Below are 121754 nucleotides of genomic sequence, written 5' to 3' on the forward strand. Positions count from 1 at the left end.
ATCCCAGGACTTAAAACCCCTTCAAGGCCAGGTTGGCTGGAGATCTGAGCCACCTGGTCTGGTGAAGATGTCCCTGTCTGTGGCAGGGGGGTGGGAATGAGGTGATCTTTAAGGTCCCTTCCACCCCAAACCATTCTGTGGCTGGGACCCCTCTGTCCTGTGAAGGTCTGGGGGGACAGCAGAGCTGTGCCAAGGCTCCAGGCTGTGCCCAGGTGCACAGAACAGGTCAGGGCTGGCAGGGCAGGAGGCAGAGCAGGCAGGGCAGCAGTGAGTGAGGCTCCTGCCCTGCCTGCACAGCCGGTTCCAGGGGCCAGCAGGGCCAGCCCAGAGCAGCTCTGCCTCAAACACTCCCTGATGAAAGGGCTGGGATTTTTCAGAGCATCCAGAATAACCCTTTCACAGGCCCTCATCCATTTCCTGGAAGCTTTGCCTTTTTTTTTCTCTCTGTGCAGTGCAGCCCAGGCAAGCCTGACAAACCCGTTTGGGTTTGTTTCATGTTGATTTTGTGTGAATTTCCCCCCGCTCTGCGCTGCTGTGCCGTTGCTATGTTTGTGGTGCTGAAGCACAGCACAGCTCCCGGTGCCAGCACTGACGTGAACCCTGCGGCTCTGCAAGGAGTCAAAGCAGCCCCACAGCCCTGCAGGGACAGCGTGGGGCCAGCCCTGCCCCACTGCCCCCTCCCCACACCCCCAGAGAGCCCAGCAGGGCAGAAACAAAGTGATTTCAAAGAGGGATTTCAAACTTTTCAGGGAAGGCTGTGGCCAACAATGACACCAAAGCAGCTGGAGTTCAGCTCAGAAAGTTCCCAAGTGGATTTTTGGACCCTCCAAGCTGAGGGTGGGATAAGGTGAGTGCAGCAAGGTGGAGGTTTGGTCTCTTCCCTCAGGGAACAGGGACAGGAAGAGAGGGAACAGGTCAGGGCAGGCTCAGGGTGGGCACAGCAGGAATTTCCCCATGGAAAGGGGGCTCAGGGCAGGCTCAGGGTGGACATCAGCAGGAATTTCCCCATGGAAAGGGGGCTCAGGCACTGGCACTGCCCAGGGAGGGTTGGATCCCCATCCTTGGAGGTGGCACTGGGGGCTCTGGGCTGGGGACAGGGTGGGGATGGGGCACAGGCTGGGACTTGGAGCTCTTTTCCAGCCTAAATGATTCTGGAATTCTCTAAGGCTGGAGAGCATTCCCATGGCTCTGGTGACCTGTGGGGACCCCAACCCTGTCACCCAAAGCACTCAGGGCTGTATTTGCTGTTTCCCAAGGCAGAGACACGCCACAAACCCCCAGACTGGTGGGGACTGCCACAGAGCAGGGTGCTGGGCTGTGCCCCCAGACCCTCCTCACCCCATTGCCAGCACTGTGGGATGCCTGGGGCAGGAGAAAGGGGCTGGGGGGCTCCCCCAGCAGCTCCCTGTGTGTCAGGAGAGGCTCAGGGCTGCTGCTGCTGCTGGGATTGCAAAACCCTGCTGGTGTTTGAGGCTGGTTTTTGCCAGCGTTACCAGGGTGCAGCAGTGACTAATTCTCTCCAAACTTTCAGTTTCAGCCTCAAGCACTGCATTTCTGAGGGACCTGGTGTGTGTTGTGCAGGGAAAAATCCCTCAAGACAGCTCAGGGCTGTGCCTATCTAGGGCAGAAACACCCAGATCCAGGGATCAGCCTCATCCCCCCGGTGCTGCAGTGAGCTGGCATTGCCAGAGCTGCCCCACGAGGCAGGTGGGGCAGGGATGAGCACCCTGTCCCCTCTCTGACTGTCCTACAGCTGCTGAAGAACTGCTGGCCAAAAAAATCATCTGTGTTCTTGAGAAGTAAATGAAAAATGCTACAAAAATGAGAATATTTGCGGACTGAAAACAGAGCAAAATGCAGTGAGCAACAGATTTTTAAAGTCATTTCTATAAAAGCAATCTCTGGATGTTCATTAGACCTTAATCAGCAATTAAGGAGCAGCAAGAGGGTGAAGGCACAAGCACATGGATGCTTTTACTCATGGGGAACCTGTGTTCAAGCACCAGCCTGTGCATCCCTCCTGCTTTCCAGGAGCCCTCAGGGAAGCCTGGGGTTCTGTTCTGGAAAAGTTCAGCTGCTGGGAGAAGGCTCTGGATGCAGGCTCAGGGCAGGGAGGGGGGGTTTGCCTCCACCCCTGGCGTGTGAAAAGGAATAGGGGCCTGGAAAGGTGCCCTGGAAATGGTTTTCAATAAGAGCCTCTGGAGAGGGAGCGGGGAGGGGACAGGGCCCCGCAGAGCTATGGCAGGAATGTCCCCTCAGGAACTCGCTGTTCCTTCCTGCAGCACCAACCACGTCACTGCTGGGCAGCAGGGCTCAGCCAGCCCCAAAACACAGCCCCTAAAAAACAGCCCCACAAACACAGCCCCTGGGCTCAGCCCCACAAACACAGCCCAAAATCACAGCCCCACAAACACGGCCCCTAAAAACCAGCCCTTAAAAACCAGCCCCACAAACACAGGGCCGCACAAACACAGGGCCGCACAAACACAGGGCCCCCACAAACACAGGGCCCCCACAAACACAGGGCCCCCACAAACACAGGGCCCCCACAAACACAGGGCCCCCACAAGCACAGGGCCCCCACAAGCACAGGGCCCCCACAAGCACACGGCCCCCACAAGCACACGGCCCCCACAAGCACACGGCCCCACAAACACACGGCCCCACAAACACAGCGCCCCCACAAACACAGGGCCCCACAAACACAGGGCCCCACAAGCACACGGCCCCACAAACACAGGGCCCCACAAACACACGCCCCCACAAACACACGGCCCCACAAACACACTGCCCCACAAGCACACGGCCCCACAAGCACACGGCCCCCACAAGCACACGGCCCCACAAGCACAGGGCCCCACAAACACACTGCCCCACAAGCACACGGCCCCACAAGCACAGGGCCCCCACAAGCACAGGGCCCCCACAAGCACAGGGCCCCCACAAGCACAGGGCCCCCACAAGCACACGGCCCCTGTGCTGCAGGGATCTGTGTGCTCAGCCCCACAAACACAGCCCCTTCCTGGGGGGAATGGGGAGGAGAAGGAAATGCACAGTTCCAGGCATCCAGCTGCTCCCCAGAGCTGATGGTGAGCTAAAGAGAGCCCAGAGGTGCTCACACTGCTCCCAGAGATGGGGCCAGGGGTCCTGTAAAGCCCCCCATGGGTCATGTAGGGGGTTCCCAGCACAGCCAACACCTCCAAGGGTGGCCCTGGCTGTTGGGGAGCATCTCCTCCACCTTGATGTGAGAGGAGAAACCCAACACACCCAGGTGGTTCTTCTGCCCATCCTTGCAGAGGGGCTGGCTGGGCACTGGTGTGACATGGCCACTTGGGCTGTGTGGGCAGCAGGAGGAGGCTGAGGGGTCCCACACACACCCAGCCACGAGCAGGGGGAGGAAGGAGCCAGCCACGAGCTCCTGGACTGGCAGTGATCCCAGAATCACTGAAGAGCAAACCCAGCTGTGCCCCATCCCCAGCCCAGAGCACCGGGTGCCACCTCCAGGGATGGGGATCCAACACTCCCTGGGCAGTTCCAGTGCTTGAGCCCCCTTTCCATGGGGAAATTCCTGCTGGTGTCCACCCTGAGCCTGCCCTGGCACCACCTCAGGCCATTTCCTATTGTCCCATGTCACTTGTTCCCTGGCAGAAGAGCCTGACTCCCACCTGGCTGCAACTTGTCATAGACATCTTTTATGAAAAATCCTTTCCTTAGGATTTCTCCTCCTGAGAAGCTGAGGGGCCTCAGGAACAAAATGTGAACAATGATTATCTGCTGCTGTGGGATGCAACAGGTGAATCTGGGATTGGTCTCATGTGGTTGTTTCTAATTAATGGCCAATCACAGCCCAGCTGGCTCAGACTCTCTGTCCAAGACAGAAGCCTTTGTTATTATTATTTCTCTTTCTATTCTTAGCTAACCTTCTGAGGAAATCCTTTCTTCTATTCTTTTAGTATCGTTTTAATGTAATATATATAATAAAATAATAAATCAAGCCTTCTGAAACATGGAGTCAGCTCCTCGTCTCTTCCCTCATCCTCGGACCCCTGTGAGCACGGTCACACTCCCTCCTGTCAGCTGGGAGGGATGAGGCCACCCCTGAGCCTCCTCTTCCCCGGGATGAAGGCTGCAGGCACGGGCAGCACCTGCAGAGCTGCCCCATGGCACCCACTCTGCCCAGGCAGGCTCTGCCCCCCCGATGCAAAGCTGCTCCCACAGAGTGCCCAGCACAGCAGCTTGGCCAGGGCTTTCTATAACCACAGAGCTCCAGTGCCTCTCTGAGCCTGCAGCAGGAGGGAACAGCAGTTCCTACAGCTCAGGGACACGATAAACAGGTCACAGCAGCCACCAGCACATGGACAGACAGCACAGCCCCTCTGCAGACGCTGCCCCAGCCTTTGGCCAGGACAAGGGGCAGCTCAGCTGCCACCACACCCCTGGCAAAACCATTTCTCATCCCTTTAGCTGCCTCTCAGAGACCCCGGCTGCAGGGGAGGGGGAGGAAATTGAGATGTCCAGGACTGGAGATTTGGTAGAAAGCCAGGTTGGAACAGCCCAGAGCAACTGGTGCTACTTGTGATGATATTTTATCTGCACTTATGTCATGGTGAGAAGGGCAAAACAATGGGGAGTTAGCACTTCTTCTCCAAGGGTTAACTGAGGGCCTGGATGGAAACTGGCTCGGGCAGGGGAAGGGGAAAGGCAGCAACAAGGCAGCCAGAGGTGCTGAGTGCCCCGGGCAAGCACTGTGACAGGTTTCAGGCTCTGCAGTGCCTGGATCCTTCATCCACCAACATCAAACACGGCTCTGCAGCTTCACCTGCACCAGCTGCTCCTCCCCTGCATTGCTGTGCCTCCCACTTCCATGAGAACAAAGTCTCAAAGCTGGGAGTGCTGAGGCCCCACATGCAGCACCTGCCCGTGGAAAAGTGCCCCAGATTGCTGTGGGAGAGGAGAAATCCATCTGCATGGAGCAGTTGGTTGGGAATGCAGACCTCCCAGAAAACAGCCCTTAGAAACAGAGCTCTCTCCCTGAAGGATCCCAGCTGGACATGAGTGCCTGGCTCCAGGTGAGAACACAAGTCAGAAACATTTCATCCAGTCTCAGAACCACTGAATATTCCTCCAGAAGAAAAAGCTGTCAGCTTTGGAAATACCAACTATTTCCACTTTGGATTTATGGCTGAAGAAAAGCCTTTCCTGGTGCACAGGTGGGTGGAGGTAAGAGAACAGCAGGTTTAGGAGCAGGACTTAGATTAGCAATATGATTAATGCCACATTTTTGTGCCACTTGTCATTGCAGCGTGGGTTCTTAGAAGGCACTGAAAAAGTTAAGAATGGCAAGTTCTTCTTAAGCCTCAAAGAAAACCCTTTCACATCCTTTTCTATCTTCTCAGAAGCCTTTGTGTCACCAGCAGCCCACCTGTGTGTCACAACAGGAAACACTCCAGACCTTCAGTTTCAGATGCTGCACTGGCAGAACCCACAGCCACGAGGAGCCCAACCCATGGCCCTGCACATCCCTTTCTGCCTGGGGAACAGCTTTTCCTGCAGTGCACAGCCTGCTCCATCTGCTCCAGCACCTGGAGGCAGGAGCAGAGCTGTCCTTTGCTACCCCAGGAATGTCACATCCCCTCTCTAAAGCAGCCTGCAGGGCTGTTTGGGGCCTCTTGGGATCACTACAAGGCTTTTGATTCTTTTCAGGGATTTCTTCAAGCCCTGGTGGACAAATGGCATTCTTGCTCCTCCTGAGACCTGGAGTGAGAAACGGGCCCAAAATTGGCCAAAGCACCCAGGGCGTTTATGGCTCTGCATTTAGCATCCTCTTCATCCCTCGAAGCCTCGTTAAATGTTCTGGAATCTCAAACTTGCCCAGCAGCCCATTTCAAACAAATGCAAAGCCCTCCAGCGTCCTCAACAAACCCCAGCTGCAAACCAAGCCCAGGCCTTTGTGATTCCTGGTCCATGAGCAAAGCACTGGCGAGGAGCACTGGAGAGCAGAGCTCTCCCTTTGGACCAGACCTCCAGGGCCACCAGCCCTCCCTGCTTCTTCTCCTGCCTCTCCTCCAGCTGTGCCCAGCTGTTTCTCTCCCTCTCCCTGCCTCCAAACCCATGAGTTTCATCCAAAAAAAAAAAAAAAACCAAACCCCCGTCCCCCACCCAGGAAGATCATTTTGCACCAGAAATAGAACTCGCTATACTTGGGATGCAGCCCGGGCGCCTTAAAAATAGCAGCTGGCGGTGCCAGGCGGGGCCGTGCCAGCTGCCAGGACAGACGGACAGGGTGCCAGGGGGCATGTCCTCCCCTCGCAAGGCCATAAATGACCATGGTGCTGCCCAGCAAGCCAATTGCCTGGCAGGGACAGCAGGGTGGGCAGCGCCGGCCCGGACCCCTCTCCCTGCCCAGGCTCCGCATTCCTGCGGCTCAGGGAAGGCATTAACAGCAGATAAAAGCACAGAGCAGCCCAAAAGGAGCATCCTGACGTCAGCCATCCCCGAAAGGCTGGAAGGGAAGCTGTAAACAGAGGGACAAAAGGAGCTTTAAACACCCATCCCCACTGGCGCCTGCAGAAAGGAGTTTAAAGGACGGAGAGAAACGAGAGAAAGGTGCTGAAATTTGGGGGCTGGGATGTCCGGGAGGAAAATCTCCTAATGGAGTCGGAAGTGCGAAAGAAAGACCGAAAGGATTTTTATGGTTTTTTTTTTTCTCCTTGCGAACAGCTTTGTTCCCTTCTGTTCCTCCCCGTCAGAAGGAAAGGGTGGGAGCTATTGTTCGGGGCCGCTGCTCAGCTGGCTCCGCACGGCTCCCAGGGCAGCCAGAACAGAAATCCTCGGGCTCAGAGCGTCCTGGTGACGCAACAGAGGCTCCAGCCAAGCTGCAGCAGCCAGGAGATTCAATTTGGGGCAGTTCGGCTGCTCCACTCCCCCTGTGCTGATCTCAGTGGGTGCTACAGATGCATTTATGCACCTTGGAAAGCCCTGAGCGCTTGGGTTCCTCATTCTCAGCCATCAGTGAGGAATAAAGGTTCCCAAGGTCATCTAAAGGTGTTTCTAGTGGTCATCTAAAGGTGTTTCTAGTGGTCATCTCCTGCCCTGAGGTGCCAGGTGTGACCCACCCAGAGCTGGGAGTGGGAGAAGTGGCCATCCCAGACATGGTTACAGGGGCACAGAATGGCCTGGGGTGGAAAGGACCTTAAAAATCATCTCATTCCCCCTCCTGCCACGGCAGGGACACCTTCCCCAAGCCCAGGATGCTCAGAGCTCCACCCAACCTGGCCTTGGACACCTCAGGGATGCAGGGGCAGCCCCAGCTGCTCTGGGCACCCTGTGCCAGGGCCTGCCCACCCTCACAGGGAACAATTCCTTCTGTATAACTGAGCTAAATTTCCCCTCCAGGCTGGCACCCAGCCCAGCAGCAGGAGCCCTGCTGTCCCAGCAAAGCCCGAGGCTGCCAGAGCTCCAGGAAGGCCTGGACACCACTCCAGGGATGCCCAGGCTGGGATTTTGGGGCTGTGCAGGTTCAGGAGCTGGGCTGCATGATCCCGTGGGTCCTTTCCAGCTTAGGACATTCAGTGATTGTAAGAATCCATCCTGCACATAAACTACAGGGCAGGAAGATGGGATCTCTGTGATTTGAAGCACCCAGCAATGGCCACATGTGGCAGACACAGCCCAAGGTCACAGCTGATGCTATCGGCAGCTGACACGTGGAGCACTCCGGGCTTTGTTTTAACAACAAAGACCAAGAAAACATCCTGTAATGTAACATTGAAACCAGCACCGACGTGATTGAAATAGAAAGGCCCACCAGCCACAGAGTTGATGCCTCTTGTTTGTATCAGCAGTGCCTCTGGCTAGTGGGAATGAGTGCAGGGTCAAATCACAGAGATCCCAACTTCCTGCCCTGTAGTTTATGTGCAGGATGGATTCTTACAATCACTGAAAATCCTGAGCTGGAAAGGACCCACAGGGATCATCCAGCCCAGCTCCTGAACCTGCACAGCCCCAAAATCCCAGCCTGGGTGTCCAAACCCGCCCAGAGCTCTGGCAGCCTCAGGCTGTGCCCATCCCTGGGGAGCCTGGGCAGCACCTCTGGGGCAGAACTTTTCCCAAAATCCACCCCAACCTTCCCCTGGCACAGCCCCAGCGGTTCCCAGGGCCCTGTCCCTGTCACAGAGAGAAAACTGGACATGCCTTTGGGACAGCAAACAATTGATGCAATCTTTAAGTTATCACCCAAAAATCCCTGAAATACATCTCTGCCATCATCAAGATTTCACTGCAGAAAACAAGAAAGGACAGAAGTTACCAGTTGGTCTGCAAGAACTACAGAGTATCAGGAAAGACTGTAGAGCTAATGCACATGTGCTGTTTATATCTTTCCTAAATTAGAAAAACCTGCCATTAAAACCACATGGTGCTATGACCCAGCTGCCAATTAACAAAACCTTAACAAGATTTGAAAGAAGAACAAGATACTGATGTGTGAAAAATTTACCATAGATCATACTTTGACAAGAATTTTGAGAATATACTGAAAATAAAACACTTTTCCAGTGTGTAAAAGACCTGAAAAAAAACATCATTAAGCCATCTCTACCAGAACTGCTGGAGAACAAAAAAAAAAAAAACCTCCTTTCAAATAAAATTAAATTATCACAGAAATTAGAAGTCTAAAAAAGACACTGTAGTTTATTATTTGAGCACAGGTGGGAGTTAGATTTGGCTTTGAGACAGACTGTAATTCAAAAAAATACACTGTGTAGTAAAAACCTGTTAATTTGTAGCCAACTGGTTACTGAGTTAGAAGATAACTACGTCATATCAGAGTCCTCTGGGAGTTTATTTTTAAACATGGCCTATAGCTGAGGGATGAGAAGGTATTGATATGAGAGGGGCTGGTGGCACAGAGAACCCTTTGATGAGAAATAAAGCATTTTCCATGGCCCTGGTGCTGGCCCCGACACGGTGTGGACAATGAGGAGGCTGGAATGAAAGGGGCTGATGAAATCACTGATCCCACAGCCTTGACTCACCCATTCTGGGCACCAACCAAACCTGGCTGGGATCTAATGGGGTCCCTGATGCTTCACCCCCTCCCCTACACCAAATACATCGACAAGCATCCCCTCCTGTGGGAGCCCAGGACATTCCCCTGGCTGCCCTGGGGGACTCCAGACCCTGGCAGGGGCTCAGAGACCTTGGCACGGAGTCAAAACCACCTGTGCCTTCAATTTTAGCCCATGGAAACAATTGCCAGCTTTGTGTGAAGAGTTACAAGCCACGAGAGTTTGAGTAGAATGATGGTGAATTTGTCACAGTGTGGAAAAGTAGAATTTTGGGGATTTAGAATGGGGGTTCAAGAGGCAAGATGGAGGAATCTGAGCATGTCCTGTCCTTCTTCTTCTTCTTCTTGTCCTCCATCTTCTGCTGTGATGATGACACTTCTGGGTTGGTTTAGAGTAGAGACAGACTGTCTAACATAGGTGATAGGTATTGGAAAATTGTTGTAAATAAAGCACATGTAGTTCTTAATATAAAAAGCCAACACCACCCCAAGGGCAGGGGCTGTGCCACAACCTGACCTGCTGGACAGATCTCGGCAGGTCAGAGAAAGAATGGAACAGATAAGAGAAAATAAACAACCTTTAGAAGCAGAACCGAGGAATCTCAACTTCTTCAGTCACAGGGCTGGGAAAAGAGACTTTTTAATACCTTTAATACCTCAGGAGCCATTCCAGCAACAGAAAACCTGAGACCCTCCTAAACACCAAATACCATCCATGAACATCCTCTCTGCTGGCTCCCAGAACACCTCCAGCCCCCAGAGCACAGCACCTCAGCCCTGAGCACCCTCCTGGAGCTCAGCTGTGCTGGGAGGGAGCTGGGAGCTGCCCACAGTGTCTGATCTGATGAAATTACTGTTCCCACGGCCTTGACTCACCCATTCTGAGCACCAACCAAACCTGGCTGGGATCTAATGGGGTCCCTGATGCCCAGGGTGCTTCACCCCCTCCCATACATCCACGAGCATCCCCTCCTAAACACCAAATACATGAGCATCCTCTCTGCTGGCTCCCAGAACACCTCCAGCCCCCAGAGCACAGCACCTCAGCCCTGAGCACCCTCCTGGAGCTCAGCCCTGCCAGGAGGAAGCTGGGAGCTGCCCACAGTGTCGGATCTCTGATCTCACCCCTTCCCCTGTGTGCCTGGCTGATGAAATTACTGTTCCTACAGCCCTGACTCACCCATTCTGAGCACCAACCAAGCCTGGCTGGGATCTAACGGGGTCCCTGATGGCCTGGGTGCTTCACCCTTTCCCATACATCCACGAGCATCCCCTCCCATACATCAAATACACCCACGAGCATCCCTTCCCATAGACCAAATACACCCACGAGCACCCTCTCTGCTGGCTCCCACAACACCTCCAGCCCCCAGAGCACAGCACCTCAGCCCTGAGCACCCTCCTGGAGCTCAGCCCTGCCAGGAGGGAGCTGGGAGCTGCCCACAGTGTCGGATCTCTGATCTCACCCCCTCCCCTGCGTGCCAGGGCTGCGAGGGGAAGCCCAGGGCAAGTCAGCAGGAAACGCATGCAAATGCTGCAGCTTGAGAAGCTCGCTCAGGAAAGCCCCAGCAGAGCCTCAGCCACCCTCAGCCCCTTCTGGTGGGCCAGCACAGCCAGCCTAGCACTGCCAGGAGGGACAGCAGCCACACAGGGCAGCTACAGAACCCTGGGAGTGAAAACTCCCATGGAAAGGGGGGGAAAAAAAAAATCAACCCCACGCCTGGAGGACAGGCTGCTCACATCATATAAAGGCAAAAAAAATGATGCTGATTTCTGCCCTGGTTTTGCCTGTTTTTCTTGCCAACTTGCTCTGTGCCAGACTGACAGCGTCAGGTCCAGGTAGGGCCTTGGCACTGCTCTCCAGACAGGCACAGGTTTGTACAACTGCACTGCCCAAGTGGGAAACAGCTCCCAAAACCAGGAATTCTCCACCCAGCCCAGCAGCAGAGCAATTCAGCTGCTTCCCCTCGGGTACCTGGGCTCATGTCTTGGAGGTTGTGCTCAAGGCCACAGCCTCAGGCAGCTTATAGTCCTCACAGCAATGCCAGAAAATTCTACTTCTCTCCAGTCTCTCCTTTAATACCTTGGTCCCATTTAGCCTTTCACACCTTTGAGGGGTGCTAACAGGACCGACCTGGGCTGTGCCCCTCCTGGATTGCCATCAGCTGTGGCCTCTGGCTCTGCCCTGCAGTAAACAGAGGGTGTGAGGAGCCACACACAGCACAAATCTCATTCATTTGTTCTGTCAGCACCAGAGGATTTGAGCCTGTGTTTTAACTGTTTTCCCAAGCTCCCACCAGCCTTGGATGGGAGCAGATTTGGGGAAGCCAAAGCCCTGGGCAGGGTCTCCCTGGGCACTGAGAGTCTGTCACAGACACTGCTGCTGGCCCAGCAAAAGGAAGAGGTTTAGATGGGCTTTGAGGTGTTGTGATTTCTCACCACACTGTGACAGTCTCACACCACGACCTTTCCTCTATCCCCATCCCGCTGTGCCTGTGGAGCTGGGGAATGGGCTGCACTTAAACATCACCTCCAAAGAGCTCTCAGTGCCCTTTCTGCTACCCTGGAGCCAGGCAGAGGAAAAAACCCAGGTGATAACCAGGCCAGTAAGATTTGCCTGCGTGTGATCTGGTTGTAATGTTCTTTTTTTCAATGCAATGGCATCACACATCCTTGTGGCCCTGCGAGTCTGATCCTGGGGTGACTAATCCAGGATAGTCCCTAAGCCTGAGTACACCCTGCACCTCTCCAGCGCTGATGACAACAGGCAGAAGCTTTGAGACGAGGGAATTACCCAAGACACATCTAATCTGGAGCTCTGGCTCTGTTTGCCATGTGATAGCTGGGTAGGCTGTGTCCCCTGAGCGTTGCATCTCGCTGCGGGGAGCACACAGAGCCCCTGTGCTGTGTCCCTGTGTGGGCTGGCCAGGGACACCCCTGGGCTGTGGGGACACATCTGTGGCTGCTGTGCTAAGTGCTGCCATGACTTGTGTTCAACTTGGGGTGTTTTGGTGGCGTTTTGGGGACACGAAGGGCTCGAAGTGTGTCCCCATGGCTGCTCTGCAGGGCACCATGGCCATTGTTTGCCTTCGGGGCGGGTGAGCAGCCTCTGGCTTGGGAGGAACAAAGCCCCGAGCCAGTTCCTGCAAACACAAAACATGCCTTTTTATCACTTCATGACAAATTGGTTTGTCAGCAGCAGGAAGTGATGTTACTGCCGTCCTCAGCCAGGGGAAACTCCTCGTGGTTTCCATGGGGATGTATTGCAACCGGAGAGATACAGATTTATACAAACTGAAAGCTCCACACACGCCTGCTGTGAGCCAGGATGGGGGATTGGATACACGGGATGGTCTCAGCTGAGTCCTGCTAGCACGGGGGAGACAGCCAGCTCACGCTGGAGGCAGAAAAATGGGAATTTAAAGCCCTAAACCGGGGTGAACTGTGTGCCTGAATACTCCAACCAAGCAAAGCAGCAGAGCTGGGAGAATAAATAAGGGGTGGGAAGCAAAGATTCTTTCACAAAGTTCAGCCTGGCTGTGCCTTGGTGGCATCCTCCTCCTCTGGCCCTCATCCTGCTCCTTCCCCATCCCTCCCAGCAAACCCCCAGCTGATCCCAAGGTGACACCTGCCCAAAGTCTCACCCTGATCTCCCTCCCCCTCGCCACGGGAGCCGTTTGGGATCTGGGTGCGATCCCATCCACTCAAACCCCACAGGAGTCTGAGACTGGGCAGCGTCAGAGTCGGATTACAGGGGACAGCAGAAGGATCCCGATAAAGCCCTGGGAAAGGGCATCGGGTGTCAGAGCTGGAGGTGCTGCTGGCGGCTGGCAGGGACTGCAGCCCTGCTGGGGCTCTCAGCAGCCTTTGTGCTGAAGCAGCTCTCTTTTGCACCCCTCTGTCAGGTGCCTGCTTCGGTTCTAAAAGCTGATCTGCTGCCAGGTAATGAGTTTTATTGTTCCAAGAAACACATAAACAAGCTCCCGCGGCTGTCAGGGAGCGGATTTCTGTTTGAATTGCGATTAACAGGCGGGATTTTTTTTTATCAGTTGCATGGCCAGGGCTGCCAAGGTTGTATTTTTCCACTGAACAAGCTCTGCTTTGCTTTGAAGGTGAAAGTTTGTTCCACCCTTTACTGCAGGTGTAAAAAGGCTCACGTATTCAGAGACAGCCTTGCATATTTAACCAGGACAGCAATGGCAGGTTCGAGGTGCCAAGGGATTTTCCATGGACAAAGGGGTTTTGCAGGATTTGCAGCACGGGGCAGGTTTCGGGGAGGACATTCACTTTGAGGTTCAGGTACACTTCAGGAAAATGTGAGTTTCTAACTTCACTTCTCAGTGCCCAGGGATGTCTCCTCTTTTAGCTGCTCCATTTTTCCCCTCCCTCGGTGTCGGGTTGAAAGTCGGTGAGGGCTGACGAGCGGTGCTGACGACAGAGCTGCTTTGGAGGGGCAGCTCACATGGAAGAGCTTCAGAGGCACCGGTGCCTCATCCCATCCTCCAAGGGCACCTTCTCCCAGGAGAACAGGCCTGGATTTTAGCACCATTAACACCCCAGGTAACTTGCAGGACAGCAGCAGGAGTTTGGGGTGCTCTGCTCATCTTGCTGTGTGACAAGAGCACAGTTGCTTTATGCTCACAGAAACATTCCCCTGTACATCAAGATCACAGCTGCTTAAATTCCTTGATTTTACACTCACAACCTGGTGTGTGCCCCAGCAAAACCATTTTTGATGGGGCAAAAGTTGGATTTAATCTTTGAATATCAGATATGCAGGAACTGCTGGCTCCCTTCTGGAGTGAGTATGGGAAACCCAGAACCCTGCTGCTCCCTCAGCATCCCTCTCCCTGTTACCAGCATTACCCTGCCTAGGAAATCAAGCTTCCAGCTGCATCCCGCAGCCCTCAGCTTCCCTGGGAAGGGGATGTCACAGCAGGGATGCCCATGAGAGGTGCAGATGTGTCCCAGGAACCCTTTGCTGCCCATCATCCTGCCCCTGCCCAGAGATGCTGCTGGAGCTCCCCTGCCTGGCTTTGGCTGTGCTACACCAACTCTCCTCATTGCCTCAACAGAAACACCAGCTCCAAGTGACTCTAGTGATAATCTCCAGCAGGAAAGAATTTATTTGGGTCTGGGTAATAAAATGGGTGAGTTGCTGGTTACCTGATCCCCTGTCATGCCTTGATTTGTTTACAGAGACAGCCCAGCCAGCCAAATACCTCACTCCAGGCATCAGGGGCAATTTGAGTTGCAAAAAGGAGTTAAGGAGGTGGGACAGAAAAAGAAAAACACTCTGTGAGTTTGTGCCAAGCCTTAGAGATCTGTTACTAACAGGTTAATTTTTAGACTTAACCTTTCAAGCATTAGAAGTAAACAAGGAATAAGGAAGCCTATTCCTCCTTCTTAGGAGAAGGACTATTTTGAATTCAGTGTAGCCCAGTGCCCAAGTCTCAGCTGGTTCTGTTACAGCCATCGGGGCAGCCAAATCCACTCCCAGCTGAGAAGCCAGCCTTGGCTCCCTGCCACTGCACACAATTACATGGGGACAAAGAAAAGCTCAGGTTAAGAACCTGCAGTAGTTTCTAGTCAATTATGGTGCTTAAACCCATTTTTCTCAGTCAAGACCAGAGGCCAGAAGAGTTGAAAATTACAGCTCTTCACCCCGGAGCTTCACATGAGTTTTGGGACTGTGAAATGCACTATTTTAAAGAATATATAATCCAGATGAATAGAAATATCATAATTTATTCCATTTGGTATAAAAAAAGTTATAATCATGTAACAAAACTATGTCTTCATAAGAAGAAATATATTATTTCACATCATAAATAAATCAGCAAACATACAACCCTTGGCAACTCAAAAAAAAAGCACTCGCCTGGTGCTTTCATGTCAGTGCTTGGGAAACAAGAAGAGCTGACAGATATACACACACAGGATAATTGTACCAAAAAATACTGAGGTATTTGGTTTCTCTAGAACTGAAACTTTACGTTTGTGAAGGCAAAAAAAAAAAAAGAACAAAAACCCAACAACAATGCACTAATGTAAAAATAAATAAATAGGACTGTCATATAAAAGGGGACAGCATCAGTGTTGCTCAAAGTGTCCAGGAATGGGAATACTGGTGAGCATGCTACTAAACATGGAGCAGGCTTGGGACAGACAGAAGACAAGGAGGGACAGCTCAGGAAGAGCCAATGTCCTTTGATCTCTGTGCAGACATCCAGACATTTGCTTGAGAAGTCAGAAACACCTGGTTTCTCTGGCACTGGGCGAGCTCCTCTCCATGGACACCGTTCTGGGATGCACCAACAGCTCCCCACAAAACACAAGTGACACTGCCCCTGTCCTTATTGCACTTGAGACAGCAAGTCCGAGTCCTGGCCACGTTCTTCTTGTTCAGCAGCTTGGGGAAGTAGTGATGGGGCTCTGAAGGTAGTTTAGAGCACTGGACGTGGTGTGGACCGGGATGGAGACGGGGAAGTTGAAGACGGTGGTGGTGGATGCCCCTCTGTCCAGCACTGACATCGCGGGGCTCCCAGCCTCTGCTGAGCAGTTGGGGGCCAGGACCTGCGACTCAAACTGAAGCAGCTGCCCCATGAAGCTGAAATTTGGGGAGATGATGCTTCTCCTCTGCTTGACAAACTCGAAGGCTTCATCCAGTTTGACTCTGTTGGTCCTCATGAGATAAGCAAGGCAGATGGTGGCTGAGCGGGAAATGCCAGCCTGGCAGTGCACAAAGACCCTTCCTCCCTCGCTCTTCACCGAGTCTGAAAGAATCAAAGCACACAGTTAGCAAACAAGTCTCGCTGCTTCCAGAGGTGGGAAAAGCACAGGCTGCTGTTTTACATTTCTTTAATCCATCCCTTCCTTAGCCTAATAGGTACACCCGGAGCTTTCGAGACAAAGGGAGTCTTTGTCCCGAGGAAAGCAGCTATTTTCACTCTGGGCTCCAATTCCAATTATACTAATAGCTCCTCCAGGTCACTTTAGCAGTCTTGCAAGATTACTTTAATACTGATCCGCTTAAATTCACTCTTTTCTGCAAGACCGGCGCCTCTTGAATCAACATTTTAAACAGCTTTCAGAAGCTAAGATTATGCCTGTGAATAGAATTAAACTAATGGAAATGTTCCCCGAGTTTATCTTCCCAGTGGAATGTTATCCCCCAATCTCAAGCGGAGGTTTTACCGCGGAAAAAGAGTGCCAAAAATCACTTCCCAGGGGACATTAACCCAGAAAAAGCGCGGATTGCAAAAAGAGCTCATTTACCGATGAAATCGATCGCCTCGTTGAACCAGGAGCTGATATCCGCCTTGTGGTTGTCCTCCACGGGGATACTTTTATACTGGTAGTGCCCCTCGAAGTGGTTGGGGCAGTTGGCCGAGACATTGATCAGCGCCGTGATCCCCAAAGCGTCCAGCATGTCCTTGCGGGAGGCGTGATAGGCGCTTCCCAAGTACAGGAACGGCAGGATTTCCACGGGCCCGCCCTGCGAACAGAGGAACAGCCGCGCTCAGCCCCGGCCGGCGCTCGGCGGCAGCGCCCGCTGCGCTCCGCTCCCGTCCCGGCTCCCTCCGCTCGCTCCCCCCGGCGCTCACCTGGTCGTAGAGCGGGGTCCCGCAGGAGCTGCAGCCCGAGTCGGCGCTGCCGGGCGCGGGGCTGGCGCTCAGGGGCAGGCTGAGCCCGGCGGGGGCGGCCGGCTTGGTGCAGAGCTCGGAGCAGGCGGACGCGAAGGCCTCGTAACCTCCTGTGGGGGCAGAGCGGGGAGAGGGGCGCGGGGTGAGCGCCGCACGGCCGCGGGCAGAGCGGGGCCACCCGGCCCGGCCCTCCCGTCCCCTCCGGCGCCCGCGGCGCCACTCACCCTTGAGGAAGCAGATGCGGGCGCCGCGGGCCTCCCTGCAGAGGGTGCCGAGCGCCAGCAGCATGGTGCTGTCGCGCTTGGGCACGTCCAGGTCGGCGCTGCGCTCGTCCAGCAGCACCACGGTGTGGAAGAGCCCCTGGCGCAGGCGGGCGCGGAGCTCCTCGTTGGGCACGACGTGCTCCAGAGCCAGGGCGCCCTTGGCGCGGCGCCGCACGATGGTGCTGAGGCGGACATTGCAGGAGCCGCGGATGTGCGCGGCGTTGAAGGAGAAGAAGGAGCGGCAGTCGAGGACGAGGCACTGCGCGCCGCGCTCCTGCAGCAGCGCCCGCAGCGCCTCGCACTCCAGCGCGCACACCCGCAGGTTCACCATGGCCGGGCGGGATGGAGGGATGGCTGGAGGGATTGTTGGGTGGATGGGCAGGGCGATGTGGCGGAGGTGCCGCTGTCCCCGCGTGTCCCGGTCGCGCTCGGCCGCTCGCGCGCTTATATTGGGGCCGCGCCGGCGGGAGCGGCGTTTTCTCAATGGGGCCGCGTCACGTGGTGCCGGGGGGGCGGGGCGTACCGCCTGCATGGGTGACGTCACCCCGGCCGCGCGCCAGCGCGGGCGCGCCCGGCCCCGCCGGTGTGACGTCATCCTCCGCGGGGCGGCCGGGAGCGCGCGGGCGCGGGGGCGCGCACAGGGGTGTGTGAACCCCATGGTACACCTGTACACACCTGTACACACCTGAACACACCTGTACACACCTGAACACGCGTGTGCACACACGGCCGTACTACACACATCCCCCCGGTATAAATAGATATAAAATATATTTAAATATATATGTAAATATATATAAATCAATATATCAGAATGTAATTTTTAAAAAATATATAAAATAAAAATATACTGAAACATAATATATATTTATATATGTATATATACATGTATATAAGCATATAAAATATATAAATATACAGAATTATATATAATATATATGTACATATATTAATATCTATAATATATATTAATACAAAAATAAAATATACAGAAATATAATATATAGAAATATATAAGTATATAAATACACATATACACATATATATACATTCACATAGATATATGTACTATTATAAATACATGTATGTATGTATGTATGTATAGGTGTGTGTATGTATATGTGCCTATGTCTACGTATCTATGTGAATATGTGTGCCTATATATTTATAAATATGTGTATATATCTCTGTATATTTATAAATATGTACATATATACACCTGTGTGCATGTGTAGGTGTGTATATGTATGGGGGTATATATATATATATATATAAAAATAACAGAGGAGAGGGGGATTCTGCTGCAGCACTAGCTGCTCCCTCCTTTCCCACAGAATTCAAGGCAAGCAGCAGCAGCAGCAGCGTTGGGATGTCGAGCTTTGGATGAGGGTGTGATTATTCTCCTAAAACATATCTATAAAGGCATACACATCCATGTATTTGTATTCATGCATAGGCATAGCTACATGTACAGACAAACCCACACATAAATATATATGTGTACACATATATTTGCGTATATATTTATAATGCAAACACATATTTGAGAGTTCCCAGCATGTTTCATGGATATGGAAAAAAGCCCCACAGCAGACCCTTGCAAAGTTCATTTTCCCCCGCTGAGAACCTCCCCAGGGGTGGGGGCTGCCCAGTAACCGGCAGGACACTGGTGGGAGCTCTCTTTCTCTTTCCCTCTCTTTGGTGCATCAGCACTTCCCAAAAGTTTTCTTTTTTTTCCCCGTGGGTGACTGGCTGCCACCGAGCCACTCGGGTGTTTCTTACTCAGGGCTTCCAGTCAGCACTGCTGCCACTTCCCCTGCTGCTCTGGGTGTCCCCTCTGGGTGTCCTCTCCATGTTCCCCTCCATGATCCCCTCCGGGTGTCCCCAGCCCTCTCTGCCCATCACCCCATCCCACCCCAGCCCTTTCCCCCTGCTGTTCCTCTTCCCCTGCTCTGCCCAGCTGCTCCTTCCTCACCCCACTCTGCAGTTCTGTGTTTTCACTTCCCCCTCCAGCTGCTCCTTTTGGAGGAGACCTCTGCACCCACCCAGGGCTCCTCTCCCTCTCCTGCCCCACCAGGCTCCCACCCATCCCTCCTCACATTTTCTGTCTCCCCCCATCCCTCCTCACATTTTCTGTCTCTCCCCATCCCTCCTCACATTTTCTGTCTCTCCCCATCCCTCCTCACATTTTCTGTCTCCCCCCATCCCTCCTCACATTTTCTGTCTCCCCCCATCCCTCCTCACATTTTCTGTCTCTCCCCATCCCTCCTCACATTTTCTGTCTCCCCCAAAGTGCCCCAGGCTTTGACCACCTCTGTGTCCAGCTGAGATCTCCAAGGTTTTCCAGGATCCCAAAGGGGTCCAGGAGGAGGGGGATGGACAAGGGCAGGGGTGGGTGAGTGCCAGCTCTGGCTCACCCACAGGATTGTCTCTGCTCTGCTGAGCACTGGCTTTTCCTGCCAGAACTGCAGCCTCAAAGTGAATCTGTTATTTCAACACGTTCCTTTCAAATAAACACAGGATTGCACTTTTCATTCCATTTATTTATTGTTGTTCTTTCAGCAGCAGGCTGGAAGCAGATTGTGGGATGAACACTCACACACTTGGGTGCTGGGAAATTACTCCTCTCCATCACACCAGCCCCCATTGTCCCAGGGACCCCTCAGGACCCCTCAGCTGGGCAGGTGACACATGTCCCACCACAGGGACATCACCCCTGGTGTCCTCCTTGGATGTGCACCTCTAAAGATGTGACACCACCGTGACACCAGGCTCTGGTGACCTTGCACATCACCTGTCCAACACCAGCCTGCCCAGATCGTTCTGAGGAGAGGAACAGCAGGAGTTGTCCATGATGGATTCCTTGCCAACTTCTTGCAGCACAAGCCAGCACGACAGATGGCCACAAGACAGGGCTGTGCTCATCATCTTTCCTGGAGGAAACAGACCTCAGACACGGAGCTTTCTGTGGGTCTGTACCCAGGAATTGCTTCATTTTCTCCTTTGGAGTGTGATGTGGGAGCGATTTAAGGCATCTCCTGGCAGGGGCACGGGCAAGGCAAAGTGCCTGTCCAGCCACAGTGGAGAGCCCCTGTGGGATCAGGTACTGGAGACATCCTTAGAATAATGACTCCTGTGGGATTAGGAACTGGGGACATCCTTAGAATAATGAAATCCCAACTGTACCCAGGAATTGCTTCATTTTCTCCTTTGGAGTGTGATGTGGGAATGATTTAAGGCATCTCCTGGCAGGAGCACGGGAGAAGCAAAGAGTGTGTCCAGCCACAGTGGAGAGCCCCTGTGGGATTAGGAACTGGGGACATCCTTAGAATATTGAAATCCCAGCATAGTTTGGTCTGGGAGGGAACAAAGAGCATCTATTCCATCCCATGCCAGGCTCACAGGTATCCCTGTGCCACTGACAGGCTTTCCTCTCCTTGTCCTAAACCCTTCTCAGTGGCCCACAAATCTAAAAAACAGATATTTTTTCTCCTGAGTCTGGCATCTTCAATTTTTCCCGAGTTTAAAGAAATTTCCAGGCTTGCCACCTGCCCAGCCAAGGGACAATGTGCTCTCACTGACGTCCACTTTTCTCATCATGATGTTAACCAGCACCACACAAATACTGAATATGAGCCAGGGCTTGGGCCAGGTACCTTGGCTGCTCTGAGCCAGGGCAGGGATGACACCCCACAGAGGCCTTTGCACAAAGGGAATTTATCTCCACAACAATGATAATTGCTTTTCGATGCACTTATGTAACTGTGAGGCTTTGGAATCTGGTCTTGTTTATACCCGGTGTAAATCAGGAAGAAAAAAATTCATCACATGTGGCAGTGTGTACTTAATAACTCACAATCCTGGGCTGGCTATTTCCTTGCTTTATTTTTGTTTTCTTTTCTTAAATAAACCTGCCCTAAGAATGCAAGAAAGCAGAATACAAACCAGGCCTGAAGTGGCTTTTAGAAGCTCATACCGCCTTGAATGACTTGCTAAAGGGTTCATTTTCCTGCCCTAACAAAAGCCGGGAAATACAAAATTAACCCCTTCCTCCCAAACAATCCCTGTTAGCGCCGGGGCCGCGGAGCCTTTGTGAGGGTGAGAATAGAAACATGAGTTTGGAGCGAGGGGGTGGGAGGTGACGCTTTCTGCGAGCAGATGGGACCCACTCCCATTATCCCCGGGGCTTAAACAGTTCCCTGTTCCTCTGCCAGAACATGTCCGAGGACATGAGGACATGAGGACATCATGAGGACATGAGAGCATCGAGGACTTTTTGGGAAAATGACTTCATGGACGATGGCACAGCTGAGTGTGGGTTTTTCTGCTCTCAGCAGGAGCTGAGACCTGTCCTGGCTCCTCCAGGGACCAGGGGTCTCCCAGGGCAGCCTGGCTGATGATTTTTGGAGATTTCAGAGCCGCAGAGAGCTCCTGCTCTGCCTGACAGCGATGCCACTTTGTCCCAGCCCACTGACAAGTGACACAACCGCTGGCCTGGAACGGGCCCATTGCACAAAGCACTTACCCAGCCCCACTGGTTATTCAGGCTTTTTAACCAGTCACCCATGGCCAGAATCAAATGGAACCAGTCCAGAATTACAGCACCACTGGAACAGACCCCAGCCTGGATCTCGCTGCCTCTCCAGTGTGAGTTTTGCCTGAATAAAGGTACGAAGTATCAAGCCCCAACACTTGAGACACTGGACAAAAATGCATGTGGGAACATTTGGAAACCCTGCTGGATGCATTTCTTCAGCATGTGTAACATTTTCTCTGAATTCAGTTTCACAACCCAGCATTTCCTTTTGTAAATATTTGGACAGATTTTACAGAGGCACAGATTCATAAGAAACAGAAGGAAAAAGAAAGGAAAGATACATAGGGAGAGAGAGAAATTAAAAAGAAGGAAGCAAGCAAGGGAGGGAGGAGGGAAGGACAGAGAGAGAAAGAAAGGGAAACAAAAAAAGGATTCAGAGATGAAAGGTCACCATAAAGAGAACACAAACAATATAGAATTACTGATGACTCACACTGCAATGAAAACATTTTTTTTATGCATTTAGATCCCAAGATTTAACCCTTTGGCCGGGGTTTGGCTGAGCTCAGACTGCCTCAAATCCTTCTTCTCAGAGCTGGTGAGAAGAGGGAATAGGGTGGCAGGAGGGTAATTCCTAACAGCATTAAAGCAGCTCTGGGTTCAGGTCTCACTCCTGGAGAGCCTGGTACATTCATTTCTGTGGGCCATGAGTGAAAAGATTTGGTGTCAGAGCTTGGATATTTCAACTGGGGACACATCTGGACCCTGATGGACGTTGGGGAATATGGAAAACCCCTTTCTCCCAGCCCTGCCTGGGGAAATCTCAGCTCACAGCTCTGCTGTGGGTGCCAGTCCTGCACAGAGAGAGCCCCAGTGGGCACTGCCTGGACTCTGGGCTCCTCACCACGAGCTGCTGATGCTGCAGGCAGAGCTCCAAACACTCCAAAACCCGAGAGTCCCAGAGCTGCAGCTGGGCTTGGCCAGCAGCTCTGCCAGCAGCCAGCACTGTGTGACCCTGGACCTGTGTGTTCCCTTGTCACAACAGCCACCAAACCCTTGTCACAGCCTGAAACCCAGGATTTGCAGCATGGACAGTGCCCCATCCCTGTGTGTTCCCATGTCACAACAGCCACCAAACCCTTGTCACAGCCTGAAACCCAGGATTTGCAGCATGGACAGTGCCCCATCCCTGTGTGTTCCCATGTCACAACAGCCACCAAACCCTTGTCACAGCCTGAAACCCAGGATGTGCAGCATGGACAGTGCCCCATCCCTGTGTGTTCCTTTGTCACAGCCACCAAACCCTTGTCACAGCCTAAACCCAGGATTTACAGCATGGACAGTGCCCCATCCCTGTGTGTTCCCATGTCACAACAGCCACCAAACCCTTGTCACAGCCTGAAACCCAGGATTTGCAGCATGGACAGTGCCCCATCCCTGTGTGTTCCTTTGTCACAGCCACCAAACCCTTGTCACAGCCTAAACCCAGGATTTACAGCATGGACAGTGCCCCATCCCTGTGTGTTCCCATGTCACAACAGCCACCAAACCCTTGTCACAGCCTGAAACCCAGGATTTGCAGCTTGGACAATGCCCCATCCCCATTCTGCAAGGCTCCACTCTGCTGGAGCAGCTCCTGCAAGGCAGAAGTTCTGCTTTCTCCTCAGTGACTCACAGAGCTGCCTGGGGCAAGTTGCTTAGTGCTGGTTTTAACATGATTACAGGCATTACAGAGCCAGCCTGGGATACCTGGATTTGATATTCAAAATCCTTAAATACCTGCCTGCAAAGGAAAATCTCTGGGAATTAGTGGCACTGATACACTTCACAGCTCTGGGATCAGCTTAGTAGGGCAAATGGTTTAGGCAATTTAATCTTACATTTAATTGCCTCTATTAATCTGCTATGAATCATGCCTTGCACTAGGCATAAGGGTATTTATTCAATAAAATCGCTGTATTTGTAAAGTTCTCATACTTCAAGATGAAAGGCTTTAGATACACAATAAAATACACTTATGGGAAATTATTCTTCCTATTGCTAGGACGGGTATTTTCTCAGTAACATCTCCTGATGGCTGGTAGGGCAAGGCAAGGCTTCCGTGGGAGGAGGCTGAATTTGAATAGAAAACAAATGACGTAGCTCACACCAAGGAGCAGGGAGAGGCGTGTTCTCCTCCCCAGGAACATGAGCCTCGGGTTTATTGCCTGTCAGGTGATGTCAGCGTTTTGTGGGCGCAGTGACTCTGTAAGAGCCTCAGATTCCCAGAACCATCCATTCTCATAAAGATTGAGATAAGAGCTGCTGAGGCACTGCCATTTCTTCTTCTGTTCTTCTGTTCCTCTTATCTTTCTGCTCCTCTTATCTTATCTTTCCAGCCAGGTGAAGGCTTCATAAACGGACGTGGCACACGAGGGGCTGATGTTGAGCCTAGGGTGACTCTGCCCATGAACCCAGAACAGAACTGGAAGGGGTAGAGCTGGAGTTTGGCATCTTTTCCCTGTGCTGGAGCCACCACGAACCTGTTCTCCACTCGTTGTATCTTCCACCAGGGAAGGGTCTGTAAAGCCAGTGTGACCAGCTGCTGTGAGAAACAATTTCATGTTCACACAAAACAACTTCTCCTAGCTCACAAATAACTGTAGGTGGATAAGGCCAGCTTGGGATAATACAGGACTTTTAGGGCTGAAAGCTGCAGAAATGCTGGAAAGGCATTTCTGTCTCCTCCTGAAGCCCTGTGCTAAGTGCAGCAATCAAGGGAGATCCTCCTGCTGTTCCTCCACAGCTCATCTCTGCCACTCCTGCCACCCTCCAGGTCTAAATTTGTCCCACATCTAATGGTGTTAAAAGGGGACAGAAAGGGAGGATGCAACAGCAAAGGCAACTGGAAACTTTGCCTTTTAAACTTTGCCTTTTTAAAAAATAAAGTGAGGTTTCTGTTATCCAAAAAAAAAAAAAAAAAACAAACCAACAAAAAAAACCAAACCCACAATTCCTGCATTCCTGGACCATGGAGTAACTCAGTGTGGGGACCCAAGAGTGACCCTTCACAAGAGCACGTCAAAAAGTAAAGAAACTCGTAGGGAAATAAAGGCACAAAGAAATTCCAGTGGATATTACACTGCACATGCTCCAGCTGAGTCCTTTTGTTACTCTTGCTCCTTTTTCTGTGCTTTTTTATTCTTCCAACCTTTCTGTGCTTTTTCAGTCTGAGCTTCCAAGGTGTTTATAACCAATGGTAGTGTTTAAACCATAACTGTTCAGAAACCCCCCAGTGTCAGTAAATGCAGAGCTGCTTATTCATCCTGTGCCCTGCAGTTTGTGACAATGTTTGCAAAATGACACGGTTCCCTCATGTGATGGAGGGAGGTGATGAGTGTGTAACAGTGGTCAGTGAAAACACAGCATTACTCATAGGGGAGAAGAACACTGGGCTGTTTGGGACACGAAAACCTCGAGGCTGTGGAAAAAGCCAAGCTTTGGCCCACAGTGCTGTTTCCAGGAGCACACACGGGGCAGAGTGAGTCACCTCCCTGCCACTCGAGGGGGACAGGGCGTGAGATCCAGGAGAGGGACTTGCTGATCCCTTCCTTTGTCCCTGAAATCCCTTGTCAGGGCCACTCCTGACCCTCCCACGTTGCTCATGGGCCACTTGATAAAAAGCAGGGCTGAGCTGATGTCATGGCTTTGCTGTGAAAGCTCCAGGTGAGCCCAGGTTCGTGCCGTCCTCTGAAGCGCTGCACAAAATGTTTCTTGGTGGGGATGGATGAGGAGTGAGGTCACACAGCAGCACTGGCTCACATGGATTTGCCCAAACATGGGACGTTTCTCCTGAGGGTGGCCACATGTGTGGACAGATGCCCTGTGGCTCTTGGAGCCTCTCTCCAGCTGTGATTTCACCTTGGCCACTGCTCAAAATCCAGAGCTCTGTTTAGAGAGAGGCCCAGCCCAAGGGATGCTCGCATGAACACATTTCTGAGCGAGGGTTTCTGACAGCTGCTGTGCCGTAAAGAACTTCATTCCCATCAAAATCCCAGGAAAGCCACCCAGAAAAGGATGAGGGGAGCCCTAAAATGGAAATGCTTGAAAACTGAGGGAGACTTTTCTTTGAGTGAGGCATCTCCTGGAGGGCACGAGCAGCCAGAGAGCCCCATGATGGTCCCAGCCTCACCTGGATCATCCCAGAATCACCTGGATGGTCCTAAACTCACCTGGATGATCCCAGCTTTACCTGGATGGTCCTAAACTCACCTGGATGGTCCCAGCCTCACCTGGAGGGTGACCCTGGGTCTGGTGAGGCTGGCAGTGACAGAGGGAAGGCAGGAGATGCTCTCTGAGTTTAAAACTGATCTCACCACTGAGAAGCACAGTGTCTCACGTGGAAATTGAGGATGAGAGCCCAAGTGTTTTCCCAAGGCCTGACACAGTTATTTCCTTATGTTTTTTATATATCTTACAGCCATCTCTGAGAATGCTCTAGTGTAACCAGGTCAATCAATAATTAACACTGCCATCCCCCAGTTAATGGAGTGTCGCAACAATAACCAGGCTGGAGAATAAACAAATTCAAATTGAATAACTGAATAAAATCAGGGAATTCTGTTCAACATGCCAAAGAAAAAAAGAAATCATTTTACTGGACATGTTTGAGCACATTTATTTGAACACAACCCCTGACTTGGACACACAGGATTTCAAAAATGTGTGAAATGTAAGCTAGGGGCTGAACTTCTCAATTTGGCCTCTGATCAATTTAATAATTCAAGGAATTTTTTCCTCTTTTTTTCCTGTCTGTCCAGTTCAGGTTTAGCTCACATGCCATGTTCACCAGTGGGATGGGCCTCATCCATCAGCAGTCACTTTTGTTTCTTCTTCATTTTATTTTTCTTGAAAAAGAGGAACAAGAAGTGAAAATAGCTGAAGGAGTGGGGCACATTCTCAGATGGTAAATACAAGAGGAGCATGAATCATCCCCTTATAGAAATGACGAGAAAGGATGAAAAAGGTAACGGTTTGGGAGAAGCAAGTTATGTTCTACATGGCTGATTCAGCTCTCTGGAGTGAAAATGAATCATCAGAATATTTAAATCATATTACCAGTATTAACACACACAAAACCCCCAAGCTCAGGAAACCTTTGTTATGAAACAAATGCGATAACAAGGCAAGAGAAGAACAAAGGAGCGCTCGCTGAACCCCGCGCTCGGCCCTGCTGCGTGTCCCAGCCCACAGAACCTCGGAAAATCACAGTGTGCTGCAACTGCCATCACAATGTCCCACTCACAGCAGAGCACTCAGGAGCCTCACAGCCCCAAACCCTTCAGAAAAAACCAGACAGACTCGCCTGTGCCTTCCAGAGCTTTTACATAGGGGCAGTGACACGAAGTTTTCACAATGAAGGAATGAACCAGTGGAGAGTGCAGGGTAATTCTGCAGTGGAGAGTGCAGGGTAATTAATTATTCCTGAGGAAGGGTTCTCTGCTCCTGAGCAGCACTCTGTGAGTGGATGACACAGACAGCAGCTCCCAGACCTGAGCAGGTTTGACACCCGAGCTTCTCTTATCTCCCTGAACCCCAGCCCGAGTGACAGCGTTAATGAAGCTGTAACACATCAGATTTCAGGCAGGCTCCAGGTGGAGATAACAGAAAGGTCAAAGGATGGGTTTAAATCCCCTTCTTTTCCTCCAGGCTGGCTCAGCTTAGCTTGGCTGGGACATAAAGTGACCCATGTGTCTGGGGATGTTTCCTTAGCATAGGAAACAGCCAGTACCAGGATATATCACAGCAGACAGAGGTAGCAAAGCAAACTACGGGACTTCTTTACACAATGATTTGCAAAGGTTTTCTAGTGAGATATCTGGTTCAGAAAAAAGTACATTTGTGTATTCCGTAAACGTTTGTCGCATTTGAATTTCTCAATACCAAAAGAAACGTGTCTGTTCAACAGCTGGAATCCTCAGAGGGATCCAGATGAGGTAGAAATCCATCTCCAACTGATTTCTGGTTTGTTTTTTTAGTCTCAATCTTGTAGCTTCTTTCTCAAATCTCCAATTTTATCTTTCAACACTGGCACCAAGGAACAAAAACTTTCATTCTCTGCTGGCGAGCAAGCACCCTAAGGAAGATTAGCCAAAAAATCCTGGGCAACTATTTTTAACAAAAAACTTTTGACTAAAGGAATGCATATTCCTGAAGCAAACATGGAGAGGAAAGGCAGAAAGGGAGACTGACAGGCAGGGAGACAAACGCTGCTCCACAGAGAAGCCTCTGAAACATCTGGAATGTTGCAGTGAAAGGTTATTTACCAGGAACGTCAGCCAGGCCCAGTGCAGATGGTTCCCATTAGTCTGAGATCAAGAGACCAGCAAGGCTAAAAATATGTGTTTGCTTTTTTAGAAACTGGACTTGGTTTTCTTTGCTTCAAAAATAATAATCACCCTTACGCAACTGCTGTAACTTAGAAGTATTTTCTTGGAATATTGTTTGGCACAGTGGTTGGGATGCAGACTCTGCCATTGCCATTACTCACACAGCCCTTCCCCCTGAGGCTTTGGTGATGTAGCTTTTACTTAGAAACAGGAGGATGGCACATTACGCCAAAAAACGATGACTTTTGTTTATAAAGTAACAAAATATCTGAATTTCTGCTCTGGGCCAGGCTCTTGCTTGGAGTAAATGTGTGCAGCTTCCCTGGAATCCAGTGGAGCATTGGATGGAGTCAGTTTTGGGGCCAGAGAGCCACTGGCAACAGCACAATCCATGCCAAGCACTGCACCTGGGGCAGGTTGGGAGTCCTCATGGCTTTCTTGGGAATCTGTTTGGAAATAGTTGGTGGGAATCAATAGGAAAAACTTGAGTTACATCAGGCAGGAGCCTGGCTCAGTGAGGAGGAGAGCAGGCAGCTGCAGTTCCAAGGGGAGATGAGAGGTTCTGATTTCTGCTGCCATGGTTTGTGAGGCCACCTGCCCAGAACTCCTCCTGCCCTGCAGGCACTGGGGACTTGAGTGAGATAAGCATTGCTTATCTTGCATTACCCATCACAAGGCATTTGGTGTTGGAAGCTCTGACTGTCGGCCAGCAGAGCATGGGGAGAGGGAAATATTCCACAGGGAATGGTCAGAGGCTCTCAATGGGCTTCTGCAGCTTCCATTCAGATTTTGAAACCATGGGAAAGGAAGGGAAAGGGAAAGAAGGGAAGGGGAAATGTGAACGTGGGCTAATGAGCAATTCTTAACTAAGAGATTTGAGCTCTCGGTGGAAATACCAAAGGAAATGGTTCACATCTTTCTGATGGACCCAAATTGAAAAAACAGGTTTTGGAAGAATGCATTTGATGAAATGGTTCCCACTGCCATGGGTTCTCTAGTTCTAAAGCAGAAGAAAGGCACAGGGCCTAATGGAACCTGTTACTAAATGCAGTATTTTTGCTTGGGAAATGGAATTTGGGATGACACAGACTTAAATTTTGAGCCTGGGTACAGCAAGGTAGTGTGAGCACCAGCAGAAATGATCAGATGATAGATGAGTGCACTCTGTCACTTAGCTTTGAATCACTTCCTTTGCTTTGCTTGTTTTCTTGCGGTCAGTACTGCCAGAAAAAATAACATTTTGAAGGGGAAAAGTGTGATCACTGCTTCTCTCAGGGGATTCAATTTGTGAAGGATGATTTCTCAGAGAGCCTGGCTGCAGTGGGAGATGCTGTGAGGTCTGTCCTCCTGGACAGGAGATCTACAAAAGTGACTTTGTGGGTGTTTATTGAAGCTTTTGGGGTTTGGGTTTTTTTCTGAGCAGGGCAGTAGAAGAAGCACCCCTGATGTCTTCCTGTCAGTGAAGAACAGTTCAAGCAAGGAGAGCAGGGAGCTCTCTTGTCTCCTTTGGAAAACAGGGACAAAAAGCAATGGATAGAAACTGGTACACCTGAACACGAGGAAGAATTTTTTTTCCTGTGCAGTGCCCAGCCCTGAACAGAGAGCAGAGAGGGGATGGAGCCTCCCTCACTGAGGATATTCCAGAATTTTCTGGATGCAATCCCGTGCCCTGGGACAGCCCTGCTGGAGCAGGGAGGTGGCACCAGTGACCCTCTGTGGTCCCTTCCAGGCTGGGATTTCTGTGAAATGCCAGAGGCAGCCTCCAACCAGGCAGAACAGGGGCAATGTGCCCCTGCCTGGGCTGGATCTCCTGGGAGAGGAGCACTGGGGTGTGCAGGAATGTCTTCTGTCACCTCCCAGCAGCATCAAACTCACCTCAGGACAAGAACAGAAGGAGATGCAAAACAAGTGAAAGTCAGAGCTAGGAGCGTGGTCAGAATGAGCAAACAACCCCTGAAGTATTCAGTGACAAATTCCACTCTCATACATAGAACTTATTCTTTTTTTTTTTTTTTTTTTTTTTTGAGCCCAGCACTGAGCATTTCTTGAAATAACATCAGCCCCCTGACCAGGGCTGTGCTCTGCTCAGCAGGGCTGTCAGCTTGGCAAGTGGGCGACCTTCTGTGTAATGTATAATTCAAGTATCCAATACACAAATGATTGCAGCAGAGGCAGAGAACATGCAAATTATGTCCCACATCCTGCTGTTAGTCATCCTCAGGGGGGGAGCTCACCCCTCCAGAGCCAGGATCCCAGAACACACTGTATGTTTGTTAATCCTCACTTTTTTAAGTGTTTCGACAGCAGCAGCAACCTCCCAGCCCTCCTCTTGAAAATGACTGTAACCTAAAACTCCTGGAGTAAAAGACTCAGTCCTTTCCCCAAAAATAGCAAAGAAATTATCCATATTTCGTTTCACTGCTGCAGAACAGTTAGAGGTATTAATTTAAAAAATGATAGCAAATTACATGGAATCTTTCATCAGAGGGGATCAAAGCACTTTGCATATTAATTACATTTCAGAATAAGTCTCTGAGCTAAGCTTTATTACAGGAGATAGTTCTAGGGATTCATCTGGGTGAGAGGAAATCAGGACACCTGGGATTTGCTGCCTGTGACATGCTACCTAACCTTCAGATCCTCTGTACCTCAGTTTCTCTGTCTGGAGGAGAAGAATGGTTATATTTAACTTTGTTTTCAAAGGCTGAGGAAGAAAATCCTGTGGCACAAGTGATGTCTGAGAGTTTATGTGGCAATTACAGCACCAGAGCAGTCCCTGCAGTAGGAAGGGAGGTGGAGTGGCAGATGTACCCAGAGGAGTCCTAAAGCTGCTCTGTCTGCCAGGAAATTTCCCACTGGGGCTTCCTTGGAGGTGCCAGGACCACTCCTTCCCCCTTGCTCTGTCAAATATCCTGAAGGCACCACAGGGGCCACCCTCACAACCCTCACAGCCCTCCTGGGCTTGGGAAGCTTCCACTTTCACTGTCACTTTCTAGGAGATAACTTTCTGTTTCTGTCTGACAGCTCAGAGCAGCCTAAGGATGAGATCATCCAGGTTTTCAGGGGCTATCAACAGGAAATGGGGAGCAAAGCTCCTCTAAAATTTCAGCTTTCAGTTGAAAGGGATCTGCAGGCTTCTGCTTGTGCTCCATGTGCTTGAGAAACCTTTCTAGAAGAGACCAAAGGGACAAATCCTGCTCATTTCTTAGAGGATCTGGGACAAAATAATTCATGAGAATGAATCTAGAGTCACGTTCGTGCAATAATGACATGGAAAATCACCTCATTTTACAACACCGATAATCAGCAGCTTGTGAGAGAAGAATCAAGAGCAAGTACCTTGAACAAAGGTTATTTTCCTTTGTACATACTTTAAATAGGCCATATGGAATGGTGGATGTGACTAAAGCTGAGTGGCTGCATGTCACGAGGGCAAAGATAAAATGATGAGAATCAGCCACAATAGAGCAGCCCAAGAGTGAGAGGATGGGCCAGGCAGCATTTGGTTCCTCCTTATCAAACATGTCAAGAGTAACCAAAACAAACATTGAGCCCAACCTGGGCTGAGTACAGGATTAGATAGGAGGGCTCAGAAGGTTATTGTGATCCCACATCATGGCAAATACCAACTTCCCTTTGAACTTTAGCAGAAAAGATGTTTTTGAGTGCTGCCTGTGTGCCCTGAGAGGTGCTGGACTCTGTTTCCTCTCACACAAAGTCCAAGTGTGGGGGGAGACCTGTCCTGCCACTGCCAAAGCCTGTTTATCTTGCTTAATCATTGACTGGAATTCCAGTTGGTGCTGCCTGCAGTGGCAAAGGAGGGGATCCTGTGGACAAGCCAGGGCTTGGGATGGGATTTGTTCCCTTGGAAAGGCACTGGCATGGTGTTTGTTGCTTAGAAAGGCACTGAGATGGGGTTTGATCTCTTAGAAAGGCACTGGGATGAGGTTTATTCTGTTAGAAAGGAACTGGGATGGGGTTTATTCCCTTACAAAGGACCTGGATGGGGTTTGCTCTCTTAGAAAGGCACTGGGATGGGGTTTGTTCCCTTAGAAAGGAACTGGGATGGGGTTTGTTCTCTTAGAAAGGAACTGGATGGGGTTTGTTCCCTTAGAAAGGCACTGGGATGGGGTTTGTTCTCTAGAAAGGAAATGGGATGGGGTTTGTTCTCTTAGAAAGGCACTGGGATGGGGTTTGTTCTCTTAGAAAGGAACTGGGATGGGGTTTGTTCTCTAGAAAGGAAATGGGATGGGGTTTATTCCCTTACAAAGGAACTGGGATGGGTTTGTTCTTTTAGAAAGGCACTGGGATGGGATTTATTCCCTTACAAAGGCACTGGGATGGGGTTTGTTCCCTTACAAAGGAACTGGGATGGGGTTTGTTCTCTAGAAAGGCACTGGGATGGGGTTTGTTCCCTTAGAAAGGCACTGGGATGGGGTTTGTTCCCTTAGAAAGCAGAATGGCCTGTACAGCACCCAGGAGGAAGGGGAGCACAGCAGGTCCCATTTTCCTGGGGAGAACAGAGCCAGTGGGAGCTGAGGCACTGCAAGGAGAGTGTTCTGGGGTGAGCCCAGACCTTTTGCAATCAATCCAGTGCTCCCCACGGGGCTGCCCTTCCTCTTTTCTGTGTGGCACTGCCACAACAGGAAAGGGACCAACGTCACCATTGATGTGCTCCTGTCCCATTCAGCACCTGGCACAGAGCCCTCCCCACTGCTGCACAGCTGGGACAGGTGATTTCTGCAAAGTCCACAGAGAAACCCTTGGCAAAGTGCTCTGGCAGAGCCCCAGTGCCCACTGGAAGCAAACGGGTCCACTCACTGACCCTCAGCTCTTCCCTGTGCCCCTCTTGGCTCATCCCCATGCAAACAAAGCACAGCTGGAGCAGAAAAGGAAAATCCTGGAGGTTCCTGGGCTGCCACTGTCACCAGTGCCAGCACTTGACAGAGCTGTTCTGAGATTTGGCTTGCTAATGTCTGAGGAGTTGAGATGAGAACGATTATGGAAATGAGAGACAGAAGTCTGGGACAAATGCTGCTCGATTGCTTCTTATGGGGCATGTTCTCATCTGCAGTCCTTTGTAATTGCAAAAAATGGTGCCTTGCAGGTACCTGGAAGGGACTGGAGACAGACAGATGCATCTCCTCATCAGGAAGTCTGTCTTGATAGGCAGCCAAGATCCGAGGGGAGCGTGCATTATTTGCTATTATCATCAGCATCACCATCCCTAACCTCATTTCCCTGGGGATTTGACTCCAGTGGAAATGCATGAAGGGCTGTCCTGGGGTTTGTGCTGTATTTGCCAGCCATGCTGCCACACAAGTCCTTCCGTGGAACTTTGTGCCTAAGGAATGGGTCACACACTGCCCAAAGCCCCCTGAATGCTGCTGGCTTCTATTGCAAGCTGCACCTGAGAGCCAGAAGAGAGCAAAAAACTGGGAGTGCTGAGAAAAACACCTGCAGAGGCTGCCTGGCTCCCCTCAGACACCAGCTCCAGTGGAGGAAAGCAGGAAAACACAAAACCAGTAGCAACGAGCAGAAGTTGCTGTGTTTGTGCCAAAACAGAATGCTGAACCCTGAGCTCTCTGCATATTGCATGTGCAGGAACATGATGTCAACAACTCCGTGCTGCAACAGGAAACAGAAGATAAGACTTGGTGAAGCTTCAGCTCTTCCTGAGAACTGACCTGCCACTGTTTTCGTTTATGCTGTGCTTTACAAAGCCAAGGTTACCAACACAAATAAGCTATTTTGGCAACTTCAGCTTTATTTTTATTTCCCAAACAGTTCTAGGTGATTGCCAGTATGTCTTTATTTCTGAATACTGGCCTAATTTTGAGAAAGATGTGTGTATACAAATGCTGCTCCATCTGCAGTTTGGGCTGTACAGCCACAGCGTGGAATTTCTTGACTGGATGACAAAGAGGAATAAAAAACAAACTGAAAAATGATGTGCTAGTCATAATTACCAGGCATTCCAGAATATATTTCTGGAGAAGTTATTTGTCCTAAAGATTCATATGCCTGCTTTATAATTGCCAGATGACTATGCAAATATTAGCAGTGACATGACAACAAATGACATCCCCCCACACATGGAAATGAAGCAAAATCTAAATTTACGAGCCACTCATTTTCATTATTCATCTAAGCCTAATCACAAGCACTGGGAAATGTCACTGTAAAATCCAGTGAGGGGGGTTGTTTTTTTTTTTTCTGAACTGAAAATCAGAGGGCTGTTTCTTTACTCTGACAGCTCACTGAATTTAGCACCCGCTGCCCCTGCTGTGCTCTCAGCCAGAATTTCAGCAGCTGAAATTTGTCTGAGTCTGTGAGGCACTGAGAGCACAGAGAGTGATGCTCCACGAGGAAAACTGCTCCTGAAGGGAACAGAAGCCGGCACAATGGAGCCAGCGATTAAGGAGAACAATCCTGGAGGATTTCCTATTATGCCAGGCTTCAGGAGGAAACAGCGAAGCGACGCAAAGGAAATGAGTGCATTTGCTCAGAATGAAAAGGTCAGCCAGCCCCAACTTTTCAGCTTTGATATACATGTACCAGCCCAGGTCCCATTTTTATCGCAGATTATAGCTTCCCAAGGCCCTCAGGAAGCTGACAGAGAGATTGTGAGGTTATTGGGTGGTGTGAGAACGGAACTACCTATGATTTACAAACTTGTCATTGCAGCCCAGCCACTTCTGTGCAATGAAGAACAAAGAACCACCCAACAGCATCCCTTTGCATCCTCATCACACAGCTTTAAATAACAGCTGCAGTCAGCAGCAGAGAGATTCAGACTTCCCCCATAAAACCCTCTGCAAAGGGAGTTTAACAGAATGCAACATGGACAGGGAAAAGCTGGTGAGCTGCAAATCTACACAGATTCTCCCAGATCTCCTTCACATGGACATTGCCCACAGTTAAACAGCCCTGACTGTAAATACAGCAAAATCTTCGATGAAAAATATTGTTTCATTTGGGAAAAAAGCCATACAGGACTCCTGGGTTCCATCACAATAATCCCATTGCCTCCCTATCACAACTTTATCTCCCCTAAATTTAATTCCTTTATTTATAAAATAGAAACAGTAAAAACAATAATATTTCACTTTCTGTTGTGGGCCATTGTGAAGTGGTGAATGGTGAATCTTCACTGCTTGTCTGAAGGAAAACCAAATTATTACTGCCTGAACAAATGGACTATTTCTATTAATTCAATAGAGGCAGTGGGATTCATATTATTTCAGTTATGCCTCAGCTTTCTCAGCTTTTGTACAGCTTTGAAAACCAACTCTCAGCTCTTTATGTCTGTTGAAAACAGATGCTGAACTTGTTGGTGCAGGTGTAAAAGGTTTTTATGGGATTTTAGCTGAGGAAGGACACAGCACACAGAGTGAAACCACAGCACTGCTGAGGTTAATGGGAATACTCACAGCATATAATACAAACCAGCTCCTGTACAGCATCTTTTGTATCTCAAGAGCCTCACTGAGACATAACTAAAATACCAAATCTAAAAGGCTTCCAAACACTACCTCAAGACGAGACTGGTAGAACAAAATTTCAGCCCATGGTACTTGAATGTATAATGAAAAATCCATTAGTGACTCACTTTTCCTAAGGATAGAAGGCAGCATCCTTATGAGTCAGCTTTCTGCTGAGAAAAAACTCCTGCCTTCAATGGAGCAGGAGCCACACCATTGAAAAGAGCTCAATTATCAGCCATTACACTGTGGGACAGAGTGGGGAACAGGTAATGAAAAGAGCAAAAACACACGAAGGACTTAGCTCATGGAGGACCTCTCAGCATTATAAGACTGACCTTTACATTCAGTGAGAAATGAGAGTTGCATCAATCCATCACCTGCCTGGGAAATTTACTGCAGACCTCTCTGGAAGCCAAAGCACACGTGGGTGCTGTGGCTGCACTGCTAACCAGGGTAGGGTTAAAATGGGTAGGTGGCTGAATCAATTAAGGGGAAAAAATGAAAAAATAGTAATTAAATGTACTGAGCATTATCAAATTTGGATTACTGTAAGGGATAAGAAAACTTTTGTAGAGTGTGACAGATAAGATCTACAGACAAAGAAACAATCATATGTAAGAGGAAACGTGTTGAATACTGACAAAAACAGTGATATGGGTTTTGAAATGATTTAAAGAAAGTTTCTTGCATCTCTTTTAGAGTAAATGAAGGGAGTCACTTCTGTTAGCACTGCACTAGCAAGGTACATTTTATTTTTCATCTCTCACTTCAGCTCCTAAGTCCTAACTCAAGCAAAGCTCCCACTGGAGTCAATTAAATCTTTCTTCTGATTTGAAGCAACATATCTAATGCAAGAGAAAGCCTTTCAGGCCTGTCAGCTTGTTCACACCTCTTGGCTGCCTGCAGTCATCTGCAGCAGTGCAGTGTCCACATGAATCACAGCACCTCAGAACCACACAGCCACGGAGGCCAGCCTTTGGGAGGCTGGCATCTCCCTCACATTTGTTCTACACCAGATTAATTCAGTACAATTCAATGTGATTTTTGTGGGGGTGAGTCAGAGAGTTTGGTCCCCCACTTGAAATAATATTATCTGTGGCTTTGGACGGACACGATTCCACTGCGCTGCTTTTTCACGTTTCCACTCCTCCTCCTCCTCGGTGCTCCTGCCTGGGATGTGCTGCCCACACAAGGCCACCAGGACAGGGACTGCAGCACCGTGCCACTCAGCAGCAGGACCTCTCTTTATTTATTCCCAAATAAGCTTCTCAGCTGTGTCACAGATGGCCCATAAATCTCACCAAAACTGACTGATTTCGCAGCGAGAGAACTCCCTGCCAAAATTCTTTGCTTCCCCCTTCTCTTGCTCCCCTCCACGATTTACCATCAGTGGCTCAATCGCTTTTGCAATTAACAGCAAAAGGCAACAGAAAATTTTCTCCAGGCTGATGGGAAGGAACCTCCCCTTGCAGGGGTTCACTTTCAGCTTCCCACCAGTTTTGACCAATTTTTGCCCTCTCTGGGGCAACCCCAGCCACCTTACCCCATTTCCCTGCCTCGCCTCAGTGGGGACATGGGAACAATGGGAACACAGCGTCACTTACTGAACTTTTTGTGGCCCCACGGGCACCAGGGGAACACCAGAGGTTCCTCATTTACATAAAGCAGCTCCAGCCATGACTCATCTCTGCCTTGTCACTGTGACGAGGCTCCTGGTGGCGAGGGGACAGCTGCGTCCTCCGTCACTGCCGTGTCCCCAACGTCCAGGCTCTTGCACAGCCTGCAAGTGGGGAAATAGCCAAATGTAAAATGTGCCCAGGAAATTTCCCTGCAGTGTGGGAAAGCTGAGCTTCTCCTACTTCATCTCCTACATCTCATCTGCAAGGCTTTGCTGGCTGTAGCTTGGTGTCCACCAAGTGTCCATCAGATCTCTGTCCTCCTGGAGAAAGGTCCTGTGTGAATTAACATCATGGTTTACACCATTCCCCATCCATCAACCAAGGCCAGGGGACTGCTTGGAAGATTGGAAGAGGGCTGAGGGATGTTGTCCTGTACCATAAACCAGTGGTTACTCAACTGAGAACATCCTTTTCCATGCCAGGAACAAGTCCTCAACATTGGGCTTGGGTATTGGTCTGCTGTGACTCCCCTGAACACGAGTGGGTTTCAATCTCTTTAAACTTTTGGGCTTAAGGAGTTAAACTCTGTGGGCAGCCCATGTCCTCCATGGAATGAGGTTACTGCTCTGACTTCCCTCTGGAGGAGACCTTTTCCTGCACATGGGCTTGAGGGGGAATCCAGGAAAATCAGTTTCATTAGGCTAATGTTAGCCTCAGTGGCTGCCTCTGCAATGAAGTTCTCTTCTTCCTGATGCGGTTCACACCATTGTCACCAGCAAAAAACATCCACTGATATGGAAAAAGGACATCAGGGAAATTCCACTGAAATAAGTAGAATTGGAAAATTGGAAAGTTTTCTTTTTTTTTTTTTTTTTTTTGAATAGGGTTGTTCCCACAGTGATTTCAGGGAAGAGAGTGAGTGAGTAAGAAGATGAGGAAGGGGCAGGGAAATACCAAACACTTTCAGTTTACGCCCTCAAACAGTGAATGAAATTTGAAATCAGTAGAATGGAAACATTTGGGATGAAGAATGGAAGAAAGTGAAACACAAAGGATGAGAGACTCATGTTTCAGTGCTGGAAAAGTCATGATGAGCAGGACAGTCATTTTTACGTGTTTGTTATACCCATACAACAAAGCCAACCAAAACAGAAGGGGCTAAATATTGTACCAAATATTCCAAGGTTTATTGCCTAGAGCTCAGAACTGGGATAACCAAAATCTTTGTACAGATTTCAGAGTCAGCACAGGCCAAAGAATTTCCCTGGGCATCATAACTTTGGCAACCCATATTGCAGAATGATAAAACAGGAACTTCAAGAGAACATGATGGGGATGTTTTCTAGACCTTCTTCCTCCCAGAACCTCATCCAGTGCCTGCAGATTGCATGCCAGGCAATCACAAACTGCCCAAAAGTTCCCCTCAGTGGCCTCTGAGGACATGTTCCCCTCAGCGGCCTCTGACACCAGAGATGAAAGGTACAGACATATTTACAGCATAGGATGCACAGAGCCAAGGTGCATTAGCATATGGCAGCTAAGATGAATGTTTGGAAGTAGCCCAGTCTCTGAGTCAGACTGATCCTTTCCGTTCATAAACTTTAAAGTGCCAGGAAAAAAGCGAAAAAGTCCAATTAAAATAAATCCTGGCTAACTCCATTGCAGGCTTATCATCACAGTGTGAGGAGGACGGGGTTTTGTTCTTTCTCCTGAGAGAAGTTTGAGCAAGAAGCCATGAAGTGGCCTCAGCAGAGACAGGGTGAAAGGAGTGTTCTTTGGTGATGGAGCAGTCTGGAGGCTGCTGGGCCTGCCTTCCTCTGAAGGATGGAGGAGTTTTCTGGAAGGGTTTATTCGTTGCTTTGGTGGAGTGATTTCTGATTTTGCACGCTGTCATTTCAAAGGAACCTTTCGCTTCATTTCTGACCATTCAGCTCCCCCAAGCACATCTCCTCTTAGCTTCTGCCTTAAGCTGGGTTCATCCTCCTCAGGTTCCTGCACAGGCCTGCCTACATGTGTGGTCTGTTTGTTCCCAGTTCCCTTGTGCTGGGCATTCCCTTCTCCAGCAGTTTCTCTCTCCATTTATTCATATCTCTCCACGCTCCCTTGCATACTCTGTGTCTTAGAGCACTCTCCTCACCCCCATCTCAAGCCAGCACCTTGAGACAGTTCAGAGTCTGTTTGGCCAGGTGGTGATTGCTGGGGCTGGCACCGAGGATGGATTGGATCACAAGGCATCTGGAACTGACCACCAAAACGAACCCCACTCCAAATCTGAGCCCAGATACTCTTTACAAGGGCCTGTAGTGACAGGACAAGGGGGAATGGCCTCAAACTGAAAGACAGCAGGTTTAGATGGGATTTTGGGAAGAAATTGTTCCCTGTGAGGGTGGGCAGGCCCTGGCACAGGGTGCCCAGGGAAGCTGTGGCTGCCCCTGGATCCCTGGCAGTGCCCAAGCCCAGGTTGGACAGGGCTGGGAGCAGCCTGGGACAGCGGAAGGTGTCCCTGCAGACAAAACAAGGCCAGAGATAATGATTTCTGCCTTAATTCATTACAGGGTTAATAAAACATCTTTATGAAATAATTTTTCTTTGGCCACACCCTGATTTCTGCAACAGATTCTTTAGTACTGACAAAATCTCCCCAATCCACTGACCATCACAGCAGTGCCAAGAGACGGAGTGAGAACAAGGAAAACACAAGTCTCATTTGCAGCAGAGGCAGCAATTAAAAATCCATATCCTTACTACGAAAAAGATGAAAAAAAAAAAGGTATGTATTTCTTGTCTGCAATGTCCCGTTGGGCTTACTCAGCTAGACAATATCTGGAGGAAATCACTGAGAAGGCTGATAAGGCAGCACAGAGGACATGCCAAAAGCAAGTCAGGGAAGTGCAAGTCAACATCTCACGCACAGGGCTGGCTCCAGAGGGTCAGAGGATGGGAGAGAACCCACTAAGCTGCAGCAGCAGGACCGGCTGCCCACAGCAGGAGCTGGCAAAGCTTCCAAGGAAACTTCCAGAGCCTTGTTTGAGAAATTCCTCCTTGTCAAGCTGTTGTTTGGGTTCAGTTCTTTACTGCCTGAGAGCCTTTGTGATGGCCTAGTGCTGCTGAATCCCCCCATACTCCTTCTTGTGGTGGTGTTCACAGGGGTCCCAGGATGAGGGAAGAGATGAGAATCTTGACTCCATGTTTCAGAAGGTTGATTTATTATTTTATGATATATATTATATTAAAAGAAAATTATATACTAAAACTATACTGAAAGAATAGAAGAAAAGATTTCATCAGAAGGCTAGCAAGGAATAGAAAGGAAAGGAATGATAATAAAATCTTGTGACTGACCAGAGTCCGAGACAGCTGGACTGTGATTGGCCATTAATTAGAAACAACCACATGATACCAATCCCAGATGCACCTGTTGCATTCCACAGCAGCAGGTAATCATTGTTTACATTTTGTTCCTGAGGCCTCTCAGCTTCTCAGGAGAAAAAATCCTAAGGAAAGGATTTTTCATAAAATATGTCCCTGACACCTTCTGCTGTAGAAAGCTGGTTTCCATGTATTGCTGACCACAGCAGAGCTTGACAGAGACCTGACCCTGCACCTGGGTGCCTGGGCTGCCTTGCACAGCTCCCAGCCTGGGAAGAAGCCCCCATTCAGAGAGGTCACTGTGGCACAGCATCCCCGTCCCTGCTGAGCCTGAGTGCCCACTGCAGCAGCTCTGGGAGACATCCAAAACAGCACTCAGGCACCAAAGTGCAACTTGTGCAGACTGCTGGCGCCTGTGCTGGTGAGAGCAGCCCAGGAAAGCTCTGCCTGCCCTGCTCGGCCACGTCAGATGCTGGAAGTGCCCACAGCTCCTGGGGAAGGCTCCCCGAGGCGCCGCAGGGTCTGGCGCCTTGTCCTGCCCCGCTGCTCTGGGTGGGCCCCCTTCCCTCAGCTGCTCCTTCCCTCCTGGTCCAGAAATCAGCTGGGGCTTTTGTCAGGAAGACCTTCAGGACCCCGTTTCCCAGGAATGATGGAGGCAGCAGAAGGGAAGTCTCAGGAGTGCTTATAGGTATTTAATATCAGTGAGTCGGGACCCCTCCTCCAGTGTCCAAGCACAGTCACTGTTTCCACTGTTTCCACTTTTTACCTGTTTCCAAGATAAAAGCCCTAATTCAACACCAGACATTCTGCACTTCTGGTTGCACAGTGGCTCAGCCTTCAGAGGCTGGGCAGAGCACATTTTTCTCCCTTCATGCCCTCAAGTTTCTCGCACACTGTGTCCAAAGGTGCAGACCTGTCCTCCAGGGAAAGGCTCTCCAGCACTCAGTGAGTATTTAAAGCACAGGGGTGGCTCATCTCCCAGGCTTATTTTCACTGACAAGACTAATTTAGATGCGGGTGCCAAATGTGTTCCCTAAGCCCAGAAGCAAACACTTTGTGGCCCTGTATGAGTTTCATAGTGAGGTATTCAGAGGTCCCCTTCTCCTCAGTATTTCCCACTGGCTGATGTAGGAATCTCACCATCAGTGTACAGGCTAAGGGCACTCGACTCCTTCAAGGCCTGGTCCTGAACTATTCCTCTCCAGTGTAAAGGGAATTTAAGGCATTTAACTCGCTGCAGAGCCTTGAGAATGAGGTGTAATCCTCAACTCTCCTCTGCTGCTAATCCCGAATCTCCTTGAGATCTGGCCCTCCTAGTGTTCAAAGTCCTCTATCCAGTTAATTTACAGACTTTAGTTAGTGTCTGTAACCTAGTTAACTGTTAACTTGGCCCTTTGGCCATGACCTTTGCTCAGGTGTTTGCAGTCTCCTGAACCACACGGAACACTCACCACCACAGGGGTGCTGTACAAAGCATGAGGTAAGCCTGGGACAGGGGCTGCAACTTCCTCGTGGCATTCATTTCCACAGTGGAAAAAGAAATAAAATACAAAAATACAAAAAATGTTCTGCTCGCTGTAACTTTCCCATAGTAAATTCCTGGCACCCAAAACATGCCAGGAAACAGGCTTGAAAACAGGCAGTTTGTATTAAAAGCTAATTAATTAAAAAATTAAATTTTCTAGGGGCTTTAAGAGTGGCAGATTCCCCTGAGCATTTGCCCACTGTCACAGGACAAGGCAGAGGCCATGTGGCTGCACAGACCCCCTTCTCCACACCCATACACATCAGCTGTGTCCGTCCCTGTGACTGAAAAATAATCAGATTATTTCTTGTGCCTATTGAGCAGGAAGAACAGAGGTTGTTATGTCTTCTTAAGGAAAGAGTGTAGCTATTTAATAAAGAAGGAACTTACACATTAAATTCAGTAGATATTAATTTATTCTATTGTGTATCTCACAAAAATAGATGGACTGCATTACATGTGGTAATGATAAACAAACAACACTGCAGCAGGACTTTAGGACAACAGTCAAAGCTTGCTTTTTGTTCCCTGGAATTTGGGAAGTACTGCCAACACATAGCTTATCCAAATCCTAAGAGGAAGGGCTGAGCTTTCATTACTGATTATACTTAGCACAGCACTTGTATTTGAATTCTTCACCTCCACGCGCATCCTGTTCCTGCAGCAAGATTTCCTCAAACGCTGGTATTTATATTTTGAAAACGCTTTATAACATTTTTTTTCTCTTCATTCTCTGCAATGTTTTTTCCTTTTCCTGAACGGCAGTTGTGCTCAGGGCTCCAGGCCACACCCTGCAGAACACAACACATAATCGGGGGCACACGCCCTGCAGAGCAATGCGCTCACTCCATTCCCAGCCCACCCCTGCAAACTGAGTAAAATCAAATCACCCAGGGAAATGGCCTGGGGTGGGCCCTGCCTCACAACACCCCAGACAAAAGCCACGGGGCAGCTTTTGGTTGTGTTTTTACACAGCTCTGTGGCAGAAGGGGAATAAGTGAATAAGCACTGCACCTTCCTAAGAGTCACAGCGCATTCCCCATCGATGAACGAAGCCCAGCTGACCCGAAGGATGAGCTGTGTACCCAGCTTTACCTTTGGCAAACAGTGCTGCTCATGACCCACACACAGCACCTACACCAAGCTCCCAACGCAAGAGCTGTGGCAGGAGCCAGAGGCTAACACGAAACTCAGCCCTGTGTAAGGAATCACAAACAGAACAGAAAAGGAAATTGTATATATGAGTGGTACAGGATGTTAGAACAGCCCAAAGCGTGGTGAGCAGGTGAGGATTGAGGTCGCGCTTTTCTGGGAAAGAGAAAACTTTGAGAGTACAAAACTGAGATAAGTAAAATTCAGAGAATCATGGAATATGCTGAGTTGGAAGGATGATCCAAGTCCAGCTCCTGGCCCTGCACAGACCCCAACAATCCCACCCTGGGCATCCCTGGAGCGCTGCCCAAACCCTCCTGGAGCTCTGGCAGCCTTGGGGCTGTGCCCATCCCTGGGGAGCCTGGGCAGAGCCAGCACCCTCTGGGGTAAGAACCTTTCCCAAAATCCAGCCTGAACTCCCTGGCCCAGCCCCAGCCCTTCCCTGGCTCCTGTCCCTGTCCCAGGGATCGGAGCTGCCCCTCGGGAGGAAGTTCCAGGAGACCTCCCCTCAGTCTCCTCAAGGCTGAATTGTCAATGATCAATATAAACTCTGTAAATTAACTTTATTAATATGAAGTCAAAACTTAAAAATAGCATATCAACTGGAGATGAAAAATATCCCAGAAACCTGGACATGAATCATTTTACCTGCAAAAACAAATTTATTAAATAAAAGACCAAGAAGATGATTTAAATAAAGCACTTTTTTGCCACTGTTTTTTTCATATGAAGGAGGTACCAGTTTTGTTGTTGTGAGACATTAGTCAGGAACTCAGATAGACTCATCCATGATCTGATTTATCTGTAACAAAGTGATCTGGAATGAGGAAAATGCTCTTTTTTGCAAGAAGAATTATGAACATGATTTAGGACTGAATGGATTTGTTTGCTAATTTAGAACTGAAGCTGATCTTACTCTGGAGTCTTAGGTGAGTCAATTAATGCTCCTGCTTTGGTTTCTCGGTAGTCAGAGGTCTGAAAATATTGGTGTACTGGTTTCAGAGTAGCAGTTTGGCTCAATGATCATTCTCAATGCAATTTGAAGAGAAATGATAGTTTTAAGTCTGCTGTTGTCAGAAAAAGGTTGGTTTATTGCTCCCATGAAAAAGAAAGTTAACTTTTCCATCAGTTGTCAGTATCAGTTGGCTCATTGCAGCTCTAATGGTGGGACAAGCACCTCAGATGAACCCCTTGCTTTTGGTTCTCATTCTATCACACACCATGAGCTCAGCTGCCCCACCCAGCTGGACTGAGGACAAATTCCTGTTCTTATCTCCAGCTCGATGGAGGCCTTATGTAATTAAACAATATTGTGACGAGGGTCTTATCTCAGGGCATTAACTTCTTCTTCCCTTGGCAAGGACGTGAGTGAGCTGGACTGCTGGACTGCTCTGAGCCCACTGCTCTCTCCAGTTTGACCTTTCAGTGGAAAATAAAATCAAATCCCCACAAGGCGAGCTCTCACTGTGCTCTGCTCTTGAGACTCGAGCCCGCAGGAGGAGAACTCTTCAAGGCCACCTCCAGATTTATGTACTGTACAAGTGAAGAGCTTTTGTAAAGCCTTCAGCACTCTCTTGGCTCCTGAGAGAGCTGATGCCTCTGCCCAAGACAGTTACTAACAGCTAATGATGCTCCTTGCCAGGAGCCCTTGGTTGTGTAACCACCTCGTCAGGCACTGTTTGTTTTGGTTTTTTTCCACAACGATCCTCCCCCCTGACTACGCCTGGGCAATGGCTTGACCTCATGAGAGATGAGAATTGTCTCATTAATTTCACTGGGCTGCTCAGTTCTGGAGCACAGTGTGAAGGGCAGCAGGATCTCGTGGCTGATCTGTGAGCAATCTGCTGAATGTGCTCGCACAATACAGTCAGATAATTTAGGTGTCTGAGATCAAAAAAAAACCCAAAAAAACAATTAGGTATTTTTATCTATTCCCTGGGGGCTTCTGGGGGATAATGCTGTGTTATCTCATACTTGGGATTCCTCCAGTTCAGTTTTTCATATTCCCAGCATAAATTATTATCTCTTTCTTTGAATGAAAATGGTATTGATTAACAGCTCTGACTCTTCAGTAATTTTCCCCTGCTTGCTTCAATTTGAATTTCTCCTTTTTTTTTTTAACCAGGTATGGGCCTAGTTTCTGTGTGAAGGGGAAAAAATGGAAAGATGTGCTCTCTAAGTAAAGAAATGATGACAGCAGGAGGAGGAGGAAGAAAGGTACAGAATCAATTAGAAATGCAGTATATTGCATACTCAGACTGCTGTCATTTCACTCTTTCTCTTGCCCTGCTTTTAGACTTAAAGGCAAGAATAGTTGTATTTTGTTCCTGCAGTGCAGTGTAACCTGCACTGCATGTGAGTGGCAGTGATTCTGAGCACAGCAGCAGTCTGTCTCACTACCTGCACAAAGCATCCCTGAGGGATGCTCTCAGCTGGTGACAGAATTATGGCAACAGGGATGGTGCATGGAGCAGGACAGGATTAGCCTTGTGCACTGCACTGAACCTGCCAGGGATGCAGCCAGAAAAAGGCATGCAGGCACAATGGAAAGATTGGGGAAATGCCTCATCTAATGAATGGGGAGCTTTTTCTAACTTTAAATCCTTGTCTTCACTAAAAGTGCGAAGAAAAAAAAAAGATTTCCAAGAGCAGGTGAAAGAGCTGTGCTGGCCCTTAAAGGAGCTTATCACAGACTCATGGAACGGTTTGGGTTGGAAGGGAGCTTGAAGATCATCCAGTGCCACCCCTGCCATGGGCAGGGACACCTTCCACTGTCCCAGGTTGGTCCAAATCCCATCCAGCCTGGCCTTGGGCACTGCCAAGGATCCAGGGGCAGCCACAGCTGCTCTGGGCACCTGTGCCAGGGCCTGCCCACCCTCAGAGGGAAGAATTTCTTCCTAATATCTAAGATAAACTGAAAAGGTGCCCAGGGATGGAGGGGTGGGTGCTCTCCCTTCCTTGGCAAGCACTTGGAGGTGTGAGACCGTCCCCTGTCTGCAGACACAGCCCGTGGAGCAGCCCCTGACACACTCCGCGATTCCTGTGATGCTAAGAGTGCAAAAGATGCTGGACAAAGCCTGAAACACCCCCACACTCCGGTCTGGAGCTGCTGAGAGAGCTGGGAAGGGGCTCAGCCTGGAGAAAAGGAGGCTCAGGGGGGAACTTCTGGCTCTGCACAACTCCTGACAGGAGGGGACAGCCAGGGGGGCATCCAGGATGAGAGGGAACAGCCTCAGGCTGGGCCAGGGCAGGCTCAGGGTGGGCACAGCAGGAATTTCCCCATGGAAAGGGGGCTCAGGGCAGGCTCAGGGTGGGCACAGCAGGAATTTCCCCATGGAAAGGGGGCTCAAGGCACTGGAACTGCCCAGGGAGGTTTGGAGTGCCCATCCCTGGAGGTGCCCAAGGAAGGGCTGGAGGTGGCACTGGGGGCTCTGGGCTGGGGACAAGGCGGGGATTGGGCACTCCATGATCCTAGAGCTCTTTTCCAACCCAAATAACTCCGTAATTCCGTGCTGCCAGCGCGCTGAGAGCCGCGGGGCTGAGCCGAGCGGACCCTGCAAAGTGCGGGAGCCCCGCGGGCCCTGGGGCCGCCCACATCCCGCATCCCTCACCCCGCATCCCGCATCCCTCACCCCTGATCCCGGATCCCGGATCCCGGATCCCCGAGCGCGGTGGGGCCGCTCCGTAACCCGGCGGCGGAAGCCCCGGCCGGCCCGGCCGCCCAATGGGCTGGGGCTGCGCGGCGCCGGGGCCGGGGCCGGGGCCGTCACTTCCTGGCCCTGCAGCCGCCGGCAGCGAGGCCACAGCGGGGGCCGGGGGCGCCCGCAGCCCGCCCGCCACCACCACCGCCACCACCATGCCCTTTGACTTCAGGAGGTGAGTGTCGCCCGGAGTCGCGACAGAGCCCGCCCGCCCCGCGGGCAGCGCCCGCCGCCGCCCCGCGTCGCTCCCCGCCCGCGGGTGCGCGTGGGATGGGCGGGTGGATGGATGGATGGATGGATGGATGGATGGATGGATGGATGGATGGATGGATGGATGGATGGATGGATGGACGGACGGACTGTGAGCAGGGAGGCTGTGCCCAGCTCCATCGTGCTGTTCCATCCAGCCGAAGGGGGTGTGTGCAGTTCGAGTTGCCTGGGCAGGACGGAGGGAGCAGCAGGACCTGCGGGGTGATGGATGCGGGTGTTGGGGTGGAGGTGCTGGGCTGCTGCTCCTCCCGCAGGTGTCTGGGGTCTCACTTTTTGTGAGAGAGGTCACTCCTTGTGGTGGGCTCCTGCAGCACCTTTAGAAGGTCATGGTGTGGCTCCCACGGCAGCTTTAGGGCATCATTCCTTAGAGTGGGGTTCCAACAGCAGCTTCAGAGGGTCATTTCTTATGTTGGGGTTTCCACAGTAGCTTCAGAGGTCATTTCTTATGTTGGGGTTTCCACAGTAGCTTTAGGAGATCACAGTGGGGCTCCCACAGCGGCTTTAGGGGGTCACTGCTTAGGCTGGAGCTCCCAGAGCATCTTTCAGGGGTCGCTCTTTGCAGCTGGCTCCGTGTGCCAAAGCTGTGCCACGTGTCTGATGGCTGGGTGCCAACATCGACGCCTCCACCTCTGGTTTTGCCATTTTGAGCAGGTGCAAGTTGTAGGATTGGCCTTTCTGTGTGGCTCCTTCATCCTCTGGGCCATTGGAGGCAGTGTCAGGTACCAAAGCAGAAGTGAAAAAGACCTCTCTGACTTCCCTGGAGCCAAAATAGCAACTGCAGGTTCATTTCTTTTTTGAGCTGCTCTTGAACCAACAATTTGCATCTTTCCAATTTCAGAGATGCCAAGGGGAAGATGCACAGATGAGTTTTCTAATACAGATTTTACTACAATGTTAATAGTACAATAAAAAAGAGATACATTTTTGGGAATATGCAGGTAACTACAGTCCTTTCCATGGAGGATCATCATGACCCCTACATGTGTGCCCCTTTGAGATGGGAAATGGTGATAGTGCAGTGTTTTATTATATTTTTATTGTAATTCTAAACCAGGCCTCTCATTTATACAGGCTAACAGGATCTTGTGTGATCCATGGGGCATTGTTGAACATGGAGGCAGTTGCTTCTGAATGAAAACTTGCTGAAGCTGGAAACAGCATCTGCTGGATCATGTGGGATCTGGGGCCCAGAGCCTCATTTCTTTCTGCTTTTGTGTAAAATTTGATAGAAAAATTCTTCTTTGGAGACATTCTGCCAGCTGCGAATCCTATTGCCATCCATTTTCAGACTTGTAAAATACATGAACAATAAGAGATCCTGGGCTGTGGCTGTCACTTTGTAATAGCAGATAAAGAAAATGTTATTTCTGATGTATTTGAAAATGTAATTTCTGTTGGGTCTCAGAATGGAAACACTGGCTCACCAAGAGCATAATCATCTTAAGAGACAGCACTAGTGCTTCACTTTGGAACGGAAAAAAGATGTTCAGTAAAAGCTGAATTGCAGGGTTTGTGTTAATGAGTTACAAAAACAGAGACATCAGTTCAGATCTGCATTTTAAAGATTCACAATTGCAAATAACTTCTTTGTCATTCAGAGTGGAGGATTAGAAATAGACACTTCAAAGCCCTTTCTCAAATAACATAAGCTCACTGAACTTCAGCTTTTCTGCAAGGATGAATTTTTCAAAAGCTGCCATTGATAACAGGAATTTCCTATCCAAAGTACAGAGGAGCTATTGTCACGTGCAGCAAACCACTTTCCTGTTTTAGAAGCATGAACAGAGTTCAGGACCAAAAGGTTTGCAAAGGTTAGAGCCCTTTTTAGCTGTTGTGGGTTTTGTTCATAGTGTAGGCAGTGGAACAAAATCTGCTGAGGCTGGAAAATTTTACTGCTGTAGGTAAAATATGATGCACACATTTTAAAAAAACCACACAGGTACTTCCTGACAACTCTAGAACATGCAATACAAGGCTCTTGGAGAAATAAGGTCACCACCTTGAGTAAATTTCTGAATGAAAATGACATTTTCACCATGTAAATGTCAATGGTTTTCTCTCAGAGATTTCAGCAGGATGTTGTGGCAGGTACAGTTTGGTACCCTGCCTTTTACATGCCTGTGTGTGACCAGGGGCTTGGATTGCTAAGAAACTTTTAGAAATGCCCCTGCCTATCTTCTAGAGTCCAGCATTCCACGTGGAAAGGTTTTGTGTTCTTCTGGAGGCCACACGTTTCACGTTGCATCTGAAGGAATCCTGGCCTTAGCTGCTCTGCCAAGGACATTTGGAAAGGCAAGGTTTTGTTGGTTTTGTATCCTCCCCTTTCCTAGAGCTTTATTTTTGGTATTTTAGGGTGGCAAGATGTTGATAGCTGGCACCAGGTGTAGAGAGGGGCATTGTAGAGCAGCTGCAAGTTCAGGCTTTGAGCTGTTTCCACACAAAATAGCTCTAGGAGGAATAGGTTGCCCAAATCTCACCTGGAGATGATGAGACACAAATGAAAAGTAATTAAAACAGCCCAGGACCAGAAATGTCCCTGTTCTTCACCAACTAAAAGTCAAAGAAATAATTTACTTCCATGGGACTAACTCTCTGCTCTGTCTTAAACTTAGCTAGATTGAAGAACAAAATTGCTTAAAAATCTTTCTTGGGGGTTTTCTCCATCAGTCAGTCTGATATGGAAGTAGCTTGGTTTGTTACTTGTACTTTTTTGTACAATTTTTTTTTTCTGTAGGATTTCTGTTTTCTTGGCTTATCAGTGGTTCCCTTTCCTAATACAAACTTCATTTAATTCATAAATAAACCAATATTTTCACAGTAATCTCACATGAATAATAATTATTCTGTGTCCATTATCTTCAGGGTTTTAACAATACTCCGTATTTACCTAATGCTTTTCATTTTTCAAAGCATTTAATTCAGACTAATCCCCCCAGTCCTGCTGTGATGTTGGTACAGAACCAAGTTTTCAGCTTCCAGATTGGAGCCTTCAGTACAGGTCTGTTCAGTGCATATCACAAGAACCCAGCCCTCCTACAGAGCTACTAAATCAGTTTGTATTTCCAGAAGGCCTGGTTCTTTTCCTATTTTTTAACACCCATTTGGCTGAGAGACAGATTTTTCCCTTCTTGCCCATCTCCTGGTTTTTAGAACTTGTGTCAGCAAAGCAGCTTTGGATGTGTTTGATGGGGGATTTTGAGTTCTCTCACTGGAGCTGAGAGGGTATTTCCCCTTGGAGCCTTTAAGATCTGGTGTCACCTGCACACTTGCAGCCTCTGAGGATGGTTCAAATCATAATTAGATTAAACTCTAAGCCTGGGTCATCTTGAGTGGTGATTGTGAGCCAGCCAGGAGGGATCCCACATGTTGTGTGATCCTATTAGCAAGAGGCTGAGCTGGTGCTGGGACTTCAAACTGCTCAGGTGTTGAGAATGACACAAATAAAAATGAGAATTACAGATGTAAGGATGAAATTACTCCTCTACAGTGGAGGAGGACATGGTGGGGAGAAGCATTGCTGCAAATTCTCTTGACTCTGGTGGCTTTTACTTGCACCTGCCTGTCTGCATGGAAGAGTTACTGGTGGGTTTGTAAAATACTGAAACTTCTGAACCATCTTGGCACTTTAGTTGGTTACACTGAGAAAAACTAAAATAGACCACTCTGAAATCAAGTTTTTGTTCTAATCCTGAGTAATTCACAGTTGTGCCCTGGACAGGTGTTTCGCACAGAGTGGCAAACGTCTGTGAATCCATTTTTTTTATTTTTAACTGAGAGATTCAGAATTTATTTCCCACAGTTAATCATTGTGATGTTTTCATTAGGGGTTTTTTATTGTTCCTTGTTTGGTTTTGGGGTTTGGTTGGTTTTTTTTTCACCATGTGATAACCTGTATGAAGTAACAGCGTGCTGTACCCGGATTTTGGAGGTCATGGGAAAGGAGCCAAGCTTAGAAAGGATTTAGATTTAAATGCTGATCTAGAGTAGAAGGCAAAAACTTTTATTCCATCTGCACAGTATGACAGGCTTCCACTGTCAGCTGTTCTTTGGCATGTCTGTGATAAATGGTATTTTAGTGTGGGTGTGCTGATTCAGACCTATGGATCATTTTTATTGTTTTGGGACACAGGCAGGTCTTCACTTTAGTTCCTGAAGGTTTTCTTTTAAATCAAATTGTTCAGTCTTAACCAAAGCTGACACATTCCAACCTTCCTGCTCTTAGCAAAGGGAGTTTGTTTGGTTTTAAATTAAACCTAAGGGTTGTGATGGTGAATAGCAAACTGATGCTCACACTTGTGACCAGGCACAGCTGTGAAATCGATTCCGGACCAAAAGAAAAATGAGGGGACCATGAAAGACTGTTTTGTTCCTTCTTTTCTGAAAGAAGACTAAAATCAAGTTATTTGCCTTAACAAGTGAATGAGGATGTGTCTGAGGGATGCTTAATTTGGAAAAGATTTTTCTCTGTAGACTCAAAATTACCTAAAATTCCCTGGTTTTTGCTTATTAATCTGGACAGGAATCAATTGCACAACTGTTCCAGGTCACAAGTCTGAGCATCAGTCAGTCCATTCCCCACCACAACTCTTAGGTCTAACTTAAACCCAAACATACTCCCTTTGCTAAGAGCAATAAGGTTGCAATGATTTTGTCCAAAATATTAATTCCTGTATGTGACTGAGCTGGTAAATCATTCCTAAATCATTGTCTAGGGGCTGTAGCACAGCTCTGGTTTGGGTAGTTCCAGGTTTACAGAATTACAGAATGACAAAATATTCTCTGTTGGAAGGGACCCCCAAGGCTCATCGAGTCCAGCGCCATGACCTTGGCATTATTGGCAGCGTGCTCTGACAAACTGAGCTCATTTCACAGTAGCTGCATTTCCATCCCCACCTGCAGCCACGTCTGGAGCCTGTTCCAGTTCACATTGTGCAATGCCACTGGTAAACAACTCTGCCAAGTGGTATTGCTGCCACCTTACGTAATGGCCAACGTGGATTTGGGTGCCAAGCAGTGCCATGACTAACTTTGGCTCAACAATGGCCCTTTGAGGGCACCTGAGAAATTATTCTGCAGTCACAGCAGTCAGATGGGCAGGCAGAGCTGTACAGACAGAGTCTATTGATGTTTGTGCCACAAATAACTGATTATACATGGTGTGCATGTATGTAAATATTTCTTTCTAAGTGTCCCTAGTGCATCATTTCTCTCAAAATATCATCAGAGTGGAGATTTTTTTTCCTGAGTAAGTAGGGAAATATTAAAGTCTGGCTTGGTAGGAAAGTTTTGCATTGTTCCTTCTGAACTTTAACTGTCCTCCTTTGTTCAGTCCTTGGTGACACAGATGCTTCCTTCATGCCATCATAGTTCATTGCTGTGAAAATGACTGAATCACACTGTAAACAGAGCTGAAGCAATGCCACCAGCCTGGACTGGGAACTGGGGACCTTGTTCAGCTTGTATTTTGAAGTGTGCTGGTGTATTTTTTAGGCATGTAGTTCAAATGGTGGAGGTGGTGAGGAAAGAATAGTCTTGCAATGAAGGAAGGAGTGGGGAATCATCTGTTTTTCTTGTCTTCTATCCAAGCACAAGCCCTGAAGTGATGTCTAGGTATTCCTGTACAGAGCCAGCTGCTCTCGAAATGGAAAACTTGGTCTGCCAAAAAATTAACCACAGCTTTGCCACAATCTACAAAATTTTCCTTTTGCTGAAATGCCTGAGTATTTTAGTTGTAAATCTTCTTTTTACTGAAATGTCTGAGTATTTTAGTAATAATCATGGCAGACACATACAAGATGTCGTTGGCCAGTGCAACTCACTGAATTGTGTGTGTTTGGATGTTTGCTTTTCTGTTTGTTTGGTTTTTTTGTTTTTTTTTTTTTTTTGAAGGCTGTTTCCAAATGAGATGTATTTAGTTTAATTCAGAGAAGCCAGAAAGATTGGCATGTAATAGAAGAGTATGTTAAAATGTGCAGGCCTGTATTACTGCTGACAGGATTTCAGGTCATGATTCCTTAGTGTTTATTTCATTATATCCTAAAGCAGATCAGCTGGCTTCCAAACCTGGCTTCAAAATTTCCAGAGTTTTGCTCTCTGCAGACCCCTGTGTGCCCCCTAAACCATCAGTAATGTAAATGTGACCTTGTTTTCTGATAAAGGTGAAGTCTTTGAGCGTTGCTTGGATTCTGTGTCATTCTAAATGAAATGTGAAATCTGCACTGAAATCTGAATGGGGCTGCTGCATTATAATAGGTTATATCTGGACCAAAAAGCAGTGGTAAACCTGCAAGTTGCAGCTCTTGAGTCTGCATCAGTTATGTTTTTTTAGTGGGCATCCAGACAGATATTTCTTGGAAATTGTATTAAAGCAGGGACTTGACGTGGAAGCCAGGCAATGCAGAAGGGTTGTACTTGCTTGTAGGTAACACACTTAGATGCAAATAAAATACAGGAGTGAGTTGTAGAAGCTTGTACAGAAATTCTTGACTTCTTGGATTGGAATTTAAATAGGAGAACCTGAGCTGGTCACTGCAGAGTTACTGATATTCTGGAAGAGTACAATGTATTTTAATCCCTTGTTTGGGACAGGAGTTTGATATGGAGAAATCTCTCTCTGCAGTAGGTATGGATTGGCCTGTGTGCTTTTGAGGGAAGCCTTATGGAGTTGTTTTCTTCGCCTATCCCTCTCTCCCCTTTTCTTTCTTGATTCCCCAGATGTTATATTTGTTCATGCTCTTTTGTACCAATCTCTGAGCAAGTGCAGCTGGGACTTAAACCAGAAAGCAGCTTCTCCAAATAAAACCTGCACATTTCTGATGCTAAAATAGTTCTTCCCAGATCTTGTTTCAAGGTGTTCAGCAGTGCAAGGCAGCAGCAGAGCCTTAGTGTTTTGTGATTCCTGGAAGCTGTGGAAAAGACTATGGTACAGCTCTTTTTTCCATAGCTCTCTGGTTGTGTGCAGGTAAATTCTTGGAAATCACTGTCCAGCTTTGAATTTTGTTCAGTGTCTGCTGCAGATCAGGACTTCTGTTTGTTTGTGGGAAGGGAATGTGGCAGGAGGTTGAGGCCCCTGAGCTGGCAGGTGTCCCACCAGGAAAATGAGAAATGTTCAGGGCCAAGGGGATGGTGAAGGGTGGAAGTGCTGGGGAGCTGCAGGAACCAGAATCTCTGAGTTGAAGGCTCTGGACCAGGAAGCTTCCAGTCAGCTTGTGGCATTCAAATATCTGAACATTCTGCTTGGCCTGGGGAGCAGCCATCTATGTTTAATGCTCTTCCCCATTCTCCCTGTTCTCCAGAAAATGCTGCTCCCACTCAGGAGTACAATGGCTCTTACAGTCCAGCAAAGGGCTGGATCCCTTTAAATACCAGTCCCCTTACTTGAGCATTTTTTCTCCATGACACTTTTCTCCTGTTTTGATGAAGCAAAGTGTAATTTGCTCACTTTATTAAAAATACATGTCTCTTCCATCCTTCATTTTGACACCTGCTTCAGTGCCTAAAAGGAAATAAAATGCTTGCTGGCAAGACTCCACCTTTGAGTATTTGAGATTATACTTTTCTCCTCCTCCTAATTGCCTTTGGAACGTGTTTGAGCGTCACATTTTATTTTGCAGGAAAAAGAAAAGTGATGTACTGCTTCCTGTCTTCCATCCTTCAGTGTCACCTAAAATAGTTGCACTTTTGGCATATTGCAGCAATACAATTGCTGAGTATACTCCTGAGAGAACTCCTTGATATGCACTGGAAGAATAAAACCACAAGATTTGGCACATGGTTGACAAAAAGGTGTTCTGCAGGGCAACACAATAGAACCACAGGGCAGGCAGAAGGGAGGAGAAAGGAGAATTGGAATCAATCTAAGTGAGAGCAGAATGTATGAATTTTTGTGCCTTTTTTCAGCAGCTGTAAGGATTGCAAGTGTTTTGTCCTAGAAATAAATGGGTTTGTTTTTCTGTCCCTATGCAGATGCTGTACCTGCTAAGTAACCAGCAGGCCAGATGACATAATGTGCTCAGGCTGGTGCCTCCAAGCTTCTCTCAGCCCCTCTCCCTAAATGTCCAGTTACCCAAAGGCTGGATTATATAATTAATGGCAGTCCTCCTGGCCTAACCTTGTTTTCTTGTTCTCAGTACTCCTCCTTGTTTCAGACACTTCCTCTGTTGGTTTCATTATGTTCTTGGAACTGGAATTAAGAGGGAGGAGCTGGCTGGCAAGGAAATGTATTCCTACATTTCACTCCTGGGTTTGTAAGTGTGGAGAGCCAGCAGGTCAGAAAAAAATCCTGTTTGCTTTGAAAACTGCTGTGATGTTGGGAGTGAGAAGTCAGTCATACAGCATTTGAAAAATTGCAATCTTCACCGGCTTGCAGTCCAGATAAACTGGTTTAAAACTCCATCGGCCCCTCCACCTCCCTGTCTGGTCCTTCTCATATCAGAGCTTGCTCAAAGTAATGGAGGATTAACCAGTTCCGATGTAATTCTGAAGCCTTGAGAGTTTGTCCAGTAAAGCCCAGGTTCTGCAGTGTGTGTTAATGTCCCATTGTGTGTAAATGAGGACTGGCCGATTGCTTAATGAGGTGTGTAATGTATCTGCTGTTACGGGGGTGTAATCTTATAAAATGTGTTAATAACGTCTTGGTATTTACAAGTATTGGCTTCTTGGTCCGGCTTTGAATCTGTATTTGCATCTCCAGCTCACACTCGGGGCCAAGCTTTGGTGTTTGTGTATTCAGTGTTTATTTTCTGTGTGAAACTGCGATTAGCAGGATCACTTATCTTACTTTGCACATGCTTCAAAGTTTGTGTCCCAATTCCCAAAACCACCAGCACTGTTCCCAGGCTGCTCTCCAGGCACAGCCCTGGTACTGAACCAAGCTGGGCTCTTGCAGAGCACATCCAGTTTGTTTTCCTGAAGTCACCTTCCTGCTGCTTTCCTTGTACAGACCTTCAAAGAATCAGAGATTCTCAAAATATTCTGAGCTGGAAGGGACCCACAAGGATCATTGACCTAGCTCATGGCCCTGCACAGACTCCCCAACAATCCCATCCTCTGCATCCCTGGGAGTGTTGTCCAAACTCTCCTGGAGCTCTGGCAGCCTTAGTCAGAGCCCCACGACCTTCTGGGCAAAGAACCTTTTCCTAATATCCAATCTAAAAATCCCCCAGCCATTCCTTCAGGTGGAACTTGGAGCTCTGCTAGTTTAGCTTCAGATATTTGCATTTTCCCACCGGTAGATTGCCACGTGCTGGAGGAAAGCTGGGCAGATGTTGCCAGGTGCTGCTGTACAGAATGAACGAGCTGAAGAAGAAAGGTTTAATTGAGTGGAACAGGAATTACACAGTGAGCAGAACAAAATCAGGTCTGTTGGCTCCCATTGCTCATCCTGGGATCACAGCCTGGCTCTGCCAGAGCTGTCCTGAGCTGCTCCCTGCACATCATGTTCTCATCTGCCAGCAGTCAGGAAACATAGAAATGTCATCTAAACAAAGAATTAGCAGAATGAAGTGCTCAAAAGTCAGTAGTTCCTCTTTTCTGTCCCTGCTGCTGACTTCCTGCCATTGTTTTCCCATTCATTTAAACACATTTCACCTACTTGGTTGGACTGGGAGAAGTGATTGATTTTATTGTCTGTGCTGGGTTGTAGGAGCTAAGTGTTCTTGTAGAGCTGTCAGAACATGCACTTGCCTTTGGGTGGGGAGAAAAACAGCTAGAGAAAGGATTTCAGAATTAAATCTTGAGCTAATATTTCTCAATGAAAATAGAAAAATTAATGCTTTCTATACACGTGTAGAGTAAGGTGTAAGAATAAGGTAACTCTACTTCTTCACCTGTTTTAGAATGAATTTACTATGTGTAGAAATTCTTCTTTCTTTGCTAGGTTTGTGGAGCAAAATTGGAGATTTTTTCCCAGCACAGGTACAGCAAGGAGCACAGGAACTGAAAATGCAGAGGGTGTTGGAACTCACTACTTTTTTAGTGTCCAGTAAGAGAGGCTTTGCTTAAAAAGGACAAGCTTTTCCTGATGATTCCCCAATTAAAGCCCATCCTACATCTGACTTCTTTTTTTTTCCTGTAGCAGCTCTCAAGCACCTGGGGAACACAATCCAGCCCAGGGCATTGCTGAGCAGTGTTTGTTCCTTGCCAGGCTTCTTTTTATTCCTCTCCTCTCCTGGTGATGCCCAGCCCCTGGCAGGGTCACCAAGCAGAGGGGAGTTGTGTCCTGCTTGTGCCTTCTCTGTGTCCCAGACCCCAGCTGTTCTCCAGGGCCATCTTTGCTGTTTTATTTCACATATTCTGTCCTTGGGAATGGGGTAAAAGATCTTTCAGGCCATCTCTGCACACCCCAGCTGTTACACTGCTGAATAAAATCAATTTAGCAAGTAAAGAGGTTAATCTTTTTATCTCTGGTCCTGGGCACAGGAGTTCTAGGGATGGTTTCAACAACTGTGAGCAGTAAAACTCCCCCCAGCTACTTCAGACAGGCATCTGGGATTTTATTTTTTAAGTAAATGGTATTTTGCTAATAAAAAGAGTGCCTTGTGTGCAAACCTGACACAGCTGTGCTGTTTGTTCTACCTCTGTATTTCCCCTCAGCTTGAGCTGTCATGTTGAAAGCTAAATTGGCTTTAGATTTATCCATTTTACAGAAGCAACAGTTTTCAAGATCCTACCATGAGTGTCTGATGTGCTTTGTAGGAGGGAATGAAGTCAGAAAAGTGTGTTCTGATAGAAGTACCTGCCTGCCTTTGGTGGAGTGAGACTGTGTCTAAGCCTGCTTGGTTTTATTTAGAGCTAGATGGTCTCTGAAGAGCTTAAAAGCCACCTGATGGCTTGTGCTCCTCAGCTGGTGTCCTTGAGGTCCTGGTGCCCAGCAGCTTTGTTGGCAAAGCAGGGATAAATTGTCCCAAAGTCATTGTTTGGGAGCAGTGACCCAAGGAAACAGAGGAGCAGTTGCTGCCTGTTAAACAGCTTGGAAGCTCTTAGCTAAGAGATTGGATTTTAATTTAAAATCTAATTTTTTTAGTAACCCTGGACTATTCTCTATGCCATCTTAGTTTCTCTTATTTTCTTCTAGCCCCATCTATTTTGGGTTGTTTTTTTTGGTCTCAAGAGATCAAGTCTGGGGGCAGCAGTTCCACGGATGGCTCAGGCTGGAGGGACCACAGAGGGTCCCTGGTGGCACCTCCCTGCTCCAGCAGGGCCATCCCCGAGCTCAGGGCACAGCAGGGTCCAGCCTGCTCTGCAGTGAGACCCCAGAGCCCCCAGAGCCCCCTGCTCAGGGCTGGCCCTGCCCAGGGCAGCAGCTCTGCCTCCTCTGAGGGGAATTGCTGGGCTCAGGCCCTGCCCGGGGCTCTGGGGCCATGGCTGGGCCTGGGGCAGAGCTGGGCCTGCTCCGACCTCTGCACACAGGGATGGACAGACAGGGGGACCCAGGGACAGACAGGGGGACCCAGGGACAGACAGGGGGACATGGGGACAGACAGGGGGACCCAGGGACCCCCCAGGGCTGAGGGCTCCTCTCCAGGCTGAGCAGCCCCAGCTCCCTCAGCATCTCCTGGGCACCAAGATGCTCCAGGCCCTTGCTCAGCTCCGCAGCCTCCTCTGGTCCCAGGAGCTCCAAGTGTCCATTCCTGATCTAGAAGCTACAGCTTGAGGATCTGGTTTATTTCATATTTACGTGTTGGATGCTGGGGAGAGGATGGGGAATGCCATCCCTGGGTGTTCCAGGGGCTGATCACAGACCCCACCGTGCCTGAGCTGGAGGGAGCCAGGTTTTCTCTTGGGCACTTCTAAATTTTAAGGTTTTGCTGAGTTGAGCAGAGAAGCTGCCTGAGAAGTCAGCAGAGCACACAGATAGAGATGCTGCTTGTCACTCAGCAGCATGCCTCTGGTGGGAAGGTTTCTCTAGAAATACCACTGGGGATTAAAGCCAGGGCGTTTCTATTCATGTCTCCAGCCTGAATGATCCTGCTCTGTCAGCAGGCAGAGCTTCCTTTTGATACCATGAATTCACATGGAAAATAACCAACATGGCCTGGGTTTTTTCCTCCCCTTCTGCCTCCAAGCTGCATTGATTTGGGGAAGGGGAGAAGGGAAGGTGCTGGGACAGGGTGGTTAAACTCTGATCTCCCCTTTGCAACACCGACCTCCTCTGAAGTGTTCCTGGAGAGAGAAAATGGAGTCTGTTTGTGCACAGTCATCTTTGAATGTCAGATGGACTTAATCCAAGTTATATTTACCATGACTGAGTTTCTCTCTGCCTCCCATGTCCTCCTTCAAAATGATGAAGTGTTTTATGCAAAGTGGATTCTCAGCTGTAATTGCTGTCTCTGCTAAGAGCCTTAATAGTAGCAGCTACTGAATGAATCATAGTCCATAAACTCTTGTGCTGTCTCTAGGAAAGGGTCTTCCAGAGGTGGGAGCAGCAGGAATATGAGGAAACAAAGCTGTGTGGTGGGATGGGGGGGACTTTCCAGAACCATTGTTCCAGCTCATTTCATGTGCACTCAGATGTGTTTCCTCAAGTGGGGCTGAGGTTTCTCATTCTCTTCTTGCTTCACACCTGCCTTGGTTTCCTGAATTGCCCCTGCAGCTCTTCTGTCGTGAAATCAAACTTCAAAATAGACCCACTTATACAAATCTTGTGGGAAGAGCTGCTTGTCTCTGCACCAGGTCTGTGGGGAACCCAGGTAAAGGAGATGGAACCAACCATCTCTGCTCGTAAAACAAAAAGGTTCAAGGAGGCAGATAGGAAATGGGAAGAGGAAGAACAGAAGTGTTTTGAGTGACAAATCCCAAGGTTATGTCCTTGTCTCCAGGGAAAACTAATCCTCAGAGCTGAGGATGATTGGTCTCTTTAAAGGCACTTAAATAGAAATTGTAGTTGTCTGGATTCACTGATATCTACATTAAGTAATTAGAGAGGCTTGTGTAATTCTGAGGGATGTGGCCTAAAAATGAATTTGTTTAGAATGTCTGAATGACAGACGCTCTCAAAGAAAAGGCAGTGGATGTTTTCAAGCCTGTTATCAGACAGACCTGCCTCGAAGCGACTCTTATCAAAAACCAAATGTAAGCTGGCATAGGCTTGACTGTCCAGGGCTGTGTTTGGCACCTGCCTTGCTCTCTGTGTATTTTCCACAGTGCTGTAATTTTTTTGATTTTTTTTCACCAAAAACCATCTGGGATTGTTGTTTTGAATGAATATTCCCAGAAATGCACAGTGCAGCAGTTTTTCTGTCCACCAGAAGAAGAAAACCAGTGTAACAAATAGAGTACTTTATCTTCTTTTGACAAAAAGCACCTTTTTTTTTTTTCAAGACTGAGTTTTTTAAAACTTAATGTCTGCATGGGCTGCCTGTGTGTCATTTCTTGAATATGACAAGTACAGCGTGTAACAGTAAAAATTCTCTCTTCCACGTTGTAACTGGGTTTACTGGTGAGTATGTAATGAGTGGACTTAGTAAAGAACAGGCAGGCTCTTTGTTTAGTCAGGAATTGGTGAGTGTGGAGAAATAGTGACCTCATGCCTTCTTGAGATTTGAGGTCTGCAGCCATGCTCTGGTCCCCTTTGCAAGGAGGACTTGACAAATGGGGGAAACCAGCAGCAATATTTCACTGGGGTTTATCTGCAGTTTGCAGCTCCTTGCTGATCAATGGGGAGGGGCAGCAAACAGGCAAAGGGTAAACAGGGTTTGGGAACTCCTTTAACCCACTTGTATTCCCTGTGCAGTGGCAAGGAAACAGTTCTGGCATGAAATAGCTTCTCAAAGGCCAACTTAGTCTTCTTTCACTTTAGAGAACAGAGAAAATTGCCTAAAGATGCAGTGTTAGCTGCTGTGCAAGGTTTAGAGCAAAAAAAGGAGAGTGGTTTTGGTGTGACAGCTATGGCTTCAAAGGGGCTGTGAAAAGACAGACTCATTCCTGCCTCCTGCTTTGGGAGTGAATTAATTGTACTGCAGATACAGAAATCCTGTGTGAGAAGAGGGCTCTCCACAGAAATCTGTGTGGTACTGCCCAAGACAGCCTCCCACTGAAGGGCTGAAGAGAGGGATTGTTATTTCTTTGTGCTCTTTTTAACTGAGCCCTTGAGTGAGGGGCTTTGTTGATCAGGAAGCCATCTGAGCCTGGAAAGGTGTATTATTCTTTATTTCCACCCCATGTCTATGTGTTATAGTTGTCTTGCCTTTCTCTTTTTCAACCTGCAGCCCATCTCTTCCTCAGGGAAGTGATGTTTCTTACCAAGAAGGAAACCACCAGGGATGGCATTTCTACTGACCCTAAACCCCTTGTTTCAGAGTCACCAGGATGGGTCAGGTTGGAAGGGACCACAGTGGATCACTGATCCAACCTTTTACATCCAGACAGTTCTAGAATATCCCCAGTGAGGGATCCTCCACACCCTCAAAGTTGACTTTATCTCTCTGTATTTGATAATTCCCCCTTTGTGTAGCTCAGCCACTTCTGCTGTAGAACTGCCAGGTGTTTGATTAACTTCATAGTGAATTCTGTGTCTGCTGGAAAATGTGTTGCCCCTGCAAGTCACTTCAAGTTTTTTGTCAGTGAAACAAATTGGTTCAGCAGCACCAGGCGGCCTCATTTATTCAAAGAGATCTCAAAGCTGCTGATGTGTAATGAAATTAAGGTAGTTGTTCACTCCACACTGGACTCGTTACTGAGAGTGAGTAATGTCACCAGGAATTAGTGACCTCAGCTCCAAATGTGGTATCTGCTGAAAAATAGATGTCACTTCTCCAAGCTGGTGAGCATGGGAGGTGGAGAACCAAGTGTTGTTTCAACACCCACATTCTTCTGGGTGAATCACAGCCATGGACCCTTTCTGCTGAGCCAAGATGATAATGGTGTATTTACACCACCACTGACCTGCTAAAAGTGGAATGTCAGCCATGATACTGGTTGGGTTTTTAGTCTTTCTTAATCATCTTTGACATCAAAAATGGAGTTTGTTGTAGTGAATGCTCACAGCCTCTGACTTTCAGGATGTGCTGAAGTACCTACAGTAGAGCCAGTATGCTTCAAAAAGAAGATTGATGTTTAAATATTGGGTTCTCCTGGGGAAAAACATAATCTGCCTGAAGAACACAACCATTTTTCCCCTGTCTGTGAGCATTAATTTCTGGAAAGGGACAAAAATGAATTTATTTGCTGCAGATGTACAGTGCCCAAATTCTGTTCTGTGACCAAGTGCCACATGGGGATGTGTTACAGTTCTGCTTGATTAACTGGAATCCAAAATGCAGTCCAAGAGCTCCAGAACAGCCTTTCCTTGGCCCCTCAGGTAAATCAGTAAAACCAGACCTTGCAGAATGGTACATGAGAACATTCCACTGCTGCTCACTCCAGAGCTTCTGCTGGGTCTTTGCAGGGACTCCACATCAGTGATTTTGGGAGAAATTCAGCCTGGGTGCCATGGCCAGGGCATCCCTTCTGTCTTTGTGCCAGGGAGGGATGGACAAATACTGGAAACTGAAGGAGGAATTAGTGTTTTTCCTTCTCTGATATGAACTCCTTTGGGTATCAGAGTTTCCCTTTGTTACGGGACATTTAAATTTAACCATTGTCTAGTGTAGTTCTCCTTAAAAGTTGTTGGGGGTTTTTTATTGCCTCACATTCTTTGCTTCTTGTTCATGAAAAACTTAACAGCGTCTTACAGAGTTGTTGAAAAAGCTCTTCTCAGATTCCAGAGATGTCAGAGAGGATTCTTCTGTTTGGAGGTGTGGAAATCTTCAGTGAAATAATGTATTTATTACTTCATTTCCTGAAATATTTCGAGTCCAAACTTGAAACTGCTCAAGTGTACATAAAGCGCTGGCAGGCAGCTCCTGCTGAGAGAGTGAGCTCATCCTCTGCTCTGGGGAGGCAGCTCAAGCATCAACTCTAGAAAAAAACTGCATTGTTTGGGTCCTGTGCCCTCCCTGCCTCTCACCCAGCACTGGCAGTGACAGCTCAGTGAGACCCCAGCCCAGCCAGGACCTGGAGCTGCTGGAGAGATCCAGAGGAGGCACCAGGATGGGAGGAAAGGCTGGGAGAGCTGGGGTTGTTCACCTGGAATGGAGAAGCTTTGGGGTGACACAGTTGTGGCCTCCCAGTGCCTGAAGGAGCTGCAGGAAAGATGGAGAGAGAATTTTACAAGGACCTGGAGTGACAGGACAAGGGGCTTCAAATTGGCAGATAGTAGGGTTAGATTGGATATTAGGAAAAAAAATTTACTGTGAGGGTGGTGAGGCCCTGGCACTGGTGCCCAGGGAAACTGTGGCTGCCCCTGGATCCCTGGCAGTGCCCAAGGCCAGGCTGGACAGGGCTTGGAGCAGCCTGGGACAGTGGAAGGTGTCCCTGCCATGGCAGGGGTGGCACTGGATGAGTTTTAAGCTCCCTTCCAACCCAAACCATTCCATGATTCTGTGATTCTCCTTTAAGGGCCAGCACAGCTCTTTCACCTGCTCTTGGAAATCATTTTGGCTGCCCCTGGATCCCTGGAAGTGCCCAAGGCCAGGTTGCCAGCTGGGATAGTGGGAGGTGTCCCTGCCCATGGCAGGGTTTGGAATGAGATGCTCTTTGAACTCCCTTCCAGCCCAAACCATTGTGTGATTCCATGATATGCTTCTGTTAATATTAGTGTAGGCACAGCTTTTGAAATCCTTCTGGCACTTGCTGGCCCTTGAAATGTGCCACCCTTTTGTTTGGCTCCTTTGAGGTCACCACCTTGATCTCACCCCCCTCTTTCCAAGAGGACTGTGGCACTCCTGTCCATCAGAGAGCTGGAGTTCTGCCCCACACCTGCCTTAATCACACAAAGATTTGTGAATTCTCTGTTTGAACCTATTTAGGAATGACCCTGCTCATCTCTGTGATGCTGCTTTACCAGTTTGTTGACATTCCCACCAGGAAGGTGAGAAAGTTTTTTTGCCATGTCCTTTCAACTCTTGGATTGATAAAAAACCATTTTGTAGCATTCCTTCATGTTAGTTACGGATGTGGGTTCCTGCAAACCTCTGACATTGCCAAACGGGCTTTTTTTATTTCTTTCTTTGCAACCCTGCTCTCCACTGAAAGAAAAGACACTCTAGATGTGTCAGGAAATTCCTTTGTTGTACTGATGACAGCCTAATTCTATCTTTAGCCTCAAATTCTGGACTTGCAAGGCCCAGCCTTCCCTTTATGAGAACAGGGATGACCTGGAGGAAGAACTTTCCTAGCAGCAAGTTTGTTGTTTCCACTCTGAAACGATGTTAATTGATCAGCTCAAAGATACAACTTCTCCTTACAAGTCTCGCCTTTCTGAGGGGAGGAAGAAACTTGCCAAAAGCTAAATATATACAAGGTGCAGTGGAAAATGCACATGTGCCTGCTGTGGGGGTGTGAAGTGATGTCTCCCTTCCTAAAGCAGCATGAGCTGCAGGTTAAGGGAGTTCACTGAGCAGTTGTAAATCTACACCCTGGTTCCTCCTGGCCATGAAAGATGACTCCCAGGCTCTGCCAGTGGATCTCAGGATGGCACAGGGTGCCCTGTGAGCTGGCAGGTGCAGCCCCTTGTTGCAGACATCTTTTATGGAAAATCCTTTCCTTAGGATTGTTCCTCCTGAGAAGCTGGGAGGCCTCAGGAACAAAATGTAAGCATTGGTTATCTGCTGCTGTGGAATGCAACAGGTGGATCTTCGATTGGTCTCATGTGGTTGTTTCTAATAAATGGCCAATCACAGCCCAGCTGGCTCGGACTCTCTGTCCGAGCCACAAACCTTTGTAATCATTCTTTCCTATTCTATTCTTAGCCAGCCTTCTGATGAAATCCTTTCTTCCAGTCTTTTAGTATCGTTTTAATGTAATATATATCATAAAATAATAAATCAGCCTTGTGAAACATGGAGTCAGATCCTGGTCTCTTCCCTCAGCCTGAGTTCCCTGTGAACACGGTCACAGCCCCTCTGCACATCCAGGCTCCCTGCAGCATTGCTCTCACCTTCCACTGCTTGGGCTACAGCAGGAGGCAGCTCTTGCAACAGAGCACAAGGTTCCTCTCTGTTCCCAGGCTACAAATACTCCTCCAAGTGACCAATGCCTCAGGAACCTGGAGGCTTCTTGGAATTTTTACTGCAGGTGCTTGCAGGAACGTCTGACCCGAGGGCAGGTAAAACCTGTTCCCCTCTGCCATGCACACAGCTCCTCCCTGTGCATTACAAATCATCTCTGCTGTCTAATCCTCATTCTTTTCTCTTCCCAGCATAGTGTAAGTGCTCTCCTGGGATTGCTTTCAGTTCTGGGAGGCAGGCAAGGAGCCAGTGGCAAAGGAGAAAAGCTTTTCCAGTGGAGGCAGATTTTTAACCCTTAGGTCTGATAGGAGCTGCCACAAATCTCTCATTTCTTGGTGTTTTGGGTCTCCTGTTATAATAACTCTAGGTCTGATAGGAGCTGCCACAAATCTCTCATTTCTTGGGGTTTCAGGTCTCCTGTTACAATAACTCTTGTCAACTTCACAGATTTGTTTGAGACATTTGCTTGATTTATTTATTTTTATAATATGTGTAATTAATGAAGCCTCTTTGGGGTTCTGTCCTCATTGCATTTGATCTCTCTGGTGTCTCACAAACATACTTTTCAAGCTGTCATTGAATCCTTTGCATTTCATATCTTCTAACTTGGGGTTTAAATAGAGTGAAGAAGGTGGCTCTTTGTCCTGGCCATGCCATCTCCATCATTCTCCTCAAACTTTGATGCCACTTGGGCTTTCCCTTGCCCTTCTCTGAGTGCATAATCCCCCTGCAGTTTTCACTAACAGGGATCAGACTGAGGAAATTGTATAAATTGTGGCCAGTATCAGATGAGAAGTTGCCTGGAACCCTGAGGAGTGTTGTTCCTGTGCCAGACTGTGAACCCTCCTAGCTCAGAAAGTGTCTTTTCCAAGCAATTGATTGTTCTGCCAGGAGATTACACATAGCCAGTCCTTTTTCTTTTGGGCTGGTGATCATTTGGATTTACTGGTGCCACATATCAGTGAGCAAAATCTAACTGGCAGTGCTTGCCTCTTATCCCAAACTTGTCTTTTTTGATTGTTGTGATCATTTCAGCATCGTTGTGCAAGCTTTAATACACCTTCCCTTCCCTTCCCTTCCCTTCCCTTCCCTTCCCTTCCCTTCCCTTCCCCTTGGGTCAGGTTCTGGATGTCATCCTTCAAGCTTCTGCTTTCATCCATAAAACCTTAATCAAGCACTTTTTGTAGTGTCTCTGCCTAATCCAAGCTTACTTAGGCCATGGAAAAGTTAATTTGTGGTGTTGGGTGTTACTTATGTGATGAAATGAAAATCTCAGAGGAGAGAACTCTGCCTCATATGACATCAGCTTTCCAGTGAGCTGTTTAAAAAGCTGGATTATTTTTTTTCTTGTAAAGCTGTGATGGGCCATCATTTCAATACTAGTAAATATTTCTGATGGTGAGAACAAACTTCCTTTTATAGTATCCACACGCTGCTGTTTTTACTGAGTCCAGCCTGGAGCTGTTTCCTATTTCTGAGTGTTGGCTCACACTCAGCAGCTCCTGGTGTTCACGTGCTCTGTCTCCCTCCGTTTCTCTCTCAGCTTTTTTAGCCTTGTTGATCTATTATTGTGACTTTGGCCAGACGACGCCAGCTTTCAGCATTTAATGGGCTGGGAGAGCAACAGCTTCCTCTGCCTGTGAGACCATGATGTCATCAGCTACTTTGGGTTCTTTCACCATCCTGATGCTTCGGTGGATGTGGAAAGAATGCAAACAGCACTTTCCAGATGTTCTCAGGGCAGCTGGAAAACCATACATGGATTGTTTGCTTGGGGAATATTGCTGGTCTGTTTAGGCTCAGCAGTGAGAAGGGTGATGAAAACACAGCTCCTGTGCTGTCAGGTGTCTCACAGAGGGTTGTTGGGGTGTTAGGTGATGGCACAGCTCATTCAGGACTTGAGCTGGGCACCTGAAATATCTTCCTACCTGCTCTCCATTCCCTCTCCTCCTTTCCTTCCTCCAGTTTCAGCTCCTGAGTGAAGCACAGGATCCTCCTGACGTCCTGCAAGGCAAATGCTGTTTTGTTCATGCAGTTCCTCAGAGTTATCTCAGCAGCTGAAGATGAAGAAAAGAACAGTTATCTAGTTTTTAAACTCCCAATAAAATACTTGATGCAGTAGGAGCTACTGAATAACAGGGGTGTTTCATCTTGGTGCAATGTGGACTGGGAATTTGGAAGCCCTCTCCAGGGCTGGAAAAACCATCAGCTCTCACCCACTTGTGGCATATCCAAAAAAGTCTATTTTTAGGGAGAAGCGGTCACTTCCTTCTTTAGGGTGGGTGGGTGGGTGTTTTTAATGCATTAATTAATTTTTATTGAGTGATGGAAAAGCTGATGTCAGAGCTGCATTGTGGTTGGGCGTGCAGGAGCACAGGGTGGTAGGAAATAACACAGCTAACACATGAGGGCAGGGAGAGTTTAACCATGGGCAGTTTAAAATAGCCAAGCTGAGCCCTATGGATATTAAAAACTATGACTGAATCAAAACAACCATCTAATACTAAGCTGGACTTAGCTGGGGGAGGAACAAACTTGTTGGGTTAATTTCTGTTGTTGTATCCAATGTCCAAGTGATGTTTTTTGTTCTCAACACCTGGATTTCTGACTTAGGGGTTGGTTATCTGTTTTTGGCTTTGCAGGATATAAATGACAAGGGGCAATACAGGTTGTGTTTTACTGGGTTTTTTATTCAGGAATCTGTAGAGTATCCTTTTCTTTTTACAGTGGTCTATAAACTTGTCCAGCACGACTTCTTGCCTGGCTGCTCTCACAGTTCAGATTGCACAGATCCACAGCAGGGAGGTGGGGGGAAATGCTTTGGAAATGGGAGCCAAGACAGAGCACAGTTACATAATTGTACAAAAGAAAAGGGTTTTTTTTTTTTTTTTGTTTTGTTTTTCCTTCCCATATCCTCCTGCCTACTGAAAAAATGTTGTTGGAAAGCTGGATGGAAAAAACTTCAGCATCGTTCATCCCTGTGGGGGCATGAAATGTATTGAAATGTTCCACCTGTTTTATGGCTGGTGCTTTTCCTCTTTCAGGTTTGACATCTACAGGAAGGTGCCAAAAGACCTTACACAGCCAACCTACACAGGGGCCATTAGTAAGTAACTTCTTTTTGATGTCCTTGCATAGCCCTGGTCTAAAATTAAAGATTGTTTGGCCTCTCTGTCTGCAGGGAATTCTTTTAAAGGGATGGTGAGCATTGGAAAGGGTGTCCTTTGTTGCTGAGGCAGCTTGTTCTGCCCATCAAACACTGGAATGGTTTGTGTGAATTCAGAATTGAAGCATGGTTTGGGTTGGAAGGGGCCCTAAAGAGCCTCCAGCTCCAACCACTGATAGGGATCCACTCTCACTCCCATGTATCAATCCACAGACTTTGGCTGATACACATCTCTTGCCTTGGGCCCCTTTTCCTTCCTTCCTGCTCCTGAGGGAGGCTGGAGGCTGAGTAATGCCATTTCACACAATTATGTGCAGCGAGCTGGCTGGGCAGAGGGCTTGATAAACATTGATCAGGCTGAGCCTGCCAGGCCTGTCATTACCCTGCTCATGCAGCTTTCCTGTCCCTCTGAGCAGGGACTTCCTTTGATCAGGGAGCTGTGCCCCACTCAGCCATGCTGGGAGATGGGTCAGTAGTCTTGTGTGTCATTGCTGACGTGAGTGATGTCACATCCCTTGGTGACAGCACGCAGGACTGAGTCAGTGCCAGTGAATCAGGACACAAAGGAAAGCCCTCTGTGAGCTGGAGAAACTCCTGCCTGTGAGCATGGCTGAAGAACAGGCTGGTGTGGAGTCTCTGTCCTTGGGCATGCTCCAAACAACCAGAGCTGGCCCTGAGCAACCTGCTCAGAGCAGGGCAGTTGGATGGGATGGGCTCCAGAGAGTCCCTGCCAGCTTCAACTATCCTGTGCTTCTGTGAAGATAACACATTTCCCTAAATATTTACTCTCAGAGTCCTTGTCCCCTGAGTTCTCCTGGCCACTGAATTACTTGTATCCCAGCTCCCATGTAGGTTTGCTGAAGTTGGGAACAAAGAGCTTGACTCAAACTGTTTGGGAATTCAGGGGCGGATGAGATTTGGTGTTTTGAAAGAACACTTTGAACTTGTGAGTGATCCTGCCTTCTCTGCTGTTTTGGAAACTAAGAGTTCCCACACTGCCACTGGGCTCCCTTTGAGAATTTGTCTTGTTATGAATCACCTGCAAAAGAGTATTTTAGAAGCAAAAAAAAACCATCAAAGGCCACCAGGGTTTAGGCTTTCAGATCTGCAGTAAACAGCTCAAGTGATAAGTCTGTTGTGGGAAGGCTTCAAGGTTGTGACTCTTACTTACAATTATTAGCTGACTTCTCTCTATTGTTATTTACAGCTTCTCAGGCTTTGATTTTCTTCTCTAACTGGTTCTCCTTCTTTTTCTCACAGTGTTTTTAGGCAGCCTGATAGAAGCTTCTGAACCACACAGGCAGCCAACAAACTGGTGCCTTTGCCTGAGAGGATCTTGTGAGCAGCTTTTCTAATGGGCTTTCTTCTGTCTGACCAAGCCTGTGGCTTGTAATTTGAAAGCCACTAATCTTAGGTGTTGCAGGGGGCCATGGATGAGACCAGCCCATTGCCAGGCCAGTTGGAAGCCTGGGAAGGTTGCATGACCTGGTGAAAAATTGCTTTAGGGAAGTCAGCTTGTGTTAACACTGGGAACTTGAGTGCAGGGGAAGGTTCTGGCCTCTCAAAAAAGCTTTCAGGCTTTAGTAATCATGTGGAATTACTATGACTGCAGCTTTATTTTGGCTTTCTTAAAGTCCTCCAAGTTTTACAGAGCAAATATAAAATAATCCATGATATCCAACTATTAATTTAGGCCTTTTCCATATGATTTCTGCTGAGACTTTAGTTCAGTATCACTTCTGGTGCTGAAGGCTTTCTGGAATAGGAAAGGACTTACTGCAGGGTTTCAACAGTGACTTTTGGATTGTATAAAGGTCTATTTTCAAAAACAAAGATTGAGGTTTATTAGGGAACAGATCAGATTACAGAAGAAAGGAGATGGAGAAGAAAAGCTCGGCTTCTCACCAGGGCTGAAGGGGCCAAGGCTTTCAGGGAAGAAGCAGCTAAGGGAGAGGAAGTGTTGGGGGATTTTGAGGGAGAAGAGCAGGTGGGCTTGAACATGAGCAAGCTCAGAAGCCAGCTGGAGTTACTGAGGCTTTATTAGGTATGGATTTTTAAATCCCAGATTTGCAGTGAAGGCTGTGTACAAGATCCTTCAGATCTGTGTGGCAGCCACTCAGCTACAAACAAGTTTTTTAGGAATGAAGGAACCAAGAATTTACTTGGAGTGAGGTTTGTCCAGAGCAACACAGCCACTGCTGTGGGCTTCTTTGGGAGGTGTGTAGAAGTCACTCATTCCTTTTCCTCAATAAAGGTCCCTTCTTCAGGCAGCATCCCCGTCGTGCTGTTGTCTCTCTTCCACCGGTTTTTCCAGGTCCTCCCACCGTGTGTAGCATGTCTGTGGTGCCTCTGTGACAGACGTGGTGACAACCTGGCCATGTTTGGGTACAGAGGCAGCGGCAGCAGCACTCCTGGCTGCCTGACAGTTGGCATCTGGCTGGACAGGAGCTCTGGGGCTCTGGAGAGGAGCCTGCAGCCCAGGCAGCTGCTGGCACCCTCCTGCTCCCCAGCCATCGCTGTGGATGCATAGTTTGCATGCACATGTTGTATGCACACATGGAAACGTTATCCAGAAATACTCTGTGCTGTTTGGGGGCTGGAGTTTTAAATACACATCAGGAAATATCCGAGTTATGATTCACATGGCGCCTGTAACAGGACCCGTTCCTTGTGCTTCGTAACAGTTTGCTCCACTGAATAATAAATACTATTAATTTTATGCCTTAATATAGACATGGCTCCATGTTCTCAGTCTGTGTGATGTGTTAAACACTTTGACTTTCTCTCATTTCTCCTGGGGTGGGGAGGCAGGGCCAGGAATGTACGCAGCCGGGGTTTGGAGTGGAAGGGATAAGTACAAAAAGGTTAGTGCAGGAATAAAAACCTTGGCAGAGTTTCCCATCCTTTTGGGATTGCAGATTAACAGTGTGTCTACACCAGCAACCTTTGATACATTGATCATGTTATCATATTAGAGCTTTAAAAAACCTGTCTCAGATGTTGTTGGAGCTCTGTGGGAACGTCGCCGTGCTTTTGCAGCTAACAAAGCTTTATGCATGAATTGTTTGATTCTGTCTGATCCCAGCCTTTAATCTACTTTTCCAAATATAATACACTTGTCAAATGTGGGTGGTAGGACTGCACATTTGCATGGAAGCAGGTAAAAGCCCTCACTGTGAAAGAAGCAGCTGAAGCACCCCGTGCATAAATTCCTGTGCTGGGAACATCTGTGCCTGCTGCTCCAGGCTGAGAGAGGAGCTCCTGTTCTGCAGCTGAGGAAATGCTGCCTCTGGAGAGAGTAACTGATAATCCTGGCACCTGAGCCTCATGCCAAAAACTCCCCCTGCCCTGGAAATGTGTGTGTATAGGAAGAGTTGAACAGTGCAGTGTCCTCTGTCCCAGAGTGTGCTGCAGCAGATGCCTGAGAAGGAGCAGGAGGGGCAGGTTAAACACTGCACCAGCCTTTGCTCAGTTGGCTCCTGAGCTTCCTAAGCTGGAGTTGGTTCCTTTGTGTTTGGTGTCCCTCAATGGATTTCTTCCTCAGGGCATGTATGATTCCTTTTTGTAATCTAACAGGTTTTATTTCTTATGCAACCTCAGCATCTGTAGTCAAGAATCCTCAGAATTTAGTTGTGTAAAGGAAAACTTTCCCTTGTTTTTAACCTCCCCTTTCCATGTAGTTCCCATACTGGAAGAGACAGTGAGTGATTGTTCCCCATTCACCTCCTTCAGGCTGCTCATGATTTTATATCCCCCTCTCATGCCCACCTTCAGCATTCTCTTTTACAGCTTCAAAACTGACTCTGTGGTTTGAGAACTGGGAAAAGCATTGAGGAGCTTTGAAAGTCAGTCCCTGCCAGGCACTTCAGGGCATTCTTGCAGGGTTTTTTAGATCCGGGTTAGTGGAATTTTACTGTGCTGTGTTTGGTAAGTATTGTCACGAACCTTCACTGCAAGAGCCGAACTGAAAATGGACTTGAGGGAGCAAGTACTGGAAAAGAAGGAGGTATTTTGGTTATATAAGTGGCAGAGAAGGAAGTTTAAAAACTGGAAGAGAGAGGAAGCTGTGGGAGAGAATTTAGTTAAGAGAGTTAGTAGTAGCAGGCTTTCCTAGAAATGCTTGAGAGCAGAGAGGTCTGGCTGATGCTGTGGAAAGCCTTTATGGGATTATAACAAGCAGCAAGGAATATGGGAAGCAATTAAAGAAAAAAGGGTTGTCTACGTCAAACACTCTCCCTGCAACTGCCAGAGATCAGAGATCTCGTGTCTCTCTGCCAGTGATCAGCACTACAAACACTGGATCTGCTCATGTGCTGCCTTGCTTTCTTTTTTTGGGCTCTTATGTAGGTGTGGATGTTCTCACAAGAATTTGCTGCTGTGCTTTAAGCAGAGCTTTCTCCTGGTGCCCCGTGCCAGGGCTCAGCTGGGTCACAGCCCTGGTCACCTTCTGTGTCCTGACAGCCAAGACTTGGGAGCAGCTGTGTGCCCATCTGAGGTTTCTCTTCAGGATTAATATCCCTTCTTGCTTCCTGGTTTCCTACTGCTCTTTGGGGTTTTTTCCTCTCTTTCCTCATCCTAGCTAGTGAATAATAAAGCACCGGAATGCCCTTCCCAGGGAGGTGGTGGAATCACCATCTCTGGATGTGTTTAAAAAGACTGGAGATGGCACTTGGTGCTATAGTCTGGTTGAGGTGTTAGGGCACAGGTTGGACTTGGTGATCTTAGAGGTCTCTTCCAACCTCATTATTCTGTGATTCTGTGATTTTTTGGCGTCTCTTAATCCCTTGCACTTTAGAGTGGGCCAATAAATGAATCCACAGTTGAAATTACTCTGATGAGGAAGGGGAAGCAACGCATTTCTCTTTCCTCAGAGCTGGAAGAATGAGGCACAAGGCTTTAGGTCACTCAAGGCTCTGTCTCAGTACTTGCCCTCAGCACCTCTTTCCTTCCCTTGCCTCTCACAATCTTTACCAAGGGAGTGATAAAATTGTTCCCAGCCTGTTGTTACTTGAGCTTCCCAAAGGAATGGGCAGTCAGGCTGTGCAGGTCATGTGGAATAAAGTTGAGGAACGTGGCTTTTTAAAAAAAAATTGTATTTCTCAACCCTAATTAGTGGTAATTTCACAGAGGGCTGTGCTGGGATGGAGGGGTTGTGCTGGGATTGTGCTCTGGCTGTCAGTCAGTTCCTGCTTTGCCTTTCTGTGAGTGATTCATGGTGAATTTGGGTATTGTATTTAACACAGGGACACACTGCAGCCCTGTCCCCTTGAGCTGGCCCATCCTTGCCTGCTCCAGTCATCCCTGATCCAGAGGATTTACAGCTGTGCTTCCTTCCAGCCCCTGCTATGTGGGTGACTGTCACTGCTGCTTCAATGTCCCTGCTCAGGGGTTAGAATAATTTCCTGGTGAAGAGCAAACAGTAAAATTCCAGCTACTTTGGGTTCCCTCCATGCAATTCCAGGTTGGAACTCCTCGGAATTGTCTTCTGGCTACCTCACAATTCCTTCAGTGGGGATTTTCCCTCTCTGCAGGGTCAGCAAATGGAGAAACGAGAGAAGTCAGGCACTGGCTGCACAATTCCAGTGTTGCCATTTCTTTGCTGTCCAGCTCTGAGGTGCTTTACACAGAGCTTTGGAACCTGACAGAGAGCCAAAATGTCTCCTCATCCCCAAAACACAGTGTGAGGGGACTGTGTCCTTTCAGAGCAAGGAGGTGCTGGTTCTTTCTGCCTTCTGGAGGTTTTAATAGTGATAAAATTGGGAGCCAAGGCTCCAAAGAAGTGATGTTGTCAAGAAGAGGGAGTGCTGGCAGACCAGCATTGTGTGCTGAAAAAGGAGAATGTGGGAAGATGGAAATCATGACAGAAAAAAGTGGCCCAAAAGTGGAAGATATTCCTGTTCTGGGTCATTAATTATTAAGCCAAGGGATGCTCATATTTTCACTGCAAGAGGCAAAGAAATTAAGATGAGGGTTTTCTAGGTAATCTTGCCTGTGAGCAGAATTAAGACATGCCTTTGGGAAGTCCCAAGGATGGGGATGCAGTGGTCAGGATTTTATGTGAATTTGAGGGCTTTTATTTTTTTTTCTTGTCTACAGAATCTTTTGGTATTTGCTCAGTGGGAAAGACACACGTTGGATATTTATGCATTCATAAAATAATTGAATTTTTAATGGTTCCACAGGATGTTTGGATATTGGCATGGCATTGAAGTCACTGCTCTGGTGGGCTCCTCTTGGTCATGGACTCTAAAAATTGTTCATTCTCAGTTGTGCATGGGTGGCATATCCATAGGGGGAATGATAAGGCTGTGTGAAAACAGTTTTTGTCTTTGTTACACATACAAAACTAACCTTTTCCTCTCCTTGCCTCTGTTCCAGTCTCTGTCTGCTGCTGTCTCTTCATATTGTTTCTCTTCCTGTCTGAGCTCACTGGATTCATAGCCACTGAAATGTAAGTAAAAGTCATGTTTTCCCCTGTTTGTGTGCATGTGAATCTTTACAGCTTTACTGTTATCTGAGAGAAATATTCCTGTAATTTCACTAGGTCATTTAGTTGCCTAATGGGTTTGGGATTCCTTTAGGTTGAGTCCAAATTCTCAGACAATCATTCAGCTTTTTAATTTGCCAAAATTAATAGGCAAACTTGGTTCTGAACTATTTTTGATAGAGGAAGCTGTTCCAGACTTGCTTGATCCTTTATTAGCTGCATGCTGGATTGCATAATTAGCAGCATGGAGAAATGGATTGCATAAAATAAGAATTATTAATTTAATATCAATAATTGCTTTTTTTTTTATTATGTCAGAGCTGAATCTCTGATTCATGCAGGTAGTTTTATTAATGTGTGAATTTTTCCTTCTTTTGTTGAGCCTTACTAGGAAACCTTATTCACAGGTTTTGTGTCTGAGGACAAGTTGCCCCAGGTGGTGTCAACTGTGAGAAAATGGAAATAATTTCTACTTTTAAAAATTATTCATTGAACAAGTATGAAGTACTTATTAACACCGAGTTAATCAGAATTTTATTTTTTCCCTCCTGTTCTCATGTTCTTCCTGCCTCAAAGTAAACTTTTAGTAACTCTTAACACATCTACCTTTGTTTTGGGCTCTAGGAAACCTTCTCCATCACCCTGCTGATGTGGCAGTGAGCTCACTGAGTGTGAGGCACAGTTCCTGGGTAGTTGGGAAGGGTAGAACTTCTGTCAGGCTCACATGATGGTCCTGATAGCAACAGATGTCAGTGCTGAGCTAAAAGGCTCTGAAACCTTGCTTAGATTGACCATTTTGATAACCAAGAGGCTCTTGCATTGTTTTTGTGCAGCTCTGTCTTGGATCAAGAGTATAATTTCAGGAATAATGTTAAGGTTGACTAATGTTTAACTGAAGGCAGGAGTATAATCAAGCTGGAGATCGTTTTTTGTGCCTGTTGCACGTTTACTTCAGAGATGGTATCTCGCATTTCTTGCTTGCTCACAGTTTCTTTGACTTCAGTTCTGTGTGTTTGCTTGTGAAATCCGGGGTCACCTTATCAGCCACTTCACAGAGCTGAGCTTCCTTGGGTTTCTTGTTTTAAAAAACAGAAAAGCCAGACAGACTGCTTCAAGTAAAGCACTGCTTTTTTCTTGCTCTCCTCATAGATCTCATTCTCTTGTCTGGTTTTCCTTTTTCTTCCAGTTAATGCTTTACAGGAGGAATTAGTAATATTTACCTAGTTTTGACCCAGTTATTGGAGAGCACATCTTTATGTAGTGGCAGTTTCCTGACCAGAAATTCCTTTTTGAACAGCACAATTGCATAACTCTGAGGAATCTCCTTGCTTTTTTCCTTAAGAAGATGATGCATTTTCCACAGAAATGTTGGGAAGTGCTGTAAGCATGCTCAGCTGACAGGTTCCTCATTAAAACCTCAGAGAGATGGTGAAGTGCCTTTCCCAGCAGGAGCTGTGTGGGCTGGAGGTGTTTGCAGGCAATAAAGCAGTAAAGTTGGAGAGGGGATGACATACAAGAGTCTGGGACAAATGACTGCAGGAACCTGATTCGTCATGGACTGTCCAACACAAAAGCTCACACAAAAGAGGAGGAAAACCTCCTTCTGGTGAGTTACAAGTCACCAGACTCTTGCTGGGACTATTCACCCCCAGCAGCTGTGAAAAGGCTCTCCCAGAACAGCAGAAATACTTCAGAAAGTCACTTCAAGTCCTTCCCAGTTCAGAGACTTCGAAAGCAGGAGTGAACTTTTATTTTCCATTTCTTACTCATTGGTTTCTCTTCTGAGAAACCCAGTACAAGTTGTTGTGAGCCTCTTGTGGTTCCCTTTCAGTCAGGTATTACTGGCAGTGAGTTGTGAGGCAGCAGAGCCTCATCACTGGGAATAAGAATTGGGAGCTTTGCGTGGTCTGGAACTTGTGAGAGCTCTGTGCTGCCATTAAACTGGGTAATAGCAAATAACAGGGGAAATACTGTCTCAAAAAGGTTTCTGAGCCTTGTTTTCCCATGATCCAATACTTACAGATATATGGAAGATTCCTTATGTGCAAACTGTTCAGCCCTCATCAACTTTTATTGCGAGCTTCAAGGTGTTTTTTAATATTAAGAGTCTCCTACAACAGATACCTCACCCAGACTGAAGTTTCCCAATGCCAGCCAGGACCTGGATGATTACAGGTGTGCAGTTACATGGCATGAACTTTCCTGCTTTGTCACTGCCAGCTGGGCTGTGAGACTGCATCACTCTTTTCTCCTTTTTTGTCATATTTCCCTTAAAGCACTTGTCCCAGCCAAGCTGGGTGGGGAGAGCTGCACGATTCTGATGACAAGGTGAGCACTTGGCCTGGTGCTTTACATCAGAGACGTGGCAGGTTCCCTGCTGAGCGCTCAGAGCCTGTTCCACGGAGTTGTTGTGAGTGGGGTGTGTGCAGGGAGAGCTCCTTCAGGGCAGGGGTGCCCACAGGATTCCCTGTCTCACCCTCAGCACTGAGATTCCCTCGGTGGCTGCACTTCGAGCCAGAGGTTGGGGTGGTTTGTTGAGCTCGTGCTGCAACATGAGAAAAGAAGAATCTGCTCTGCACCACACTGACCCCAAACACCCCCTGGCTCCTGCCCAGTGCTGCACTTTCCTCCACGCTCACAGGAGTGCAGCAGCCTCAGTGCCTGGTGTTACTCGAAGTCTCGGTTTGGCCGCTCTTGCCCAACTTCAAAGCTGTTTTTCCTTGACCAGCCCATTGTGGTAGCATTTACAGTCTCAGCTGCTGAAGGCTTGTCTGGGTGGCAGAGAGCCAAGAAATGACACCCTCATCTCGAGGATCACAGTCATAGCCCTGAACCCAAACATTACCTGTGTGGGGAGGACGGCAGCTGTGTCATAACCCGTGTGGGCATTTCTAATGAGCGCTGGGGCTGGGGCTGTGCTCAGGAGCTGGCTCCAGTTAGGAAGTCAAACCAAGACACTGCAGGAAGCTCATGGAAGAGGTAACACACTCCAAAGGCACGTCCTCTTCTGCTGCTGACGGGTTTCCTGGGGAGACCAGCCCTGAGGAGGGTAGAAAACTCCCAAGTTGCTCATCTTCCAGATTTATCCTGTGACCCTAACAGGCCTGTGAGCAGCCATGAAGGAAATCCAAGCTTGGCACTTAGGTGGGGCTGCATCCTTCCCAGGAAAAGCACAGTGAAGGGCCGGTGAGGGAAAAGAGCTTTTTTCTTTTCTCAGTCACAACCCATCATTGCCATTAAGGGGAGGGTGAGTTTAACTCTGGAAGTCAAAGGTCCTCTTGATTTTTAGGTGTTTTTAGTCCAGACTGAGAGTGACTGAAGACTTAGTCCAAACTTCAGGCACTGGAATGTCCCCATCCCAGGAGGTGTCCAGGGATCACCTGGATGTGGCACTCAGTGCTCTGGGCTGGGTGACAAGGTGGGGATGGGTCACAGGTTGGACTCAATGATCTTGGATGTCTTTTCCAACCTAAGTGATTCCATGCCAAGAACCTTGATGAATCTCCTCAATTCTGTAGAAGATAAAGAAAAGGAGCTCTGTGCTCCACTTTCGAACCTCTGAAAGATGAACAGCATCAAACACTCTTGGTCCCACTGAGCCAATGACTCAAATGGCTGAACAAATTAAGCTGAAGGGTTAAATGTGTCTGGTTTTTCCTGGGCAAAACCAACAGTTGGTTGAGTTGAGAGTAGTCTGAGGGCTAGAAATGGCTTGTCCTGCCTTTAGCAGCCTCCTCATTCCTCTGCTGCTGTGTTGCAAATCAGAAGCATAGAAATCACCCCTCTCTTTTCTAATTAACTCAGATCAGTGCTAGACGTTAATAGCTGGCAAGATGATAATCTCACTGTTTTATCACCCTAATTAGGTCATGAATTATGTCCTGTAAGATCAATGATAGTTTTCCAAGTATTCCATCATTAAGGATTAAAGATGTAATTAACTAATCTAGTCTGCCTTGCATTGGCAGCCAGGGGATGGGGCAGGAGGGTATGAATGTGATGCTTGTGGTATGAATGTTTCTGCTCAACACTAATTCATCTGCCACAGCACACTGTAGGGAGCAACAGACTGTTCCTGGCAGTGTTTGCTTTTTTTTTTTAATTAATGTAATAACAGACAAAAACCTATCTGAAGTGACAAGTTTGCTAATTGGAAAGCTGAGCCCCCTGCAAGGCAATTAATTACTTAAGCAGAATATCTGCAGTAAAATTACTGCCTTTTCATGAAAGCATAAGCCATGAATCACAGAGTCATGGAATATCCTGAGCTGGAAGGGACCCACTAGGGTGATCAAAGCCCAGCTCCTGGCCTGAAACAGGATAGCCCCAAGAAGGCTGTCAGGAGTGTGGGAGGAAGCAAAACTCCAGGAGTTTCAGGGAGCAGTGATCCTTGTCCACACTGGATTCATTTGCATGCCCAGGACTGATCCTGCAGAGCAGCAGGATTGTCACCAGACCTGTCTTCAGAGGCTTTTTATCCCTCAGCTCTCCAGAGCGTGTTGGCTGTGTTTTGTGGCTCTCAGCCCACGGAAATGGTACCAAGCAGCAGAGTGTGATCCAGCTGCAGCAGGGGTTCCTTCTGCTGCAAACCCTAATCTGGGAGCACAAGCCCAGAGGTGCCACAATTCCTGTGTCCTGCCATGGAGCTGGAGATACACCTCCAGCCCTGCTGGCTCATCCATTTGAGGCAGATGAAATGCTGGAGCCAAGCAGCCCAGCAGAGCTTTGTAGGCAAAGGAAATTGGAGTTGTAATCCTGCTCCTGCCACGGACTGACCTTGAGACAGAGACTTTTCTGCAGAAGGATGTAATCCTCAGCAGCCCTGAGAGAGGTAGGCAGGTAAGAAGCTTAATTGATGTTTGTGAGGCAAGGTGGGGATTACCTAAGAGGAGGTGTTGGAGGTTTGTGCAGGGTTGCTGTGCCCTGTGTGGGCTTGCAGGAAGCGGAAGGTCGTGTCATGATGTCATCTGCAATTCCTGACTCAAGTCTACATTGACGTCTTTCGAACCCTTCTCCTTCTTCCTGTCTCCTGGAGAGCTGTAATTCCTTCCTTTGTAGGGCAGCGTGTTTGCTGTGCTCCACAGCTGATCTGGGACAGGCACCTTCGCACTGAGGAGCTGATTGGGATGCAGGAGATGACAAATGTCAGAGCAGCAGACGCATGACGCAGGAGAGAGTTTGCTGACCTGCTTGTTGTTGTTTCTTCACACAAATGGAAAAGATTTGTCTAATGCTCTCTGCTCTGGCACCACTGAAAACGTGGTGACGCAGGAATCTCAGCATTGGAGGGTTGTGTTTCTGGAAGGAGTTTGATTAGAGCTGAAAGGGCAAGTGGAGCCAAGAGGGCTCACCTGAGAAAGTCTTTTGAGAAGCTTTGGGCTTCCTCAGGAAAGAATAATTATTTTCCCTCTTAGGCATGGGGTCCTGGAGATCAGAGGGTGCCTCCTGGCAGTTGGAGGATGAGTAAAGTGCAGCTTTCTGGAGGAAGTGGCTGTATTTTCTCCATGGCTGATGACTGAGGAGGAAGCTGGCTGATTGTTTGCTGTGAAAGGGCGAGAAAAAAGGCTAAAACCTGAAGCAGGGCCTTGGGACAAGGAGGACAGAGGCCAAGGCAGACGCGTTTAGAGAGCACCCACACAGTGTGTGAAGCTCTGGAGGGTGGATGCACTGCCCACCCTCAGATCCAAAGGCTCTTCAGCTGTTGAAGTGCTGCAGTTAGTGGCCAGAGCTGCTGGGTGGAAAGAAATCACTGTGGAAGTTTTGTTTCTGGGGAAACGAAGCTGTTGTGTCATAAATCTGAGACCTAAAGCCCAGGGAACAGGTCTGACTTTCTTTGGATAAATCCCTGGAGCCATGGCCTGCCCTCTGGCTGCTGTGGCCCCCTTGCCTTGGCTCTCACGTGCCATTGGCGTGATCTGGCCAAAGGGTCCCTCCAGCTTTTTGCATGGAACGCTGGAAGTTTGTAAGCAGACAGGGTAAGCAGCCCAGCAGCATCACTCAGGAATGTGAAATATTTCCAAGTGGCTCTTTCTAGAAGTGAAGCAGATTCCTGATGTGTGGATCATGGAGAAACTTCCCTGCTGTTCCTCGGGTCAGTGGGGGTGGGAGGTCCGGCTCTCACCTTGTTGTACTTTCAGAGCTCTGCACCCTCACCCTCCTTCATTGTGCTGCTTTTATTCAAATATTCCTTAGCAGCAGCCAGGAAAACACCAACTCCTCCATGTTTGGAGCAGGTACACCCTGCCTTTGGAGTCACAGTATGACCAGTATCACTGCCTCTCTCTGCCTGGCCTCAGGTTTTATTTCCTTTGTGATCATCCCAGATTTACTGTTAAGGCACTGTTCCTCCTGGGACACTTTGTATTCCAGCTATAAATTAGAGTCAACTTCTTGTCTTCCACCAGAGATGTTGGTCCTTCAGGGAGAGTGGCTAGAGGAGGTAAATAAGCTTTCCTGACATCCCAGGAGAGTGGTTAAATAGTAGGAAGGCTGGGTGCAATTTGGCTTTGTGGCTCTGGGGAGGAGGATGACAAGGGACATGTGAGTGCCAGCCCTTTGCCCCCCAAACCTGGGTGCCAGTGGTTCACTGGAAGGAATAGCCTTGACCATGGAAATTTGCATTACCTGTGAGATTTCCAGAATTCCAATACTCCAAATATTTGAGGAGAGAAATGTCCAGTTTGTTGAAAACAACATTACTTGTGAGGTTTGCCCCACCAGGTGCAGCCTGTGGTGTGTTGTCATTGTACCCTTGGTTCCCCATGGTGAGAGGGAATATCAGTGACACACAGAGGATGCACTTTGGAGCTGGATTTATCAGTTTGGGCCCTCAGCAGGAGCTGATCATGCCATGAGGAGGCAGTGGCTGGACTGGGAGGGAGAACAGGATCCAGCTGGATGGGTGCTCCATGGAAGGTGAGGCTGTGGTTGAAATGAGGGGAAGGAAAGGAAGGATCACTGTATGAGCTGCCTGATGTCTGTGCAGTGATAGACTGGGTTGTGAAATTTGGAACATGAGTTGGAGAGGGGCAGAGGGCTACTGGGTGAGGAGGAGGAGGAAGTGGCAGTGAGCCTTGCCCAAGGGACAGGCTGGGAGCCGCTGTTCCAGTGGCCAGACTGTGGGACAGGAAACCAGTTTCCTTCTCCTGCAGCTCATGGGCTGTGTGACCTGCACAGGCTGCCCTACTTCTCTGTGCCTCAGCGATCCAGCCAGCAGCCAGGTGAGCTCAGCACTTGCCTGCCTATGTCAGAGCTCCCCTGGCTCTCTGTGCTCAGTTCATGCTCTGATTTCTGCCAGAGAAATCAGAAATTTCTTTCTCACTCACTCATCACCGAGCGGCTCCTGTGCCTTCGCTGCCAGAGCTGCATGATTCCTGACAGGTTCAGGGTTAGAAATCAGCAAATACAAACACTGACCGTGCTAGGGCTTTTCTCCAGAGAGCTGGGATGTTGGGCTGAGCTGCTGGACCTGGCTGTGCTCTGCCAGCCCTGCTGTGAATGTTCCTTTAGCCAGGAACACCGAGGTGCCCGTGGCACTGCTGGGCATCCCTGGGCATCTCAGCCAGCACAGCCCTGGGAAGGAGCCAGGGTTTCTGACATGGGCTGGAGCTGGGAAATGGATGGGAGCACTGGGGCAGCACTGAGAGGTGCCTTGCTCTGGGGGATTAGTGCCCATCCTGGCTGGGGCTGCTCCTCCCGGCCCTGTTTGGATATATGACTTAATCCAATCTGCCCAATCCGGCAGTAATGAACACGTAGAGGAGAGAATGCATTCCACCCAGGAGGAGAGGGCTCAGCCAAAAAGCTGCTAACTAGGTCGCTGATGAGCAATCTTTCCCCTCCCTCTGTGTCATTTTTATTAATCACTTGAAAAATAGGTTGAGTAATGATTGCAAGCAACTTGTCAAGCCAATTAAAACCAGAGAAAGGTAGGGCTGTGAAGCTGAACACAAATGCTGTGCTGGTTTTAAATGAGTGTCTGTAAACCCCACTGACCTGTGAGTAATTGCCTCCAAAAAACCTGGCAGCATGTGTATTTCTCAGTGTGAAGGTTTGTTTCTTCTGCATCCACAGGGCAAACAGTTCATCGTGGCCCAGAGATGGATCACCAGAGCAAAATCACTCTGAATCTGTCTTGTAGCTGCCTTACTCTGCTTTGACTCTTAGCATCTGGACTCTCCACTGGGGCTTGTCAAAGAGTTTAGTGCACTTTGAATGGAAAATAAAAATGCTACAGAGCACTCACTTGTTTTATTTTATGTAATTTGCCTGAATCTAAGCTCCCATAGCTTTATAATCTGCCCAGCTGGAAGATAAATTGTCAAATCTTATTTGTCGAACAGGGAAAAGAGCTTCTAGGTAATCTCACCATCATCTCACTTCAATGGGGTGAGTCTCCCCTGAGTGGATTCTCCAGGACCATTCAGCAAATTCAGCACTGGGGTTGTTTTGGTTTATTTTTACGTGTCGGATGGATCGTTGTGCCAACAATAAATGTTTATACTCCTGCATTCCTCTGCCTCTCTATCTGTGTTTTGTCTCCTGCGAGATGCGTGCCAGCGCTGTGGGTGCTATGAGACAACATTACTCTTTGGGAGGCTGGTGTAGTGTGTGAGATCCTGCTGCCCAGGATGTTTCTTCCCATCTGTTCCTGGCTCAAATCCCCTTCTCCTCAATTTTAGTCACCACTTTTGGTTACCATTCATAGCCTGAAATGTGATATTAAGGAGAAGAATACAAATATGTCCTGCTGCCTTCCTCCTCTTGCTGCTGCTCTGTCAGCTGGGTGGCAATAACAAAAGGCAATTAGTGACACAAATAAGCTTTCCTGGGGGTAGCTGAGAGCAGCCTTTCTCTGGAACTATTTGTGGCACAAATGGAAAAACACATGCTTCCCTCCTGCCTAAAAGGAGTAGCAGCCCAGGGGAGGGAGGGATCAATAACCTGCCATCCTCTTCAGCATTAGGCCCTTGTTTTGTAGCACCTCTGAAACCTCAGGGTGGGGAAGGGTACAGGAAGCACAGAACAGAAATTTTGTTTTTTACTGGTGCAGAACTTGTTTAGAGCCTCCTGCACTTGCCAAGAAATCAAATAAAGCCATGATTTGCCCCCATTCCATCCTGGAGAGCTTTCCCTTCTCTCTGTGACACTGTTGTAGCCATCACACAATCAAACCTCCTCTTTCCAGTCTCCTTTTCCCCCTCCCCATGCACGTTTTTGGGTTAGCAGCCCTGTGCCTGAGCCCACCTGTGTTTCTGCCCTCCAGAGTTAATGAGCTCTACGTGGATGACCCAGACAAAGACAGTGGAGGGAAAATAGAAGTGAACCTGAACATCAGTTTGCCAAACCTGCACTGTGAATGTGAGTACCTCTTCACTTAGCAGCTTTTCTTTGTGCTTTAAGTAATACTTGAAATGGGCCCAGCCTGGTACAGTGGCCCTTCTTCTGTAACAGGATGGAAATAAGTAGCTGCAGCCTCTGCCAATATCCCATTGCTTTCTGTTCCAGGCCAGGGCACCTGTTTTCTTGGACCATGTGTTAGTGGCTGATCTCCTTCACTGGCTGCTTTCTGAATCTCATTTCCTTTTTTCTTTTTTTTTCTTTTTAAATTTTATTTATTGTTTAATAGCAACCTTTTTGTGTCTGGGAGCAAGAAACCTCCCAAGTTCCATTTGGAGCTGTGAGTGCACCAGCTGGTTGTTGGCTCTTCCCAGGTCACCTGCCTTGTCTGCCCAAAGTTGTTCTGTTTGTGGGGAGTGCAGGCAGCTGGCAGGACATGGGAGGTGTATTTGTGTCACATAGGCAGTGTGAAAAGTTTGGTTGCAAGGCTTTTCTGGTATAACAATTTTTGACAAAGGACATTATCACCTCAGCTTAGTCAAACGTCAGGAAAAAAGGTGTGGATTTTTTTTCAAGTAAAAACAATACATGCTTTTCCTATGCAACCTTCCTATTGCTTATTTTGTTTGGGTTTTTTTAAAAATTATCTTTTCCCTCCCACCCCTGCAGTGGTTGGACTGGACATCCAGGATGAAATGGGAAGGCACGAAGTGGGTCACATTGACAACTCGATGAAGATCCCTCTCAATAATGGGGATGGCTGCAGGTTTGAGGGCCATTTCAGCATCAACAAGGTGAGTGGCACTGACAGTGGGTGAGGGTGTGCTGCCTGGGGAGATGCTGGCAGGATCCATTTGTGAAAATGAAAATTTGCAAATCTGTGTCTCTCCTGCCATGTTGTGTGTGTTTATGACCCTGATCAGACGGAAATTCAAGTCAGTGTGGGGAGAGGAGGCAGCATGGCCAGACCCACAGGGAATGTGTTAGATCAGGGGTTTGCTTCACTCTCCAAAGCAGGTAATGGAGACAGAATTGCTGATCAGGGAGAGCAGCTCTGTGCAGCAGCCCCATGTCCAGGGGATGTGTGAAAACCCTACAGATGCCAAAGGGCTCCTGTGTTTACTCCTCACGACTTCTGCACCTCCAAAACCTGACTCAGGGTGGAGAGGTCTCTGGCAGTGGCTGCATCTCAGCTCTCCTTTGTTCTGAGAGCTGCAGAATGACAGGAATGTGCCCTGCTGGAGGGTGCCAGGCTCCTGCTGGGATGTTTGGAATACAGCACGTGGCCCCACGCATGCTTGCTGGGGATGCTCTGCTTCTGTCTCAAGGAATGAAATTCCAGGCCTGGAGGAGGCTCCTCTTTGGAATGGGTGTGTTCAAGATGGAATAATCTTGCTATGTAATGCTGGAGATGACTTGCTGGGGTGGGGGAGGCACTGGTGGGACCCAGTGATGTCCTAAGAAAGGCACACCCTTTATTCACTCCTCTTGGTGTACCACAGGCTACAAAATCCTCCTTCCTTCTTTTCCTCCCAGGTCCTGTTAAAGCACATCTAAAAATAACACACAGCACCTCTTGCTGATTCTGTGGCATGGAAGTGATTGGGGATTTAAAAAGAGGACTTTTTCCTCATCTCCAGGGCACCAGGATGGCTGGCAGCTGGTAGTCCACAAAACTGGGAAAGGGCTTCTGGAAAGTTCTTGTCCAGACAATTCCCAGAGCACAGAGCTGAGGCACCTGGGGGTTTGTGTGCTGCATGTGGTGTGTCCTGCTCACAAAGCAGCCCCAGAAGGGGGTGCAGAATGTGGCACTGAGGAGCTTCCTCCACTGCTCATTTGTGTCTCATTTAGTGGCTGGGACAGCTGTCACAGGCTGGGGAGCTGACCCAGGACTTGTGGCTCTGGAAGCCCAAATCTCTTGTGTGTGACCTGGCAGTCTGCAGTGCCTTGGCAGGAATTGGACAGGCTGAGAGCTGGAGTGGGACCTGGCCAGCCTTGGGAACCTGACCAGGGCTTGCACTTGGGCGTTGCTGTCCCAGCTGCTGAGGGAGGACAGGGTGACAGTGAGATGCTGGTGTGTGCTGCTTGCTGTTTGCTCAGCTTGTTTATGACACCACTGGTGTCCACACCTGAAAGCGCTCCCAGGAGTGCGCTGCTGTTCCTCAGGTCATTAAATCAGCTTTCCTGAAAGCACATGGGAGGGCATGTGGCCTCCCATGGCCCTGCTGGTGAGGTGTCTCTGCAGAGAGCAGCTGGGCAGCAGTTGTATAACCACCCTCCCACTCCTGCCTTGGGCTGTGCCACATTGCTCCTCAGGGATGCTTCATTTCACAACCTTTTCTCAATAGGAAAATATTCTTGCACCCTCCATGTCAGTGGTTAAGCTGAATCTGCTGAAGGACTTCAGGGCTAGTGACCTGAAAAGTGCATGCTTGCAGAGTGGTGCCATCAGAGGGACACCAGGGCTCATTTTCTGTCTTGGAACTGAGCCTTTAGGTGAAACTTGTGCTTTTCAGTTCTTTGTATTTCCCTCCATTAAAAAAATTTAAAGGAAGGGCCCTTGCTAGATTCTGCCAAGGGGAAGATCTAGGTTAGTTTGTATGGGATGCCCACATGGGTTTGGTGGTGGATTTTCTCTTCACATAAAACTCATTCCTGCACACAATCTCAGAGGTAAAGTTGCTCATGACTGGTACCAGAAGAGAAATACATCCCCAGCTTCCTGGGCTGCTCTGCAGCAGTGGGCCCCTTTGCAAATGCCAGATGTGGGAGATGTGGGAGTAAGACATTGAGCAAGAAAGACAGGAATTTTATTTTAATGGGGATGAAAGACATAGCCTTAAGTGCTGGGAATCCCTGGAGCTGGGAGTGACCCACTCATCATCCCCTGGTCAGGACCATCAGCAGTGTGGGGTGCCAGGCTCCGGGGTGCAGGACCTGAGCGCGGTGGTGCTGGTCAGCTGCAGGAAGGCATCATGGATTCTCCCATCTTCCTGGATGGATCCAGGCATTCCCATGTCACACCACAGAGCCTAGCAATGCCTTGAGGGATAAAATGTGAAATCCTGTCTTCCCTGTTGTGGCTAATTTTAGGTCCCTGGTAACTTCCACGTGTCGACGCACAGCGCGACGGCGCAGCCCCAGAACCCCGACATGACTCACGTCATCCACAAGCTCTCATTTGGGGACAAGCTACAGGTGAGTCCTGAAACTTCCCTGGCTCTAGGGGAATGCAGTGAGAGTGGTTTAATGTCAGACACTTTGGTTTTATGGAAGGCTTGTGTGTCCCTGCACCGTAAGCTCAAGGCTGGAAGAGTTCACAGCTGCCACCAGCTGGGGCAGGAGCAGTGTCCAGCCACAGAGCAACTGTGATGTGTTCTTCTGAAACTCAGAGTGCTTTTGGAAAATTCAGTGGGGACAGTTAGAAATGAGGGCTTGTGGCTCAGCAAAATCCTGGTTTTGGCATGAACACAGCAAACAAACCTTTCTGCCTTTGTGGAGGAGCAGTGATGCACTCAGGGAAGATGTGTGCTGGCTACTGTGTTCACCACAGCAGCAGTCAAGCTCTTTTTAATTCATTCACTCTACTTGTATAGCAGACACCTATTAGTCAAATTTGCTCTGTGAAACACAAGTTAGACTTAGCACTGCCAATTCCCTGCTGAATGCATGCACTTGCCCAGTGGATAGAATTTCACCAGGTGCTGCAAGTTATGTAATATTACCTGATTTCTCAATAAGGACAGATTACAGCACTAGCCTATTTCCAAGGAGCTGCCCTCACAGGTGGGAGTTCCACATGTGCACACCCAGCTTGAGACTCACCCTAAACATTGCTTACCCTTAGCCTCTCTGTAATCTTCTTTCCTCAGCACAGACGTCTCATTAGTCTGCTCCTTGTACCCACTTCCAAAGCCCTTTTTCATGCTAACAAGTCTAAGCGTTGCTTTGTAGTCTTCTGGTTCTGCTCCCGGCTCCTTTTAGGAATTATCTGGTGTGGGAACGAGGAAATATTAGCGTATAAATAAGCTTGGCTTAATGTCTGTAAAGCACACTGAGATTATGAAAAATAGGAGGTGAGTGGTAATGGGGAGTTGTGCAGCCTGCGTGGGAAATGGGTGCTCTGAGGGAGCATTCCCATTGTTTTATCATGGAGTGCTGGGGGAAGGCAGCTGGAGTGTGAATCAGCATGGAGGAGGAGCCTGGAGAGACAAGCAGCAAGTGCCTTCAGTTCTTGTGGTGAGAAACCTGTCTGGCAAACGTGGAGTTGGCTCCTGGCTGGGGCAAGTTGAGAGGAGTATGTTCAGAGCTGAGGATGACTGCTCATGGTCTGAGGTGCTGCAGGCAAGCAGCAGCTCAGCAGCACAAATTAAAGAAGGGTATCTTCCCCAAACAGGTGCTACCACGACTCAGCAAGTGTGGGGAGCTTTAAATCTGCCTAGGTGCACCTTTGAATATTTCAGGTTGTCTCCACCTGCTTTGATGTAATAAAAGCTTATATTCCTTACAGAGGGTGAGGAGCTCCTTATTCACTTGTGTCATGTGCTGGGAGTTTGTTCTTTGTGGGTTGGGGCTGACTCTGCCTCAGTGATCCACTGAGGGACAGGCTGTGTTCTCCAGAAAAACCAGTCTCTTTGAAGCAGAGATTTAAATATCATCTGGCTCTGAATGAGCTTTGAGTCTTCATCAGTACTTTGTGCACAATAGTGGCAGACTTCCTGTAGATTTTTCATCCTCATTGAGATGAGATCAGAATGAAAACCTGCAGAATTAAAACTGATGCAGTGAGTTGCTGCATGTCAGGGGTAACCCAGTAAGGAGAGGGATGAGGAGAGCAGGAGATGATGCCTTTTTACTGTCAGGGGTGGGCAACTCTCCTGACAAGGTTAAAGCCAGGATTATTCAACACCATAATGTAGAACTCAGTAGAAATTATGATTAAAAATACAACATTTCCTATTTCCACACACCTCTCTTTACTGGGTTACCTGACAGCTGGAGGTAGGAACTCATTGGTTTGAATTTTGGTCTTGATGAGGGGAAAATCTGCCAAAAGTTTGAAGTGAACCTAAAATCTCTGGTGCAGATATTCTGTAAGAGACTTCTTAGCTGTTCCAAGAATGGACACAACACTGTAGCCCACTCCAGGGGCTTCTTTTTCTTATGCCTTTTACAGTGAGTAAAGAATGAGCACAGCCTGCAGATGTAGTGTGGGAATGGTGGTGGTTTTGTGAAATTCCAGCAGAGCAAAAGGCCTTGCAGAAGGATCAGCTGCTGCTTTTGCTCTGCTCCTGTTCCCAGCACCTTCCAGTGGAACTTGCTGTGATTTTGTCTGTCCAGAATTTCCTTTCTGCTGAGCAGAACTGGTTCACTTGCTGCTTCCTCCCTGATCCACTCTGTAGTGCTGGGAGCAGGGAAATGTCCATGAGGATGAGACAGACACGTGTTGAGAGGGTCTGGGAAGGAGATGGCATTGCCCTGTTGGTGAGGTGAAACTGTCACACCCCTGACCAAATCCTCACTCCAAACTCTTCTTCCCTGTTGTCTGACTTAAGGTCAGGAATTTCTGGGTCGTGGAGCTCTGTGTCCTTTCTTTGTACCTTGTGAGCAGCACAACCCCTGACCTACAGCTGCTGCCATGGGCTTTTCCCTGCCTGGAGAGATCACACATGGATGATTCTGTTGCTGGAGATCAGGCTCCAGGTCACAGCGTGTGCAGGGCATGGAAATGCTGTTTTTCTGGGCAAACAGATACTCACAGGTCTGAAATCAGCTGCAGGAAAAGCTGAAGGGGTGTCAGTGTTGGGATGTGTCCTTCCATCAGCCATCTCCAAGGCTGGGGAGTTGTACAGACCCAGCTGCCCTGACACCAGCCACCTTTAGAGGAGAAACCTGCTGAGTTTTAACCCCAGTGTGACTCCCATCTATTTCCCTTTCAGCCTGATAAAATTAATTTCCCAGTTACCTCTGCAAAGCTCTTAGGAAATACCTCACGGTGAAAATTTCACAACTGGCCTCTTCCAACTGCAATTCCTTTAGCTTTGGAGTGGTTTTGGAGTTTCATCTTGTAAGATGTTGTGAAATCAGCTTTTTCACTTGGAGCCAACCGCTGTGATGATGGTCACTGAAAGATATTTGGGGTCATCTTTCACTGGATCCAGGCTTTGTTTTTTGGAAGGGTTGAATCAGGCTGGTTACAGGCTAGGGAAGCAAAGGTCAAGAGTATCAAGGCAGAGCAGAGTTTCTTCATCCTCCTTTTTGCTTTCCAGGTCCATAACGTCCATGGAGCATTCAATGCCTTGGAGGGAGCAGACAAGCTCAGCTCAAACCGTGGGTATTCCTGGGCACTGCAGCTCTCAGCCACCCTCTGCAGGAGGGAAAGCAGGGCCATTCATGCAACACTGCTGTATCCAGTGTATTTCATTCGCCTCTTCAGCCAAAATCATCCAGACATTGCTGGCTGACATTTCCATTTCCTCCAGTGCTAGAGAAAAGGCTTAGTCCAAAAGGTTCCTTTGCAGTCCTTGTGGAGTTTTTTATCCATATCCTGTTCCTGTAGTGTCCCTTTGCTGCTGTTACTTCCACCAGAACTTTGCCTTGTACTTGTGTTGCAAATTGCCTTGAAATTTCTGCTCTGTGGATGGCAAGAGGGACATTTTCATGGCCTAGCACAAAAAGGAAAATTCAATGCATGCTACAATTCAATGTAGAGAGTTGTCTCTTAAATGTTCAGACTCCTCCAGGACATCAGTCTTGTCCATTCCTCGGAACAAAATTTCTATGGCTGTTCCTGAAGTTGTGGTTTGGGGTTTTTATACCTCCAGAAGCCAAATGTCATTGTGTTACACTTGGCTAGAGGATCCTTCAGAGATGTCATTTAGAATTCTGTTTTAGAACTGTTTTAGCAGACACAAAAACTGGAATGAGCCATTTAAATAATGAAAAAAAAAAGTTAAGCAGCTGTAGGAGTGTAGGAGAAGGAGGATGAGAAAGCAAGAAAGAAATGGAAGTACTCAGGTTGTGATACCTCAGGTTTTTTAGTCAAAATGATCTCAGTGGGCTGCAGCCCTAACCTCAGCCAGTTCCTGATTTAACCAGGCTGTTTGTGGTGGTGATAAGTGTTACCATTTATAGTTGCAAGCAGTCAGGAAGGTTGGGGTAACCCAAACCATGGGTGGGTTGTGGTCCCACAGAAGGTGTGGGCGGCTCCTGGTGTCACCCAAGCACCTGCCAGGGTTCTGAGCAAAGGGCACAAATGTGGCGTGTGAAGCTTTGTCCCTGCGATAAGGAGGAGGGAGTCACCCTTTTCTGTGACTTGTCCTGTGGGCTGGCTCCTTTCTCTCAGTGCTAACATGTCCTTCCCTTCCTTCCCTGAGCACAGCCCTTGCCTCTCACGACTACATCCTGAAGATTGTGCCCACGGTGTACGAGGACATGAGCGGCAAGCAGCGATACTCCTACCAGTACACCGTGGCCAACAAGGTAAAGCAGCAGCTGCCTCTCCACCCCCGGGCTCCTCTCTGCACCCCAGGGGATGCTCAGCCACCGTTCCTCCCCTCCTGCTGCTCTCTGTGCCCTGTGGGTTTGTAGGTGAGCAGTAGCCTCTGCTGGGAGAAGGAGGAACTGAAGCTCCTCAGAGTGGGGCTTTTCCTGCTGCTGGAGTTTGCCAGGCTTGGGAGGGTTTGTCAGAGCAGGTGGTGGTGCTTTCATTCCTGTTCTTCCTCCTGGTGTGCTCACCTGTCAGTTTAGCTGATGTGGATTTCTGTAGATTGTGTGGGAGGTGTTTACAGGCTGCAGGAACTCCTGTTGTGCCTGGCAAGGTGCATCTGAATGGAAATAATCCAGCTGAGCACATAAGACTTCATTTACACCTGGTTTTAGTAACTAAACAGTCTCAGTTGTGATGGATGGATGAGACAAATAAATCAGCAGAGTTTTTAGCTTTTTACAAATGTTTATTTCAGACATTAAGTCACTGAACTGAAGCGGCAAATATGTTCTGGTTGAGTATTTCACAGTCCCTGCATTATGATAGTGAATTATCACAGAATCCATTAGTTTAGAAGGGATCCAAGATCACCAAATCCTACCAGTGACCAATTCCCAGCTTGTCACTCAGCCCAGAGCATGAGTGCCACATCCAGCATTTTAACAATTCAATATATTGAATTGTTTTAAGGAAAAAAAAGGACCCTATTTACTTTTTACAGTAGAAAGCATCTTCCAGTTGAAAATTACTTGCCATTTAGGTGCTAAATGAAAGTCCAAAATCTGTTTGTAATATCTACTTCTAGTTTGCCCTAACTGATAATTAGGCACACACTCTCCAGGACTAGTTCTCGGATTAATGTTCCTGACTGGTGACTTCTGGGCTTGCTTGTGTGTCTGTCCCAGGGATTTGGACATCTCCCTCTGTTCAGATTACAGTGTATTTGTTCTGCTTAATGTCACAACTGCTGTTCTGATAAGACTCCTGTGACAGGAGTTCTGAAAGTAATTTGGAAAATAGCAGGAGCTTTTGACACTTCTGTGAGCTTGGCTGCAAATTGGGGCGTTCAGCCAAGTCTGACTCATTAGGGCAGGAGTGCTGGTGGGGAGAAGGGGACAGGAAGGAAAAAATGAGGTCAGTTCTGTCAAAATGGAGGTGCTGAGAAGCACAGCTGTGCTTTCTGCTCATGGTGCTTCAGTCCTTCACTCCACACTGAGCAGTGGGAAAGGGAAATGGGAAGCCCCTGGAAGAGTCTGGCACAGAGTGGCTGCTATGGGGAGAGTCTGAAGGGGACAAACTCTGTGTCCTCTCTTAGCTCCCTGCTTCCTCCCTTCCCACAGAACCACTGTCCCAAAATGAGCTGCAGAGCTCCAATAAAAGCCTGAAAATGTCATGACTGGGGACTTCTGCTTCTCTTGTCATCATGGGATGAAGCACCTAAAAATAGGGAAATTTGGAATTTATGAGATGATTGAAGAGAAATGCTGTTTCACCAGCACACAGAACAATTTTTTTTTTTTTTTGTGTCATGCTCACGAGTGTCCTGTGGCTCTTTTTTTATTTTTCTGAAGTATTTGAGGCTGTCTTTGCCTCTTTGAGAAGGAGAATTGAGGCAGGAGAGGAGATGTGAGCTGGCAGCTTGTCACAGGGCTGAGGGAGGGAGAGGCAGCCTGTGCCACACTGGGCTCTCCTTGGACTCTGGGTCTCCAGCCTGCTTTCCTGGGATTTTTCTTCACCCTGTGAATGTCTGAAAACTGATTCCTATCTCCACTGACAGCACAGACAAAATATTATCTCAGGAAGATATGGCTTCAGTTCCCAAGCTGGTGCTGGCACTGGGCAGTGTGTCCTGCTGGGTGCTGGCCTGTGGCTGCAGCTGGCACTGGACCTGTTTGGAAACAAATGGATTAAAGGAGAGTGGACCTGGAAATCGGGAAGGTGTCTCTCCCAAACCAGCCTGGGATATTTTTTGAACCTTTGCTAATATTTTTCTGTATACAGTTTCATCCTGGCTTTCAGCAGGAATTTTAAACATGGTTCCACATGATTGATACTAAGAGGCACAGCATTCCCATTGCCAATGGAGAGGGGGCCTGACAGAGGAATGCAAAGACAGGGAGGGATTTTCAGGCTTTTGCAAACTAAATTTCATTTGTTTGGTGAATGATTTATATACAAAATATAGACATACAGACCTAAAACTTCACCTGCAGCCAGGCTGTTTATATTTAAATAGAGTAGATTTAGGATGGAGAATCAATGACAGCCTTTCTGTTTAGTCCTGTGACTCCGAATGAAGGTGAGAATAATCACCATCACTCTGTCCCCAGCTCTTTCATTATCAGCCTGGAAGGAGATTGTTTTCCTCTTTGATAAGGATGGGAGGTGAGCACTCACACAGGAATTCACTGTTTGCTTCTTTCCATCTGGCCACTGCTACAAAACAGTGGGGTGAAGGCCAAACCCACGGAGGCAGCTTTCTGGCAGACACTCTCTGGAATGAGCTTGCTCACATTTTGTGCCATTTTCTCCTTTTTTTCCCCTGTTTTTCCCCAGGAATACGTGGCCTACAGCCACACGGGCCGCATCATCCCGGCCATCTGGTTCCGCTACGACCTGAGCCCCATCACAGTGAAGTACACAGAGAGGAGACAGCCTCTGTACAGGTTTATCACATCGGTGAGTCACCCTACCCTCTCCTTCTCCCTTCCTCTGCCTGCCTTTCAGGGCCCTCCTGAGCCTTTCTTGCCCAGAGGAATTGAGTTTCTGCCTCAGGGCACTGCGATGAGGTGGGGACACAGCGTCACATCACTGGGGTGCTGCTGGACTGGGAGGTGATTTAATAGCTGGGCACAAAAAGAAGGGAAATTAACCCGTTCCAGAAGGGCCAGGCTCTGCCTAGGCAGGATGGGCTCTCTTGCAGCATGTCAGAAGCTTGGAAGTAAAGCTGAAAACTGCCATAAACTGCTCAGTTATCCAATGAGATCAAATGTGCAGAGAATCTAGAGTGGTTTGGACTGAAAGAACCTTAAAGCTCATTCCATCCCACACCCTGCCATGGCAGGGACACCTTCCACTATCCCAGGGTGCTCCAAGCCCTGTCCAGCCTGGTCTGGGACACTTGGAGGGATCCAAGGGCAGCCACAGCTGCTCTGGGCACCCCTCGCCCTTTTCCTCCCCAAAGTCATCCTGGTCTCACCTGAGGGTTTTCCTTTGTTCCAGTGAGGGAGGAGAACTGTTGGATGACACAGAGCTGCTTGTCCTTGCTATCTGCTGGTATTTGGGTGATTTTTACAGTAAATAGGAAGAAGACTGGCAGTGGAGATTTTATCAGCAGCCACTTCTCTCCTCTCCTACAAGACACCGAATTTTGTTTTTTATACTGAGTTTTACTCATTGCTGCTGCTTGGCTTAATAAGGAGTGCCAGTTCCAGGTATTTACTCCTGAGTAGAAGTGGAAAAGAGCTGCACTATCAAATTCCAGAGGTGTTTTCCTGACGAGTTACATTTGGATCTGTCCAGAGAGCATCCTGCAGTCCTGATCTCAGCATCCAGAACAAAGCTGTGCTGGCCAAACTGCTCATTAGGCAAAGAGCTATTTAAAGATCCTCCAGAACTTTAAAAAAAAAAAAAGTGTCTTCAGGGAGTTGGCTTAAAATTGAAGCTGCAGTGAGCTGTGCCAGTGAGGCATGGTGGAATGTGAAGCACTTGATAAATTGGCTGCAGTGAAGACCTCAAATTCTGATTTTTAAACTGTTTGACTGTTTTAACTGCAATTCACATAAACAGTGTGGTGGAGTTGCACTTCAAGATTTTGATTTTGCAACTTTTGATAAACAGCAAGTTCCCTTCACTGAACTTTAGACAGTGAATAGAATACACAAAGAACCTGAATATCATGGTAAAAGACTTTCTCTTCTTAGCACATCCACTTGGCTTCAAAAAATAATCCTAAAAAGGTCAAGCATCAGCATTTCATGACTTGGCATCTCATTCTGCCTCTGCCTCTTTCCCTAAAATTGTGCTCCCAGAAGTTTCTTACACATCTTGCTGGGGGTGAGGGTGTGGAGGTGTTTTCATGGGAAATGATTTGATAGCTGGGATTATTCTTTAATTTTATTGTCAGCATTGATTCACTGCTGATCTGCCATTATATGCCTATAAAAAGCATCTTTTTTGAATGGTATCCTGCTTGTGAGGAGCACAGTCATGTGTCTGACATGGCCTTTCTGTCACTTGAGCCCTGCCTCCTCTTGTGTATCCCCTGGTGTTTTCCTTTAGGCACCAGCCTGCATCCCACTCTGCTGGGATCTCCTTCTGTTCAAGGTGCATTCCTCATGTCCAGAGGGCCCTCACTGCTGGGATTATTCCCCTTCTGTGTCTCCTTCCTTTCATCCTTTCATGGCTGGGCCTGATCCCACAGACCTCATGGAGCTAAAGGCAGATCACTGCCAATAACTCATCCCATTAAACCCAGAGAAGTGCCTGATCCCTGCCTGTATGCATCAGAGCTGTCCTGACCCAGGAACATTTGCTGCAGCTCCTGTGCTGACCTGGAGCCCAGCACTGGTCACAAGCCCTCCAGGCCCTTTTTTCGTCACCAGGACTCAAAGCTGTGTGTGCAGGAGGCCCCAGTGCCAGGTGTGTGTGACTCATCCCCACTCAGCACTACAGAGCTCTGCAGATGATTTTTTTTTTTTCTATTCCCCAGCCCCTTGTGCTGCTGCACTGAAGTCAGATTTTCCTGCCTGTGATGCAGAATGTGCGTGTTGGACGGGGTTTGTGTTTGTGCTGTGACATCTCCCGTCAGCTGGGCTGCTCTGAGCTGCAGTAACCCAGCTCCATGGTGGGCATTTCCCTGGGGGGTCACCCTGTGCCACACCTCAGGGACAGCAGGGAGGGGGTACAGGAGCAGGAGCTGGACTTGTCCCCTAAAAACCCTGACTTTGCCTCAGGCTGCTGCTCTGGTTTCAGCGGCCTGGATCTGCTGGAATGCTGAGTGTCCTGCAAAAGCCCCATTTCCTGCAGCCCCGTTTCCTGAGCTCACTGAATGTTCATATCTTGGTTATAAATGCACATGGCAAGGAGCTGTCGCTCTCACTGCCTTTGCTCACCCTTGATGAGCTGTTTGTTCCTTCCCCTCAGCTCTGCTGCTGCTCCTACGTTGGTTTTCGTCTCTGACTTTGCCCGTGGGGAGCTGTGTGGGAGCAGAGACGTGGCAGGGTGTGTGTAGTGTGGCACCAGTTCCCTTCTGGGCCAGCTGTGTTGCACTTTTATAACATTTATCATGGAATTATTTAGGTTGGAAAAGACTTCCAAGGCCACCGAGTCTCAGCTGTGATCCTCACCTTGTCCCCAGCCCAGAGCACTGAGTGCCACCTCCAGGGATGGGCTCTCCAACCCTCCCTGGGCAGTGCCAGTGCCTGAGCCCCCTTTCCATGGGGAAATTCCTGCAGTGCCCACCCTGAGCCTGCCCTGAGCCCCCTTTCCATGGGGAAATTCCTGCTGTGCCCACCCTGAGCCTGCCCTGAGCCCCCTTTCCATGGGGAAATTCCTGCTGTGCCCACCCTGAGCCTGCCCTGGCCCAGCCTGAGGCCGTTCCCTCTCATCCTGGATGCCCACCTGGCTGTCCCCTCCTGTCAGGAGCTGTGCAGAGCCAGAAGGGCCCCCCTGAGCCTCCTCTTCTCCAGGCTGAGCCCCTTCCCAGCTCCCTCAGGGATTCTCCAGCCCCTTCCCAGCTCTGTTCCCTTCCCTGGACATGCTCCAGCCCCTCAGGGTCTCTCAGCACGAGAGGCCAGAGCTGGACACAGCCCCCATGATGTGACCTCAGCAGTGCCAGCACAGGGGACAGTCACACCCTGCTCCTGCTGCCACACTGGTTTTGATACAAAAACATCCGAGTTCTGCTCAAGGCTAGCTTCATACAAACCACCACAGTAGGGGAAGAAAGTCCCAGGGTGCCACCAGGCAGCGTGACACACCACAATGCAACCTACAAATGTTACCAGCCATGTTCTAATTACACGGTTCTAACTTCCCAGCTCCCACACTTTTTACTTCACAGCTGTGGTGCTCTTTTTAATTTGGTCTTTTATGTTGTGTAGGATGAGGTGGTTCTGAGAATAAAAATGGGGTTGTGAGAAGGGGAACAAGATGTGGAGCTTATCTCCTGATAAGGGCCTGCCTGGGAAAAGGGGGATTTGCTATGAGCTAGGGGCTGAAGGAGAGAGCAATTCCAAACCAGTGAGCCATTGTAGCAGGGAAATCACAGGACTCTGTGATTCTGTTTCCACAAAGACTTAGGTTTGACAGAATACAAAGAATATTTCTGTGTTTTTGTAGCACTTGAGAAGTGAAGTAGGCTGTTAACGCTGATCAGGAGATGAATTTTTTCCCTAATTCTATTCTTGGAAGTAATTATGTGTTTTAATTCGACCCAAGATCCACATCTTGTGTGGAAAACTCTGTCCCACGAAGAGTTAAGTTGGCTGCTGTGAGCAGCCCTTGTCATGGAAAGTGTTAGGCAGGGCTATGGTGTCACTGGCAGCTGGGTTCCTCTGTTACTCACTGCCCTTCACGTGCTATTTCAGAGCCTTCTGCCCGTTTGTAAATTATCTTGTGAAATGGGGAAAAGACTACAAGACTGGTGTTTATAACAGAAAACAGTATAGGAAGATGTGAGCAGCACAGAGCTCCTAGAAATCTGAGTTGGGTGGAGTTTAACCCAGAAGGGAGCAGTGTTTGTGCTGTGGGAGCTGGGATTTGTGATGGCTCAGTGCTGAGGAGTTCAGCACTCATTTATTCCACTGCAGAGGATGGTTTTTGTGAATGATCCTCATGGAATTCCATCCCCAGGGCTGTTACCCACTCCCTACTGTGCTTCCAGCAAACACCCCAGCAGCAGGACCCCTCCTCCAGCTCAAGCTGTGTAAAAGTTCCCCTCGTTGTTGACAAAGGTGTTTGTCTGTCTGTAATTGCAGATATGTGCCATCATTGGAGGAACATTTACTGTAGCTGGGATCCTGGACTCCTGCATTTTCACAGCATCAGAGGCCTGGAAGAAGATCCAGCTGGGCAAAATGCAGTAGCAGTGAAACTCTACCCTCGACTCCAAGGACAGGAGCAAAGATTGACAAATCTACCACTACCTGTTTTTGTCTTTATTTTCTATTTGATTGAATCAGTATGTTTTTCTCTAATCAGGCTGGTCAGTGAAGACATCTTCAACAAATCAAAGAAATCTCCATGCATTTCAGAGCTCTGAGAGGGAAAAATCAGTGGAATCAGGGTGTGGATTCCCTCCCCCCAGAGAAAGATGTTGAAATGCCATTTGAGATCTAAGTGAGGATGGCAGTCTGTCCTCTGGGAGGTTCCTATGGCAGTGTACAAACTAGGGAGTAGATGGCAAAGAGCTGAACTGTCTTGTGGCACTTTTTGGAGTTCTGTTGGATTTGCATGATCAGACAATCGACTTGTGTATAGGGCAAAATTATGCATGAGGAAGAAATTCCACCCATGGTGCCAAAAAGGTGATGTATCTGTTGGTGAGGAGTGGAAAGTGTTAGTCCCCACAGCAAACCTAAGAGACAGAGGGCAGAAATAACACCAAGAAATGTTCTGTGCTTCTATTGAAAGCTCAGTTGTTCAGATACGACCTTTCTAACCAAGTGAAAAAAGAACAGGAAGCCTTCCCCAGCTACCTTTTCCTATAGGTGATCTGTGATCCCAGCAGTGGAGGGCATTTCTTTTACCCTGGATGTAAAAGTGGTTTCATTCCTTCCCACTAACTGAATATCCAGTCTTGTGTTTACAGGTGGCATGAAGTAAAAACCAAACTGAGCAACACAGTTTTATGTGGCCTTTGCTTTGAAAGGGAATAGTTGTCTTTACAGCATTAGCTTTTCTTTCTTCTGTTTCTAAACACAGACCACCCAAAAGTCTGGATTCTACTTTATTATTGTTGTTTTCTTTTGAAAAGAAGTTTTATATTCCCTGTGCTCAGAAAAACGGTGCAGCCCTCTGGGTGGATGAGCACAGCTTCCTCTCTTGCTTTGTGTGTGTGTATTCAATACACCTGTCAAACACAGGAATTCTGACTTTTCAGGATTTAAGGTGCCTCCCTTTTCCTTTAAAGCTCAGCCAGGCATCTTTTCTGAGCCCTGGCCTGCCAGTGCTCTCCCACAGGTACCCAGGGCAGCATTCCCACAGGCTGACCCTTGCTGGGAGTTTTGTTTGATCCCTTAAAAAGATTCCTGAGCTTCCCTGTCCATTCCTTCAAGCCTGGTCTTCTGGAGCCTCCAAAACACAGAGGTGTGAGGGGAAAACTCCTGCCAGGGGTGTCTTGCATGTCATTTGGTCTCAAAAATGAGAGCAGATGCCCACCAGTGCATTTTCCAGAGCCTCATCAGTGTTCCTTGAGTAGTGACAGTCTCTGCATGCCTTGTGAATGTCTGAGCTGAGGATACACAAATTTTAAGTCTTTCAGGATGGATTAAACAAAAATAATCATAAAATAAGGATCTTGAACTCAGTGATGTAAATTGTAAGATGGGTGCAGGGTTTCCCTTGGATTATATCCATTGCCTTTCCCTGGAGGCAAAATATCCAAACTTTATGCTGTGATGATATGAATTGTTGAATATTCAGTGTTATTGTTAGAGTCAGATGCATTTCAGAACAATTCCTGTTGAATTTGTCTCCTTGCTTTGGAAGCAGGGAAAGTGTTGCCAGTTTTATCCACCCACCAAAAAGAAGCAGCCAGCTCCTCTCCCCCTGCCATGCTCTGCCCTGCAGTGACTTCAGACAGAAGTCTGAAAAATTGGAATTTTTCCCTGTTCTTCTCTGGACTGATTGCTCTTACTTTAGGTGCAAAATGGATTGTGGAACTTCCTGTACTCATTCATGTATGGGTAGATTTTTTTTTTACTTTTTTTTTTCCCCCCCATTTACAAAAATGAACTTTTTCAGTGAGATGCTTGTGTTCACCTGGGCTGTGGGATTTTCCATGGCAATTGCTTCTCCTGCTGGCTGAAGGATTTCCTCTAATCCACTGTGACCAGCTGAAACTCACAGCTAAAATGTCCTCATTTTTCCTTTTGGATTTGGCGAGTCTTTGCTGACAGCTTGGGAACAGTGGATTACAACAATGAGATTTTTAATATTTTAGCATCTTCCTTACACTGAGATTTATTTAGTGCATCCTTCTCCTGAGCTGGGCAAGGGGAGATCTTTGCAGTACAGCTCATTTTCTGAAATTTCTCCTCTGGTACAATTTCTTTGACACAAAGAAAGGTGGTTGCAGATTCTTTGTGTCCCCTGGTGTGTTCTCCCCATTCCCTGTCTGTGTTAAACTGCCTCCTGTGCAGTCCAGGCCAGTTCTCTAAACAAGACCAGTGAAATTAGTTTGTTTTGGGTTTTTTTTTTTTGGAAGTAACACACTTCAGCGTGCCTGCTCTCTCTGCCAAAACATCCCCTACAATAAGGTAATAAATCAAAAATTTTTTGGTTTTTTTTTTTTTTGCAAAATGTTGAAACCAAATTGAACTGAAGTTCTGGCAGGAGGAACATCTATACCTGGGTTCTCTAAACCAGGTCTAAGCTTTTGAGAGCTGCCAAGCCAAGGCCACCTTCTGGGGCTGCTGGGATTCGTGGTGAGCTCATCCTGCAGGGTCACACCATGGTACTGCTTCGTGTGTTTACAGCAGAATCTGCTCTCATCTCTCCAGGTGTGAAAGCAAGGCAGTTACTGCCTCTGCACCCAGGAGATCTCACTTCTATTCTGGATTTTCTGAGGAGAAAATGAGCGTAGTTGTGCTTTTAAACGCCCTTACAAACAAAAGAATTTCGGGTCAGAGCAGAAGGAGACCCTCAGTTGTAGGGTTCTGATTTTGCCCTTTCAAGTCAGTGTTTTTATAGAAGAATTTGGGTTTCCAAAAAAGACATCCCTGTAGGAAATATTTGAAAGTCCCACTTTAAATTATTCCCTGTAACTGCAGACTCCACCCTACAGTGAGAACTTGAGGCATAGGATGCTTTGCAATGGTGGAGTTAAAAACTTCTAGCACTAGGGAAAGTTGTTAGGTGTATTCTAGGCAGTATCTGGACTGCTGAAGAGTATTTTAAAAAGAAAATAAAATGGAAATGGGGTACAAAAACCCAGGAGAGATGAGTCTGTGAATGTTTGATCTGATCTCTCAAATCCTTGCATTTCTTGTGCGCTGTAAAAAATGAGATCTGCAGTGCAGGTGGCCCTGTGTGCCACCAGCTCCTGAATATTTCTCATTTATTGTTCCTTCTCTGCTGGGGCTGGGAATGGCTGTGACGAGTCTCTGCTTTACAGGAGTTGTTTGAATTTGCAGATTGGGGGTGTCAGTGAGGGGTTTGTCCCTGGGATGTGGGAGAGGGGCAGGGAGGAGGAGCAGCCCTGCCATGTCTGGTACAGCAATGTTTAAAGCACAAGTCTTTTACATTTCTACAGTGGAGACTGTTAAGGAGTTCTGGCATTTGTCTTTTTAATTTGCAATCTTATGTTAATAAACTATTAGCCTTTTTAGTTCCATAATTAAAAATAAAACTCTTACATGTTTTGATTGGCTTCTTGTCGCACTCCTGTTGCAAAATCGATCCAAAGGAGCTTTTTTTCTTTTGTTTTTAATTATGATTTCAGTCAGCTGAGCGTTATCACACAATGAAATCACTGGGAGCCAGGTCACTGTGGTGAAAGTTAGCATGAGGCTCTTTTGTAATCAGCCCTGAGTCATGTCTGGACATTCAGTGCTCGGTTTTGTACAGTACCAAGTGTCCCAACCTCCCTTTTTTAAGGAAAGGTGAAGAATGGACTGTGCTTGAGGCTTGCTGGGTTTGGTATGTGAAATAACCCAATTTTTGTCCCCTCCCCTCCTTTAACGTCCATTTAGTCTTGCTTCATAACTATTTAGAAATAAATGAGGCAATTTTTAAATGTTGAACAGTAAAGGGTTACAGCACAGTGAGTTTGGGCTCAGGGTATCTGCACCATCTTAAGAAACCAATTCCCTTTATGTTGGGAAGGTCTTTGTGGAGGAACAGATCCTGCTTGTTCCAATGACTGGAACTCAGATTTCCCCAAGTGATGGGTGCTGCTGGAAGCCCCTTACTCTGTAAATGACAAATAAAAGCTCTGGGGAAGGTGTTTGTCCAAACCCTGCTGCAACTCAGGCCCAAATCTTTCCAGGCTATCTTTATAAAAAACCCAGCCCAAACCCAACCAAGCCAATTAATTGGTTAATTTCTAATAATTCTCATTGAGAATAAATTAATCTGTGTCCTGAAAATATGTTCTAGGGCCACATCTACCTGAAAGGGAAATGGTTTGTGCAGGTGAGCTGGGATGGAGGTGACAGTGACACAGGAGCAGGGGCTGGGCAGGGGAACTGGTGTCCCCTGGGGCTGAGGGACATGGGATCAGTGTCACTGGTGTCCCTTTGGGCAGAGGGACATGGGATCAGTGTCACTGGTGTCCCTTGGGGCACAGGGACATGGGATCAGTGTCACTGGTATCCCTTTGGGCAGAGGGACATGGGATCAGTGTCACTGGGGTCCCTTGGGGCAGAGTCCTGGGTCTCGGTCTCACAGACATGTGCTCGGGTCTGTCCCTGCTCTATCCCGGTTCTATCCCTGCTCTATCCTGAGTCTATCCCGAGTCTATCCCGGCTCTATCCCCGCTCTATCCCGGCTCTATCCCCGCTCTATCCCGAGTCTATCCCGAGTCTATCCCGGCCCTATCCCGGCTCTGTCCTCGCTGCAGCGCTGCCCTCCGGCCGCCAGGGGGCGCGGCTCCGGGGCCGCGGCGGCGCAGGCGGAAGCGGAAGCAGAAGCGCCTCTGGCTCCTCTTCCGGGCGGGCGGCGCGGCGGCGGCAGCGGGTGAGACACCGGGAGCTGCCATCCGCGGCCATCGGGGCCATCCGCGGCTATCTCCGGCCGGCGGGGCCTCCGCGGGGCAGCGGCGGGGATCGGGAAGGGGCTCGGGTGGCCGGGAGCTCGCTCGGGGCTGCGGGACAGGGAGAGCTCGGGCTCCGGGGGGAGCTCGGCCTCCTGCGGCTGAGCTTCCCTGGTGCATTACGGAGTTAGCGCAGCCCAGCCCGCAAGGGAGGTGCTAGGATGTGCACTCAGAAACTCGGGAGTTGAGCAAAACTAGCCTTTAATTTAATTTATCTTTGATTTAATTTATCCTTTGCTATCAGTATCAATGGTGCCCTGACAGGCAGTCCTGTAGCGCAGTTGTTAAAGTTTAGGAAAGGCCGGAATTATCTTGGATTTGCAGGTCTGTTACCTGCACGCTGTGGTGAGGAGCGTTACTGGAGGTGCTGGAGCAGTGCGGGCCCAGAATACACATTTTTGTAGATTGGTGTAAATCTGTACCAATCTATAAAAGATGAGCGGTGTGACTGCAGGGCAGCATCCAGCTGTCCTGAGCGCTGGGAACAGGGAGCTTTGGAAGAACGGTCTGATGTGCACGTGTGTCAATCACAGGGTCGCTGTCAGTCAGAGCAGGGGCTTCAATTTACTTGCAGTCCGGGATATCAGGGTTTGTTGATCAGTAGTGGCATTAAAAACAGTTGAAATTGATTTTTATGCAGCAGGAGACGCTGTGGGCCTGGGTGATGAAGTGTAGTGTGCGTGCTGTGAGCACCTCTCCAACTGCTGTGGGGTTTGTTTTTTTTTTTTGTGCAGCCAAAATGAAGTTCAACCCTTTTGTGACCTCGGACCGCAGCAAGAACCGCAAACGGCACTTCAATGCCCCCTCCCACATCCGCAGGAAAATCATGTCCTCGCCCCTGTCCAAGGAGCTGCGGCAGAAGTACAACGTGCGCTCCATGCCCATCCGCAAGGACGACGAGGTCCAGGTACTGCCCTGCCACACCTCAGCTTCTTCTGGGGGGTTTTCAGAGCTGAGAAGGGGCTGAGGGAGCTGAGATGGGGCTCAGCCTGGAGAAAAGGAGGCTCAGGGGGGCTCCTGTGGCTCTGCACAGCTCCTGACAGGAGGGGACAGCCGGGGGAACAGGGACAGGAGGAGAGGGAACGGCCTCAGGCTGGATCAGAGGAGGCTCAGGGTGGACATCAGCAGGAATTTCCCCATGGAAAGGGGGCTCAGGGCAGGCTCAGTGTGGACATCAGCAGGGATCTCCCCATGGAAAGGGTGCTCAGGGCAGGCTCAGGGTGGACATCAGCAGGGATCTCCCCATGGAAAGGGGGCTCAGGCCCTGGAACTGCCCAGGGAGGATTGGAGAGCCCATCCCTGGAGGTGGCACTCAGTGCTCCAGGGACAAGGTGGGGATGGGCCATAATTTGGGTTTGATGATCTTGGAAGTGTTTTTCAAGCCAGCTGATTCTGGGATTCTGTTTTCATGTGCAGCCTGTGGAAAAGGGAAGAATGAGACAAACTGATATTGGTGCTGGAGCTTTGCCTTCAGCATGGCAGAAATAATCTTAAGTTAATCAAGTCACGACCTGGACTGCCAAGTGTTTGTTAAATTCATTTCATTTAAATTCATTTTAAATTCACTTCAGTGATAAGGATGATACAGGTGTGCTGGCAATTCTGCTGCACTTCAGCTACATGCATTGATCATTGTGCTGAACTGAAAACATTCAACCATAAAGCACAAAGCAAAGAATTGTTTCTTTTTTGTAGGCTGTTTGCTGCCTGTGGCATTTAAAAGATTGGATTAGAAATGAGTCCAAGCTAAGTGGCTTTTTACATAAAGCACAATGATAGGTGGAAAATTAGGGTAAAAACTGTTAAAAATTGAAATCTGGCTGCATAGCTGCAGAGTGTGGTGGTGTTCACACGGGTCCCAGGATGAGGGAAGAGATGAGAATCTTGACTCCATGATTCAGAAGGCTGATTTATTAGTTTATGATATATATTATATTAAAAGAAAATGATATAATAAAACTACACTAAAGAATAGAAGAAGGGGTTTCAGCAGAAGGCTAGCAAGGAGTAGTAAAGAATGATAATAAAATCTTGTGACTGACCAGAGTCTGAGCCAGCTGGGCTGTGATTGACCATTAATTAAAAACAACCACATGAGACCAATCCCAGATGCACCTGTTCCATTCCACAGCAGCAGGTAATCATTGTTTACATTTTGTTTCTGAGGCCTCTCAGCTTCTCGGGAGAGAAGATCCTAACCAAAGGATTTTTCATAAAATATGTCTGCCAACAGAGCTCTCCCATTAGGGTTTACTGCAAAGAAAATGGGGGAGAAGCACAGTCCTGATCCATTAAATGCTCTGTGTTAGTAATGCTGAAATTGTCGGGTCACTCATGAGTTTGTGGATCCTTGGATCCTGTGCAGCTCAGCTGGTTTGTGGGGTGGGCTGGCTGTTGAGGGCTGCTCCTGGAGCTGTGTGTGTGCTGTGTGCAGGTGGTGAGGGGACACTACAAGGGCCAGCAGATCGGGAAGGTGGTGCAGGTGTACAGGAAGAAATACGTGATCTACATCGAGCGCGTGCAGCGCGAGAAGGCCAACGGCACCACCGTGCACGTGGGCATCCACCCCAGCAAGGTACGGCCCCCTGGGGCTGCTCTGGGACTCCTGGGACTCGGTACCAAGTGGGGGGAACGCCCCTGGAAGCTGCTCCATCTGCACATCCCCAGCCTGTGCTTGGAAGCTCAATCGTTGTTTAGTTTTGCTTTTGTTTTTTGCCTTTGCTTTCACCCCACTCTGATTCAGGGGAAAATTACAGCTAAAAAAAATTTTAAATGTTAGTTTTACTACTAATTCTCATGTGAAAACAACTCTCCTACCTCTGCAGTGTTATTTTAATAAGGTTTATACTAAGACTATTTTAAATTTAACCATTTTCAAAAAATTAATTTAAGTCTGTTAATATAGTTTTAATAAGTGTAACATGCTGCACATCCCACTCTTAGCACTAAAATAAGAATAAAATCTCAGTCTTTGTTCCAGAACATACAGAAAAGTGCTTCTAGTAGGAATATATTAATCTGGGCATAGTTGTTACAAAATCTGTGAATGCAGAATGTTTGTCAGTATAAAAAGTAATCACTTGGTTTTGCTTCTGCCTCTTGCCCGATGGTCAATGTCAGTGCAGGCTGGGCTATAAACACAGGCTGGGGATTCTCAGATGGAGCAGCCCTGGAGAAGGATCTGGGGGTGCTGGTGGCCAAGAGCTGGACCTGGCCTGGCCCCCAGGAGCCCCCATGCCCTGGGCTGGTCCCCATGGGCAGCAGGAAGGGGCTGGGATTGGGCCCCCTCAGGTGAGACCCCAGCCCAGGCAGGACCTGGAGCTGCTGGAGAGATCCAGAGGAGTCACCCGGGGATCAGAGGGATGGAGCTGGGAGAGCTGGGGTTGTTCACATGGACAGGAGAAGCTTTGGGGTGACCTCATTGTAGCCTCACAGTGCCTGAAGGAGCCAACAAGATGAAGAATTTTACAAGGGCCTGGAAGGACAGGACAAGGGGAATGGCTTCACCCTGACAGAGCAGATTAAGGTGGGGTTTTGGGAAAAAATCCTTCCCTGTGAGGGTGGGCAGGCCCTGGCACAGGTGTCCAGAGCAGCTGGGGCTGCCCCTGGATCCTTGAGAGTAGCCCAGGCCAGGTTGGATGGAGCTTGGAGCCACCTGGGACAGTGGAAGGTGTCCCTGCCCATGGCAGGGGTGGCACTGGATAAGCTTTGAGGTCCCTTCCCACTCAACCCATTGTGGATTTCTGTGAATAACAACTGGAGATGTTGCCTCAAGGAAATGTTAGCGTGTCATGAGGAGAGATGTGAGTTGAAACCGTGTTGGAGAGGCTTAAACAGACGCTCAGAATTGTGATTGCTCTTGCAGGCATTTGTGAACTGAATACTTCTGAACCTGGGTTTAGCCTGAGGTATTTAGAGCTGGTGAAAACCAGGCAAAGCCTGTTTAGATCATAACAGGAAACATTTCAAGCTAAACACAAGAACTTGCCAAAACCTGGTTTGAAGCAGATGAATTCAGTCTGCTTCAGCCTTGCCACGTGGGCACAAAGATGGAAGTGTTGGTGGAAAAAATCCAGTTGTACCAGGTTTTCTGGTGTAAATGGTTGGTGTGTTCAGCAGAGGGAGGGCAGAATTCTTCCAAAACATCACGACTTGTGTGCAGCAACAGCATCTAACTGACAAGGTGACATTGTGGTGGAGCCAGTGCTGAATAGCAGTGAGAGAAACAGAATTTTCTGCTGCCTCTTCACTCTGGGAAAATTTTCATTAATTGGGAACTAGACCTCAATAAAGCTTTGCATAAAGATTCTGGTTATTAATGCAGAGAGCAGGGCAATGTTTTGTTACAGACTTGCAGTGTGAACAGTTTGTACCTCTCCTGAGCAAAGAGGTGGCAATTACAACTGAGACCTAAATGCACAAGGAATTAAGGAGGAAGTGTGCCTGTATGGCATTTTTAGGACTTGATTGTTAGTTCTGTTTTCCAGGTAGTGCTTTCAGTAACACCAGCAATTTCTTTGCCAGTTTGCGGAGGCAGGAGCAGGAATTGTTGGATAAATTCTTCCCTGGGGGGGTGATGAGGCAAAGGGTGCCTGGAGAAGGAAGTGTCCAGGGCCAGCTCTGACTGCTGCCTGTGTGCTGGTGCGATCAGCTGTGTGCTCAGGTGGGTTTAGGATGGGCAGGGAGGCTGAAGTGCTGTGCTCTGTGCAGGTGGTGATCACCAGGCTAAAGCTGGACAAGGACCGCAAGAAGATCCTGGAGCGCAAAGCCAAGTCCCGCCAGGTTGGCAAGGAGAAGGGCAAGTACAAGGAGGAGACCATCGAGAAGATGCAGGAATAGCTGCCTTCCTGATTAAAACCATTAAAAAACTGCTAAAATTCAACCTGTGGTGTGTCTTCTTTCAAAAATCTTCATGTGTCCTGCTCAGCATTTAAATATTCCTACTTGTCTCTTGACTTTGTAAAAAATACACTAAATTAAAAAGCTCTTTGTACTTTTTCTACTGTTAAGTAAAACAGTTTAGAATTGCTTCAACCGACCTGAAAGAGCAGTGCAATCCTGAAACATCCATCTCAACAGTCTTGGTATTTCTGTCTCTTCATTAGATGTGTCCATGTTGTTTTTTTTTAATATTAACATGTTCATTCTGTGCACTGTATATATAATTAATTCATGTCTTATATTAATGAGGACAAAGGGGTTTATGAGCAGTGCTGATGGGGCAGAGCTGACTGGTTTGGAAGGGGTGGGGTGAAGCAGTCTCAGCGCTGCTGGTGGTGCTGTTTTGGATGAATTTCCTGTGAGGGGAGATCTTTCCTGGCACTTTGTACCTCCATAATTGAGAGCTGCTTGTTGAAAACAGCCCTGCAGTTCAGTGAATTGACTGGCTCAGTGAATGGCCCTCTAATTGCTGCTGCAGAGGGACAGGAATTCATCTGCCTGAACAACAATGGATGCTGGCAATCGAGGAAAATTGTTTTAGAAGCCATTCAGAGCCTGACACTGAGGCTGTGTTGGGTGGACTGGGGTTGGGTTTCTCTCATGAAGGCTCAGGGGTTTTGTCCCTCCAGCTCTTGCTGCTTAACACAAAATTCATCCCCTTGAGTGGGTGTTGGAGGAATTCTGTAAGGTTTGCTCATAACTGGGACCTTTCCAGGTACAGAGCTGCTCAGTGGGATCGTGTCCCAATTCCCTGAGGAGCTCAGAGCCGGCAGGAGCTTCGTGTCCGCTTACCTGGCAGCCTGTTTGGGATGGGGATCCCACGGCATTCCCGATCCCATCGCAGTCCCGATCCCATCCCGACCCTTGTCCCGTGAGAGCCCTGATCCCGTGACAGCCCCGATCCCATCGCGGTCCCGATCCCACGGCATTCCCGATCCCGTTGCACGTGCCCCGCGCGCTCCCGCGGCCCCATGGAGCCTTCACCGCGCGCTCCCGCCGGCCGCGCTGACGTGGCGTGCTCTGATTGGCGGGCGCCGCTCGGGGCGTGGCGGGAGGCCCCGCTCTCCTCAGAGCGCGGCCATGGCGTACGGCGGCCTGGCGGTGCCCATCATCGTCATGAGCGTGTTCTGGGGGGTGGTCGGCGGCGTCCTGCCCTGGCTCGTACCCAAGGGGCCGAACCGCGGGTGAGTGACCGGGGGGCGGCGGGCACCGGGCACCTTCCCTTCCGTCCCCCGCGGCTCTGGGCGGAGGCCCCGGCGGAGGCGGCCCCGGAGCCCTGAGGCGCCCCGAGGTTGCCGGGCCCGGGGCCGCCGCAGCCCCGCGGGCGCAGCGCTGGCGCAGCACGGACGGGCCCGGCCCGGCCGAGGGGCAGCGGAACAGCCGCCCCTGGGGCTGCCAGAGCCGGGCGCTGCCCCCGGGGACCCTGGCGGGTTTGGGTTTCCCCTGAGGCCCTGGCACAGGGTGCCCAGAGCAGCTGTGGCTGCCCCTGGATCCCTGAAATCCCAGGTTGGACAGTGGGGCTTGGAGCCACCTGGGATAATAAAAGGTGTCCCTGCCCATGGCAGGGGGTGGAACGAGATGAGCTTTAAGGTCTTTTCCAACCCAAACCATTCTGCAAAACCTCTGCAGGCAGAACGTCCTGTGTCAAGGTGGCTCATTGTCAGGCGGTATTTGAGCAACAACTTCCTCTTTCTTTCCTTACTTGACCTTTCCTAACTTACTCCACCGTCCTCTGGTTCCACACTGGGTGGGACTGGAAAGGCTGCAGAGGTGGATTTCTGGGTTAAATGTGTGCTGGTGCCCTTGTAGCTGAGGACAGCAGCTGGGCTTCTAAGCTGAGGTTTTTCCTGCAGTGGTTGTGGCTGCTCAGATTAAAAAGCAGACAAGTTTTTGTCTTTCTCTTTTCTCTAGGAGATAATGGCTTCTTAATCTCTCTTCCTCTCTCTGACACTCCCTCTACTCCACAGGTACCAACTGTCTTTTCTCTCAGTTCTTTATCTAAACCCTCAGTATTCCTCAAGCTCTGATATTTCCTGCCTCACTTTCAAAGCTGATGTGTGGTTCATGCCTGGAAACTTTCCTGTCCTTAGAAATACTTGGAGAAATGGCTTCCAGGCATGGAAGTGTGGGAATTCTGTGCCTCACCAACAAAAGTTACTGACCTCCCATGAGGTGTTGTTACTCAGCTGGGGGAGGAAATACATAGATGGAAATGCCTTTTTATAATTTTGAAATAAAAAAACCCACTTTGCCACCAAGCTCTATGAGCTGCAGAATATCTCATTTCCTCTCCTTCCATTTCAAATCCATCTGTGTGTGTATAGCTGCAGTTTTATCCTTTTCAATTTCAAGAGCTTGGTTCTTCCTTCTTTTCAGCTTTCCAGTGGTTTCTGACACAGCTGTATTTCACCAAGAAAAGAAAATTTTACCCTACAGCATTGAGGTTTTATTTTGTATTCCTTTTGTAGACCCCTCATTCATCATAGAAAATTAAAAGCGACAATCTGACACTAAAACTTTCTTTAAGTAGAATTCTGCAAATGGAGAAAGCATTTCTTGTGTGCATCCAGCCTCAGTGTTTCACTAATGTGAAGGACACTGCATCAGATTTTGCTGCTGTTCGCAGTGATTTTGTTCAGTCCAGCTGTAGAGTGTTTGGCAGAGCTGTGTCAGTCCTGCAGATCTGAGCTCTGCAGTTCACTCAGCTGGAAGAAGCCAGAACATTCATGTTGAGTCATCTTTCATATGACCAAAGTTGAACTTGTCCTTGTTTGCTGTGGGGTTTTTCCCTGTGGGTCCTGTGGTCAGTCACAACACCACACCTGATCCCATTTCTCCTTCCTCTTGGCAGAGTTATCAACACCATGCTGGTGACCTGTGCTGTTTGCTGCTACCTGTTGTAAGTACAAACAATGTCCTGCCCACTCCTCTTGTAATCACAAGTTCCTTTTTTACAGCCTCAGAGCACTTAGAAGCTTTTTGAATGTGTCACAGAGATTTGGACCTGTTTTTTGACAGCTCTTGGAATTCTGAGTTCCAAAGACCTTCAGTGTGCTGAAGAAATTTTCCCATTGAAAATGCTGATTTAAAAGGAACCTGAATTCCTCCTCTGACACATGACTGTGAGCTATCCTTGCATGGACATGCTGTTCCTCCTCTCCAGTTCCCTGCCTCATTTGTTCACAAGTATAATAATTCTAAGATTTTCCTGATTCTTAGGCTTTTTTTGCCTTTTCCCTTTCCACTTCATATTTAATTCTGAGGTAATACTAACTCAAACCCACTGAACAGTTTTGCTTTTAAATTTCTTGAATATATTCTCAAAATCTGGTAGAGTGGTGGGTGGAAAAGCTGCTGCATGGTGGGTTTTTTAGTGAGACTTTGATATATTAAGACAATTTCTCTTTAAATGCACAGTGTATTTTGAGGCTGCCTCCTTTCTGTAGGAGATTTAGTAGCAATTACAGAGTGACTTGTTGCGAGCTCTTCATATAATGTTTTTTATCAGGATTTAAGCCAGCTGTAGCTGGAGACTGCAAGACAAAGCTTGCTTGTGTTTTTCTCTCCCTCTTTTAAAGACTGTGGAGACTGATCTTGTAAAAAACTGCTGTGCAGAAATAGCTTTGAAGGTATTTGTTATGGAGAGCAAAGTGGCAAAAGTCTGGTTTATATTAAGGGTTAACTTGTTATAAAAATTATTAGTTGGAGTTCCATTTGAACCTGAGTGGTATTTGTACTTTCTTGAACTATTTAGGCATGATTTATGCTATTCAAAGGAATTTAATATGAATATTTAGAGTAATGCATCCCAATCTTCCATGTTCCAGGAGAGGCCTGTTGGGTTAGACAGTGGCACAGCTTACACAGGTTGGTTTAGGTTAATAGTGTGATACTCAGGGTTAATATCAGTTTACACTCTAGAAAATTTATTTCTATTCAAGAGTATTTGATATGTGAACTCCTAAGAATTCACTCTTGCTTAACTGTAAAAGTCCAGCAAACTTGGCTCTGTTTTGTATGCACAGAAGTTTTTAAATTTAAGTTTTGCTGAGTGGATATAGAAATTTGAGAATTTGTGCAAGCAGCCTGAATTTGGGGTTGAAATTTGGGAATCTCAGTGCTCTGAAGGTCTCCTTGCCCTGCACATGAAGTTTGTAGCAGCTCAGTCTCATAACAGGTCCCAAATGTTTGGCTAAGAAAGGACAATTTTTTGATGATTTTTACTGGGTTGCTGCATTTATGTTACAGTTACTTGGGTGGTTTTTAATTAGGAGAAGGGTTGAGCTTTGTTTTGATTTTATTTAAAGTTCTCACTTGGGTTTTTTCTACAGAAATTGTGTCCCACTCTTGTAAAACCCTTGAGGTTTGGTGTCTCTGTTGTTTGAAGGAGAGTTTTCCTTGAAGTGGACGCTGTGTGGCATCTGCAGCATCCTCTGGATTGTGATGGGAAATGTATTTGTTGTAGAATTTCTTAACTTTGGGCTAAATTCTGTGAACTCTTCAAATGTGCAGTGGTCTGTGACTTGTAGGTTTAGTTGGTTATTTTATTTAAACAGACCCATTATAAAGCCTGCTGTTATTACCATGTTTTATAAACTGCTCTTCTGTGTCCAGGGGTTCTTTGGTAATTTTGTGGGCTCTAACTTGTTTTCTGAAAGCCAAATTTCCTTTGGCTTTCTCCAGTTATATTTTGGGGAAAAAAAAAAAAAAAAGCAGCAAAATCTTGGGATATTTTCAACCCTCCATACTTGTACCCAACCACATAAATTGTATTTGTAGTGTCTGCTTGCCAGAATGCAACAAAAAGCAAATTTTTCTCATCATGTTCCAAGACAGAACTTGCCTCATCACAGAGTCTTTCATTTGTTATTTGCTCATTTATTCTGTATAAAATTGTAGAACAGCTCTGTTTGGAAAGGACCTCAGAAGATCTGGTCCAACCTTTTCCCTCTGTTTTATTCAAACATATGGAACTTTATTGTTCTTGCATTCTTTTCCTTTTGGGGGAGGAGGCACTGAAAACATTTAAGACCTTCATTTTAGATGGCTAAAGAAAGAGATTAATTTTTCATACCAGCCTTGAAAGAAGCCCAAAGAATTGTTCCTGAGATTTCTTCATTAGATCTGTTAGGATTAAAACAATTTCTGCTGTCCCAGCTATTTTTGTGTCCTTAGCAGTGGCTGGTGCTGTTCTGTGCTCCTCTGTACAGCTGTTTAGTCTCTGCTAGATCTGCTTTTATACTCTTTGAGTTACCTTTCCAGTTGAAAGTAGGGAAAAAACAATTTCCTGTCTTCATTAAACACCACTTGATTGATAAATTGATTTTCACTGAAATTAATTTGAAGTCAGTACATTTCAACTTAAAGCTGTTTCTTCTGTATTTCGATTTAGCAGTGATAATTTTGAATAACCATATTAATTACATGGGATCCATTTGGTTGTTCTGTGAAAGATATTTGCATCTAATTTGTGTACAGATCCTGTACCCAGCAGCCTTTTGAGGAATAAACCATTCTCAGGGACCTCATAAAATCTAAGGCAAAGTCCAAGGAGTTACTGCTGCAGAAATTAGAGGTTCCACCATATTGTGAGGTACTAAATCTATTTTGCTGTGCACAAAGCAGTTCCTGAACAGTGTCATCATGTCCTAACAGAGGACAGGGTGCTTGGAAAATCGTATTATTTGCTACTGATTCTAACAGGATTAAAATCTGGATGCCCGAATTGACATTTAAACAGAGATAGCAGGACCTTAATTTGTAACACGAGCGCAGACAGATGGCACTTGTGGTGGGAAGACCTTTTAAAAAATCTCTCTGGTACAACAGAAGGGACTTTAATTTCCTTGTCTGAGCTGGATAATTAACAGTAACTGTTCTAAGTGGGATCTGGTAGAATTTAAGGACCTGTGGGTGGCTCGAATGCCATACCTGCTTTTAGCAGCTCTGGAACATTGCACCTTGGATACAGAGGTTTGTTTTACTCCGAATGCTGCACTTTGTTGTGTGTTGGCACGCTGGATCGTTGCATAAAGCAGCATCACTTACCCAAACCATGGGCAAAGCTTTTTCATGCCTTACCTTGAATGCCAGGCAGTTCCTGATGAGTGCTTTAAATTCCTCATCCCTCGCCGGGCAGGGGGAGGATGTGCTGCTGCCCTAATGGCACCCCGGCTCCCAGCTCGGGTACCCAGCACGGCCCCAACAAATAAATGCCTTTGGAAACTTCCACGCTGCTTTTCCCTAAGCCTGCTCCCACAGGCTGAGCTTCTGAATGTGCTCCCAGCTCGTTTAATTCACAGTCCTGCTGGGCCTGAGCTCGGGAGGTGAGAGATTCGTGCAGGGAGTTCCTTCCTGCTCTGCGCTGACAAAAGGAATAATGTGCTTTAATGGGCTTTTAGTGTTCTACCCTCCTCCCACTTGTGTTACTTCAGGATGCTGGAGGCAGATGGCACAATGCTCTTTGGATCTGTCTGTTGGATCTGAAAAATTAACCCTCACTAAAGAAATCCCCTGATCATTTTAAGAGCTGCTTTTCCCTTAAGTAGATTTAACATCATGGTCTCAAAATACATTGTTGTCACTGCTTTGGACAGCAAAGTAGAAACGTGTCAGCCTAAAGGTTTTTGGCTGCTCTCAGTGGTGTCTTGCTGATGTTTTAATTCCTTTGTAGAGCCTGCTACGTGTTCCAAGGCTTGTGTGACTGATGGACTGCTGCAGGCTCAGCTCCTTGTTTTAGCTGGAGTTCTACCCCCTGCAAAACTGAAAGGGGCATTGCAAAGAAATATTGGTAAATTGGAAGAGGATTGATGTGTTTCCTTGAAGTCTGACCCACATCTTTGCCTTTGTGGCTGTTGCAGGCAGCCGACCTGCACTTGGTTTGCTGGTCAGAGCATCAAGGTTTGTGTGGAATTTTCCATGACTGCCTAAGCACTCTGATACATTTGTGGCAGCTCCCATTACAAAGCTGCTCTGCTTTTTCTCCTCCTTACAAAGCATTCTAGAAATAGCAGACAGATGAGCCAGTGTGTTCACTAAATGTGTTTATATAGTTAGTATTTAACATAGATTTAAATCCGTGGAAGCATCCATTGCTTTTTCTGATTCTTGTAACATTTACAAAGCAAATATATCTTTTAAGAGTGGAATATTTATTTCTGTTTAGCTTTCCTGGATATTTTCCACAAACTACATTCCTCTTGCTCTCAGTTCTGGCCATGGCTTCTGCAGTGTTAGTTTGTGCTCTGCTCCAGTGACAAGGCTGCTGTGCTGATCATCTGGGGTTTGTGTCATATTGGGGCTGTTTTTGTGGGGTACTTTTTTGATCTTTGTGTTCTTTTGTACCCTTTTGCTTCAGGTCCCTGTTTCTTGATCTCTGTGCCAGGTTTAAATTCACTTTTGTTAAATCTCTGAAAAATATACCACATCTGCAAGGGCAGGTTGTTGTGCACTGAGAAGCAAATGAGAGAGAGGATGTTTCTCAGAGGTTGTTGTTTAAAGGATGCTTCAAAGGCACTGAAAAAAGCTCTTGTCCCTTTTATGTTTTCATCTTCTGAGCCCCCAAATACCTGAGTTTCATGTGTTTCAAAACACTTTTCTGTCAAAGAGAGGTGTGAGGGCAATGCTAGCAGGTGATTTTGTGTTGCTTTCAGTTGAACAGGACAATCTATTTCAGTTGCAGAATGATTTGGTGCCATAACTTCATTGCTGGTGGCTGGTCCTTGTGTTTGACCTTGAGTAGAATCTTTATTTGAACCTAGACCTTCCTAAAATAGCCTTTTCTTCTCTGATAGTCCTCGTGTTTGGACAACCTTCCATTGTCACAAGCTGTCCTTTGGCTGATTTGTGTCTCTTGGGTTGGGGGGTTCTCTTGCAGTTGGCTGATTGCAATTCTGGCTCAGCTCAACCCTCTCTTTGGGCCACAGTTAAGCAATGAAACAATCTGGTACCTCAGATACCACTGGCCTTGAGGATGTCTGTGCTGTGCTGCAGCTCATTGACAGGTGAGTATGAGCAGATTTATTGATGTATTTGGTGTGTTAAAGCTTCAGGAGAGATTGAATAGTAATGTGAGCAGTGTGCTCAGACCAGTGTAGCTCTTTGGTAGGAGGAATCTGTCTTTTCTGTAGGCTGCAACAAAACATTTTGGATGTTAGTCTTGATTGGGTATGTGAAAAGCTTGAACTGAATTATTGACAGTCATTTTTCTTTCTATCCTGTCATACAGTGCTGTGTTCAGGGGTTTGTAAGGAGAACAAAACTTCCAAAAAAAGATACAATTGGACTAGGGTAACATAAGTGGATTTCCTAATCTTTACCAATTGTTAAACCTCTCCTCAAGCCTGCTACCATTTCATCTAAGACCTGTCCTGATTTCCAAGGCAACACAGCATTGCTCTCATTCATCTGGGAAGTTGGAATGGGAGCTGCCATTAGAATGTTCTTTATCTCCTGAGCTCACAGCTTGATGGTTTATTTTGTTTTTAATGACAGCCTGTGTGCAGCTTTAATCCCAGCTGAGCCTGGTGGTTGCTATCAGGGCAGTGCTGCTGGAATGTGGTTCTTGCAGTTCCTGGGCTCTTTGACAGGGCCAGCACAAATAAAGTCTTGTATCAGAAGTACCTTAATGCTGTTGGGCTTGTTCAGGAGGGCAGCATTTGGAATTGAAGGTTCAAATGAAGGAAATGTGGAAACAAGCAGCCATGATTATAGTTTTTAAGCTGGTAACTGAATAATTAAACACATTTTTTGTTTGTCCTTGTACAACACAGTCCCAGCTCAGTGCAGCAGGCAGTGACAGCTGATGTTATAGCTCTGTTAAATGCTTTCTGTGAAGTGTCCTGCACATTTGCTCCCCAGTTTCATCCCAGTTTTGCTTCCTGTGAACTGGGATGTTGGCAGACTGGGCCTGTGTGTGTGTCTGCAGCTCCTTTTAAGCACCAAGCAGAAGCTGAAGGTAGACTTGGCCCTGCTTCAACGCCAGGCCTATAATTAGCTAAGTCAGTCAAGCAGAATTTCCTAGGAGCATTTTCACTGCTTGGGTGCTAACATATAATTAGTTAGCTAAAACAGAGAACAGTGTGTTTTGGTAATGGGCACAAAGATCCCTGAATCCCATAGGATGATTCAGTTGCCTGGGATCTGAAATTGGAGTTATCTGGACATAAAAATTGGGTTTCATGGTCTGTGTGTTGAAACCAGCAAGGAAAGGCAGGAGGTGAAACACAACCTCTGGACTTCTGCTAACAGAACCAGGCCCTTCCCCTCCACTCCAGTGAAGGATTTTCCAGAGAACTGGAATTAAATTTGTACCAAGGAAGAGAGGGACCTTGTGTGTTTGAAGCTGAGTGCAGAGTTTCTGAGGAGCTGTCATTTTTAAACTTATTAATGGAGCATTTCAGCCCTGCATAGCACATGCTGTTTTGTTACATGAAGGAGTTTGTTTTAACCTTCCTGATTAATCTGATAAACCTTAATCTGATTTTATTGGCTTGGTTTTGGAATAAAATTAAGGTTGTTGTCTCTGAAAAGGAAAGGTTTAGAAAAGTAAAAGCATTTAGTAATCCTCAAATATCTGTTCTTTGTTGCTTGAAATGCGCTGTCCCAGGTCACAGCACTACAGAGTTGTTTGAGTGCTGTTGCAGGGCTGAGGTGCTCCATGTCCTGTCCTTGCTCCTGTGGAGTTTATGCCTGGATAGGAGCTGTGAGTGAGATTCCATCTGATAAGAGCTGGGATATCTCTCTGACACTGCATGGATTCCCATCAGTGCAGCAACCAGTTATTTCTGGGTTTTGAGCTGTGCTTTTCCAGCATTCAGGGGAGATGAACTATACTTGTTTCTGCCTCCTGTTCCTTTCAGTTGAGGTTTGGGTGGATTAGTATGGAAAATGCAAAGAAAATGAAGTGCTAACTCCCAAAGTGGAAAGATCCTTAAAAATAAAGATGATTAAAGCAAACCCATTTTACTTAACTGAGCAGCCTGAAAATGCTCCAGTGAGCTCCTCATGTTCTACTGAGGAACTCTGCAAATGCTGCCTTGATTGATCTGTGCCAAATTCCACAAGTTTGCTCTGTGTTTTCAGGCAGTCTCCCTCCCATCCAAGGGATGATTTTCTAGCAATTCACTTGATACATCCCCAAGTTAATGGCTTGGATGGCAGCGTGCAAGAGCACACAGAGCTCTGTAGCCATGGTAAATCCAGGCTGTGCACTCTTCCAAACTGTCATCCAACAGTGCCTTTTCTCCTTAGCTTGGTGAATTCACAGCCTGTGTTCTCAGAGCAGGAGCTGTCTTTGTGCAAGTGGAGAAGGGCTCTCATCCAGCTCACTGGGTGCTGTTACAGCAATGAAAACATTGGAGGGAAATAGTTGTTCTACCAGATTATAATGTAACTAAAACTGCTTGCAGAAACTTCAGAAATCAAACTGCCAAGAAAACATCCCCACAGATGAATTATCTCCAGTTCTTGACCATTGCTCAGTGCATTTGTGGAATGGAATTGGCTGTGCTTAACAGCCAGGCCTACAATTAGCAAACTGTCTCCATGGAAGGAATAATGAAGGTGCCTCTTGCTTTGCAGGTGCAGAAGAGATGAAAACTCCAGTGACCCAGAGGTGCCCTTTCTGTAGCTGGTTGGATACGAAGCCTGCAGTAATGCCTTAACCTTTCTCATGTTCTTCAAGTGGCTTCTTCAGAGTCCTGTGGTTTTTCTCCTATTCCATTTAACAGAGTGCCTAATGCAATTCATACTCCTCTTTGGTACTGTCAATTTTGACTGTTAACTCCAAATGTGATGAAAATTTCTATTTTTTACGGGTCATGGAATCACATTTCCTATTCCCTTTATCTGTAATAACTCTTTATATTTGCAGGTCTTAGCTTGTCTGTCATTGTCCTGTTCAGCCCTGTTCTGTTTGCACTGGACAAAAATGTGTGCAATAAACTGTATGAGGAGAGGAGACACAGTGGTACCATGTGCTGATGGCAATTTTTTTTTTCCAAATTAATTGTATTCTTGAGAAATCTGGCCTTAAATTTCTCATGCCTGGAAATAAAACTAATCCTCTGCTTGATACAAAACGTTCTCGTGCCATGTTTAACTGTTATTTGTCTGTGGGTTTAATTGGATACTTGGAGTTGAGCTGAGGATATGTAGATGATGTGGATAAATTGTAATGAAGTTAAATAGTAGGAATAGATGGGGGATTGTTGCCTGTATTGAGACCTCTGGGGTAGATCTATAATAGGATTAAACTTGCAATTTAAAATTGCTGAAAGGTGCAGGAATAAGCAAATGCTTGGCTTGAGAGCCTCTTTTCCAGGAACTTCCCATTGTCTGAGTAGCAAAGGTAGCATGGTTAATTTGGATGAAACCTTCACTGTGATTTTGACAGGAGGCTGATTCAATCCCTGGCACCTTTGGAGGATATTGTAGGAGCAAATGGATTGAATTGAACAGCAAACATTGCAGTTGCTTTGTACTGACCTGACCCTTCATATGGATTGCAGACCTGGGAAAGCACATGGCAATGTAAGCAAGAGGTTCCTGAGGCTCCTCAGTGTCAGCTGAGTCCGTGGCACTGGGATGGATCTGCTCGCTTGTTTGCTGAGGAGCAGCTTCCAAGGGTATAAATTCTGCTCCCTGAATGCTTCCTTACCTCATGCCCAGAGAAATTACAATTATTCCCTTTATTGTTATGCACAAGGACATAAGGGAATGGTTAATATTTTATTTGCTTTTCCCTCTTGGATAGCACCATTAACTGTTCAGTGGGACAGCACTCATTACTACACAGGAAATTCCAAGATCCTGACATGTAACTTGCAGTGATCCAAAACTGGACAGTGTGAATTGCAAAAGAAGGAAGAACGTGCCCGTTATTACAAATAAACATAGCAGCTGTTGGGACTGGAATAGTGGATTTTTTTTGTCATGTCACCTTCTAAGAGCTGTATTTTATCACGCAATATGTTGTACACTGTCATGTTACACAGTCTGTACCAAATAATTCCTAGGAAAATTGAAACCAAGTGATCATACAAAAACTTAAAGTTGTTGTTTGATTTTTGAAGTGAGTGGAGAATAAAATATGTTGTCATCGTTCGAGAGGAGGGACAGAAACACTCCAAGATATTGTTGACACATTTGAGATTTTGAAATATGTTGATCTGCTTGTCATATTTAGCCTGAAGTGAAATACCCCAAGAGAAAACACTCAGTGACAAACAGTGCTGTTTATTGTGTTACCACTCTCTTTAACAAGCTTTCTGTTTTAGGTTCTAAGCTATCACTTGCTCTAGAAGAGAGAAGTAAAAGAGTTCCCATGGGTGTCTCACTGGTGCTGAATTGAATGGAAAGAGCTATTCTAAGCCAGGACAAAGAAGCCATAGAGCAATTCTCACCTAGATGCTTCCCAGAAAGGCATTCCCCAGATTTTCCAGAGTGGTTACCATTTCCTCTGAAGCAGGTGCCAGGTGGTAGATGACTGAAGAAGTGAAAGAATAATGTTTTGTGTGTGTTCTGCTGGATGTTGCATGGTGGTTGGGGAATCTTCTGCTCCTTGTGTGCCAGGAATTAACACTGCTTGGGATAATTTCCTTTTTTTTGCATGACTGCAGGAAATGAGAACAAAGAGATTCAGCCACTGCTGCTGAACAAACAATGCAGGTACCAGAGCATTTATCACTCATCCCTCTGTTGTCTGACAGCAGAAGAGAACACAGATTGTTCAAGTGTAAAAGAAAGAAGTTTGTGCTTGAAATTGAAAACGTGTGCCTGTGTTGAAAGATACTTGGGTAAAAAATGAGGAAGGTGAAGGAAGCTGACTCCACAGTCAAGTTGTGAAAACTTTCAAGTCATAAACTCTGGCAATGTATAGAGTGAGAATTCAGTTAGGGTCATTTCAAATGTTTGTAACTGCTTTTGTTCATATTGTTTAGGAAATGCAAATATCTGCACCTCTGCCCCTCACAAAAAATCATTCTGCAGACTGTACAGAAGTTTACTTTTCCTCTAGTGGAAATCATGGAAGCATTTTACTCCTGTGAAGGGCTGAGTTATCAGAGGTGGGTGGCTGCTTCCTTGTTTCCAGAATTAAATGTCATGGACTCCGTGGGGCAAAAATAGAATAAATGGGGTGAAATAACAAAAACTTCTTTAAAGAATAGAAGACATTCTTTACAAATAGCAAGATAAAAACGAGTGACTCTATTTTTATTATATTTATTACTAATAATTTCTCCAGTTGTGTCTGAAGCAGTCCAGGCCAGCCCCCTGACACTGTGAAAGGTGGTTGTACATGT

At 47.7% G+C, this 121754-nt stretch overlaps 4 protein-coding genes across 5 annotated transcripts; 3 read left to right on the top strand and 1 right to left on the bottom strand.

Moving 5' to 3' along the window:
* Nucleotides 1-14795: 14795 nt before the first annotated feature.
* On the bottom strand, nucleotides 14796-17404 carry DUSP1 (dual specificity phosphatase 1). 2 transcript variants are annotated; one of them, XM_066560039.1, is made up of 4 exons: nucleotides 16938-17404; nucleotides 16675-16823; nucleotides 16346-16565; nucleotides 14796-15843 (listed from the first exon to the last, which is right to left on the bottom strand). In XM_066560039.1, the coding sequence occupies exons 1-4, from the start codon at nucleotides 17305-17307 to the stop codon at nucleotides 15473-15475; spliced, it is 1110 nt and encodes a 369-aa protein (XP_066416136.1). In that variant the 5' UTR covers nucleotides 17308-17404; the 3' UTR covers nucleotides 14796-15472. The 2 variants fall into 2 exon arrangements, with proteins under 2 accessions (XP_066416136.1, XP_066416135.1); XM_066560038.1 differs by having other exon boundaries at nucleotides 16675-17404.
* A 29395-nt stretch (nucleotides 17405-46799) lies between these two features.
* On the top strand, nucleotides 46800-102121 carry ERGIC1 (endoplasmic reticulum-golgi intermediate compartment 1). The gene is made up of 10 exons (XM_066560469.1): nucleotides 46800-46909; nucleotides 68096-68157; nucleotides 74596-74668; nucleotides 83970-84064; nucleotides 84713-84837; nucleotides 87137-87241; nucleotides 90313-90373; nucleotides 91425-91525; nucleotides 94089-94211; nucleotides 98513-102121. The coding sequence occupies exons 1-10, from the start codon at nucleotides 46890-46892 to the stop codon at nucleotides 98618-98620; spliced, it is 873 nt and encodes a 290-aa protein (XP_066416566.1). The 5' UTR covers nucleotides 46800-46889; the 3' UTR covers nucleotides 98621-102121.
* Nucleotides 102122-103356: 1235 nt separating this feature from the next.
* RPL26L1 (ribosomal protein L26 like 1) lies at nucleotides 103357-108391 on the top strand. Its single transcript, XM_066560470.1, has 4 exons — nucleotides 103357-103433; nucleotides 104244-104416; nucleotides 105944-106084; nucleotides 108220-108391. Exons 2-4 carry the CDS (start codon nucleotides 104249-104251, stop codon nucleotides 108346-108348), a joined length of 438 nt encoding a protein of 145 aa, XP_066416567.1. The 5' UTR covers nucleotides 103357-103433; nucleotides 104244-104248; the 3' UTR covers nucleotides 108349-108391.
* A 1113-nt stretch (nucleotides 108392-109504) lies between these two features.
* Nucleotides 109505-119531, top strand: ATP6V0E1 (ATPase H+ transporting V0 subunit e1). The gene is made up of 4 exons (XM_066560288.1): nucleotides 109505-109634; nucleotides 111302-111349; nucleotides 116327-116453; nucleotides 119032-119531. Exons 1-3 carry the CDS (start codon nucleotides 109531-109533, stop codon nucleotides 116418-116420), a joined length of 246 nt encoding a protein of 81 aa, XP_066416385.1. The 5' UTR covers nucleotides 109505-109530; the 3' UTR covers nucleotides 116421-116453; nucleotides 119032-119531.
* Nucleotides 119532-121754: the final 2223 nt, after the last annotated feature.

This window comes from Molothrus aeneus, chromosome 15 (assembly GCF_037042795.1).
Source record: "Molothrus aeneus isolate 106 chromosome 15, BPBGC_Maene_1.0, whole genome shotgun sequence".
NCBI classification, from domain to species: Eukaryota; Metazoa; Chordata; class Aves; order Passeriformes; family Icteridae; genus Molothrus; species Molothrus aeneus.

Bases quoted from the DNA above. Each gene is read 5' to 3' on its own strand.
- ERGIC1 (XM_066560469.1), top strand. From the start codon at position 46,890: ATGCCCTTTGACTTCAGGAG. The intron at 46,910-68,095 runs GTGAGTGTCGCC...TTCCTCTTTCAG, and splicing joins ATGCCCTTTGACTTCAGGAG to GTTTGACATCTACAGGAAGG. The intron at 84,065-84,712 runs GTGAGTACCTCT...CCACCCCTGCAG, and splicing joins GCCAAACCTGCACTGTGAAT to TGGTTGGACTGGACATCCAG.
- ATP6V0E1 (XM_066560288.1), top strand. From the start codon at position 109,531: ATGGCGTACGGCGGCCTGGCGGTGCCCATCATCGTCATGAGCGTGTTC. The intron at 109,635-111,301 runs GTGAGTGACCGG...TCCTCTTGGCAG, and splicing joins CCCAAGGGGCCGAACCGCGG to AGTTATCAACACCATGCTGG. The intron at 111,350-116,326 runs GTAAGTACAAAC...GTTCTCTTGCAG, and splicing joins GCTGTTTGCTGCTACCTGTT to TTGGCTGATTGCAATTCTGG.
- DUSP1 (XM_066560038.1), bottom strand. From the start codon at position 17,307: ATGGTGAACCTGCGGGTGTGCGCGCTGGAGTGCGAGGCGCTGCGGGCG. The intron at 16,566-16,674 runs GTGAGCGCCGGG...CTCTGTTCGCAG, and splicing joins GGACCCCGCTCTACGACCAG to GGCGGGCCCGTGGAAATCCT. The intron at 15,844-16,345 runs GTAAATGAGCTC...TGATTCTTTCAG, and splicing joins CGAGGCGATCGATTTCATCG to ACTCGGTGAAGAGCGAGGGA.
- RPL26L1 (XM_066560470.1), top strand. From the start codon at position 104,249: ATGAAGTTCAACCCTTTTGTGACCTCGGACCGCAGCAAGAACCGCAAA. The intron at 104,417-105,943 runs GTACTGCCCTGC...TGCTGTGTGCAG, and splicing joins GCAAGGACGACGAGGTCCAG to GTGGTGAGGGGACACTACAA. The intron at 106,085-108,219 runs GTACGGCCCCCT...TGCTCTGTGCAG, and splicing joins TGGGCATCCACCCCAGCAAG to GTGGTGATCACCAGGCTAAA.